Consider the following 144,179-nt stretch of genomic DNA (forward strand, 5'->3'; position numbering starts at 1 on the left):
GTAAGTGCCAGTTCTCTTTATAAAATTGTTTTATTAATGCCCGAGACCAGAAGAGAATGGTCCGACTGCTTTGAGCTGATAGGAAGGCAACAGTAACTCAAGGAACCATTTGTTACACCCAACATATGCAGAAGCCCATTTCTGAATGCACAAACATACCAACTAATAAAATCAACAGAAAGCATATGATTTATGCTCTTGTTCATTTGGATTTCTATCAGCAAGTGACCAAGTACAACATTTCACAAAAGTCTTGACCCATTTCTTTAGATTTTGCTTCCAAGGAGACAGACTTTCTGATTCTGCAATTCAACAAGTAGTCTTGGGGATCTTGATTAATGTATTTATGAATGCAGAAAAGTACATTTGACCTGTCATGCAACACCATCTGGAATGCATCCAATTGGTAATGGCTTTATTTTTCAGCATAACAATGATTCCAAACACTCTGCCAATGCAGTAAAAGCATACCTGGATGGCGAAACAAAACACACACACAATGGAACACTATCAGTCATCGAATGAGCACCACAGAGTCTAAACATCAAAATTATTGAAGAACTATGGGATCATCTTGAGAGAGAAATGAAGAAAAGATACCCTACATCTAAAGAAATTATTTGAGTCTTCTTCAGGAAGTCTGGAGAACTATTCCTGAAAACTAGATGAGGAAATGACAATAAAGGTTGCCTAAGAGATAAAAAGTTCAGATTGCCATACCAAACACTGACTTTCAAGCTTGTTAAATGCGTAAAAACTCTTTGCTTTATATACTCTTTTTCCATGTATGGCTGCATGTTTCGATAAATTGCTTCACCTATTTCCTAAATTCCCAACAAAATATAAAGAAATGTGGCGTGGTGGAATACTTTTGCATATCATGGTATTGAAAGGATAGCTCATTAAACTAAAACTGTATTTCCATGTGTTCATCTTGAGTTTCCAAGTCCCTAAATTTCGTCCTTTTTTGTCTATAGTTATAGCTGGGCTTTGTGCCAGAAATAATTTTAGCAAGACCAAATAAATAGCTTACAACTATAGCAGATTTGAAGCACAATTAAACTTATCTATGGTGGCTTCCAGATGACAAAAATGGGGACAAAGTCATTAAAGCACCATAAAAATAATTTGAGTTTGAATGAATTCAGCCAAAATAATGGTGGTAAACATTCTTACGGGTGATCATGTAAAGTGGAATGCCAACTGTTAACTACCCAAGAGGAGCACAGTGATATATGAGTTTTCAAGGCTTTATGAGGACCAAAGCATCTGTGCATGTGTTTCAGTGTAAAACCGTACAAAGACTTATTAGTAAAACAGGCCAAAAGCCCATAATGCTGATGTGCAAAACTTCAAACTTGTTCAGGTTTTTTCTTTTTTTTAGGTAGGATTTGTGCATTTGTGTGCAAAAGATGATTTGCAAATGGCCAGTGTTCATTAAAGACTATTGAAATGATTGTACCTCCCTGTAGTGAAATGCAAGCTACTTCATAACTTACAGCAATAAAAAATGTTTGGTTTTGATGTATGGGGTTGTATAGAATTAACGAAAAATAAATAATAAATCTGGCAACCTAATGTTTGTCTCTTAACGTGTCATATCAGCCCCCTGCAGATAAAGTTTCAATGTGTGCAATGGGGCTTCAAATATACGATTATTATTTGATTTACTTAGACTTTAAGTTAAATTTACTTTGGTTTTTGTTTTCAGATTTTTGCACAATTTTTAGTTCCAGAAACGCCATCAGGTCGAATAAGGTGCAAAAATTCCACCTGTTGTCTTGATAATACAGGGATTCCATTGATTTATGTGAATAAATCACAGTAATGAATAGAAGTCTCAATATGAAGAGAGTTGTGCTTTGAATTGAAGAGAAAATTCTGCAGCTTCCTGGCAGGATCCCCCCCACCCCCCACCACCAGTACCAAACACACACACAGAGCTGTGAATCGCTACTGGACTCCTACACGGGGCTCACTGCCTTTTGCATCTGCCTCTGATCCCACCATATTCATGACGCTTCGTGTCCGAGTTTACACAGCGGCGCACATCCTGCTTACCGGTGCGTGGAGCCACCAGCGTGCACGGCTGTGTGAGACGCGCAGAGTGCAAGCTTCAGCGCATAGTGCTCTCCTCCATGAAACCTGCTTCCAACCTCGAGGCACTGCGCTGGCAAGGCGCTTCCCAGAATGTAAAGCCAAGCTGCTCTTTTTGTCAGAGGCCTCAATGCGTTGAGGTCGATGTGTGAGCAACTGCTGGTTTAGACACGATATCACGATATACAGGAGAGAGAGAGAGAGAGAGGGAGAGGGAGGGAGAGAGAGAGAGAGAGAGAGAGCTCCATGGGCAATGTCAAGGGGAGCGGCTGACTGAATTCACTGGTTTAAGCATCATGGATAGAAAGGCTTTTTTTTCTCTTTCTCTGGGCGTTGAGCAAATTGCGGACCTGTTGTGTACCCCAGCTGTAGGAAAAGTTTTGTCTCCTGGTTTGGACAAACAATGTCACTGATGTATACTCATATCTGATAATATTTGCACATATCCTATGTCGATTAGATCTTTGGTTTAAGAACGTATACATATCCTTTCCTCTTCACCAACGCTTAGGTCTGTGACCAATTCCAGAATCTATAAAACTAGATTTTAGTTAAATGCTTCACCACAGTGCTGCTGTTTCACAAACAAAGATGCTAAATTTAGAATATGAACTGTGTCGTGCAGACTTCAACTGAGAGCTGCCGAGTTGCTCTGCAGGAGCAAAGAGATTTAGTGCCTTCAGTGGTTTGCTCGGGGACTGACGAGTTGGCTAACTGATGTCCGGAAAAAAAAGCTAGTGGAAAGACACAACCACACCCACAATTTTCAGTAATCTCACGAGTGTCGAACTATCGCTTTTTCTATCACAGTTGTTGCTTTTTAAACAACCGCTCAACGTGTAAAAAATCAAAACACACGCCCACGCATTCTCTCTCTCTCTCTCTCTCTCTCACGCATATCCAAAACAAACAAAACAAAAAAAAAGGAAAGAAACGGGGAGACCCCCATATGCCCCTGAGCAACCTAAAGTCTTGATTCTCCTTTAAATTTTCTCCTAGATTTGCCAGTACCATCAGCGGCAGCGGTGCTGCCTCTCGGTGTTGTGGTCGGGAGTACGCATGCGCCCGGCATTGGAATTACTGCGCTGGCAAGAATAAGTTAGACCTCGTCTTTCCTAAAAGAGCGAAAAAACACAGAGTTTAAATATGGTAGTGTTCAGAAGACGAAGAATGATGTGTTTTATCGTCTGCTTGCTCCCCGTCATTGTGGCCATGGTGTGCGCTCAAAGGTAAGTGACGGAGGATGCTCCACTCGTTTTACTAAGTGTATTACAGACGGCATGGGAAATACTTAGGCACTTCTGTTTGAAGAATATATCCTGTTTGAATCTGATTTTGTCTCTTTCTGTGTTTTCTTCGTCCATAGTGCCAGTGTCAGTGACCCTAGCAATATGTCTTTGGTCAAAGAAACGGTGGACAGACTGTTAAAAGGTTATGATATACGATTGAGGCCAGATTTCGGAGGTAAATGTACTTCTATTTTCCGATACTATGTTAAAGGCAGCGCGTTGTCAGCCTGTGAAATATTACAGTTAATGTGTTAACTGGGCAGTTTTAAGCAAGTAAGGAGGGGGGGAGGATATATCAGCTTTAGAATGACAGTGTAGATAAAATACGACTAACGCCAGAACACATGTGGATGATAAATTGCACCAGCACATTTATTTGAATGACGAGTCTCCAGAGTTGGGGAAAAAACAGTATCTGCTCATTTTTCTTAATATTAACGTCCAACTCAGGCGTTTATTGTCACGGAAATACGTTAGAACTATCTGAGCTAAAGTCAGCAACTTTTAGAGGCAATACCAATACTTTCACTGCTGGCCAACGCATCTAATCCCACCCGAAATGAACACTGTAAACTGTTATTCAGCTGACAAGAGCTAAATTCACAACTGTGTGCTTCCTAGTCATGTACTCATTATTAACCGATATGTCAGCGAATCACTCGGGCTACATCTGATGTGCAGTGTCTTCTTTTTTGTGTGTGCTTGTTTTCATCTGCCCAGGTCCTCCGGTTGGAGTGGGAATGAATATAGATATAGCCAGCATAGACATGGTATCAGAAGTCAATATGGTAAGTAGGCCATTATCACCTCTACTTTTGGGACAGTGTGTGACGATAGTGATAGCTGTTATGCTTAAGCCTATGGTGGGAGATGCCCACCATAGGCTGTGTGAACGTGCCAGATCAAATCAGTGGGCGTGAGTTTGAGACTTCAAAGCCACTGATCATTGTGTGTCATGACACGAATTAAACCTCTTTGGAGCTTTTAAATTGACTGGAATAGATTGACGATTGGTTTTTGGTCTTTTAAGCTGATTGCAGCCTCATTTTCTGAGCAAAAAGGCTGCACAGCCAAGCATCACTAACCTAACACAATCAATTGTTTTAGGGAATAAAGTTCAATCTGCATACATGGCACGCACCTGCAGTGTACTTCCATCTATCTTGAGGGAAGTTTTGATATTAACAAAAGTCTCAACGCTGACAAGATTTTCTGAAACATCGTTTTTGACGAGTCTGTCAAAGCTGGGATTTTGCTAGTAATAGTGACAGTGGAGGAACTTCAGCAGCTGTAGCTATGAGAGGTGATTAAGTTTCATACAAGTGCGCCTCCTAGTGACGATATTATAGAACATCACCTCGGTTTTGAGAGAAACAGAGACATGTATTTTATCACACTGGAAGGTCAGCTTGACACTTATAATACACCAAGCAAAGGGGGCCAAAATGATATTTATGATGTTATGCATTAGCTTTTGATAGGTGCATTGTCACTCCTACATTTTTTTTAAACTTCTTCTTTTAATGTTTTACTTCAACAGTGGGAGCTGGCACATTAGTATTTACAACTTTTACATGAAATGTCTAGCTGTGTCCTGCTGCAGCAGTTGTTTTGGTGTTGCTATCTGTGATATGTTGCATATGTTTCACTCTAGGAAATTGTGGGCTGCAGCACCCAAACACTGTCGCTTGTGTTGTTATCTTCGTGCCTCTGTTGATTCGCAAGAGTGAGAAAACAGATGATAATATGTCTATTTGCATGTATTTGAGGACTTGCACAATCAGTCACACACACACCCACATACACAGGTACGCACACACATGCATACACAATGCAAGTCTTTGGAGCCTAGGACTGTGGCTTTGAATTCTTAATTAAAGCCATGTTTTCTCTGTGTGAAGGATGTTGAAAGCTGCCTTACATAGAGGTTGTTCATGTATATGTACTTGTTAAAGAGAGTGTAGGTTCAGAACTGTACTGTAAGTGCTAAAATAAGATGTATTTTCATGTATCAAATGCATTCATGATGTTCTTTCCATCCTCATCCAGATTAATTATAGAATAACTAAGCATGTGAACATGTTTATGCAATTTATAGATGCAGGCTGGTTAGGAAAAAAGGACAGCATACCATGTGTTACGTTACTAGTGATTCACATTATTTTCAAACTCATTAAACCACATTAGGACCCTTATGCCCTATGGATGGGGAAATTGTCATCCAGGATGACACGATAGAAGTGTTTCATCGTAGCAAAAAGTTATTATTAGAACAACCTTATACTTTTCTCCTATTTTGATCAAGTCTACCCAAATGGCAGGGTTCAGGTTCCCACAGCATAACAGGTCGTTACATCACCTCACTGTACAGTGGGGGTCGAGCATCATGGTTTTTCATTTAATTTGTGTCCTCTCTGTATATTTTCTCAGAAAATGCACAACAGCAGGAACTTATTATTAAATGACAATAGTGCTAGAAAGTAAATAATGATATTTATGTTATTTAGATTACATGGAACAGTGCGGGAAGCAAATCAGGAAACTGTAATAGATTATGAGCTAGATACCATGGTGTGCCAAAACTATTTTTGCTAATACTTTCAACTCCCAACAACATTCAGAAAAAAAAACTGACCTAACCTAACATCATTATTCTTGCCTACAAGCACACCACAGCTGGGATTTATATTCATGCACCCCCACACGGACAAACAACAACAAAAAAAAATCCCACTCTCCATCTAAACACAAAAAAGCTGCTTCTTTTGATCATGAGAAGCCTTTGTTAGGTTTGGCCTACTAAACACCCTCTAATGTGAAAGCAGAGTCATTACCACCTGACCCACTGGAGTCTCATAAAAAGAAGAGGCCACATGTGTGTGTAATGGTCTCAGCATCTTTGATCTCTTGTCTTCCTCTAAATGTAGCCACTTTTCAGGATAGCAGCTGGTGTAGAAGCACTTTCCTTTCTTCCATTTCCTCTACCCCATCTGGCTCTCTGTCTGCCACTTATTTCAGTGCAGGGATAGAACCTCCCTGTGTACTTTCTTTATTGAACGGAAAAGGGTTGAGGGTCGAGGATAATGGAGAGATGTCACAGAGGAATGCATCCAGCAGAGCTGCATTTATCTTCATGGTAGAACAGAACATCCATGTTTTGGTATGTATATATCAATTGAATCTGCTAGTCTGGCATTACTCTATGTTGGAGGCCTCACATCTGAAGCAGAGACACCAGGTGATGGCATATGTATTTGTTGACATTTTGCAAAAGACCTTTTAAAATAAATACATCTTTTGCAGCATTTGTCCTCAGTGTCATAGATCCATTTGCATCAAACTCACTTTAGATGAGTTCTCAACCTAAAAGAGCCTTTAAGCATGGGTGGCCGTCTCTGGTATTCATCACATAACCCCTCATAATATTTATGAGGGGTTTTAATATTAAAACTGTACATGCATATCTTCACTGATGATTGTGCCATATAGAAAACTATATTACATGTTTGGGTTTTTTTAAGGATTGCGGCTTGACAATGAAGAGGATGTGGCCAGTGAAAGGTCACTTGTTCCTGTGTTTTGGACCCAGTGTCACAATCTTTGGCTTGGGACTTTGGATATGATTGTCTAAGACCTAGGGGTCACATTTTTCACTTTTCAGTATGTGACATAAAGAGACAGAGAGAGAGACAGAGACAGATAGGAGAAAGAGCTCTGACATTAACAAGTTACCATGTGGAGAGCCAGCAGCGGTGCTGGTGTTGGAGGGAAGGTCATGTACCTAGTGCTGCAGAGGGTTCATTCTGCGTGACTCAGAGGTGGACATACAGAGAGGGACGCACACTCGGAATACCAATGACATGTTAGACATTCAACCTAAGGCAAGTGGCTTGCAAGCCTTGATTCATGTCGTGGTCAAAATAAAAAATAGAAAAAATAGTGGAAATTAAGTGGGAATATAGAGGCATTAGTAGATCTCCCTTCAATCCTCTCAGTAATTGTCTTCTGCTTCTCTGCTGCTCTGCTGCTCAAGTCTCAATATTTACTTTTGGTTTAGCTCCTGAGCAGTTGAAGTTTAAGCCAGCAGTTTTCACAGGAGAGAAATATTCCTGTCTGAGGATGAAGAAAAGTTCTTATCCCCCTCCAAAAGGCAGAAATACCATTATTGATGCACATAAAGGTCGAAAGGAGCTTATTGATTGTTGGAGAGGGACTGCAAACTTCAGACCCCCTTCAATTTTGGTACCACCTCTCAGCACATCTGGTGTAAATGCATGAAGACTGTACGGAAAACTCTACCGCTTATACTATATATCATAAAGATACATTATAATGGATGTTGGCTGAAAGGCAGGAGATTATTGCTTACCACATGATATTAAAAAGGAAGAAAGATTGTGATAGCACTTATGTGGTATTGCACAATATCTCATCCCAGACCTAAGAGCTTTAAAATGATATTAAGCCTGCTTCTATAGATATGTCTAAATCTATGTCACAGCCACCTTCAGTAATCTGGATAGAGCTGTATACCAATGAGCAGATGACGTACGGAGGAATGTTCAACCGTGTCAGTATTAGTTTAAATAGGTTTCCATGACATGGGTTTGAACACTGAAGAACACTTAGTATAAAATGTCAGTGGGGAAGAAAACATCTGCTTAATCAGATCATAATAAGGTTAAACCAATTGATGGGTGTCATGTAATCTTAGAAAATAATGAGCGCCACTAAATCTATTTTCATTAAAGAATACATCAGCTCTATTGTCTTTTTTTTGTCAAAGCCCACACACTTTGGCAGGGTTTCACCAAAGCTATACACAGGTTGATTGCTGCAGGCTTTGCCAGTACTCCAATTACCCCCACACTCCTGCTCCATGGTTGTTGCATAGTAACTAATGGAAGCGAAGAAGCAATGTGTGAAGATTCACAAACTGAAACACCTTTCATTTGTGGAAGGAAATAAAAAGAAATGTGCTAAAACTCAATCAACATGTGTGAATTTGTGAAGACACACCAATGTTTTTTGGTGTGCAAAGTGTCAAATTAAATGTGAAACTATTAAATCGTCTTTGCTCAGATATAAATTTGAAACAAGCTATTTAGAAAATATTGGTAATATTTATTTGAGTTGGAAATTTTGCAACTTGATGGCATACTTTGATTAAAATGACTAAAAAAAAATCTTCTTTTTTCAGTGTAAAAGTTATAACCATGCCTCTAACTTTGGGAAGGCTATAACTAGTCAAAACGTCTTCATTAAAAGTTACACTTGCTAAAAGCTCATTGAAGTGCCTCGTGTAGTGAAGTGACTTCTTATCCTCAGTCTGTGAACAGACATGGACATACTTAAAATGTCTTTAATGAGAAGTACAGTGTGTCTGTGTTTCTCCCATGCACATGCATACATTCGCAAATCCAAAGCCCTCGCTGGTCTATAGTCATGTCTCATCTCATAAACTGGTATTTTAACAGATCCTCAGTGAAGTTGTTGGAATAATGCAAGAGACCAGAGTCCAGACAAATGCACCCATGGTCACATTCAGGGTTTTTATTTATTTATTTATTTAAGAAAACAAGCTGAACACAATAATTGTACAGTTGCGGGCCATAAAACTACTTTATAAGCTAAAAGAGACTATGGACAGATGCATAGCAGGTTTGCATTGTGCGTTGCAGTCTGCCACAGTAACTTTTGCTTCCAAAACCTACAACATCTGAAGCATCCTTAATTTGTAGTATTTAATCAGCTGATTATGAAAGCACTGGAAAATGTTATGTAAGAATTGTGAACAACCTTTATATATCAATAGAAGAACACATTTGGAAATAAAAGACCTCCTTCATTGTATATTGATGCTACCATGTTATTTGGTAGGAAAAGCTTATAATTTATTTGTGAATACTTTCAGGTTTGTTTACTCTTATTGTAGCAAAAGTTTGAAAGGGGAAAAAAGGCTGATTTGGAGGTCAGTCCAAATAAAAATATTTATCACAGTGAGTATTTTAGTGAAACGTGTTTACTCATACATTTATATTCACAGGGAATATTTTCAACTCCCTCATTATTAAGCTGTGATGCATTTTGAACTTTTCTAATAAGTTCCTGTCCTTGGCATTCACTTGTCTCTCCCACTGCTTCCAGGTGTAACCTGTTTCCTTGGTATAGTTTGTTCTTCAGACAGAAACCCTTGTGTCACAGAATATTCTCCACCCTCTCACTCTCTTAATATTTTCTTTCATGGCAGTTTTCATTGTGATACCTCTTTCCACCTGTAAATCTGGCCATGACTTTCCTCTGTCTAATCAGCATGAAGAGGAAAAACATGAAACGGAAATGGAAATTCTTCACCTTGCATAGAAATCAACAAGTAAATATGACATTGTGCAGAGGATGTTGGAGATGAAATTGTGTTTTAGTGATGACCCTGTTCCTCACTGGAGAAAGATTCTAGGTTCTGAGGCATTTTTGTGTGTTAGTACGTTCTCCCTCTGCATGTGTGGGTTCCCTCCTAGTGCACCAACCTTTTTCACAAGTCCAAAGACGTGCATATTAGGGTAATAAGCGATTCTATTTTGGCTGTATAGTTGTGACTGCTCACATTCACACCTATATCCATGTCGCTGTCTCTCTGTGGTAGACTGGCAACCTGTCATGGGTGTCCCCCACCTCTTTCCTATGTGTGATAGGCTCCAGCTCTGCCTATGATCCTGAATTGGATACATGGTTATGAAAACAGATGGATGGATGCCAGCCTATAGAGTTTTAGTAATCTATTTACAGTTAAGTCATGGGTCACTTGAATCTTGTTTTAAAAAAAGGCATAATTTATGTGGGTGTTTATGTACACAACATAGGATTACTTTTTTATGTCAACAGTAAGAACACATAACCTACAGGTAGGTGTTAGCAGAAGCTATTAGCAGAATATAAATGAGGCTGAAGCTAATAATTGTGTTTCTGCGATAAGACCATGATATAATAAAGCAGGTAAACAGAAATAAGGTTCTAAATGATCCTCTTCATCAGGGAGATTAAGAAAATGAATGTAAAACTTGAACAGAATAAACATAAATGAGGAATTTCCTCCTTTGATGAGCACTGTACACGATAAAGTGATCACCGAGGATGTGCCTCACCAATAAATACCAACAAGTTTAGGGTAAAAAAAAAACACGTGTCAGAGCCTTAAGACTCTGTTTGTTGGCTTTATGAATATAGTATGTAAAGTAAATTTAAATTCTTTAACACATACAAAGCAAGTAATACATGTTCCATCAGTGTTCACATATTTTGGAAACTAGCTGGAATTATTCATTACTAAACTTCTTTATTTTAAGTATTGATTGTTTTAGAGACAGGGCATGGACATCAAAAAGCACTTGTAATGCAATTTTATTAAATGTTATCCTAAAATGTTTTACAGTAATAAAAACAAAGATTTCCACTCGTGTTATCTTTTAAAAAACAATTGCAAATTTAACAAATTAACATATTTCTTAACTAGACCACTTACCATTCACACAGTGTCTAATAGCAATTAAAAGCAACTAAAGTAGTACCAAACTGAGCGCCATGACACAACTGCCTAGCAACAACTGTTATAAAGAGAGTGCTGAAGGATCTCCAATCTGGATTGCTGAGTGTAGCCTGAAACTGTAGAGAAGATTGAGTATTTAGTTGCTCAATAAGCAAGCTAACAGTTGGAACCAAAGTCAATCAGATGTAGCAAACACATTTAAAATGCCGTGGGTAGGCAGTAAATCAAAAAGGAGGCTGATGATCATATAAGCAGGTACAGACAAGTGGAACACAGTGAAGGCTGCAGCAACACGGGAATAAGACAACTTAGGCAACCTGGAAAATGTTTTCTATGTGCTATTAATTTCAGATAAGGTAGAAAGAGAGGTCATTGTGATCAGTGTCAAGAAGCAACAGGAAAATTCAAAAACAGTGGCTGGTGGGCATGAAGAAAGAATGACATAGCTGAAAGTGATATTATATTACTGAGAGCACAGGAAATAGTCAGAGGCAGAGGAGGGAGGAGAGAAAGATGGAGCAGCTGTCCCCATGACAAGATTACCACAGGTTTTTGTGCAGTCGAAATCTCTTAAGCCGTGTGTACAAAGATGTCTGACTAAATAGGGACTAAGGAGTTAGCTTGCCATTATTTCTCATCTCACTGCAGGTATCTTTTTAAAATCACACAACTCGTCTTTACAAAACCTGTCCTCAGCCCCGAGTTATGATTCAAAAGTAGTTTTTCGATCACTGTATTTAATTAGGCGTAGCCAAGTGTTGAAAAGCTTTCACTTGGGCAGTCTAACAATCCCTTTTTGCAGATGATGTGGTTCTGTTGGCTTCATTAGGTGGTGGCCTCCAAGTCTAAGGCCATGGTCCTCAGCTGGAAATAGGTGGAGTGCCCACTCCAGGCCAAGGATGAGTTACTGAAAGAAGGAGTTTAAGTATCTCGGGGTCTTGTTCACGAGTGAAAAGAGCAGTAGATCAACCGACAGATTGTTGCAGTGACTGCAAAAATGCCGGTATGTCCATCAGTTCGTCATTCTAAAGAGAGAGCTAAATGTAGAAGCCAAGCCCTCGATTTAACGGTCAATCTATGTCCCTACCCTCACCAATGGTCACAAGCTTTGTGTAGCGACTGAAAGGAAAAAGTAAACGGATACAAGCAGCAGAAAAGAGCTTTCGCCGAAGGAAACCTAGCTTTTCCCTTAGAGATAGGGTGAAGAGTTTGCCCATCCGGGAGGGGTTCATAGTACTACTCCTACAAATCGAAAGGAGCCAGTTGAGGTGATTCGGGCATCTGATGAGAATGCCTCATGGGCGCCTACTCGGTGAGGTGTTCCGGGCATGTCCCACCAGCAGGAGGCCATGGGGCAGACCCAGGACACGCTGGGCTGGCCTGAGTACACCTTCTTGTTCCCACGGACAAACTGGAGATGGTGGTTATCCGCTTAGGCTCCTGCCCTGTGACCCAGCCCCAGATAGGTGGAAGAACATGTACGTATGGATGGATGGTATTTAATTAGGTTCAAAGTTTAGGCACAGTTCACAGCCTTGCTATACTTAGCCTCTCACTTTTCATCCTGTTCCATCATAAGGTTAAAAGTGTTGAACCTTAAGCTGTTAAAAAGTTTCTGTGCTGGGTTGAATGCAAGCTAAACAGCAAAGATGGATATATTTACTGCCAGAATACCATTGTCTTACTGCACTTTGCCTCTCTGCACTCTTTCCTGTTAAGGAAACTGGATAGGCAGAACAAAGAAAGGAACATATGGAGTTCAACACTTTCGCAAATGCAAAAAAACAAATTCACTAAAACTTTTCAAAATATTAAAAGCTGGGTGTCCCATGGGTACACTAAATTGTACATGGAGGAATCCTTTAAGTGTTTGGCCACTGCATTTTCACATCTTGATATAACTCAAATCTGGTTATCTTTGAAATATCAGCTGAGTTTCATACACCCATCACTGTATCCACACATGCACCAGAAATGTACTTCTTAGATTGCTATTAATATTACAGACATTGCATATTGTACAATTAGTACCATAGCTCTAAATGTCAAGGGAAGGAAGGCATGTAATCAATTCCCTCAGGTTAAACAAGCTCACTAGTTAAGCATCTGATTCACTGCTGCCTGTGACAGAGAATGATGGGCTGGATGTTCAGACAACAGCACATTCCCTGCAGCAGTAGGTCTAAAATCATCTTGTTTTCGTGTCGGTGGGCAGAGCAGGGCGATTTAACAGCATATTGCCACTGTTCTATTGAGTATTGCAAGGTAATAATTTCTACCCTTATATTATGTTGCTCTGTTATATTTTCCCGTCTGTCTCTCTCTTTCTCTCTCTCCCTCCAAAGTGTATCTCTCATTTTCATTTTTTCTTTGCCTATTTGATAATGACACAAGGCTGAGGCCCTGCTGCAGGGGGGATTAGACAGAGTTACAAATCAAAGTGGGTTAATCGGCTAGCCTACCATTTTTGCAGGCATCTCTCAGTTCAGTGGTCCCACTACTCTATTTGTTTGTGTGTATTACTGTAGTGTTTGCGCACACCTGCTCAATGGTTGTTGTTTTTTTTTGTTAGTTTATTCGTTAAAACAAAAACCAGCAAAAAATATCACAACATATTTCTTTTGAACTTTTTATGGACTCACCTTTGGAGAGACAAATTAGGAGTGACAGTACAATCAACCATCCGCTTTCAGGAAATAAACCCAAGATGGCTTGTGTGGTTGCATACAAAGTCAGTTGATGAGCATGGTTCTGGTGATTCTCCTGCCTTCAGGTTTGGACATTGTGGACTCTTTTTTTGGAGACTGCTGTTTGATTTTTTGTGTGCAGCAGAAAACTCTCCACGCCAGGCATCATCCTGCACATGAAGATTGGGTCACATTCAGAGCTCTTTGCACAAGTTTGAAGTCCATGTTTAAATCACAAATGAGGATTTGCAAGTTTAGTCCTAGACTTCCAAGGAGAAAATGTAGCATGAACTATGTGCTGAGCTTTAGAACCTTTTTATTCAACCCCACATACTGATGAATATTCTTAAAATCCTGTTAGTTGCTGAAACTAAGACAGTCAGCACAGTGTGGAATGGACTGGACTAGGACACAAACAGGTCTAATCTCAGATTCCTCAAAGCTAGTGTTATTTTTGCCAAAGACGCTGAGCCTATATAATTACTTAATTCCCAGTGTTAATCAGTGATAAATGTTTAGTGGCAGCTATTTTCCTTTGATTGAAACATTTTTTTAGCCATATGCTGTCATGGCTGGATGCCAGGTGACTATTTATGCATTAAAGATGGTATGATATGTCTCTGACACTCACAGTTTACTGTGCACACATTTATCTTCAAAGCTGAGAGCTGCACAGTATGTTGTGTCACTGAAGTTGTGTTACAGAAAAGCAAAGACAGATGCATATAATACTCATAGTCACAGCCACATTTGGGTGCACTTTCCATTTTGCCTGCTCTTTTTCTTAATAGGAAGGGCACGAGTTGAATCACGATCGACTGTGTGTTCAAAATATGAGTGTTAGTGTGTAAGCATTGCTGTTGAGTGTTGTGTACCAGGGATAACACTCATCACTGCGTGGGATCTATTTTTAGGTTGTTAATCAAGTAACATGTTCTGACTGACACACTCAGTATGATATCCCATGAAGTGTGAGTGCAGGGAGATTGCTTCATTTTGGCTCATCCCACTGCAGTGACCTACCAGAGGTCAAAATGATGTGTGTGAGAGTGCAGATGCAAGTCTTTGCTTTAGTGCCTGTTGTCAAACAACAAAATAGCTCTGTACAGTGTTTCCAGATGCAAAGGGTGCCAGACACATTTACAGAGATTTGCTTCTCTTTATTTGTATGTGTTTGTTCTCTTTAAATGCATCCCAAAAATTGGACAAGAGGGAAGGGTAAAAATATGTTTTTTTTCTAAAACGTCTATTATGAAACAAGAACGGTCATGACACAGAAAGATGCCGTAATTATCCAGGGAACAATACGACACAGCGTAGCCACTCACATTTAGTACAACCTTTTGAACAAAGTTAAACATGTCAGTAGGGCAAAATTTTAGAGTGACATGAAGGTTACAGGTTATAAAAGTCAGATGACATTTATAGTCATCAGAACTAAGCAAATAAGACACTAATAATATGTAATATACAATTGTTTGTTTGTTTTTGTTTTTCATAATTCTATAATGACTGATGAATTAAAGCCAGTTAAGCACTTGCACTACAGCAGGTAATGTTTGAGATAAAGGATTAGCAGTCACCCTCTACTGACCAATCAGTGCTCAGGAAAATAACATAACCATACATGGAAGACCCCTTATCTCCCAGTGATAGGACAGTAATAGGGACTAAAGTTTTTTTAAGTGTTAAAGGTGTTGTTCTTGTTTTTCTTTCTGATTAGCAATATATAATGATTTGTAAGATGGACATTGTAAACACCTTGACCAAAACACAATTGAAAAGTGTAAATTATAACACATAGACATGGACTTCACACCTGACATTTGAGGTAAACAATGATTTCACAGGCTACCCTTACCACAGCAGTTAAAACATTTACTCTCAGTTTATTGTTAGTGTAGATGTTATTCACATACATTAAAATACAGTGTGTACAAAAGCGTGGCCACTAAGAGATACAGTGGTTTAATCCTAAAACAGGATAACTATTTGCATTTGCTGACTTTTAATCCAAATTTATAGGCAAGCTGAGTCTACATTTGATAACCACCATAGTGTGAACACATTGCTGAATTGCTAGTATTAAGATAACTGAGCCCAGATAAGACAAAGTTATCCTGGGTATGCTAAACTTGCTTTGTAGTACAGCCGCCGCAAAAATTCTTAACAATGCTGGGTTTTTTTCTCCTATTATAAGAGAATAATGATCCAATCAGTGATACCTGTTAAATACAACAGTAATACTTACCGGGGTGCTACATTAGGAGTCAAAATCAAATCACTATTTCATTAAAATTATTTCATTTTACCAACCAACTGAGAATGTTGTCAGTTGCAATAACTATAATGTATAACAAACCAAATGAGAAAGTTATTTGGAAGATTCTTGACGCTAATCTTTTAATAAACCTTACATGAGGCCAGCAATTACAAAGTTACAATATTTTTTTTCCTTGTGTATATTCTTGTGTGTATATATTTTCTTCCTTCTCTGATTAAACAGATTTATTAACGTGTTTGTGACTGTTTATCTTTGCTATAAATTTGACTGTTGGTCACATGATTTGCTTCATGTCTGGCAATAACATAGATTTTACAGTGTGTGAAAACTCATGATACTAGCTGTCAATGGAGCACAGGACTATATCCTACTTTATCGCAGCTTGTCAAAATACGAGAAGTTGATAATGGCTTGGCAGGAGAACCAGGAAGTGTGGATTGGTTTTCACAGCAGTTGAACGTGGCACAGAGTTGATAATGGGATAGCGCTGAGCGGTGTAATGCAGCAGTAGCACTTGGCCTAAAGGATATGTTTGCTCTCACTTCTGTCTTATGGGAAAGCATTTTAGCATTGTTACTTTTATGCAAGTTACAAGTTTAGTTTAAATTTAGATGGCTAGTTTTCAGTCCAAAAAAACCCAAAACACAGACAATACAAGCTTATTGATCATAGTCTTAGGTATGGGCTAGGTATGATTTTCCCTCTCGTATTTGTTTCCAACAAGATAGAACAAGTTCTGTGGTTGCCTGTTGTGCCATTAAAGGGAGTTTTATGTCCAGCACCCGTGTTGAATATGAATCATGAAACAATTTCTATCTTATTCAACCTTGTATAGACAGCTGTGATAAAGTATGAAATGAGTCTTTTGAAGGGCTTTTCCTTTTGCTGTTGCAGATTCTCTCTCTCGTACTTCTCTCTCTAACTGTGATTTGTGTTTATGTATGTATAATATAATAAGTACATTTCCTAAGTTCAATTCCATTAACAACAACATGTAATTTATATTACATGGCAAAGAAACTATTATAAGGAAAACCCCCAACAATCAGTTGAGCAAACACCTATGAGCAAGCACTTGGTGACAATGAGAAGGAAAAGAAGAAACCTCTGGAAGAACCGCTATCAGGGAGGGGCAGCATTCTGCCATGACCATTTGGGAGATCATGAGAAAGAGGGGGGAAAAGAAAAGCTTAGAGAGAACGGACAAAACAAATACATTTTATATTGCAATACTAACAGTTTCTTGATTGATAAATGGTGGTACAACTTGATAGCCAGAAGAAAGTACTGTACTTTTTGTCACTCCCATATATGAAATAAGGTTTTTTTTCTGCACATTGCAATGGCTTAAAATGTTCATCAGACCTTTGGGAATTTGTGAGATCACTGTCGAAGTTACAATTGTAGATAAACAAAATAATTCTCTTCAAACAGTTATATAAGGATCGAATGGCTCCTAGCAGTGGGACAGATACCACATGCTCCCAAAGCACCTCTCACAGAACACACAAGTGAAACAGTCGAATGCCTTCTCCAAGTCCACAAAACACATGTAGACCACTTGGGCAAAATGTCATGTACTCTAAAGTATCATTGAGGGGGTAAGGAGGTGTTCCAGTGTTCCATGACCATGGACATGACCAGTTCTTTTCCAGCACCCTGGCATAGAGGCTGAGGAGTGTGATCCACCTCTAGTTGGAGCATATCCTTCGGTCCCCTTCTTCAAAAATGGGAAGCACTACCCTAATCTGCCAATCTAGAGGTACTGCACCTGATCTCCACTAAACATCGTGGAGGTGTGTCAACCAAGACAGCCCTACAACATCTAGAGTTTTCAAGCAACTAAGGAGTTGTTTAACTGGCTCAGTGACCTTGCCCCCGGTGATGGACGAGTCATCCCCCTTGTCCCCAAATTCTGCTTCCTCTATGGAAAACTTGTCGATGGGATTAATTAAGTCCTTGAATTATTCCTTCCACTATCCAAAAATATCCTCAGTTGAAATCAGCAGCACTTCACCCACACTCTTCCACCATACACAGTGGAAAAAGAGAACCTCCTTAGTCGCCTGACAGTTTGCCAGAATCTCTTTCAGGCAGTCTTTTTCCGTGGCCTCTCCAAACTCCTCCCACAGCTGAGATTTTTCTTCAGCCACCACCAAAGCCACGTTCTGCTTGGCCTGTTGGTATCTATCGGCTGCCTCCGAATTCCAAAGGCTAACCAAGATGGATAAGTCTCCTTCATCAGCCTGATGGCTCTGTTCATCTCCAGTGTGCACCATCTGGTTTGGGGGTTACAACCATAGCATGCACCAACCACCTTGCGGCCACAGGTCAGTTCAGCAGCTTCAGCATTGGAAGTGCTAAACATGGTTCATTAGGACTCAATGTCCCCACTTGCTCTTGGAACACTGTTGAACATCTGCCAGAGGTTGGACTTGTAGAACTCATGGATGGGGGCTTCTGTCAGGTGTTCCCAGTTTACCCTCGCTATACGTTTAGTGACCCCAGGTCTGTCCAGCATCCTCCCCTGCAACCTGATCTAACTCATGGCCAGGTGGTGATCAGTTGACAGCTCAGCACCTTTCTTCACGTGTGTGCGGAATTAATGGTAGCTCTTATGATGCGATTACAAAATCGATCATCAACCTGCGACCTAGGGTATCCTGGTGTACATGCACTCATGGATACCCTTATTTTTGAACATGGTGTTTGTTATGGACAGACTGTGGTTTGCACACATTGCCCACATGAGCGTTGAAGTCTCCCAGTTAGACTACAGAATCCCCCAGGTTGGTTCCACATTAGACAGATCAAACCACACAAAGATATTCAGCCTTTTGGAGTTGCCATGTAAGACCTCAAACCTTAACCAAACAGACATGATCTCAAGGGACTTATTCACATTGGACATTCAAAGAATATGGCTTCACTAACACAGCTGTGTGAAAACGGATTGCCCTATAGTCATCTTGAATAGTATGCATGACTAAAGTTTCCGATTAAAAGTTAATGTTTAAGTAACTGTGGCCAAAGGAGATTTTATTATTAATTAAATATCAAAGTTCAATGTTTTTTGAATGCCTAATTGTCACGGTTTGCGGGGGCAAGCCGTGTGGAATATATATAGGACCAAAAGGCGGCAGCTCTGGTGCAGGTGAGTGTTTATTAACAACAAAAATGCAAACAACAAAGGCGCTAGGAACATGAAACTGAAACCTAAACTGGGTAAACTAACACACAAACCAGGAATGACGGTGCAGGGAGGTCCGGGGAAATACATGCAGGGAGACCGAGGGGAAACAACACAGACGAACCAGCAACGAGGACACGGTAACACACACTATAAATACACATGCCAGGAATCAGGGGATGGGAAACAGGAGGGGAACACACCTGGAATACATGATAACTGACAAGGCAGGGGAAACGTAAACAGAACACACTGACATAAGACAGAGCCCTTCAAAGTAAAACAGGAAACACATACACGTAATGACACAGACTCAAAGACGCGGACAAAACACAGAGACTTACTACACTAAGGAAATACACAAGCAGGGAAGACATCAACCAGAGGGAACACCACTAAATGCTAGAAAATACAAAACTATCAAAAGTAAAAGTACATAACCAAAAACACTGGGTCACCGACCCAGGACCATGACAGTACCCCCCCCTCAAAGGCTGGCTCCAGACAGCCCAACAAGAAAAAAAAAAAAAAAACAGCCAGAAAAAACAGAAAACAACCCGACCAGGGCGGGCGGCGGGGGCCCAGGAAGGAGGGCTCGAAGCAAAACAAAACCGGAGCACCAGAAGGCCAAAAGACAAAAACAAAAAACGAGCCCAAAACCAAAAGAAACGAAGCACACCAAAACACAGGAAAAAAAAAAAACAGTCCAAAACAGAAGAGTCCAGGGGGCCGACAGCACAGGAGTCCAAAACAGTTCGGGGGGGCCGGCCAGGGGGCCGACAGCACAGGAGTCCAAAACGGTTCGGGGGGGCCGGCCAGGGGGCCGACAGCACAGGAGTCCAAAACAGTTCGGGGGGCCGACCGTGCGGACGGCAACGGCGGCGACGTGGATACAGTTCGGGAGGCCGGCCGTGCGGACGGCAACGGCGGCCACTCAGGCGATGGCGGTCCGGGGGCCGGCCGTGCGGAAGGCAGCGGCGGCCACTCAGGCGATGGCGGTCCGGGGGCCGGCCGTGCGGAAGGCAGCGGCGGCCACTCAGGCGATGGCGGTCCGGGGGCCGGCCGCGCGGAAGGCAGCGGCGGCCACTCAGGCGATGGCGGTCCGGGGGCCGGCCGCGCGGAAGGCAGCGGCGGCCACTCAGGCGATGGCGGTCCGGGGGCCGGCCGCGCGGAAGGCAGCGGCGGCGCCCAAGTGTCAGGCGCACCGGCCGAGGCTTGGAGGGCACAGGACCAGGCGACGCTGAAGCAGAGGCAGGACCAGGCGTAACAGGAGCACAGGCAGAGGCTGGACCAGGCGTAGCAGAAGCACAGGCAGAGGCAGGTGGGCCAGGCGTAGCAGAAGCACAGGCAGAGGCAGGTGGGCCAGGCGTAGCAGAAGCACAGGCAGAGGCAGGTGGGCCAGGCGTAGCAGAAGCACAGGCCGGAGCTGGCGTAGCAGATGGTGGCTGGATGGGCTCCTCGGGCCCTCCAGCTGATGTAGCATGGTGCTGGTGCCCAGCTGACGAGGAAGGTTGCTGAACGGGCCCCTCGGACCCTCCAGCGGAGACAGGAGGCTGAACGGGCCCCTCGGACCCTCCAGCCGACGAGGCGCGAGGCTGGTGTGGTTCTCCGGAACCACCAGCTGACGAGGAAGGCTGCTGGACGGGCTCCTCGGGCCCCCCAGCTGAAACAGGAGACAAAGGCCGGAGCGGTCCCTCGGACCCTCCAGCGGAAACAGGAAACAAAGGCCGGAGCGGTCCCTCGGGTGGCTGCTTAAACTCCAGGGGTCCAGAATCAGCTGAGGACTGGGACCTAGCCTCTGGGGAAGCCCTGGAGCGGCAAACAGTGCCAATGGCGGCTGAACCAGGAAAAGCACCTTGAGGTGAAATTAAACTTTCTCCCTGCACGGAGTGAATGAGTGAAGCCGATGATACTGGGGCCTGCGCTACAGGCGGCACTGGGGCCTGCGGCACAGGGGCCTGCGGCACAGGGGCCTGCGCTACAGGCGGCACAGGGGCCTGCGGCACAGGGGCCTGCGCTACAGGCGGCACTGGGGCCTGCGGCACAGGGGCCTGCGCTACAGGCGGCACTGGGGCCTGCGGCACAGGAGACTGAACTGAGGGCGGCACAGGAGACTGAACTGAGGGCGGCACAGGAGACTGAACTGAGGGCGGCACAGGAGGCTGAACTGAGGGCGGCACAGGAGGCTGAACTGAGGGCGGCACAGGAGGCTGAACTGAGGGCGGCACAGGAGGCTGAACTGAGGGCGGCACAGGAGGCTGAACTGAGGGTGGCACCGGAGACTGAACTGAGGGTGGCACCGGAGACTGAACTGAGGGTGGCACCGGAGACTGAACTGAAGGAAGCACAGGAAACTGAGCTGAGAGTGGCTGCGGGGGAGCTAACTTAGCTGCCGGTAGCTGCACAGGCGATAAGCAGCTCGCGTTGATATCCGCCACACAAAACGCAGCCCCTGAATGAACAGTCATGCAGTCCGAAAATGAAAAACAGTCCTCACTCACCACAGCCGGCGAATTAGAAGTCCGAACGTCCAGCTGTGGGGTGGCGCGCTTACGGCGCGATCGGCGTCTCCTCCCCGCAGACGGCTCCGACGGGCCGGGCAAGATCACATCCGGCGAGTCGGGCAGCGAGGCAGGAGTGGCCGAGAGAAGGTGCGGTGTGAGCCGGAGAAAAGCCTGCATAGTCGGAGGAAGCGAGTTCAATAGCCATGGCAGGCCGGAAAAGAGCCGTTGCAGCCGGTCTTCTGTTGCACGGCGAAGCTCTTCCGGGGGATGTTCCAGCCATAGGCTGAGAAGGATCTCCACGTTGTACGTGATGTCGTCCTGGAGCTCCTCGGACGGATTTACAGCCGCTGGGTCCATGGTGGCTGGTTCGTTCTGTCACGGTTTGCGGGGGCAAGCCGTGTGGAATATATATAGGACCAAAAGGCGGCAGCTCTGGTGCAGGTGAGTGTTTATTAACAACAAAAATGCAAACAACAAAGGCGCTAGGAACATGAAACTGAAACCTAAACTGGGTAAACTAACACACAAACCAGGAATGACGGTGCAGGGAGGTCCGGGGAAATACATGCAGGGAGACCGAGGGGAAACAACACAGACGAACCAGCAACGAGGACACGGTAACACACACTATAAATACACATGCCAGGAATCAGGGGATGGGAAACAGGAGGGGAACACACCTGGAATACATGATAACTGACAAGGCAGGGGAAACGTAAACAGAACACACTGACATAAGACAGAGCCCTTCAAAGTAAAACAGGAAACACATACACGTAATGACACAGACTCAAAGACGCGGACAAAACACAGAGACTTACTACACTAAGGAAATACACAAGCAGGGAAGACATCAACCAGAGGGAACACCACTAAATGCTAGAAAATACAAAACTATCAAAAGTAAAAGTACATAACCAAAAACACTGGGTCACCGACCCAGGACCATGACACTAATTGGTGTGTTAGTAAATGCACACAAATCTAAGAAACTTACCTGTTACTGTCTTCTGTGTACTTTTTGAAGCAGATACTTAAATATTTTTAAATGGAAGGTGAAATATGAAAAAATGTTGAATTGTATTTTTGTTTGTAGAGCACTTTGAGCATTAAGGCTTCTTGATGCTCATCTGAGATTATTAATGGTATACATTCATGATGGCAAATATAGTTCTCAAAACAATTCAAACTGATCTATTTGCTTAGGATCTCTCCCGCACTATCATATATGGACTTGCACCTTCCTAAAAAGTGATACATTTGCAACCTATTACATTTAGTTTCAGTGAAAGCAATGCAAGTTCAAGTATGTAGGTCATCTGTTTCAAATCATCATTTGTTCGTACTTAAAATGGCTTTGCAGTTATCATTCCACTTTATGCCCTTCCCATCACTGATATTTTATATGTTTTTGTAGTGTTGTCAAGACAGATAGAATTATGGTCCACAATAACACATTTCTAGTGTTATCCTTGTATGGCATTGCCCCACATACACATACATACATTTTGGCACTGACACCCCTAAAGCACCCCTGTGTGTATTGTAGGTCAATCCAGCTGTGAGGAAATATTGCTTCTTCAAGGGTATCCTAGCTCAAGGAGATACTGTATTCAGACCATCAAATCTGAAGTCACAAAACTATGTGCATGAAAAAGAAAGAGACATTTGCTCCTAGCTACATAGGTAAACTGGAATAAACTGTATTTGTGGGTCATGCATATCTTTATAGCCAATTTTTTTATGCTCACTGTGGTTGTATATTTTCCTTCGATCTGGAGATACTGCATTAGCTCACTGTTGACAATGTGTATGTGTGCTGTGTACTTCTTGTTACACAACTTGAATAACAAACAGGTTCTTCCTCAGTTCCCCAAACGTCCATAATGCATGAGATGCTGGAGTCCAGTAGATCAGCGTATTTCTATGTGCATTGTATATGTGCTGTAGTAAAAGGATAGTTGTAGAGAGCCTCAGGAAGGAGCATCAGAAAGGTAGATATTTGACAAGTTTTCAAATGAGTATATGCATGCAGTGTGCACCACACATTTAGCGTCATGAGACATGCAGGTCACACACATATACCTGCCCACACACACATACCCCCACCCAAAACCCACACATGCAATCTTTGAAAGCAGGAGCGGTAAGTGGAACAAATAACATGCACTGAGACAGACTAATTTTTTTTCCCCCTTCATCTCTTTGGCTAGCTAGCCTTCTGATGTGAATGAGATTGAAAGCTCCATCAGCTACACCCTGTCTTTCAGTGAAATTCAAAAGCACCCTAATAATCTGCGTCCTACTCTGTCCTCTCTTCTCTTCCCCATCACCCCCCACTGACCCCCTCTCTGAATTGCCACTCCACTCTACTACTCTCCGGGGATGCAAAAGGGCCTGCAGATGCTCCAATCATCTCTAATAAATTGTATGTAGTCAGTTACGCTACACAGCTGCCAACTGGCAAAGATTTTAACCTCTGCTTTGGGAGAACTCTGGGAAATAAAGGTTCCTCTAAATTCAATTCACCTTCAGCGATCACTTTTGAAAGCTATGTCCAGGCCAAAGTAAATGATGAAAAGTATAGAGGGAGAAAATGGGTGACACACAGAAAGAGACAAAATAGAGAGACAGGAGCTACATGATGGAAAGAAAGATTAAGCAAAGTAAACAAACAAGAATCTGGCAGTTATTAAAATACATCGTCTGGATTTTGACCAGATGATGTATTTTATATATAAAAAGAGTATAAACAGTTTTGGTCAGATAAATATCCTCATGGAAATTAAATCTCAAGACCTGAGCAACAAACAAAATTGATCATACTCTTTCTAATAAACTCACATTTGCTACTCTTATCACTCCAATCTCATGTATTAATCAAGAGAACACTAATAATACTGGTCCTAATAATTTGGGAAAATTTTACAAGAATCCCTTAAATTTGCTTACACTTGTGATTATGAGGTTTAATCACTGAAAAATATGATTTAAAAAAACTCATTTATTTTTTTTGCATCTGTTTGATATATTTTTACATTATATGTATTTTCTCTCAGCTTGACCACCTATAAACAAATACTAGTGTTATTAATTCTGGAGCAAACAGGCCAAACAAAACCCCCGCAGCAGCCCTTGTGTAGTTTCCTGTTGCCTATTTACTCCATGCAGTGTGCAAGCTGTTCTAGATACAGCTCTGAATCATAACCCCAGACTGAGAAATACATGTCACTCTGCTCTGGAGGGATGGATGTTTATTATTAGACTTCTTTAGAAATGCTGTGCCCTATTCCAGGTTTCCCGTACCCTGTCGATGATGGCGTGAGGGCCATGGGAGACAGGAAATTGAAAGCCACTTGTTGTTGGAGGGCTTTTTTGGAGGAACTGAAGTACTGGTGTACTAAAGTATGGGCATATGGGTGAGTGGCGAAGTGATCACTTCTCGTCCTCACTAAAGATATTGCAAAATAGAGGAAGAACAAAGAAAATGAAGCAGAAAGAGTGATAGAGGCCTTACAGTCAGGATGCTTTAGTATTCAACCCCAGTATTCAAGGTTACTGCACTTCAGAAATAAATTTAAACAAAATTAGGTGAATGTGTTAAATATGAAAATCATTGTTTTGTGTTTTTTTCAGTCAAAATTTGGTTGATTTTACCTGAATGCAGGATATACAGTTTGGGGTAATAAACTGGAGAGGAGATATTTAAATCAGAATCCTTAATGGAATTGAACAGCTACAGAACTCATATAGCACCTTAGAGGCTGATACACCACCTGTCATAAGATAAGATAAGATAAGATACTTTTATTAGTCCCACAAGGGGAAATTTCATGTTCTCAAGATGGCTTCCATCTGCTTAGTGATCATGATACCAGCTATTAAAATTCCCCATTGATGAATTCCCACCTATTTATTTCCCAAACCACATGCAGTAAATGCAACAAGAAGTCCTCTGAGATTAAGAAAGATGGAGAGAAGAGTCTAGGGAGAGAGGAAAAGCTCCAGGGGAAATAGATGGAAGGATATTCATCAAAGGAGTGGGGAAAATCTGAGCTCAAATGGGAAAAAATAGCATGAAATAAGAAAAAAATAAATAGTTGGAGGAGATGAGGAAATAAAAATGGAGGGGAGACAATGTTTCAGAGGGAGGTCATAGCTGGTGCTGACTGGGAATGAAGAGCAGTGAGAATAAAAGCAATTTGCATTACCGTTCCACTGAGCTTTCCAGTGCCTTTCATTTGCCCCCATACCTCTCCACTCCACCCCACACACACACACACACACACACACACACACACACACACACACACACACACACACACACACACACACACACAATTCCTTTCTGCAAACTAACCACACTGTTCCACATCTCTCAATAGGAAAACTTTCTTCAAGGTTAGTTAGAAGAAGGAGATCTATAGTATTTAGTAATCCTTATTCTGGCCCTCACCTTTTCTCTTTTGATGTAGACTTTGTATTCCCACTCTAGTCCAGCCTTGTTCACTTACAATCAAAACAAATCACTTTCCATGACTTCTGCTATTTATTTTTCTGCTTTGTGTATTTGGTTCACAGTTTTTGTTAATTTCTTTACCATATCTAAGTTACATTATGCCTTAGAATATATAGCTATATATACTCCTTAAGCTTTAAAATTGTATATATACTATAAACACTAAATAGAGTGTGAGCTGAGCAATCAGCTGAACACAACTTGGTAGTAACCTGGATCAGGTGGTGTACCGTCCTAGTGTACCATTCAATAAGGTGGCAGTGTACCATGTTCCACACCTGCATTGCTAAAATGTCTGTATGGAGCTGTGGCTTTAACACAGTTGGGGCCTATACTTGTGGTGGCAACCCATAAACTGAAGGTGAACAGAGGGCCATCAAGCTAAAAAGACCTTTTCAAGGGTGGTAGGCCAAGTGGAATGCAGCTTTGGCAGCCATGTTGGTCTTAAACTGATTTTTCCAAACTGTTGGGGTGTTTGTGTCTCAGAAGGTGGAGTAGGTTGTAGTTTGAAGGTTAGTGGTTTGATCACTGGCTGCTCCAGTCTGCCAAAGTATTTTTGGGCAAGATACTGAATTCTGAGTTGCTCCCAATGCATTCATCAGAGTGTGAATGTGTTTGTGAAGTTTAGATAGAAAGTATGTAGACACTAAAAAAAATATGCTTGTATGAATGTGTGTGAAGGAGTGAATAAGCCTGCTGAGAAGGGGAAAGCGCTGCTCTGCTCACACAGTATACAGTGATAATGGGATGCTGCTGCATTTCCTCAATCCAATTCCCATATTGGGAGAAGTCTGCGGACTAGGCAAATAATGTGCCAATCACTGGAGTAGATAATTAAACAACCCTGCCACTAAGAAGTTGGGTCAAATGAAGTTCACATTGAGTTTCTTAATGCCCCGGATATTGTGGGCCTGACCTAGGTTAGCTGACACACACCTCTGCAACATTACATGGACTGGTACCTCAAGATTGGCTGGAGGGTGTATTCCAATACTCTTAAGCCTCCCTGGGAAGGTCTGTTCCAGGGTACTGAAGAAGCTACCTCCATTTGTCAAACCCCATATTCAATAGCAACAATTTGGTTTGCATCCTGGTTGCAAAATACTGGACCAGTGGGAGTTTGCCCAATAAATATGTTTTGTGGACTTAGTCGAGGTATCCAATCACATCCTTCAGGGTGTCCTTAGAGTTGTTCAGAGTGTCAGATATCAGTCCAGTTGTTGCAAGCTACTGAGTCCAGTCCGTGTGCTACCATAGCGTGAGCTTGTTTTACATTGGTAGCAATAACTCAGACTTAGAGTCAGCCACTCAGCCAGGTCACAGCCAAGAGGTTGAGGTTATCAGGTTTGGTGATTTCAGGATGTTGTCTCTGCCTTTTGCTGATGTTGTGCTTTTGACTTTACCAAGCCACGAACTCCAGCTTACACTGGAGTGGTTTGTAGTTGAGCGGGAAGTGCTTGGGATGAGAAATAGCAACACCAAGTCTGAAACTATGAGAGGGTCGTGGCTTCAGACTGGAAAAAGATGGACACTCCAGGTTGGAGAGAACTTGCTGCCCCAAGTTCTAATGTGGCGTTCTAATGTTACTGTTTTGTTTAGAAGCAAGGGGAAAGGGAGAAAGGTGTAGTGAGTTAATTTGACATCTAACTAGGATGTCTCTTTGGAGCCACCTAAGTCAGGTGTTTTGGTCATGTCCTGCTGGAAGCTCCGAGGGAGTCCTAGGACATGTACTGGAAAAGTTACCTATGGAGAAGGATGTCTGGGTGCCTCTGCTTAGACTGAGGCCCCTGTGACCCAGACTTGATACTGGATAATTGGTTGAAGTTGAATGCAAAAACATACCATCTTTTTTGTCTCCCCTAAATATGAAGAAAATATTTTATCATTCACTAGAAAAAATTGAGATAATTGTATCAGGAAGAGCATTCAATGTAAAACCTGTACTCAAAAATAAATATGTAGATCACAAATGGATGCTTGTATATATTTTTGTGTCGTCTTGGTAAGACGCTGATAAAAAAAAGTATGCTACTATATAGTTTGTTTGTTTTTTGTTGTTTTTGTTTTTTGTTGTTTTACTTATTTTTCCAAAAACAAGAAGAAAAAATAAGCAGAGTTTATACAAGGGCTTACAACACAAGACAAAAAAGAATAAGACAGAAAGACCTGAAGAAAAAGCTTTAATGCCGTGCAGCGATGAGGATGAGAGGGTTAGTAGACAGGGCGGCTTGAAGGATGAGTGGGGTTGACGAGGTCAGACTGGGTAGCTGGAGCACCTTTATTTTGGGGTTTTCAGTAGTTTTTCTTCTTCGTGAGTTCACAAAACTGGTCTTCAACAATGTATTTGAAAAAGATGTAGAAGGAGCTTTAGTTTTATTTTTTTCTAGTGTACTGGAGAAAAGATATTCAAGGACAATTTATGACAGAAATAATAGTTTGAGCATTTCGGGAACAAACCATCTGCATGGCCTTTCAGAATATGTTGAAGTTTGTTGCAGATTACCTGCTCACTTAAGATACATATACACACATGGGCATTAGGTAGTTTATACTATATAGAGCTACTGATTATCACTTAATTTAGTGCGTGACTGTGAGTATCTTTTTTGTCACTCTTTCAACATAATGGCCTGACCTAAACGGTCTGGAATTGAATCACTTTCCTAAGTGGATGGAGGGGCTTTCCATGTGTTCTTCTGTGTTGTTTATGACTCATAACTCTCCCGTGTACTGTTTTTAGATAAGATACGTGCTTGGATTAAACACAGATTTGTTTTATTTTAGAAGAAATCCTGGTCATTACGACTAATTGAGGGTCATCATCCATAGCTAGGAGTAAGATAGCTCAAGATTATAAGCAGTCTAAAGGACTTATTTGAATATGCTCTGGGAAATAATTGTCGCCTTTCCCATTTGCATTTCACTGAGATAGCTGCAACTTAAGACTTATAATGACAGTACCTCTATAGCGATGAATGCTGATGGCAAGCTGAGCAGAATAAGCATATAGAAACAATCTTACAGCAGGATATAGAGTGGAGTGCACCCATGACATGATTGACTTTACTGCTTTTTCAGAAGAGTACTATATATTTCCAGTGTCTATATATGGAGTTGTAATTTCTGTAAAATAAAATTTCTACAGTATTTTAACAGACTTACTTACTAACAACATGTTATAGAGAAGCAATCAAAAGCAGTTTGACCAACTGTCTTATAGATTATAGAATTTCTTTTTTTAGTTGTTCCAAAAAACTCTAATAATATATTTAACCTTCCAAAAAGAAACAATTATTGCAGAGTGTAAAGCATCCTGCTGAATTGGATATTGGTTATTAGATATAATGGATCATGTCATAGGGTTGTGTGTGAAAATTTAATGATCACTTCGCATTGTCCCCTCTTTGACAGTGTGGGAGCACAGCATATTCTGCACACGTAAATTCAATATCATTCTTCCTGCTTCACTCTGTCTCCTTTTTCATTTCTCTCCATCTCTCTATCTCTCTCCAGCATAGTTTATATACCGATGCTCATTATGACTGTTGTTATGACAGCCTCCCTTGCACTTACATGCACACACCCGCTGCAGTTATTCTGGTGATTTACAACCTCTTTCCTCCACAAGAGAGATGCACTATAACTGTTTTTGAGGGGAGCTTTATGTTCACTGTAAACTAGCCACAGTGGCACCTCCACAGGGCCTGTCCTGCTCAGCAAACCACAGCCTCCTCAAGCAGATCGGTGTGCAATAATAGGCTCTCGGGGATGACAACTGAAACATTCACTCAGTTTAATAACCAAACCGCAGGCCATTTAACACCCTTCTTTTTCCACCAAGGCTGTCCTTTATTTATTTATTTTTTTACACTATTTCTAAAGAGTATTTCAAATTCAGAAAGTGGACTTTGCCTTGTGGGAATTGTGGCTTTAAATGAAGTTTTTGGGCAGTGGCACAGTTTTGTTTTGTTTTTTGTGATGTTGCCTCTGTGCACCATTGGAGTGGATATTGAATCAAAAAGATACAATTTTAACCTTTAAATCAAAAGCATTGAATTAACTGTTTACAAATTATAATCAAATTTACACATAATCCCAACAGTTCAGAGTCCTATACCTAAATGATCAGACTATGCAGATGAAACATCTGTTCATTGGAGCTCTGAATTTGAGCGTGAAAGAAATCACGATGAAAGTATCATCAGTGTCGTCTCTGTGTGTCGGCCACAATATTGTCATTGTGCAAATAGATATGGACCTAACTGTGAGTGCAACATAAGATCGAAAAAGTTATTATGTAGTGCAAAGAATTCTTTAAGAATGGAAAACTTGTAGAGAGTTGTAGGTAAAAATCACGGTTCTTTTCTTGTATTCCTTTATTAGTCAAGACTGTAATGCCACAAGAAGAGCATACACATTTACAACACATTAACAGACCCTTGTGTACAAACTGCAGTTCTACAAGGAACATTTGTAAAAAGGTGCAACACATAATTGAAATGTCATTTTCAGTGTCCAGACAAAAACATCTGTGTGTTTGTGAGGAAGAGGTACAAAAGCATTCCTATTGTTCCATGTATCACATGAATGCTTTTGTGTGATGCTGTGTCTAATAAGGGCATCAGAGATAGTATAGGAGGGGAACATTTCAACAAGCATCTCTTCAGTCACACGTGCTGTGGTGCATAGCATGGCAGAAAGAGCAGAGTGTGAGCTGTTACGTAACCTCCAATCCGGGACAGAAATGTTGCAAAGGCAGCACGTGCAGTAAAGGATCTGTTGGCGCAAGACTGAGGCTACCCAGAAATTAGATGACTATAGTTATTTACTGAAAAGACACAATAAAACATTTGTTTTAATTTTAATGTCTCTTTAACGTTGGGTTTTAGCATCTCTTGTTTCCAAAAGTCTTCCAACATGTTATTAAGCCTCCTAATGAACTTTTAAATGGAGATGCAGAAGTAAGGTTTCCCATTATTATTATTTTTATCATAAATTAAGTAAATAATGTACATTCTTGATTTATTGCCAGTAAGGTATTATATGGATGAATCCATGTAAATGGCACAAAGACTATAATGAAATTATATGAAATGGGTGTTTACACAATTCCAAACTATGTGTGACCCTAAATTTACCAGTGTCACTCTGTTCCTATTCCAAGTCTAATTATAGTATTGGATGCTAGTATTGCCACTCTGCTGTTTATGTCTTGAAAAACCCAGTTCCCAAACTCATGGTTGTCAGCACCCAAGCCAAATAAGGTACAAACAACAACAACATGACAAAACCGATTTAAGTCAGACAGCGGTTTTACTCTGAAAGCTGCTCCCATTTTCCTGACTCCATGCAGTCGATATCCAAGCCTCTAGTTCCCAAGGTGCTGTTGGATGTCAGATCTGTAGCCAACAGGCATACTCAAAAATGCATGTTCAGCCTCTTTGCCAGGAAGTGGATGTGCCAGTCATGACAAAAAGTTCCCTGAGACAGCAAGTTTGTTTAACTTAGTTTTTCATGGATGATTGGTAGGCTTCTTACTGCAGTAAGCTACATGAGCATCTGACTGCTGGCTTGACTATTTTTAACGTGCCCCAGATTTACCGACAGGGAATTTTCTTGCAATTTATCACACTTCTTGTATTTTTTAAAAAAATAAATTATTAAGCTGCTCTATGAGTTTCAGGTGATGTGTGCACTGTAGATCAGATTTCCTTGTACATCTATTCATATATTCATTGCCGGTTACTGACAGCATAGTTTCTACCACAAAAGTACTGTACTACTGCTCTATACTGTAAAGTACAATATAGAATGATACTGTATTATTACAGCAGTAGATGTTTTTCACATCTACCGCTATGACTTATGGGTTTATTTTGACAAAACCAGTTTTTTACTGACAAATCCTCATGTTCAGTTTTGCTAGTGAACAGAGTTTGATCATTTATTCACCTGCTAGGCCACAAGGTCAGCTTTAATACAACATAAGTGGAAGGAAGCTGCAATGTTAGCTATATAAAAATATAAGATTAAATAATACAAATAAATAGTTCAATAGACTGAGCTGTGGACAATGCTGTGCAGTGTTGTATACAAACTTCGTGATAAACAATTGCATTCAGAAATAAACAAATTGAGCAAATTGTGCTTCCATAACTGCAGCTCATATCACCATTTCTCTTTTTTTTTCAGTAACATCCTACAAGTTGCATGTTCTGTGTGATTTAATGTTGGTGTCAGTATTTACTGTAATGTTGTATTATTGTCATGACATTTTACAGACAGAGCAAGGTGATAGCAAGCCTAAATTAGCTGTGACAGAAATCACAGTCAGTGCTTGTTGCTCTTTGAATTTAAATGCTAAGATCACAGTCAACATCCTGGCTCACATAGTAGATTTGAGGGATTTATTTGATCATCTTTTTTTTTAAGGTTTGCTAATGTAGTTGTTTTTGCAGTGGTACATTTCCTGGCACATTACCCCACTAATTGCAGAAGTGAAATAAACAGTCAGAAGTAATTTGCATTGCACTCCATGCACCCTCAACCTTGAATGCTTGTAACAGGAACTCTCTTATCAAAACATTGCTTCACAGCAGAACTACTGCCCAAATCCAAAAGCCAGTGGCAGAAAAAAAGGAATACCATTCAGCTTAATTCAGGTCACACATAGAACTACAATGATCAAAATGTATAGAATTTATTAAGGGTTTTAACAAATTTTGAACTAAAGAAGAGCTCAGCTTTCCTTTGATAAGCTGAGCCCTTAGTTGTGTGGTAGGCAGGTGAACTCTCTGTCTCATTACTAACAGTTACTGTTGGTTTTAGATTTCCACGTCTTAGGAGAACATTAAGCAAAAGCCAAAATCCTTTCCTGTTAGTGATTTCTGCAACTCGAATACATTCTGTGAGAGAGTGCGCTTTCTATACATTTCTTCATTTGACTTGACTGAGATATCTAGCGTTCCACTTTTGGGCTGAGCAAACAGTAGATGGGTGAATATGTTATGCAAGCACAACACAGCAAACCCAAACAGTTCTTAATCCCAGAAAGACAGCCACTGTCAAAGGAAATAGAGCATGTAGGAAATACTCGGTAAAACTTATTTTTTGAGGTTGCTTGGAGGTTATTTAGAGTTTTCTCAAATATGCGGTCTCTCTTGCTTTGTCTTTCTCTCTCTCTTCTATGTATGAGTCACATGAGTCAAAAATACACAAACACTCGCATTAAACCAACTGGACATGCCACTGACATGTGCTATACTCCACAGCCATACTGACAAAAACATACACACACTTACACACCAAACACGAGCCATCTTTCTCCCTCGCTCTCTTCCTCTCTCTGACACATACACACTCTTTCACACTATCTGTCTTAACCTCATGTTTCTATGAACAGAAGGAATTCCCAGTTGCTTTGTACTGAGGGTTTTTTGGCCTGTAGTGCTACTATTTCATTTGCTTTAAAGTGAACTTCATCCAATATTGAAGCCTGTCTAGTCTGGTCTAATCTAGGAGTTTGCATAAGAAAAGTCTTACAGACCAGCTGTGTAAAATGCTTGTTTTTTGGGGGGAAGTAACCACCTCTTCTGTTGTTTTTCTCCATCTCTCTGTTTTATTCATCTTTCCTCCATGCTTCCCCAACTCCTTTCCTACCATTTTATCTTTACCCTCTATTTTCTTGCTCTTTTCTTTTCTCTGTCCTCCTTTGCCCATCTTTGTGCACTTGCAGGACTACACATTGACAATGTACTTCCAGCAGGCATGGCGAGACAAGCGGCTGTCCTACTCTGACATCCCCCTCAACCTGACCTTAGATAACCGGGTCGCTGACCAGCTCTGGGTGCCTGACACCTATTTCCTCAACGACAAGAAATCGTTTGTCCATGGTGTCACAGTAAAAAACAGAATGATCCGACTGCACCCAGATGGTACCGTATTATATGGTCTAAGGTGAGATTTTAATCTCTTAAAATAACATTTTTGTCAACACAAGAACAAGAACTAAAATGTTATATGCACAAATGCTGCATGACCTTGGTAACAAATAATGACAAACATGTTGCACAAGAATTGTGTTCTCTTTTACTTCATGTTGTCAAACAATTCATACTTAATCCTTGTCAGCATACTTTCTATTTTAAACATCTTGAAAACATCCTGGAAAAAAGAAAATCTTGCAGGTGAGGTAACAGTGAGACAACCATTGCTGCACTGGACCAAGTCAGTAATTAGCTCATTAGAGCCAGATAAAGAAAACTACTGATGGGAGGTGCAACATTCCCCCTAAGCAAAAATGATAATGTTGAGGAAGTGACCTACTTGTGTCCTCATTTAAAAGACGTCTGCACATCACCAAGCCAAGCCTCACTAAAGGCTTGTGTAACACTAAATTCAAGTCTTTTGCATGCTCTCTGCATAATTTACCTCACCACCAAGTATAAAAAGCAGATGTACTTAGAATAGCTGTAGGTGTAAAGCCTTGAAAGTTCATCTGAAATTAAATTACTTTTTTGTTTCTTTCGAGATCCAGGGACGTTCAGTACTAACATTGCTCATTTGAAGGCTGATTAGATAGTCAGCTACAGCACACTGAACTCTGTAAATGTCATTTCAGTTAGTTTAGATCTTGTTCTTCAGTACCACTGCTAATAAAACCGTTTCTGTTGTTGCCTTGCCAGCTACACCTTTCTGAGCACATTGGGGGTTTTTTTCCCGTTACCCCAATGTTACTACATGTCAACTAGATTTGCATAAATGATGTTAGATTACTTTTTCTTCCTAACAATAGTTAAACATTTTCACGATCAAAGTAATTTTGATGGGGTTGACTAACACTGTGAGATGATTAAATATTTAAGCCATTAAATTTATTTAACCTACTGAAAATCAAAGAGCATTAGGTGACAAATTATGAAGTATGATTGGTAATTTTTGCTGACAACGATGCTGTACACATTCAGCAAGATACTTCTCTACCTAAAAAACACCACAACTTTTGCAACGTTTTTTAAAACAAACTTTTAGGAGGGCAACTACTTTAAATATCTCAATGGTTTTCCTCCATGCAGGTATTTGATATGATAATATGACATAACCTAGCTCTTTCCCAGAGACCCGAAGCAGAAATCCTAGTTGCACTATATAAATTGATTGATCATTCCACTGAGTTTCAACCTCTCTGAGTTAACATGATGACCATGCGTTTCTTACTCCTCACTGATGTCTCATCATTTCATTTTGTAAATAGGCCTCTTATGCCCAAAGTCTATAAAATGTTATTGAAAATCATAACACTTTAATGGCTACCATGACGATGAACCGGATCTGCTCTGGGACGGTGAAATTTAATAGAGATTGAGAGAGCACAAGACAAAGGATGAGAGATGTGTTAAGAAGAGGATTAAAATGGAATCTTGCTATTATATTTTTCTGTGATACTCTTCATTGCTGTTGTTGGATAAAGAGGATGGAGAAGGAAGAATAAGACATTTTTTCTGAGATGAAGAAATGGAAGAAGAAAGCACTATGTGGAAAATTCTAAATAATACATTGTCTTGTGCTAAAATCAGAATAATCAACAGTCAATTTTCATGGAAGAAATCCAAAGCTCTTATGCAAAAAAGGGAAAATGAAAGAAAATGGGATAAAAAAAACAACATACACAAGCTTTAGAGATGTATTGTTCTATTTGTGAATTTGTCTATAAATACTCTAAATTTTATAAGATTTTTTCAAATGTTATGCCACATTGCATTATAGAGGATCTCCACTTTAACAATCCAATCACGTGGCCAATCATGAAAGAAAATCAACAAAATCATTTGTTCTTTTCAGCTAGGGAGATAGCTCAAAAAGGTTGTCTAGAGATGTTCGGGGTCAGGATGACTTTACCTGTATGTTCCCTGACCCTGAAGGTGCACAAAGGCTGGAGAGAATTCTCCTTTTCAAATTTTTTGAAGCATGGTTGAAGAACTAAATAGCAAATTGATCAAAGAGCCAAGAATAAACTCAATATAATTTTAAAATGCTTTGAGTTTCTGCTGGTAGGGTTTTTGTTTTGTTTTTTAATTATTTATTCAATAATTTGTGTGCTTGAGTGGTCAGTACGGATTGCAGCCCAGTGTCTCCAAGCATGTTTAACTGCAAGTTGTTAGAGCTGCACCATCAGATAATCCACTTCTCCTCCTTGTTTTGGCAGATGAAGTGATAATTATGAGCACTGTATCATTAGCAAATTTCAATGGCCTGATCATAGGGTTCACTTAGCTACACTTCTTAGGTTATTATTGTTTTGTTTGCCCATCATATACTATCAATTGCTTGATTAATTATGCAGAGCAAGCTATATTTGCAAAATATATCACTAGTAATCTTTTAAAAGTGTAGTGTAAGAATAATAAAAATATTTTAATTGACAAACCTTTCCTTTATAATTGGGAGGAAATGTTTTCCTTTGTTTGTTTTTAATTCATTTGTATTTAACAGTTTTGGACTGATATATTTCTCATTTATACTGTCTTATCTTGCACACAGTTCAATAAACTTTTCATATAATGGACACCTACCAGATTTAAACTTTGATGGATCGAGCAGCAGCCAAAAAGTCTCTGTTGCTTCAAAGCCAAAGTGCTTCATGTCTAGAATGTCTAAAGTGAACAAAACCCAACAGAAGAAAGCTCGAGGCAGTAGCAGATTGTGAAGGTCAGATTATACTGAGATAGAACTCAAATAGTACAAATCATTCTTGTGTCAGGTCATCCAAGTTAAATGTAAAATGAACAGCTATCAACACACTGATGCAATATCCAAATGGAAAAAAAAATCCATAATCACACGAAATATGGGTTTGAACGTTTCCCATCCACTGAAGAACTTGACACAAAGTGCAAATATTACTTTGGATGGAGTAGGATTAGACTGAAATTGGGGGAAGAAATCCATCACCTTTGACACTCAATATCATGTAAGTAGGATGACCAGATTTTTGCAAATCCTAAATTGGGTCATGGAATCTTGTGCAGGTCAGTGAGTGCTCATAAATCCACACAGCACATGCAGATACAGCATATTAATGCCCACTGAAGACCTACTAAAGCTGTGCAGTTATTCAATTTATTATGTTAATAAATTCAATTAGACTACAAAAATGTGTAGACACAAGCATGCATTAAGATGAAATTCATGCAAATGGAAATTCTTGTAGTCTGACATCAATTAAAAATATTTGAATGAAAAAATGTAACAATAATGCATAATAAAATCAGGACGAAAACATAGTGGCACGATGGACTATCAGCTTCTCTAGAACGTGCCCTCTATCTCTACAGCTCTATTTGGATAAATGGTTTAGAAAAATGGATAGGTGGATGCAATTCAAAAGATTAGATTTAGGTTAGACTGGAAGCAGTCTGAACTAAGTCCATCATATATCTAACAAAACCCGTGACAGATTAATAAATTTTGGCTATTTTGTTATTATAGGCGCATAAAGATAAAACAGCAATTTCAGGCTTTATAAAGGCTTTTAAAAGATTTATTTCTAGATGAAAACAAGCCAGGTGCAGGGACTTCTGCAGTTTTGGCATATGAAGTTACAGGATGACAAAAATAAATATCCCTACAACCATGTTCAGTGACCTGTGGTGTTTCGGGAAGATGTACTGTCACAAAGAAAAATGTTTTGAAAATATAATTAAATGTAGCATCTGCAGATGTTTTAGAACTAAACCCACAATTGTTGCTGCTTTCAAGAAAAGCAAAAAGCTAAAATTGACTCCAGGGCAAATATTACCTGTGCAAAAGCAAATATAAAATAATAAGACTGCAAGCATTTTTGGGCTGAGAAACCAAAACAAGAGTTGGTGTTTTGTCTTTGTTATATATAGGGAGTATTTGTTGGTAGATAGGGTGTTTATCACTGAAAAATACCCACCTTTAAACCCAGCTTTAGGAGAGCTCTTAGCATACACAACTAATGCCTGATTGAGAATTAACAAAAAAATGTCTTTGAATATTAAGATTAAATGTTAATGTTTTACCTAGAGCATCCTACTTACTATATTTTCATGGACAACAGTGGGTGGAAAGCAGCTGGCTATGGGGAATGATGACTCTCTAAATGCTGTCATTATCTTAAATATCAAATAATGCAGCTCTGGTGCACAGCACATTCACTGTTTCAATGAGCTCTGAGCTCTGCCAGCAATCAGAGTGGAGTATTTTGTTTATAATCACAGAAAATGGCTAGACTACAATTATGCAGGGGTACTCCTTTCCAAGTACAGTGCAAGGAACATTTACGATATTTTTCACTGAAAACCCCAAATAAAAGGGACCTACTTCTCTGAGTCCTACTATTTTTTTATGTATGTATAATTTAACTGTACTAAATTATAATGTTTTTGTACAATTAATTATTTGTTATGTTTTTGACTGTAAAAGTTCAAATGTTTCTGTTGCAACTACTATAAACTAAGACCAGCATAAATTGAGTACAAATAAGTGACTGAGAATATTTAAGTAAAAAACAAAAGTAAATCATTGCAACGCATTAATCACTCATATTTATTGTGATTGTGACCAACAGCCCGCACATTTCTTTGGCCTGAAATCCAGTCTCTTCCCTTAAAGCTACTTGGCCCTGATTTGACCTCACAAGTTAGATCAATCCAGCAAGCCAATCTCTGAGCACAGCTTGAAAAATATGGAGGGTCACTGCAGGTGATGCAACATATGGGACTTAGTGTGGTTGGCAGCTTTTTCAGGGAATGTTTTTTTTTTTTAGCAACCAGGGAGTGTAAGCAGACTGAAAAATGTGGCTTTGCATCATTTAATGGATGGAACAACTGGGGGAAATGAGAGGGTAAATGGAGAGCAAGACAGCAGTAAACATAGGCAATCTGATGCACACTTCTACAGTGTAACAGCTACGTAACATGCTCACACATTATCTCATACAAACATGCATAACATTTATGTTTTCTAAAAGCCCTGCCAGAGGCTTGTGCTCTGAGTTCTACACCGGTGACTCCGACTTGACACAGAGATCAGAAAGTTGCCGAAAAGTAACCGGCAATTTACTCCTTGGTTAAACACATGGAAGCCACAGAGCCCCATCACCAGCAGTAAATCCATCAGTGTGAAATAAATGCTGACAAAGACAGGGGACAAGAGAGAAAGAAAAGGAGAATCTATCTAAACCTCTTAGGCTCAAACAACCTCACCGTCACACTCTGTGGGGTGGTAATCCCTGAGGTGTGTAATATGAAACAGCATGTTAATGTTAGAACTCTTCCCTTTGAACTTCTTTACTGGCATTAGAAGGAAATGTTATGATAGACTGCTCACTGTCTCTCTTCACATCCTCTGTCCTAAAATATTCTTTCTATGGCTTTGTTTTTATTATTTTACCTCCATTTTTTGAATAACTAAGTAAATTACAACATTTCTTTTTCTTAGCAAAAATATTTAAAAAGTAATACTTAAGTTTATCATAAGAGCTGTCTGATCTTATTTTACTATACCTGTAAAGTAATAGTAATGTGTAATATTAATATTGAAATTATAAGTAACATTAAGTAATCTCCTACTTTTTTTTTTGTATTTGCTTTAAATGGGAAAAAGCTGGGGAAAAGATGGGAAAAGCCTGAGACTAACTGTCGCTATGTGGCTGTGAAAATTAGGTGAACCAATGACTCCACGATTTCAAGATTTAAGTGTCACACTTTCTATTGGCAGAGACTTTCTTTTTCTTTGTGTATATTCTGGCTAACAATGATAGGAAATTATAATATTATGTAATCTGAACAACAGGGAACATGCATACTGTACGTTAAATGGTGGAGGTCCAAGAATGGAACCTTGAGGAACTCCACATTTAAGTGTTGTTTGTTCAGATTCGGTACTGTTCAATTCAATTTAATTTTACGTAGGGCATTGCGATATGACCAAAATCTCATATCCCAATATAAGACATTTATTGTGCCGACAACGATACCGGTATATAGATCACAAAAATTTTACATTTTCTGTAAATTCTGTGAATCTCGGCAGCTCTACTTCCGTAAAGTGTTTTCAGCTGGGCGTCGTGTACCTGGAGTCGAGTGTTACATAAGTTGAAACAGCTGCAGTTTTCTCTGAGTATTTTTTTTTACCTGATGGCTCTTTTTAGCTTCTCGTCTGTAAACACTGTGCATACTATTTCACGTGATTTGGTTTATTTTGAAAAATCTCAACAGGATCTTCAGCTTTATTGTGAAAGGTTTATGTGGAAAATAAACAAGCAGACGGCAGAGCCACGCGATGGTTTTACCGTCATTGTTGCTAACGACAACGCATAAAAACAGTCGCTTGTCCGTCCGTAGGGTGATTATATTAAGTATAAGAGAAAGAGAGAACTTTAAGAAATTCTACAGTGACCATCAAAACGATGAAAAATATTGCCGTAAACAGTTTATTTTGCGACTCCACGAAACAAACAATAGCGTAATATGAAACGATAGACGTTTTCATATCGCCATCTGATATATATCGTTATATTGAACAGCCCTAATTTTACGTATACGTTACCATAAACACAAAAGCAGTCACCTCAAGATTCTTTATATTGTAAGGTAAAAACCCTGCAATATCAGAAAGACAAGCAATCACACAATCCCTACGAACAAGCACTTGGGGACACTGGGAAGGAAAAACTTCCTTTTGATAGGAAAAAAAAACTCTGGAAGAACTCGGCTCAGAAAGGGCAGCCATTCACCACAATCTATTGTTGGTGAGGGGAGAGAAAGAGAGAGGAGAAAAGAAGGGAGTGGAAGAGAGTTTAATAATAACTAATGATTAAATACAAACACAGATTTGTAAAAATACAACTCAATACTTTGTAACATAACCTTTGTTGGCAATAACAGAGGTCAAACGTTTACTATAGGTCTTTACCAGGTTTGCACACACAGTAGCTGGTATTTTGGCCCATTCCTCCATGCAGATCTTCTCGAGAGCAGTGATGTTTTGGGGCTGTCGCCGAGCAACACGGACTTTCAACTCCCGCCACAGATTTTCTATGGGGTTGAGGTCTGGAGACTGGCTAGGCCACTCCAGGACTTTCAAATGCTTCTTACGGAGCCACTCCTTTGTTGCCCGGGCGGTGTGTTTTGGATCATTGTCATGTTGGAAGACCCAGCCTCGTTTCGTCTTCAAAGTTCTCACTGATGGAAGGAGGTTTTGGCTCAAAATCTCACGATACATGGCCCCATTCATTCTGTCCTTAACACGGATCAGTCGTCCTGTCCCCTTGGCATGATGTTTCCACCCCCATGCTTCACAGTAGGTATGGTGTTCTTGGGATGCAACTCAGTATTCTTCTTCCTCCAAACACGACGAGTTGAGTTTATACCAAAAAGTTCTACTTTGGTTTCATCTGACCACATGACATTCTCCCAATCCTCTGCTGTATCATCCATGTGCTCTCTGGCAAACTTCAGACGGGCCTGGACATGCACTGGCTTCAGCAGCGGAACACGTCTGGCACTGCGGGATTTGATTCCCTGCCGTTGTAGTGTGTTACTGATGGTGACCTTTGTTACTTTGGTCCCAGCTCTCTGCAGGTCATTCACCAGGTCCCCCCGTGTGGTTCTGGGATCTTTGCTCACCGTTCTCATGATCGTTTTGACCCCACGGGATGAGATCTTGCGTGGAGCCCCAGATCGAGGGAGATTATCAGTGGTCTTGTATGTCTTCCATTTTCTGATGATTGCTCCCACAGTTGATTTTTTCACACCAAGCTGCTTGCCTATTGTAGATTCACTCTTCTCAGTCTGGTGCAGGTCTACAATACTTTTCCTGGTGTCCTTCGGAAGCTCTTTGGTCTTGGCCATGGCGGAGTTTGGAGTCTGACTGTTTGAGGCTGTGGACAGGTGTCTTTTATACAGATGATGAGTTCAAACAGGTGCCATTCATACAGGTAACGAGTGGGGGACAGAAAAGCTTCTTACAGAAGACGTTACAGGTCTGTGAGAGCCAGAGATTTTCCTTGTTTGAGGTGACCAAATACTTATTTTCCATCCTAATTTACGAATAAATTCTTTACAAATCCTACCATGTGGATTCATGGATTTTTTTTTCACATTCTGTCTCTCACAGTTGAAGTGTACCTCTGGTGCAAATTACTGACTTCTGTCATCATTTTAAGTGGGGGAACTTGCACAATCGATGGCTGACTAAATACTTTCTTGCCCCACTGTATATGGTCTTTATAGTCCCTGACAGTACTGCAGCATTCTGGAGTAACTTAAGCATTGCAGGGAGGTTTTAGAACAACATGATAATAATAAATGAATTACAATAGATATCCTAGAAGCAATAAATGGATGAACTAGTTTTTCAGCATCACTTTGAGACAGGATGTTTTTGTAATTTGAGAGATCCTGCACAAAAGGAGAGCAACAAGTGTCTGGTTAGACACTTACACTGGTAGGCATCACCTTGTTTTCTACCACAGTTTTTTACCATTACCACTGTTTTTTTGTACAAATACCTCAGTTTTACCTGATTTTAGAAGCAGGAAAGCTTCTAAATTCATCTTCTTTATGAAAGCTGCTTGTCACTGGCATTGTATACAATGCCCATTCGCACTCCTTTTTTTGCCTTTTATAGTCGAAACTATGAAATGGAAACGCAGAGGAGATTTTTGAAAAGTAATCATAGCACTGTTGTGTTCGTTTAACCAGGCTTGGGTTAAAAACATAAAATCAAGATCATTTTTTTTAATATATTACTTTATAAATTAAATGCATTAGCTGTGCACTCTGAGTACACTTGGTTAATGCTTTTGATCTTGCCACATAGGATCACTGTTTAGACAAGTGGCATGGAGTCTGTCTCATCTATGATACGCATCTGATTGGTGATGTGTGTAACCACTGCTGCGTAATATATCTTCAATTTGGCTCAGCTTCAGTGTGGAACGTTGACCAGTGAGTGAGTTCAGGCCAAGCCACCTGTCACAGCCAGGTGGCTTGGCTGCAGGTCGTTACAGGGACATCCTCTGGAAGCTTTGGATAATAGGGTGGATGGAGTTAGTTAAGGAGGAAGGAGCATATTCTGTCTGACTATGTATGGTGTCCTGCCTATGTATTCTGTCCTTGTTGCGACTTGAGGCGACTGTTGTTGTGATTTGGCGCTATATAAATAAAATTTAATTGAATTATTCACAGAGTTTAATTAGTATTAGATGTTCCAAGAGCAGGACATAGATTGGCAGCAAGTATCTTGGAGTGATCTTTACAGTTCCAGAATAAACTGAAGTTGTCAATAAACTTTATCCAATAGGTGAGACATGCTGAAGTTAACAAGGTGTTTGAACTAAGTAGTCTCCTAAAAGATCCTATTCCCCTCTCCATGGTAGGAAGTGGGCCACAGAAGAATAACTGATGTGATGGATGCTCAGTTTAAGTGAGGCAGGGATAAGTTTTAGGTCTCCTTTTTTAAAACGTCCCATAATCCAGCAAGTGGAGCATAAAAGGAGAATATTGTCTCCAATTCCGCTGTTAGCTTCTTTGCAGACATGTTGTCAGTTATTGGATTTTGTTTTAATATATTTGCCATAGACACAGACTATGGGATGCCTTTTAAGTGTTAGTAAAATCTTGTAACGCTGGTGCATAATTGTTTCCAAATCTTTGCTTACAAATAATATCATGTAATGTTGATTATATCCTTAATTTGAATGTCCATTAATCTTTCTGTGTTTGTATAGTAGGTGTTTGTAATTTATGAATATAAATGTATTGGCATTATAGTGGCTGTTTGAATAATGGCATAGTAAAAGAGAGATAGAACAAAGAAAGCGAAAGAGGCACAGAGGCACACAAACATGGTTATCTCTGCTGTGTAACAGAGGATTGGACTCAAGATGAGCCTCTCCTCTGGCACAAATTTATCTATGTTGTCAGGTGTGCCTAGACGATTACCCACCATGCTGTGCTGCTCTGTGGCAACTCCCTCAGTGGGAGTGAAGTTCTCACACAAGACCAGAGTCAAGGAAAGAATGGCAGCCTATTACTCACAGCCTCATCCTTATGTTCCTTTCACAAAGTCTGATGGACAACATAACCTTATCTATTGACTCATGGTTGCCTTCTGTTATTATCCCTTATTATCCCTTGCTGCCTATTTGTTTTGATATTGACTGAAAGGCTGAATGCCTTTATGGTGATAGATACAGTATCCACAGAATATGATAGGATAGAAGTAGTAAAACAGTAAGCTCTGGTTCTTTGACCAGGGTTGTTTACACATATAAGCACATTTACCACAGCAGTACATTTCTTTGGTTAATTTCTCATAATCCATGACAAGAAATTAAGATAGAAACTGCTTTAGGTTGCTCTGTTATTCACAAAGGGTTAACACAGTGGTTGTTTTAACATGCCCAATTTAGCTAACTCTACTTTTTCTTTTTCTTTTCCTCTTTCTTTTTTTTTTTTACACTAAATGCCTCTCCTGATGCAACCCCAAAGAAATTTGTGTCTCCTCCTGGTCTCAAAGCTTTCATGTGTTAGGTGAATGCGACACTGTGGAGTAACTATAACAAACTAAAGCATTAAATAGTATTAATAGCTATAAAAAACAGCAAGTCAGAAATCAGAATAGTATGTGTAGTGGAACTATAAAGCTCTATATGCTCCTGATTGTGGTTCACATCAAAAGAGTCAGAGTTATGTGGTCAAAGAGGGTCTTGACATATTGCTGAGATCAATTCCTCGAGTGTCTTTTTAGTAAAACATGAAACATAGAAATACCATCTAATAAAAAATGTTAAACAAAACAAACAAAGGAAAAAAACACCAAGATTCTATTTAGATTGCCTCTCATCCCTCATTTGAAGTCATGACATATTTTCACATTTGAATTATTATGCTAAAGGGAAAGGATAAGTTAAGCCTTGGGGGGCAGTAATCTAACATTTCTCTTTTCCCCCCAAGCTGTTTTATCTATCTTTACCATTTCCCATGAAGATAATAATCTATCATTTTATTGATGTTCGCATGCTCCATGGAGTCATGAAGTGTTCATTTGTGGCACATCAGGTGCTATATTTGAAAGCCAAGTCCCATTTAAGCTTGGAAACAGGAAATTATGTGAAAATGTCATTTAAAGTACTTTTTTAATGGAATGTATTAACTGAACAACTCAGATATTTGAGGTTTTTATATAGCTGTATGTTAGGAGTGTTAACCCATCAGTACCATGCTGTAATAATGCTATAATAAAGATATTTCCTTGTTTAATATTCAAAGGAACTTATATTCTTCTTTTAATTATTAAAAGAATAGCTTTGTACAATTTATGTCATTTTTGTTTGTCTGTGCAGCATCTCACAATAAACAGTAATGTTCATGAAAAGGTGATGTCTGACAAGACGAGTGCACACTTAAATAAAACTCTGACACTAACGTAACATCATACTTATTTAAGTTATATGACATTTTTTGTAACTGCTATAAGTAAACAAATGAAAGTATAATATTGATCTTTCAGTCTGAAATTTTTTATTTATTGTGCTGATTCCAGTTACACTAACATCATCATCATTTTATTCACACAATAATACTGACCTACAAAGTCAAAGTTTTCAATAAGGTTAATTTGATCCCATATGGCATTTTAAGGCATTATTACATTCATTTTGACTTTTACAGTATATCTCTCTCTTCTGCTGCTGTCACCACTGTCTCACAGAGAATAAACCCCACAGTGATTCATATCCCAGGTGAAACCTAACAGAGAACCCACAGGATTATCCAAACAAAGCTAGAATTGGGACATAAGGATTAGCTATTCACCTATAATGCCCAGTGGAGTTCCCACCACTACCACCGTTCCAGTCTTTAAAAAAAAAATAATAATAATAATTTAGGGTTATTTATTTATGTATTATTTTATTTTTACAAGATTTGGATTTTGTTCAGTTACTCAGTGCCATGCAGCTAGCAAATGGTCATCAAAACTGTTTAGAAAATAAATTAAAAGTAAATAAAATGAGGCAATTAAAAGAAAAACAAAACAAAACAAAAAGTTGATTCTCACAACTAACAGCATCTATATTATATATCTTTGTCTAGTCCCTGCTGTAGTTACCCTGTTAAAAAATAGAGTTTGCTCTCTAATTTTGCTGTGATTTCTTTTCAGGATAACTACCACTGCTGCTTGTATGATGGACCTGAGAAGGTATCCACTGGATGAGCAAAACTGCACACTTGAGATAGAAAGTTGTAAGTAATTGATTCATTAATGACCATAATGTGTTCTTTTTTTTTTATTAATGTGTTTTCTTATCAGAGTTGAATTAATATGTCGACTCAGTTTAACAGTTTAAAATTCTAGGTTTATGTCTAGCAATTTAAATTTGTCCCTTTTAGCCCGTGTTCTTCCTTTGTACTTTAATAGTAAAGTAAAGTTAAAGTAAAATGAGTGACTGTGCCACTCATTCACAAAGAAATTTAATTTACCTCCAAACAAAAGTGGTTGAAATTTAGCTTTAATAAGAACTAATGGTGAATAATGATAAATACATCTGAATGCCTGCAATGCTGCTAAAGTGCATTACACCCTGAAAGGCATAAATCTGGTGTTAATGTATGAAGGGAATTATAGCATGAAGGTTTAAAGGACATCAGGATCACACAATACATGGATTTTAACACAAAACAGTAATGCAAATATGCTTCTTGTAACAGTTATCTGTTATTAAGATTATCATAGTTTTACGATGACTGTCATGTCAGATGATTTTATTTTGACTGGAACTTTACTTTCTGTACTCATGGCTAAGGGTTCATGCAGCTTCACAGCTGCTTTACAAACTGTTCAAATGAAACACGCTATTTGTAATCTAGCAGCCTGCTACAAAAGTATCTGTGAGAGTATTGTTGTAGTAATCCATGATTATTATACACAAACCACATTGTTCGTACCACAATGTTTGCTTGGTTCATGATAGGCATATAAAGCTCCATAACTGCATTTCAGTTATGGATATATTCTGTATCCATTCTGAAAGACATTTATAGAACAAAAAATAAATTGACAGAATAAATACCAATAAGAAAATAATTAAAATCAAGCTTTCTGTATTCAGTTAAATAGTTACAAAATACATCAAGGCATATTCTGAAGTGGAAACTGTATAAATAAAAATAAATAAATACACACACATTTGTAAGTAAATAAATAAATGGGGTGATTTATTTGAGGAAAGGGGTAATAAAGGGAAGTAGAATGGAAGAAAACATTTTAAATGTATCATGCATGTTTTGTCAGTTTTTGTCATTGTTGTCATTTAGTTATTGCTTAGAAAGTAAACTGATTGCTGCATTTATCCCCCCCCCCCACTTTCGCAAATACTCGAGTTAAACCCCCAATACTCATTTTACTTTTGGGCAGCTTTACTTTCAATTTCTACTCCAGCTGGTCCAGCAGCCTCTGATAGTTCTCAGTGTTCTCATACTCCATCTTTCCTATGTTACTGTAGAACTGCTAGATCTCACAGTTATAATTAGCCCCATGTCAGCCACGCCCATGTCTGGTTGGTTAGTTCGAAGCTCTGTTCTTTCAAAAATTTTGGAACTCTTCCATAAGTACTTTGAATTCATATGTGGCACATGTATACGACATGTGCTATATCTTCAGTACATTGTTATGCCTTTCAGTGTATGTCTTTCCAGCTTGCAACCTTAACACTGCTACTATGTGCTTAACAGTCTCCAGGGCACCTTTTCATAATTCTTCTCTGGTAGAATCCTACCTTTATGGATCTAATGTTAAGGGCCTGCTCTCAAGCTGTTCTTCAGGACTGCATTCTGTGGCCAATGATAGGATTTCTTGATCTCAGTCACTTCCTTTATCTGCTGATGATGCATACATTGCATGGAGGGGCTTGTATCCCATAGATTTTACTCCTCCTCTTCATTACTAGATTAGATTAGATTAGATAGAACTTTATTAATCCCTCGGGTGGGTTCCTCTGGGAAATTCGATTTCCAAAAAAGCACAGCACCGACAGAAGTTACAGAGTTACAGAATATTATATATATATATATATATATATATATATATACACACACACACACACACACACACACACACACACACACACACACACACACACATATATATAAATACAGAGACAATATAAATAAATTATACGAAGGGGATAAATAGAATAAATAGGAATAAAAATAAAAATACAAGTGAATTGCACATTTCAAGTATTGAGTCTATTGCACCGAAGGTGAAAAAAAGTTTGAAAAGCCTAGTCTAAAAAAGTTAAAGTTAACAAAAAAGGTGCGGTGTTGCAGAGCTACTTGGAAAGGCTGCCGTCACTCCAGCGCCATCTTGTCAACATACTATACATCTTCTGCTGCCTAAGGCACTCTCATAGCAGTTCATCCCCAATACCCATCTTCCTAATGTATTCAGAAATGTTCTGAATACATCAGGAATATGTATTGGCTCTCACAACTGGATCTTGGCACTGACACTCACTAATCCTCACCATCCTTCTTTTCATGGCTGGTGGAGTCTCATGGTGCTGGACTTTAGATGGAACCATCAGTGCCCTCAGAAGTTTGTTTGTATTGATGTTACTGCCATACCAACTCTTGTGGCCACTTTATTATTTAAGCCAATATCTATTTTGACATTGAAAGCGTTGATGGTATGGGTCTTATTCCTACAATGGAAAGGGCTCATCAGCACTTGTTCGTTTCAATTGAGCTTTATTTATATAGCACCAAATTACAATAACAGTTGCTTCAAGGTGCTCATTATTGTTAAGAGGCTTCATATTGTCTCACTGTCTATTATCTATTTGCTGCTTTACCCGCCAGTTCCTGGTCCTTTGACATTTTGTTGTTTCAATACCCTTTTGAGCTTTGCTCATATGTGTGGAGCTTCCATGTTATGTAGAAGAAGTTTATCTACCAGTTTGTTACCTGGTATTTATACGAATTATACCTTTGTGGGTATAGCCAGTATGAGTATTGTTAGCCACTCATGTGATATTCGAATAGAAGTGGATCATGGCAGGTCCTTGTTGCTGTTTGCATACACAAATGCACACAACTGCCACATATCATCTATATATAGTTTGTCATGCCAAGGGGACAGACAAGAAAAAATACTATAATAAAATCTAAATGGGAACTTCATGTATATTTTTACTGCAAATGTAACCCCCTGCTTTGTAGTGTCCAGTTGAACAAATTGTCTGAGTTCAGAGAATGATGGTAAACAACTGAGAGGAAGATGGAGAGGAGTGGAGCATTAGTGGTGTACATATGAGCTCACCTCACAATATGTCCAGTCATTAGTACCACAAGCGCACATCCTTCTCTTTTAATGTGGTTGGAGTGTTTTCTTTCTCTTAAGAAACTAGCTGGATATTACTAACTGTGGCTGTGAGCATCCATCAAATAGATTATGTATGTGTAATTATCATAGCCACTAAAACATACCCAATAGACAAAACCTCTGAAAACACATGCACACTTAAAAGGTTTAAAGGACTCCCAGTGCTAATATAAAAGGGTAGACTACTGGTTTCCATCCATCTATCTCCTTTATAAATTCATCAGTGTTTTTTTCCTTTCTCAAAGTTCCACCACAAGTGTTTCTTTCTTACTCTGTATGTATCGCTCCATTAGCCATTCTATTTTCAAATTGAACTTTATGTGACTTAGAGGCAAATGTAAAACCGCTGATTTACCAGCTTTTATTCATGCTATGGCAAAAGTGCTCCATAACAAGTAAATAAGGTTTTGGAACAGTGGACACTTTATCAGCATAGCGAGATGTAAAACTGTTAAAGTTAATTAATCTGTTACCGTGCACACAAATCTCAAAGTATTAATCATGCTTCAATTCAGATCAACTCAGATCCTATGGTACAAAAGTTTGTATTAGTATACAAAATTTCACACCTAGACTATTATTGAAGGATTTTCTTGCATTTGAAAATGCCATTCCTACATTATTTATAATGCTCAGTGTCGCTGTTACAGTAATATACAGTCTATATGCTGCTGTATAGCCCTACCTTCAAAAGAAAACTGATTTGATCAAAAGATACAACACTGACTTCATAACAACAGTAGCTGTGAACCTTTTCAATAAATCATACCAAGATTAGGATCAGTCAGCCGTTAAACATTGAACACTAGCCAAGAAGCATCTTCGTGTAGCAGCTTTACAAACTTGTAGTGTAGTAACTTTACAAAATGTATGGCTCTACACAAGACGACAAAATTGGTCATTTCAGCAAAGCTGTTTTAAAAGCCATAAAATGAAACAAAGTAATTAAGACAGCTATGTACGTGTTCGATAACTTTTACATGTACTGAGGGGAAAGTAAAAGGCACATTACATTAGATGTTTCAGTCGATATGTGCTCACTATGAAACTATCATTTCATTACAGCATCTCTGTCAAGTTATAGTTATATTTTCTGCACCAGTGATCCCCATGATATGGACAGCCACTTCCACTCTATCTCGCTGTTGCCATCACTGCTTATCAGAGCCCATTTTGGAAACTGCAGACATTCTCTGGGGTGTGAATGGTTTCCACACGTGGGCTTGCATGGCTTATTTATTTATCTTATCTTTAGATGTTCCGCCCCTGTCCAGGCATCCAAGTGAGCTGCAGCTTGCTGTATACTGCAAAACTTTAAAGATATTTTTTAATTACTAGGAATAACATTAAAGTCGCTTTGAACTTTGTAAAATCAAAGTTAGTTGCAGACATATTTAGAGTTGAGTATCCTTCTCAGCTTCACTGGGCTATGCGTGAAGCAGGCATTTGTCGGGGGGTGGATTTCAAGTATCGATTTTTGTGTGAGAGTGATGGTGATGTTTGTGAATGTGTATGTGGACACATGTGTTTACGCATCACAGAATGTCTATTAATATGTATTAAGTTGATATGCATTTCGTCTGATAAACTGTGGGGAAAAAATAATCCAAAGGACTTGCTTGGTGACTTTAATAATTTTCAATAAACAGTCAAAATTTAGGGAGTCACAGCATACTGTATTTCAAAGTATTCTTATTTCAAATGTTTGCAAATGCCAAATGTGTTTACAAGTTTTATTTACAATATATTTAGAAAAAAAGTATAGATGTGAAGAATAACATGATTGTTTTGATTCATAATGCTTTATCATGACCTTGCATGCCAGTGGTATTTAATATATGTATTAGAACTTGGTATTCTTTTATAATAAGTATATAAAAAAACACTTTTTTTATTATCCCTGATTATCTTCTGCCCATAGCAATATCAAAGCCAGTGTTTTATCTCCTTCCAAAATCCTTCTTTGCCCATTAAAACAAATCAACTGAGACATTATTTCATAAGCTTGATAAAAATGCCTGGAGTCAGATTTGGTCAGGGAGATATGCCAGAGTCCCAGTTAAATAGCTTTAGTATTGTATTGCTATCTCCTCTGATGTTATCGTGAACAATTTCATTTACTTTTGGTCTGGCGGTGCTCTCTGACATTGGAATCCATAAGAGAAGGTTTTGTGCTAGTGTAAAATAGATATCGTCACCCCGTGTTTTATTATTATTTAAAACTTATTGTTTTTTTTAATCTAAGTTCTGTAATCTTGTGCCAGTTAATAGTTACAAAGCCAAGTTTCTTATTTCACCATTTTGTAATTAATAGATATACTCTCAACTAATTATTTATTTTGTGTCTCTTACTATATTCCTTGCAGTTAATTTCATATGGGATGGGAATTAAGACAATCTGAATGTGCTAAACACTTTGACACAAAAACTTCAGTAAAATAAAATTGCAAAGTCAGTCTAAGGGTTAAAGTTCTTAGGTAACTAAAAACTAAGTTATAAGAGCACTGGGTCAAACTTCTACTCATCTATGCTATTACAGTACAGAGGTGTGTGTAGTCCTTGTTTGTTGACAGTTTGTTTTTCCTAACATGCCCCCATTCAGTCATCCACTTCAGTCATGCAGTAGCTCTGTTCCCCCCTGAGTGTGTCCACAACACAGATTGATAATTACTGCTATGACCTCATATTGTCAATTCACCATAAGCACATGGCTCAGAAAGACTCTTGTTGTCTAGGTAACCCTCTCATGTATTTACTACCAGGTCTTCTACAAGTCAAAGATATCCTTCGCACTCATTGGCTGTCATCAGTGTTGGTCAAGTTACTTGAAAATAGTAATTAGTAAATAATTACTGATTATTTCTCCAAGAAAGTAATCCAGTTACTTTACAGATTACTTATTTTCAAAAGTAATTAGTTACTTTTAAAAAACATGATACACAACCTGAATACGTAATAAAGCAATAGACCTTTCAGCCCAATTCTATTTTTTCTGCATAATCGATCATATAAAATGTATTTAAATGAAAAAGTCTTGTTTTAAAATTTGTTTTATTAGTTTTAATATTTTAACTTTATGCATCAAGCAAAAATTTAATTATTTGCAACAGTCTTGTTTAATCTAATTTGATCGGATATCGGAGAGAAATAAAAAATATCACAAAAACGCCTCACAAAACTTGCGACATGGCGTAACTCGGCTCATAACCGTAGCACGTCAGAGCAGTATGCGTCACGTGATAGAGCGGCTGTGGCGTGCGAGACCTGTCGCTACCAAACCAGCATTTCATCTCAGAGAAAGTTATCCCAGAGAGAAGTAAAGCAAGTGTGTAAGTTCATCTCTGAATGTTTGTAAAGCATTCCAACGTTAAGCATAACAACCGATATATGGAGTGACTGCCTCTTCCCTCTCCCTCGCTCTCCTGCTGCTACTTCAATCATGAAACTGATCAATGATCAGCTGATCGGCTTTTCTGTCGCGAGTCCGTCTCTCTTGTTTGTTTTTGGCCCACTTTGCACCAGAAAGAGGAAACCAGCGGCTAAACAACAGCAGCACGTTTAAGCTTGATAAGCTGTTGTTAGAATTTATTTAATATTACTTTCTACACCAGGATCCATTTCTACACGTAGTAAGCTAGTACTTTTGGATTTTTTGTCGCTTAAAAAATTCATCCAAACTAAAATTATTTCTGTCTGCCCCTGACCAGTCCTGACTTCATTTCAGTCATCTCAACTAATATAATTTCCTTATACACTTCACTCCATGAGGATTTTTTTCTTTTCTGGCACCTGTACTGAGGAAGTCATTTTACCATTCCTTCTTTGGAAACTTTTTGTTATAGAAGAATGACCGAAAGTCACATACACATTAACAAAAAAAAATTACAATAAGTAAATAAATAAAAATAAAAAGCAGACAGATAAGCCTCCATCGAACTTCTGCTTAGAACTTGTTCCTGTGCTGCCATCATTAGTGCCTGTGAGCTGTCTTTCAGTCCACCTTTGTCTAACCATTGATAGGTTTTCTTAATATCAGCCACTTCTTCTACCTGTCAGTGGTGCATGCAGTGCAGGGGCCTGTCCTTCCATGATATTTCCTACTCTTGCTCCTCTTCTTTCTTGGGTTTCTTCTGCCTGAGGTATTCACTAAGCACACGGTCAGTTGTGGCCATCTTGGATTTGGGTGTCCCATTCTTGGTTCTGACATTCACTAGTCCTAGCCCACCTTCCTTACACTTAGTGTACTGTCTCAAGGTGCTGGATTTGGGGTGAAACCATCCCTGCATAATAGGGAAGTTTCTTTTCTTGCCGTCAGTGGCTTCTATCTCCTCTTTTGGCCAGCTTATTATCACAGCACGATATTTTTATCAACTAGAAGGACATAGGTGTTGATTGCCTAGATGTTGTTCTTCTCAGGACTTTCCTTACTCTCTGCAAGAACTTGATGATTGCAGATTTCCTAGCGGCCTCTTGATGGTTCCCATTTGCCTGTGGAATTTGCAGGTACTTGTAGCTGTCTTCGTTGTTTGTAGTGTTGCCTTCTGGTAGTACAATCCCCTCAGTTCTGACTACTTTCCCTCTCTTTGTTGCCACCTGGCTTCAGTCTCTCAGGTTCAAGCAGCTGGCCATAGCTGTGAGACTTTGCTTGACAATTTCTAAGGCCTCAGGTATGGGCAGCTTACTTCTTATGCATCCATTTGTTATATTAGCAGCACCAATAGTTGGCTAATCTTCCTCCATGCTGCCTTTATCTTGATGGAGGGTACTGCCTTTTGTGGCTGTTTATCTTGTAGCCAAGCATCTCAGTGATCAAAGTTGCTGTGGTGTCACAGTAGTGATTGTCCATGTTCTAGTAGACCTTAAGAAGGTACTTCACGTAGTCTTGGTAATCAGCCACAGAAGGTCTAGGTTTTCATTTTAGCTATGATCCTAGCTATCTCTCAGGTCATCTCCTCTCACACTCACAACCGTTAGTTCACATATAAATATTTTGCCACATTGCAGTTATTGCGAAGTGCACAGTAGTGAGAGATCTAAATAGTAAGGGTATCTTCATGTTGAGATGGCTTTGAATAAGATTTTAACACACAGTAATTGCACTACTGAGCTTTACTTGTGTAACTAACAGAATTAATATGTTAGTTACACAAAAATTAATGACCAGCATTCATTCTTCCAAGGTTGCAGTATTGCGAACTGTTATATGTGTGGTTCAAGGAGTGTTAAGAGCACAAAAGTCGATTGTTTTGACTAGAAAATAATAACAGGTAAACAAACCCACAACTTAGAAACATTTCAAACCATATATACACTATGCAGGCCTTTTGAGGAGAAGGAAGCAAATAGGAATAGGAAGCATATTTAAAATGCACATGCTTTTACAAAAAAAAAAAATTCAAATGAATAAAAGAGTTTTTCCTTGCGGACTGCCATGAATTTTTCATCAGTAAACCAAAGCCCAGTGACTGCATCTAAAGTCAAAAGACTGTAAACTGGTAACAAATGCAAACCTAATCATTACTAATTAAATATACAAGAACGACATGGGATAGATCGTGAACAGATATAGTGTGTAGACCTTATTGTCAATCAGTGATTCTTGTTGCTTGTACTGTCTCGCAGATGGTTACACTACAGATGACATTGAATTCTACTGGCGAGGAGGAGATAATGCTGTGACAGGAGTAGACAAGATCGAACTTCCCCAGTTCTCCATTGTGGATCATAAGCTCATTTCCAAGAATGTTGTCTTCTCCACAGGTAACGCATCATAAAAATCATGATTCATTATCATTGTTACTATTATTACTAGTAATTTTACTTCATTATTATATCTCTCAGTGTCTCTGTATATTCATAAAAGAGTTTAGATGTTTCATACTTTATCAGTACTGACTTTTTTCACTGTTTCAACTTATATATATGAAAAAATAATTTCCAGAAATCCTAAACATCATGAAAACAAACAGGCATACAGATCTTTGAATGAATCATTGTCTTCGGAGGCAGATGATACCATGACATTTTAACAACAAACAAAAGAGAACACTGCCTGATATAATGAAATATTCATATGTTCAAGTTTTTCATATTCATGATTTTGTCATGCAAACAAGCATTTGTGAGCAGGACAGTGAGTTTTTTGGTGATTAGTTAAAGCCGCTGCACTGAATGATAGCGTAACGTAAATTCAATATGAATGTTGCAGCTGCACCAATGAAAGCTTGTTTTGTCTGCACACACTGCTTGTGCGTGTATGTATGTGTGTTGTTGTGTATTGGTATACTATTAGTATGCAAGAAACTTTACCCAAGTGTCTACCTGAAGTGTGCTGGATTTTATTACCCAATATAGAAATGGGGGGATTCCCCTGGTGTCAAACATTCACTGGATACAGCTTGGTTATAAAACTGCCATAATTATAGTGCTAATTTGAAAAACTCTGTAATTGAAAAAAAAAAAACCTCAAAGAAATGTGTTGTAGTTGGACAATTGTAGTAAGACTTTATTGTATACCAAATTTGTATTTGTTTCTATCACATATATGCTGACATTTCAAATAACAGGCTATACAGGAATAACCTGGATTTGTCCTCATTCATCTTCATAGAACAAAAGTCACAAGATCACGAAAGTTAGACTTTATCCTCTGGATACCACAAAACAAATTTTAGTCAAGAATTGCAGAGATTTTTCCTCTGGCCTGACAGAACACCACTGTCATTGACAGAACCACGTGATCAACATGGTCACAAACCCCTGTTTTCCTAATGAAGCATGTTTCAGCCTTCAGATTTTTAAGCTTTATTTTGAGTGTGTGCCATGACCTTTTTTTTAAGGAAGGTAGTAAAAAACAGTTGCTCATCAGTCAGTGATATTGGAAAGAACAAATTTAAATTACTTGGTTCAAACTGATCCTGATTACTGATGATTGTGTTCATATTTTTTGCCACACACCTGATATCTTTGGCATTTCACATCTTTTCTGCCATGGTCCTGGGTTGTGCGACCCAGTGTTGAGTTTTATGTATCTTTTGTATTCATTTATGCTCTAGCTTAGTTCGTCTAGTTAATTTCTAGGGTGCTGCTTAGCCCTTTGTTTCTTAGTTGTTTATGTCATCTCCTCCTGTACTCAGTCTCCCTGGTTCGTGCATCTACCTGTCATGCGTCATGTCTGTGTGGTTAAGTTCAGGTCACGTCTAATCTCCATGTTTCCTGTTTTACTTTGAAAGTCTGTGTCTAATGTCAGTGTATGTAGTTTCGCTTTCCCTGTCCTGTCATTAGGTCCATGTGTATCAGCTGTTCCCCCTTATGTGTTTCCACTTCCCTTGATCATCCCTTATGTGTATTTAGTCTTTGTGTTTCTTTCAGTCTGTGTCGCGTCATCTGTGTTCCCACCCTCCATGTTTTCACGGCCAGTCTTTGCAGTCATCGTCATAGTTTTCTGAGTCTTTATAGTTTATCACAGTATCAGTTTCCCAGTTTAGTTATAGTTTAGTTTGGTCACGGTATTTCTGCTTTGTTTGAACTCTATGTCATCAGCCATAATAAAGGCTCGCTTTCAGTTTAAGTTCACTCCCGTCTACTCACTTGCGTTCGCACCTGGGTCCACCACACACACCAGCATTTCTTCTCCACAGACCGTGACATTTTCTCTTTTTTAAACATTATTTTTAATTATTATTCTCCTTTCTCCAAAGGTTCTTACCCTCGTCTGTCTCTGAGTTTTAAGCTGAAGAGAAACATTGGTTACTTCATCCTACAGACATACATGCCTTCTATTCTCATCACCATCCTTTCCTGGGTCTCCTTCTGGATCAACTACGATGCCTCTGCTGCCAGAGTGGCTCTAGGTAAGGTTCATAAAACAATAAATAGGCCAATAAAAGGGGAATATGTAGTTGAAAGCTTGCCCAACCTGTGTGCTGGTTGTACTAAATACAAAAATGAAGAGCATGCATCTTACATTCTCTTGTTCATCTTTTCTCATTTTATCTCTAGTTGCTTATTTCCTCGATTTTGTGAACTTTTTGAACTTTACACATAAACCACACTGTTACTGTATCTTTTGCAAGTATTGTGGGTGTTAGTGGGTCAAATATTAATCAAGTATAGGGTTAAATCATAGAACTATAATGATGGTTGACTAGGCTGATTTGTTTCTACTTTTAAACCAGAAACCGTCTGTTCTTTTTTGGGGAGCCGCAATTTCCTCCAGTCATTCTTGATTATGTAAATCCCATGTTGCCTGGGAGATTTGTAACGAGCTACTCTGTGTTTATCAGTGGTTCACTGTCTTCTTTTTACCGAATTCCATTCATTCAGCTTAATCTATATTTCTACCCAACCCCTCCTTTTTGTCAACAAGGCAATTTTGCTGATTGACGACTGGGCTATATGTAGTGGTCCAGGGGAAGGCATGCATGGGATTTAATGAAAAAAGTTAATGTTTTATAATAGAGGCAGGTCAGAGTTGGGAAATGTTTGGCCACATCCTTCGCCATACTAGATTCAGAATCTACTTTATCCTGACCTCCTTTCAGGCATTAAAATGGACTTGTAAGGGCTATGTCACATGATCACTATGTGCAAAAATCTGTTGTTATTGTTAAGCTCTTATCACAACAGCTTGGGAAAATTGTTTGAATCCTATTTTGACCAGTATTAATTTATATTAATTGGCTAGAACTCTTGGGATGCTCTGAAAAAATGTTTCTTAAAGCCTGGATGCAATGACTAGCACAATTTAAATGCTATAAAAATCAAATTAAATATATAAAAAAAGTAAAATAAGTCTATAATGCTGCTCATTTTGAATGTGATACATTAATAATAATAATAATAATGATAATAATAATAATAATAATGGATTGCATTTATATAGTGCTTTTCGAAACCCTCAAAGCGCTTTACAATTCCAATATTGATTCACTCTCACATTCACACACTAGTGGAGGCAAGCTACAGTTGTAGCCACAGCTGCCCTGGGGCAGACTGACAGAAGCGAGGCTGCCATATCGCACCATCAGCCCTTCTGGCCAACACCAGTAGGCAGTAGGTGAAATGTCTTGCCCAAGGACACAACGACCAAAACAGACAGAGCTGGGGATCGAATTGGTAACCTTCCGGTTACAAGATGAGCGTCCCAACCCCCTGAACCACTGGGTTTCCTCACTTGCAAAAATATGAACAGTGTCTAATTTTCAAATTCAAATTCAAATTTTATTTGTCACGTACACAGTCATACACAGTACGATATGTAGTGAAATGCTTGGACAACTGCTCGTGACCTAAAGAAAACAAAAAAGGAAAAGGCTATGAATAAGATAGGAAATAAATATGAAAAATTAAAAAGGGTAAATTTAACTAGGAAGGAATAAAATATAAATTAAGGTTAAAAATGAAATAACTGTACAACACAAATTAGAATGAAGGGTAAATTTAACTGGGAAGAATAAGATAAAATATATAAATTAAAGTTGAAAATAAAATAACTGTACAACAAAATACACAATACACAATATAGAACTATATAAGAATGTATGAAGAAATATAAATATAAATAAATATATACACAATAACAGCAGCTGTACAAGTATTAACCGGAAATGAAGAATATAGTGACCAGTGTTGTGCAAAAACAAAGTCCAGAAAGTCCAGTGTGTGTAAGAACTATATGTGTGGGTCAGTACTGTGTGGTGGTGTGATTGAGAGACCGTATCGCCTGCGGGAAGAAGCTCCTCCTCAGTCTCTCTGTGTTGGTCTTCAGGGAGCGGAATCGCTTTCCTGACCTCAACAGAGAGAACAGTCTGTTGTTGGGATGGCTGAGGTCCTTCACAATCTTCCTGGCCTTGGTCCAGCACCGCCTGCTGTAGATTGAGTGCAGGTCAGGGAGCTCGGAGCGGATGGTGCGCTCAGCTGACCGCACAACCCTCTGTAGAGCTCGTCTGTCCTGCATGGTGCTGTTCCCGAACCAGGTTAAGATGTTTCCCGTCAGGATGCTCTCTATGGTGCAGGAGTAAAAGTTCCTGAGCACCTTGGAGGGCAGTTGGAAGTCTCTCAAGCGTCTGAGGTGGTAGAGACGCTGACGGGCCTTTTTCACCACGGTGTTGATGTGACAGGACCATGACAGGTCCTGCGTGATGTGAACTCCGAGGTATTTGAAGCTGTCCACTCTCTCCACTGGGCACTCGTTGATGACAGGGGTCTGGTAGTTCCTCTCCTGCTTAGTGCTGAAGTCCACTATCAGCTCCTTTGTCTTACTGACGTTTAGAAGGAGGTTGTTCCTCTGGCACCAGTTCTCCAGATTCCTAATCTTCTTCAGGTAGGCCGTCTCGTTGTTATCAGAGATCAGGCCCACCACGACGGTGTCGTCAGCAAACTTGATGATGGTGGTGGAGCTGGTAGTGGCCACACAGTCATATGTGTACAAAGAGTACAGCAGGGGGCTCAGAACACACCCCTGGGGGGCTCCAGTGCTGAGAGTGGTGGAGGCTGAGACATATCCGCCCATCCTTACTGCCTGTGGTCTGCCAGTTAGGAAGTTGGAGATCCACAGACACATAGATGAGCTGAGTCCCAGATGCTCCAGCTTGGTGGTGAGTGTGGAGGGAATTATGGTATTAAATGCAGAGCTGTAGTCTATGAAGAGCATTTTAACATAATTCCCCCTTCTAGTGTCCAAGTGAGTGAGTGATGTGTGGAGGAGATGAGAGATGGCATCGTCTGTGGAACGATTTGGACGGTAAGCAAACTGTAGTGGGTCCAGTGTGTCTGGTAGTGAAGAAATGATGAAGTCTCTGACCAGGCGTTCAAAGCACTTCATCACTACTGAGGTGAGGGCTACAGGGCGATAGTCATTGAGAGAAGCAGGGTGGGGTTTCTTCGGGACAGGAACAATGATGGACTCTTTGAAGCATGTGGGGATCACCGACTGAGATAAAGAGATGTTGAATATCTCAGTGAACACAGGAGCTAGCTGGTATGCGCAGTCTCTTAGGATACGACCTGGGATGCCGTCTGGTCCTGCTGCTTTCCTGGTGTTCACTCTCTTGAAGGCTCTCCTTACTTCATGCTCTGAGATGACGAGCACGTTTCCGGTGCTGGCAGTATCTTCCTGTCTGCAGCCGTTAGCGCCGCTAACACTAGCATTGTTGGAGACCTTAGCTGCAGCCTCGAAGCGAGCATAGAAAGTGTTCAGCTCGTCTGCCAGAGTCACGGCCGCGTTCGTCATACCGGTTGTTGGTGCTTTATAGTCCGTTATTGTCCTTAGTCCCCGCCACAGGCTCCTAGAGTCACTCTGTTGGAGTTGTGACTCTAGTTTCCTCCCGTAGCGCTGCTTCGCCTCTTTCACCGCCCTCCGCACGTTATATGACGCGGCTTTGTACGGGTCCATGTCCCCCGTCATGAGTCCCGTGTTGTAGGCAGCGGTGCGGGATCTCAGAGCGTCGCGGATGGTTTTATCCACCCACGGCTTCTGGTTGGGAAACGTTGTGATAGTCTTTGTCTCCACGGTATCATCCGCTAGTTTCCCGATGAATCCCACAACCGCTTCCGTAAACACGTTGACGTCATCGTCTGAGCTGTTTCTGAACATGCCCCAGTCTGCGTCATCGAGTGCGTCCTGTAACGCGGCCACCGATTGATCCGTCCAGCGCGCGACCTTCCTCTGAACCGGAACTTCCTGTTTCAGCCTTTGTTTGTATTTTGGCATGAGGAAGATGGCGGCGTGATCAGATTTGCCAAACGGGGGGCGGGATTGTGCCTTGTAGCCGTCCTTGACCGTAGTGTAGCAGTGGTCCAGTGTCCTTTCACCCCTGGTGGGGCAGGTGATGTGTTGATAAAAGTTCGGCGCTGCGCGTTTGAGGTTGGCGCTATTAAAGTCCCCCGTCACAATAAGCGCAGCGTCCCGGTGTTGTGTCTGGTGCTGTGTGAGTGCCTCATGCAGCTCGCATAAGGCGGTGACCGTGTCCGCTTGTGGTGGAATATAAACGGCACTTACAATGACCGATGTAAATTCCCGAGGTAGATAAAAAGGACGACACATGATGGACAGTAGTTCCAGATTTGGTGTGCAGGAGCGTGTGAGAGGAACAACGTTCGCACTGTTGCACCAGTTGTTGTTCACCATTAAACACACGCCGCCTCCCCTTGACTTCCCCGAGTCCCGTGTCCTGTCCATGCGGTGAACCGAGAAGAACTCGGCCGGCTGGATGGCGTGGTCCAGCACCGCTGGGTTCAGCCATGTCTCGGTGAAGCAGAGGAGATTGCAGTCCCGAATGTCTCTCTGGAACTTTATCCTGGCCCTGAGGTCGTCAAGCTTGTTCTCCAGTGACTGGACGTTGGCGAGCAGGATGCTAGGCAGAGGTGTGCGGTGTGCACGAGCTCTCAGCCTGTTCCTGACGCCGGCTCGCTTCCCTCTAGGCCGCCGCCGCTTCCCTTTGTTCTCCCTCGAGATCTCACTCGGCCAGCTCGGATCCGGAGTTAAAAACTTCGAATTGTGAGTACATTGTATACCAATAGAAACAAGAGTGTCACTGTCATACCTAATGTACCCAATGGTGATGATTTTGCCGATTTAGAAACGCTGAAAACTAACTTAAAAAACAAAGACAAACAAAGACAAAGAAAAAGTGGTCGGAGCAGTCGTGACGGCAGCCGACCTCACCGACCTCACCGGCGCCATCTTAAAAAATTTTCATGGTATTTTCATTTGAGAGACAGGATATCATGGCCCTACAGAATATTGTAAGGTCATGCCATTTGACCCCTGATCTCAGTTTTACATTTCACATCTTCCTTTCTTTCAGGTTTACCCCAAAATGTGTTAAATCTTTAAAGAAAGTATTGGCAAGAGAAAGAAAATGAACTGCATAGTTAGTTAGAAATATACTGTAGTGTAATATATAATAAAGTTACTCATGACCACTTATATACAGAGTAGTACCCATTGTTTATTACCTACTCCTATATAATGTTTGTGTAATCAAAGTAAACACACGTCGTGCTGCCCTTAACCAATTTTTACTGTACAACAAGTACGTTAAAAACAACAACAAAATTAACTAAATAAATATACACTGAATATGCAGTGTTTGTGTGCACAAACTTGGCCAAACAAAGATAATCCTGATATACAAAACACAATACTACTCCATTAAAATGAAATGAGTGAGCTGCCTCAGCAGAGTTTGCACTTTTATAGTACTTGATGTTATTTTTTGTTGTCGTTCTTATTGTAATTTAATTTAAATGCAGCATTTTAATGGTTGTTAAATTAATGTATTCTAATTTATTTATATGTTACTCACTACTTTAGAAATTTTGTTCCAATTGTTCACTAGAATTGAAATAGTACTGCTGTTTTTTCAATGAATGAGGCATATGTAGGAGGACACGTAAGCACTGTAATTTAACCATTTTAGTAAGTTCTCATATAAGCATTAGAATCTGGCTTCTCTTACCATTTCTCATTTCCTTTATATGAATAGAACAGTGCTAATGTAAGCCCAACACATGTACATCCAAGAGCGAACATTGTGTTAAAAATTACAAAAAAAAGGGAAAAATTGCCATGTAATAACTCTTGCAGGGGTTTGTGTGCCGTGCATAATAAGCAAATTCTCAACACATTGATATGCATAGTCTGACAGTTTGCTTGGGAAGGCTTTGGAAAAACTGTCTTTCTCAATAGGAGTTCTCCACTAATGAACAAGATCAAGGTTGACATTTGAATTTCAAAATACTCCACTTCAGGTTCTTCTTCTAAAGCATATTTTTAAAATCATGGGGCAAACCCTTTACTTTCACTGATCAAGGTCACCTAATCAATCGAATCAGCAGCCAGCATTTGGAGGCATTTCAGCCAATGGTGCACAGCAAGTCACTGAACAAACCGTTGTCCGTCTTGGACAACCCAACACACCAGCTGCATTCCACAAAAAACCAGCAGTGCACATTCTCCCACAGACTTATCCAACCCTGCTGAAACAAAGGACGCTTCTGGAAATCATTCTTTATTTTCTCTATAAAACTCTACAACAGCTTTCCATTTTTCTGATAGGTGAACACAACTGTCAGAACATAAGCTTCCTCACACATTTCTATATTTGTCCCTCTTACTGACATTTTTAAAAAAGAGTACATATTATTGAGTTGCTCTGCTATTTGCAAGAAATCTATTTTCCACAATCTCAGTCTTTTTTCAATTTTATTTCCTTTTATTTGGTCACTATTATTAAGAAAATTTTACACTTCCCAATATTATACAGTAAGGCCTTCACCTTATATGTGAAGGCCTTACTTTCACAACGTTATTAATATTCCTTCCTTCTTGAATTATTGTACTCGTGAGGTTTTTAGAAAAGTTGACTTCTGACTTTGTCATTGAGGTTCAAGGTCACTTAGATTTGAACTCATTTGAGATTATTAGTTGATTCCCGTATGGCATCAATTTGAAAATCCTACATCGCCACATTCATGAGTTATTGCATTGATAAGATTTTCAGAGAAGTATACCTCTGACCTTGACCTTAGACTCACAGGCCGGGACTCAGACTTGTCCAAGATTTGTCGTAGATTTCTCTATGGTATGACTTCTTTCTTGAGTTATCAGATTGACAAGATTTTCTGAAAACTGGACCTCTGACCTTGATCTTGAGGTCAAAGGGCAAAATTGCAGTTTTAAATCTGACTACTGAATTTCTCAATATCTTTTTTTGTGTTTTTTGTGGTTAAGGTATTACCACTGTGCTGACCATGACTACCATTAACACTCACCTGAGAGAAACGCTCCCCAAAATCCCATATGTCAAGGCCATAGATATGTACCTGATGGGCTGCTTCGTCTTTGTTTTCCTGGCTTTGCTGGAGTATGCCCTAGTAAACTACATCTTCTTTGGCCGGGGCCCTCAGCGTCAGAAAAAGGCAGCGGAGAAGACAGCTATGGCCAACAATGAAAAGATGAGAATGGATCCAAACAAGGTAACTATCTAATAGCTTAGCTTGTCCCTGTAGTTTGGTCATCTACCTGCCTACGAGCATTTAGAAAGGACTTGTTGAGTCCAGTATACTCACTGCATTGGTCACTTTGCACAACATAGTTGACATCTTCACACAGCCACATCCATTTATGCTCGCCTGAGGTAAGGTACCCACTACAGTATTCTCGTGAACGATAGGTGTTGGCACTTAGATAATAAGAAGCCAAAACTGGAAGTCAAAAAATTGCTAAGTTTTTTTTTTCCCCACAAAGTCTCATCTTTTCAAACTGCTGCAACATCTCACTTTGTATAGTCTGCAAATCTCTGGCCTTCATCAATAAAATGGTGATAAGAACCAATGTGATCCTTGTGTCTTCAACCCAGCATTGGCAGCAGTAGTACAATGTCCCGGGTTACACAATTGGCAAAAGGGTGGCTTGCAACAGAATTATTGCAACTTGGTGTCAAATTGACGTCAACGTTGTTGTATAATGCTGCTCTGCCACCACAAGAGGACAGGTATAATGGGGCCCTTATTGAGAATTAGTATGGTTTTCAGAAAAATGTTTACATAAACAATTAAAAACTAGAAACATATATTTGAATACATAGGCAAACCACATCTGATGTTTTACCTCTACATGCATGAAAATGCATGAAATCGCATTTACAGTGAAAATGGATTATTCAGATTGTCTAAAGAGTCCAGAATAATAATTAACAACATTCACTGTTAAAGCAGCTTAGTAGGATTGTTGTAGCCCGTGTTTGGAAGCCAAAATGACTCGTGAAAAAGAGGAGGGTCTCGGAGACAGATGGCTTTTCGCCTTGACAAAATGCAAATGATCACCATAACATGGCTGCACCTGGACTGCTGAAATACTCAAGGCAAAATGCCAAAGAAAACCAAATAGAAAAATAACTGCATTTATATCCTTTGACCTATTTCAAAGAGTGCACAGTCTATATAGCAATTTAGGAATTCTGTTCTGTTAACCATTTAGGTTATGTCTACATGGAATTTGAAATGGAAACACTAGAACAGCGGTTCCCAACCTTTTTGCGCCACGGACCGGTTTATGCCCGACAATATTTTCACGGACCGGCCTTTAAGGTGTCGCGGATAAATACAACAAAATAAAACTAGTACCGGTACCGAAAAAAAGAAGATTTATTCATAACACACGTGAAAAGACCCAGGAAAACAGAGTTAACGATAAAAACGATAACAAAATAACGCTGAAAACCGATAAAAAACCCTGAAAACCATACATTTCACACCTGAGCCTCAACTCTCGCGGCCCGGTGCCAAACGACTCACAGACCGGTACCGGTCCGAGGCCCGGGGGTTGGGGACCGCTGCACTAGAAGATAATTATTTCATAAACTGCAAAATGTAACAGTAACAATTTTTTTTAATCCAGTCCATCAACTGAACCACCGCAATATTGTTTTGTTTGAATGTGCTTGCAGTGGCTGGTGGGGAATGTAGTTGGCAGAGATGACACGCTGTATGCAAGAATGAAACAACGTGATATGGATGGCCATGAGTCATTGTGGGAACCAATCTTTGTGGATGATGCAGCAATTGGACTTGATCAAAAAAATAAGGTATCTGAAAATGATGTGCAGGTGATTTCAAATGAGTTTTGTGCTAATGTCAATGCCAATGTCTCAAAAATAAACCCAACACTACATAAACTTGAATCTAACAAACTTTACTCTTTTACTGGGCAGATGGACCCACATGAAAACATCCTTTTGGGCACCCTGGATATTAAGAACGATATGGGTGTTTCAGAGCTGGCTCTGGGTCTCAATGACCCACGGAATACCATGTTGACATATGACAGCTCAGCCCTACAGTATCGCAAAGCAGGGCTGGCCAGGCACAATTTTGGCCGAAATGCATTGGAGCGTCACATGACTCAAAAGAAAAGCAGACTACGGAGGCGTGCTTCACAGCTAAAAATCACCATCCCTGACTTGTCTGATGTAAACTCTATTGACAAATGGTCACGGATGATCTTTCCAACTGTATTTTCTTTCTTTAATGTTGTTTACTGGCTTTATTACGTTAATTAGGATAAAAAAAAATGTTTTTAATAAAAAGGACATTCATGAGGGCAAGACCAAACAGCAAATATGTTGCTAATTTTGTCTTTGTGTCTTGTTTGTTTTCTATCCATGTGATCTTGTAATTGCTAGACTGAATCGGTAAATTACGGACTGGATCTGTCATAACTTGGAAAAGAACATTTGCTGGCTTACACGTGAAAACCTTACACTAGAGATTACAAACATAAGGTGCCTGTTCCTGAGTATTTGTTTAACATTTTATGTATTATGGGATGTGTGGATCTTTCCGTTATTTAAAATGTTTGCGTTTCTTATGTTTTTATTACTTTAGATTTAAACTAAACAGTAATTGCCAAACTGTTATATAAATGAGATATGAATGGATAAGCTGACACTTTATAATGACCATTTACTTTTACCGATACTAATTCAAAGTACTTGAAGCAAGTTTCAGGTTAATAGGGCTTTCTGTCTCAATTATATCAAAATGTCATGTTTATATGGGACACGGGGGCCTGAAATATACTTTTTTAGGATTTTGTTATTTGAAAAATCATTGAAAATGGGGAAATTACCAAAACATTCCAGATTGATTGAGTAAGAGTTGCATGTTAAAAGAAAATACAGTGAGTTTATTATGATTGTTGGGTGCTATCCACTGTGTCAGACAGCTAAGGGAACAAACAATATTATTCCTGTTATTCACTTAAATGAGATTTATTTTAACAGATGCATGACAAATTAAAGGATAATCCAACATATAATCTATTAAGATGGTGCTGGGCCACCATGTGTCACAAAAATCAATTCAGTGCATTTTCACATTCATTCCCCAATTTTGTGGAACTCTGCTGAAGAGATGGAAAATTAATCCAAAACATATTCTCTTAGTTGTATTCTAATGTAATAACCAAAATCTCTGTTTGGTTTATTGGTTGGTAGGTTTTTGGACCACCTTCCCACAAAATGCCACTATCGGCAAAACAAAGCCACCGGTTCTCCCCACTTGCTCACTTCAGTGATCAGTGACTTCATTGTTTTTCCTTTAATTTGTTTCTTATCTGTTTATCGTTGTTACATGGGTTTGCTTTAAATTGCTTGATGATATAATGATTGTTTCTTCGTCTCTTGTTTTGTACAAAAAAAAAACAGTCAGTGAAATTAAATGGGTGCCTGTGTTCGATGGAAAGAATAGAATTCATAAATATACAAGCATTATGTCATTATAGTAGCAACTGACACCACGATTTGAATATTTATTTTGACTTTTTTGTTTCTCTGTTTCTTTGACTCAAATGTGTTTATTTATTCATCTTAATCCCAAGCTAGACTTGTATACTATATATGGGTATAAAATTACCATGTATTGTTTTTACATTGAAAAATATGTTGACAATCACAAAATATACAGCTGTCAATACACAATGAATTTAGAACAATGACAAAATACTTGCTAACAGTACTGCCCAGAAGGTGGAATTTATGTGGAACAATAGTTCTTCTAACATCTGGTGCTCATGGGAGTGTTTTAAGAGAAACCTTATTGATCTTTTTACACTATATATTTCAATTTAAAACAAACCTAGGGCAGCGATACACCAGTTCCAAAGTCCCTTTCCTGTAGCTCTATACTATTTAGATCATCAAATTGCTCTGTTAAAAAACAAAAACAAAACTAGAGGTAAAAAAAAAAAAAAGAGTAGCAAAGCCTCACATGTGAAATTGTACCTACATAAACATTGTTAAATATAGTGGAAGAGGGGAAAGCTAACTTCAGATATTTACCTAAAACACAATCTTGCGCATATTGCTGAAGTCCTCTGGAGTGATATTCATTTTGAGTCTTAAGGCATGAGTGAATACTCTAAGCATTAATATGTTAATGTTTAATCAAAGTGTGGCCAAGAACAGTTATGACCCACTGCATGCTCTGTGTAGAAGTAAATCTTTTTTTTTTTCTAATTACCCAAATATTCACTCAGTTTTTGTGTTTAATTCATTTCACAAATACATATACATAATGTTTACAGGTTTATTAAAAAAATGTCTTAATAGTTACTTGTGGTGTTATTAAAAATACAATTTTCTTTTCTAGAAATAATTTACTTAACCATTATAGTCACTCTCCAACAGCTCACAAACAAGTTAGACACACTGTGCAGATTCAAGTGAGCTTTCAGCTCTGGTATTTATATATGTTAATTATCAAAATAGTCAATTTCACACTGCTTTCTTAAGATTGAAAACTGTGCATTGTAAGTGAAATATTGTATTTTTGTTCAATGGTTATGGTGATTATGTCACAAAATTTGTCGTCTTTGTTGTTTTAATATAGCTTTCTATCTCTCTCTCTCTTGCTCTCTTTTTGGGTCACTTTTAGAGGGATCTACTAGAAAATGATTGTTGGTGTGAATCTCTGAGGAGTTCAACAAAAAATTTGGGAACATGTTCCAAAAGCATATTTATATATGTATATAGCAAACATATATATTGTTAATCAGAAATTGAAACATATTAATACATATTAATAAATACTTAAGAACTTTCTACACAACAAAAAAAAAAACAAAAAAGATTTTCAATAGCATTTATATTGTAACATGGAAAGAGAGAATGCAAAAGCAGATGTAATGTAAATAATCTATTCAACAATGTCACTTGATCACTTTGATCTTATGCTATTAATCGGAGAATAAGTATTTGTTTTTGCCAAAATGTAAACATGTCTTGATGAATGTAGTTGATGTTCCTTTGCAGGGTGTTTTTGCTATAATGTTTCAGCAAATGTATACGAGATTTTTGTACCAATAATTAGCTAAACACAGCTTAGTCCACACCACCACTAACACAAAAACACACAAATACAAAAGGTCATGTGATTAAGAGGCTAATAATACCTTGTATCAGACCAAAAGTCAAACATCTCAGGTCAGCACAGTTCACACTATTAACAACACCGACTACAATATACTTGTACTTAAAAAAAAAAGAAAAAGAAAAAAGAAAAAAAAGCGGCTTGGTGCATTTGTTTTATCTGTTCTCCCTGTAATTTATTTCCCTTCTCCTGTTTAATATAATGCTCATGATACAGTACAGTACACAGTAACTATATTAAAAGTATGGTACAGTATTTGACCATAACCACAATCTAGACATGGCTAGTATTTAAAAAAAAAAATACAATAATAAACAAAGTTATTCTATCCACATCAGCTGTAGACATATAAAGATAACTCAGATTTTAAAAACAAATCTTAATAATAGTGCTGTAACACATGATGTATCTGAGTATGAGTGTGGGAAGTGGGTGCATGTTGGCCAGATAGCAATGCATTTCCAAAGCACAGTTTGGATGTGTGTTTGTACTTCACAGCACTTTTTTGTTTCATATATTTTTATACTTCTATATTCCAATGTAAAAATGGCAAAACCCATTTTTCTCTAAACCTTGTAAAACAAGTTTGAGCATTTTTCATATTTATACAATGCTTATTGGTTGCATTGCCCCTTAGGGATAGTGAAAATGTAATGATTTGTATGATAACGAAATCCTGTCAAGATACCTTGTTTAAAATTTAATTCATATAAAATACATGGTTGTAAATGGTTTGAAAATGTTTTTTTTTCTTAATTCCTGGAAAGTTAAGGTTTTTGGAAATTCTAGATTCTATTTAGGAGAATCTGGAACGAATGACATCTTAAAAGCCTAAATGACACATCTTTCTGGCTGAGTATGTCTGCACACAGTCACAGAAGAAGCCTTAGCCTCCTGCTGCCCTGGACCTCTTTCCAAGCAGCATCAATCCTACTCACTCTCAACACCCTCCACCTTGGAAAACCCTTGTATATGGCACTCATAAGAACATAGCTGCACATTTTTGAAAGACAAGCTCTGTAAAAATTATGTCTTTTCTTGGGAAGTGAAATTATTTCCCTGATAATAAATATTATATACAGTTCAGAGAATGCCTGTTTTGCACTTATTTCAAATGAGGGGGAAAAAGCAGAGTGATCTCAATGCATGGCAAGTATTCCCAGTTGTGTAAAATTAACAAAAAGTAGACAAATGCACTTGAATTATGACCGACTGCAACATATAATGCAGTTGATGCTTATGCAGTACAAAAAAGCTAAAACGGGTCATTTTCTGACATGATGGCTTCTTTTTGTGATTCATCTTCTGGAAAGCACATACCAACACTTCAGAAGGTTAATGAGTCATTCACATATGTATGAACTTTGGAATATTGTACACAAATCTGTAAAATTAGTAAAACTGCCATAAGAAGACTCTGCACCTGTACATTTCCCACTGAAGAATTTTGTTGAATGAATAATTGAAAGAGCCCATTTTCACTGGAGCAGAGTTTTCTCTAAACACTCTTCCCATTATAATGAAACACACACACACACACGCACACACACACACCTATGTTTTAACATGACTGTAGTCCAGCCAAAGCCAGATAAATCAAAAGAACTTGCATGTGATAGCAACAAAATTGTATGTAACTATGCATAACCTTTTCCATTCCACACAAGCAGAATGTTATGCTGAGATTTGAAACAGAGCCACCGTGGTGTAGAAATAGAGCTCTTGTGGCTCTGAATAGGAGTACATGAGTCATGACATAGAGCGGTAGGCAAGCTTGGCATCGCAACAAAGACATTAGAACGAGTGTGAAATGTGTCTTTTTATCTTTCACCCACAACACCTTTTTTGGTCATCACCCACAGTCTTCAGTTTGCGATTAAACTTACAAAGGGAAGCAGTGACTGTTCAGCCAATATATCAAACCAGCATTTTTTTTAATGGTGACTCAGTGTTGAGGGATAATTGCAATACAAAAGTATGACTTTGTGTTAGAGCATCTGGATAAATATAGACACCGGAAGTATATGTGCGCGTGTTAGTGTGTGTTTCAGTGTATTCTAATATAAAAGCCCACCTTCCATTTTTATATAAATGCTTATGTGATTCAATTTTTGATAATCCAAGACTCAACTCTAGCAATCAGCTACAGAATCTGTTCCAGTTCTTTTTCTGCTTAGCCCAGGTAAGATTATTCTGACATTGGTTTAGGAATTGCTTGATATTAGGAATGCAATAGTTGTAGCCCATTTCCTGTACAAATCTGTGCATAGCGGCACTTGATGCACCTACCCATGAAATGATGATTCTTGACAATCTTCTGAAGCCTGTGGTCATCTGTGTTCCTCGTACCCCTGTTCCTAACACATCTTTCTCTTCCACTCAGCTTTCCTTTTATATACTTTATGTATTAAATCTGTGTTTATTCAGTTGTTGTCTGATACTAACCTGTGAGATAACTTACCAATTACTTTCACATTCCTTTTCCTTATCTAGAGTAAAGTAATGGTTAAATGTGTTTGTTGACTTTGCTTGAAAAGCTCTTTTCCCACCGTATCTATTGAGATAACCTTTTCCTATGAGAAAGGCAGAATAAGGTTGGTGGATTCAAGCTTTACTTTTGTTATTCTACTTTGTTAATTTATTTTCTCATATTATGTAACTTCATGAAACATCTTTAATTTCTCTGCCTCTGCTTCTCTTCTTCTGCATGTGTGTGTCCCTAGTTAATTAGGAGGAATATATGTTAATGGGACGCTGCTAGCAGACTAATTAAGATTCTGATTAGACTTAAGATACTGTCAGCCAGTCCCACTGTGTGTGCCCTTATGATTATGTGTGCTTATATGTGTGTCTTGCCTCTGGTTTACTTGTTGAGGAAATCACCCAAACTCTAACATGCATTTTGTCTATGGTTAGAAAATGAAACTAATTCTTAGCTCTTATGGTGACTCATACTTCATGAAAATATCCCATTTGATTATTTCTCTCAGACATAACATTAGCAGTAGATTTTTAAATAAGAGGGTACAAACTTCTAGTTTGGATTGCAGAATAGGCAGAATTTAAATCAGGAAGATACTGGACTTATTGTCAAGTCTGTGCGAAAAATATTGATAAGAGACCAAAAAGTAATATCAAATATTAAATAAACCTGTATTTAAAAGTACTTATTTCAGGGTCTTTTTCCCCACTTTCACTTTATTGTCTACAAATCATCAGTATCAGTTATGATATCGGTTTGGATATGTGGTGAGAGGGAAACATGAAGATGCAACCAGGAGATGTCCTTACTGAGTCATCAGAGCTGAACAGGTGATAGAGAAACAGGTTTACCTTTTAGGTGACATAAATGAGTTGAACCGAAAGTTATGAACTGTTTCTGAGAGGCAAATAACACCAGGATCCTTTGTAGCTGACGGCTGGTAACTGTGCAGGGGCGGGTCTCATTAACAGGGAAAGGGGGGCACAAAGAAATACTTTTCTTTCTTATTCTCATTTAAAATGTCCAGCTTTTAATAAATAGTTATCTGAATCTTACAACCAAAGTTTTTATCTGATATAAAATGTATATAAATCATACATATACCAACAAGTTGTATCAAACCAGAAATTTAATGAGCTGGATTTGTCTCGCATTAACTGGCTGGACACAGAGGACATCGAAATTCAGCTGATTGAACTGAAAAGCTCGACTCTGTGGGGGTCAAGGTTTGCAGAACTACGAACGCAGCTGGAATCCATAGCTGTGTGTGTTCATGGGGCTTGCATTTTCACCTGCTGGACATCACTACCTGACAAGTTTAACTGTCTTCAGAACATTGCAGAGGCCTTATTGACAGTATTTGGCTCTACATATCAGTGTGAGCAGATTTTCTCTCACACGAAGAGTGTACTCAGGTAGCTTTCTGAATGCAGGACACTCAGAGACCTGTGTCTCTGAGTGGGAAACCAGAGATCACATTAACATGAGTATCCCTGTATTAACAAACATGCCATATTGGTCCAGTTTTTTTTTTTTTTTTATCATTGTTGTGAGGAGACCATAAATAGCACTTGCATTTTCTGTTGTACAGTGCATTTGCAGTTATGGAGTTCATGTTATGGATAAAATGTGTCCTTTTTTTTTGTTTCAAAATAGTGGAAAACTATTCGCTGATAGCTGCCAACATCTGCGAACAAATATAATTCTATAAAGTTGTTCTATATAGTGTGTAACTGTTGATATAAAGCATTATTAAATGTATTGCTAGTGCAATTCTATGGCACATTGACTTCTGAGGAAATTTTAGATGGCACTCATCATCAGAAAGGTTGCCGACCCCTGGTCTAAATAATCTAGAAAAATATTAGCAATACCTTAAGGGACAGCAGTGACCCAAAAATGTCTGATCTTAATCCTTTATTGATACAGTACATGCATTAGTGGACTTCGATGTGTACTAATGTGAGAAACACATTGGTTGAATTAAAAGAATTACACATCAGATAATAAGGTGGTGTCATTAGGTATCATCATGAAAGCACACTCTTTTCTCCTTATGTACAAACAGGTTGTTGGATGAAGAAAAACAAACGTACAGATCTGCTACAACCACTGATGTCCATTTGTGGGACATTTAGAACTGCAATAATTTGTCCACTTTGGGAGTAGAAAACACATTTTCTTAATGCATTGCTTTGGTCTTAGAATGAGCGTAATCTATTGTAAGAAACTGTTTTAAAATTCTGGGCTAAAAGCCAGATTTTCCCACAAATTGAAAAAAATGTTCTAGCTATAGTTATCATTCCATTCAACAGTGATTTAAAAAAAATGTACTGGCAGCTAATCAACAAAATGCATATGTTCCAACTTTGTGTAGTAATGTCTTTTGTTTTCTTAGATGAATACATTAAGCTCTTTAATTAATTATTCTCTTTTGTGCAGTCTATTCAGAAATATGTTTAATATAGGTTGGATAAACACATATATAGTAAAAGCAATTTTGCTATGCATCTACATCAGGAATCTGTAGATAATTAAAGAAATTTTGATAAAGCATTCATTAAGTGAGCAAAACACAAAGTGAGTGTAGATAAAAATGTCACGTTGCTGTCACAAAGCCCAAGATTCAAAAAGCAAATCTGCTGAATACGAGTGTGCACAGTTTTTCTAGATTTTCAACAATAAAACAATTTTCAGACATTCCCAGTGTAAATTCTGTAATCATTTTAAATCTTCTAACGAGGCCATGTGTTCACATAGCATAGACACAAACAACTGCAGTTCGGTTTCTTTTTAACACTACTCGGGATATGGAGTTAAGGTCATACTGACTGTCACTAGGTGGCTACCGTCTTGTGCTTTTTAACAGCGTCACTTCTCACTTCACGCTCACAGAAAAATCACCAGTGAGGAAAACTGCTTTTTCTACACCTTAATATCAATAGCAGTTCTCATCGGGTATATTTTCCTGATTCAAATGTCATATAAAGCCAACTGATGAATGTAGGCATTTAGTATATTCTATTATGAATGAATATCACATACCAGCAAAGACCCAGAAGGATTAGATAGATACAGTACATAGAAATATGCATCCACATACAAACACATTTACAAACCAAATACATGACTCTTTATTGTCTTGGTCATCCATATTTGGTTATGAATATTATTTATGTTCTCACTTTTGTTTGATGTTAGACATTTTTAATGCTTTTAAAAAACAGAATGTCTCATTTAGTCTCTTTTGACAGTGACTTGGTTGATCAACATACATCAAGATATAGCAAAGGTTCTTACAAATGTGTTGCTACATGTGCAATGTTGGGTGCTTGAAAAAGACGACGACTGGACTTCTTTAAACATTGTCCTTAATGTTGTTATAAACTCCCTGAGATAAAAGTCAATTTTGGGGCTGCTTAAGTTTAAAGAAGTCTACTCGCCTTCTTTTTCAAGCTCCAAAGACTACAATTAGCTGCATGCCTGAAAAACTACAGATGAAATTTACCTATGGAGTATATGGATGGCAGATTGAAATGTGCATTGAATAAGGCTGCAAGAAAAGAAAACAGCAAGAAAATCATGAGGAAGATGGAGCTCCCTAGAGGGAGAGAAAATGGACCAAAAGAGCAAGCTTTATACCCTTGGCTACTTCTACCTCGCTGCTATTTTTCTGACAATACCAGCTGCCCTCAGAGGTATAGCAAAGGGGGTAGCAGGAAGTAAGAAGGGTACACGCAATATGTAGGACAAATGGGATAGTGTAGTAACACAAATACTGTAAATATTTTTACGTGTTTCACAATTTCCTTTTTGTGTATGTATTTTACGTTTCCGTGCCCAGACATTTACAGGTGTATTCAACGCATCATGTATGGTCTATATGACAACGTAAATTAGACAATGATGGCCCCCAGGAAATGTTTCTTGGTAAAGATCCAAAGGTGACCAAAAATAGACCAGATGGAAAATGATATATCAACCAGACTCTCCTCCCTCCACTCCTGTCCTGCCATTTTCTAAAGTCAAGATTAGTGATGTCATAACTTGTGTACAGTATAAAAGCCCACTGAACACTTAGAAAATGACTTATTTCTTTTAACATGGCCTCTACTTCCTGGGAGTAGCATGAGAAGAGGAAGAGAGGCTCTTTGAATACCACACCATGAGATGCTTACACCAGGTGGAACCCACAGGGTGCCCTAGCTGTGCAGAAATGTTGTACAATTATGTGTTAATTTGCCCATGTGGATAGGAAAGACGAGTGAAGGAAGACTGGACTGTCTGTCAGTGCCAAGAAAATGGTACATTAGCTACATTAGCCCTAAATTACATGGCTGAATATATCTGAAATAGCTCCACTTCCACTTAAAAGCACTAACATCCTTTCTGTTACACAACATTAGTAGCATTAAATAAGGCCAGTTTAGCAACATTATTTAAATTTTAAAAGAAATTCAGACAGAAGTTTCTCTGTGCCACCCTTGAACAAAAATGTTTTTGATTCCTTGTGGTTAGCGAGTTTAATGAACAAATCCACTTGAATAGGATAATCTGTAAATGAAGACACAATGCATGAATCCTTGTTTGTCCCTAATCTTCCAAAGCACTTGATGCTATTAAAAGGACCGGCAATTGTATTTATAAAATCACTTTTCTCTGCCAGGAATATTATTTCAATACGTTATTCCGTGTGTCTTTAATTAATTTCACTGTGGAAAGATCCAGAGGAATAAAAAAAGCTATGGAACAGAAATGGTTGCGTGGGAGAACAGACCCGCAATCTCTTTACATTAGCAGGGATTAAGAACGTGAAAGCATAATACATAAAGTATATTGCTTTCATGGGCAAATTATTTTCAATATAATTTCCAGTTTCATGTGTTGCATTCATTTTTATTGGCTATGTCTATGAAAAATTTCTGAAGCCAAAAAAATCTATTCCAATAAACGAAGTACTGAATAAGCTCAGAATTTATACTAATATGATGGTGAGAAATTGAAAAAATAGTACTCATGTTTTCTTAAGAACTGAAAAATGTCCAAGTGTATTTCCATAAGGATTTTGGCACCATTCTACTAATCCATATGCAAATACATAGAGATTACCCATTTTATCTTTAACAATAAAGAAATTCTAAATGGCAAAACAGATTAATTGCATAACACTGAATAAACAATTTGTCCACCCAACCTGTGTTACAAGATAAATCCCAGTATCAGTTGCATTAGGATGGGCTGCATATAATCCATGTTTGCATCAATGACCTTAATTTATATAATGGGAGAAAAGGGATAAATATAGAATAAAAGTCAGAAAAAGTGAAGGACAAAAATGTAACTGAAAACAACAAATAAGAACTAGAGTAGGACATATAGAGAAATTAAAACTGACTGATGTGTCATTTTAATTTGCAATGAACTACATTACCCTGCTTCACTCTCTCTTCCATCATAGTTTTATTGTAATAAAAAGTAGGAGCTGACGTCAAAACAACAAACAAAAGGAGCCAATCTCGAGGATTTAACAAATTTACCTTCTCAAAAGAAACAGACCAAATGACAGCAACGTGCCTCCCTAACTAAGAAAAAACATGAGAAAACTACAATCAACAAAAAGGCAGTCCACCCCTACTTAAGTGAACAGCGCTGGGCAAGTAACAAAAGGCCTGCTGGTTGGAATGAGCCGAGGATAAATGACTGGCCGTCCATGGCGGTGTCATCATATAAGCTGTCTACAGGTAGCTAGCCAATCCGTATGAGCCGCCCTCTGGAGCCACCAATCACGGAAAGGCACCTACACACTGAGATTTGCATATAACACAACATTACAACAGCAGTCGCAACACAAAGTTTAAACATTTTAACACTTAAATTAAAGAATTTAGCTCTCAGTTTTCTTAGTGAAAAAAACCTAAACAAATAAACAAAGACCTGAACAAGGTGGCTAACATTAGGAATTTAAGGGATTATATAGGTTTTGGTTTCAAAAACATGTTACCCTGCTACCATAGGGTTACTTGTACTATATGTCCTTGCACAAGGGATTAAATATCTTCTTAGCATTAAAATGCACTGGACTGTTTTAGTTATTCTCAACAGACCCATTCAGTGCCTACATTGAGCAGTTGAGTGCATTTTGATTTTTGAACTTCATGCAGAATATTATTTGGAAGCTATGCTACTTGTTAGCATAATTGTGGACCCATGAATAAGTAATAAAAATATAAGACCACAGTTTTTCTTTTATTTGAAGAATAATGTGTACTCAATAGACCACCAACATTAATGTGCTCTCTGCCACACTGGCTTGCAAAGAAGGGGAATTGAATTACCTGTCCAGAGTGTACCCTGCCTCTCACCCTATAGTAGCTGGGAAGAGAATGGCTGGATGGATTTCTAACAGCTGATATAACATACCCCTTATTAATTCTAAAAATTTCCCATTTTGTTGCTAAATAGAAGTTTAAAAGTAATTAATTGAAGTGTTGCATATAAATCATAGATATTAGAGGTAGGAAAATTGAACAATTTCAAAATAAAGCATAACCTTTACTGATGACCCCAAACTGTAAAATTATGTTGCCAATTCTTACACCATAGTTTTCATACAGTTACCAAGCTTCAGTATTGTTAAGTTGTATCTGTTCTAGGAGTCTGGATGCATGTGATATTGTATGTGAATTCTAATGTGCTTCATCTAAAGCATCTAGCCTTATTTTTGTGTGTTGTTTTACTGAAACCATGTGGCTGTGCACGATGAGTCATTCACTTGCTCAGTTAGCCAGCCCCTCTTGGCTCCTCCTGAAGGCCATTTGGTTAGTAGATGTGTGGCCATTTAAACTGGCCAGTGCTGAAATGGCACCACAGCACAGACGGTGCCTGGTGAGTACCTGCTCTTAGCTCATTATTGGCAGCAGTCTCATGTTGGCATTGCTTCTTTGCTGATTCTCAGCATGTCTGCAAGCAATAACCAAGCATTATTGGTTATTGCACATCTATATGGAGAAAAGGGCCTCAGCTGGAGAGGTTGCAAAGTTCACATAGGTTTGTACCTGCATCGAAGTCAAATAAATTAGTTTATTAATTAAACTATGGTAATATTATGTTTCTCAAGAGCTTATAACGAATAACACACAACTAGTTTTGTTTATTGTTTACAAGCTAACAAGGAGTGTGTTAATGAATTTTGCTGGGAGTTTTTTTTCCCCCTGTAGCTTCAATCAAGCTTTCTGCTCCTGTGTCAATATTACAATCCCCAAATCAATTTTGAACAGTAGATGTAGGGTGCTGACACTGGCCTGTTGTGTTAATTGATGTGCTAACAAATGGCAACACACCAGAGTTGATTTAATAAGGCTATCTCTATTTGCAGCGTTATAGAAAAACACAGGGGAAGAAATTAGGGCTGCAAAAGAACAGAGACCAAAGATATGATTATAACTCATATTTTTTTGCAAATAGAAAACAGTCCTTTTTCCCTGGTTATGAAGCCACAGATTCCATAAAACATAATTTTCTTTGCATATTTACGTTATTATTTTGTTTGTTTTAAAAAAAAAGAAAGTCTATATGAGATATATGTCTACATACATCTCAGGTTTTCCACCATGAAATAGGTGCTGTGAAGAGAAATTAACTAAATGTAAACTGTGATGAGGCCCATTTGGTCCCAATGTACACAAAAGGTTTTAAAACTAAAACCTCAAAAATGTCTACTTCACAAAAGACATTTGAGGTAAACTAAAGAGTTGGAGACTAAAGGGCACAACAAGGGGTAAGTTGCAACACAATACAAAAAGCATGCAAAATAAGAGGCTGTTTTAAGAACTGTAAATTCTAGAGCTTCTTGGTAAACACTTAAGCGTCATTGTCCACAAACACCTACATTCATCACTCCATCAGTTCATGCAGAGATTGGAATAAGGCATTCTCCTTTTCTGCCCCATCTTCATGGAACATGTTGCAAAAGGATTTGAAGCTTTCTCAATTGATTTCACTTGCAGACTTCAAAATACATACAAATGTTTTTGTGAAATTGTCTCTGGGAAGTTGTTTTTGTTTTTAATATGACTATGTACATTAGTTTTTGTTTTGTTTTGTTTTTTTGTTTTTAAATTAATAATTATTTAATTTTAATATGACATTTTAATATTTTTGTCTGGAACAGGTTTCTCTTGCAAATGAGACATTGGGTCTCAATGGGACTACCTGTATAAATAAGGGGTAAATTAAAAAAAAAAAAACACCAGTTTTTACTTTGGAAGTGTCAATTTTCAATAATTTTCAGTTTCGGTTTCAAACAATCTCTGGTCCTCATTCAGTGCTCTTCAGACAATATTGTTTCAGTTTCTTCAGTTGGACTTTCTCCTGCTTTTTTGCCTCAGCAATGCAGGATCCTCTCTTACAACACAAATGCTTTCTCAGCTTCACCTTACATAGAGATATGGGGGTCTGGCAGTATGCAGATAGTATACAGATTGTACAGGTCTGTTGGGTTAGATTGATTCTGACTGACACATGCACAATAGTAAGAATAAAATACGGTAATTCATGAACCCAGTGGTATTTTCATGCACATGTATTTTCTAGTTAATGGGTGAATACAAATGAATGAAGCCCGTTCTCATAAAAGCAAATTTAGCCACTAGCATATTTCCATCTGAATTCATTGGATAGGTACACACAGTGAATAAGCTATAAAATGCAAACACTCCAATAAGCAAAATGCAAAGAGGAAGACAATGAAAAGGTACCATCTGAAATTGAACAATGTTGACAAGTTTTTCTTTTTGCAAAAGGAAAAAACATTAAAATATACTGATGATTTCAACTTGGTAGGGAGCTAATTTCATACGTTAATACCTCAAAGGCCCTGCAAGAAATATGTTAAACAGTAAACACTAAAACACAAAGTTGTCAGTGAAGCTCTGTTCAGAGGAAACAAAAGGGCAAAATCAGGCTCTCACAGCAATGATTCCAGCAATGGTTTCGTAGTACTTTGCAAGTAAGTAAAGTAAATGAAATCAAATCTGTCTATATTCTAATATTTAAAGATCAGTGTATTGTTTTTTGTGTATTCTCTGTTTAAATGTTATGAAACAGTACAGCAGCAGGAGCTGTAAACTATCAATACTCAAAGCTTTGATTTCTGTAACAGGACTGCTGTTACTTTATTCACAATAACAGCTTAACATTTTCAAGAGAAGCTTACAAAGCATGTGCTGTGACAAATGCAGATGGATAAACAATAAACGAAATTGAAGAACTACCGTGAATTATTTCATGTGTCCCAAAACATAAGGAATAATGAAAAAACAACAACAACAAAAAAAACCAATCCCTCTCTCCTTGACTCATTCTCCAATTTTAGCGTCTTGCTTGAATTGTAACACTGTGTTGGCAATATTCTCTTTGTTCCTTGGGGTGTCATGGGAATCTGAAACGAGATGTCGGGAGAAAGTCTTTCAACAAGGAGTCTTACATGGAGTAAACCCCTTGTGTGGATTGTCAGAAAATTGAATCAGAGCCCACATTGATGTGTTAGCATTACTGAAAAATTTCTAAAGCGCTGTGCATTTCTAGTAGGATTTAAAATGCAAAAGGGACATTGCTGCAGTTCTCAGAGGGCCGAGGTAGAGAACTACTTAAGGGATTTTTGGTTTTTAATGGAATCTGTCAACATACATCCCAGATTGACTAGTATGTAAGCAATATCAGCCTTATTCACTTCTGTGCTTCCTGTAAGTATCTGTTGTTTATTGTACCATATCAGTTTTACTCCAAAGCTGTAAAATGTCGATGGGGTATTGTCGTTACCCCATTGGCCGGGCGGGAAGCGTGGACAATTGAGTTGTGTAAGTGAATACAATAAATGAGTCGACATAAGACTTTCAAATTAATACAATAGATGCATCTACTAAAACTCTGGGTTGAGTTCAAATCCTGGTGACCTGTACGAATATCATAGGTGCATCTACTAGGAGCCTGACGGGTAGCACTGCCAGCTTCCAATATTTTTATACAAAAGAATGATGCTTTGATGTTGATGTTTTAGCAATGAAAATAGGCTTTTTTATTTTAAAAAAATAACTATTAATAAGAGCTTATTAACTCCAGTTAATAGCAGATAATAAAATAACGTGCTTGACATCACACCTTTATATTGTATCAATCCATTTCATTCATATAACGTTCATTTAATGCTTTTTCAGAGTTACATGATGCTATTATTCTCACCCTCTCAAGAACTGACTTTGAAAGAAAAGCACAAGATGTCATAACGTTTGTGAAGTAATTGACAAATTCCTGCTTTTGGCTCTTTGGTTCCTCAGCATGAAACAAATCTCTTTACTGTTGAGACTTTTACAACAGTTAGATGTAATGTTATTCCCAGTAGATGAGCAAAAACCTCTAAAAAAATAACATTGAAATGAATTATTTATAATGTGAAGAAACCACTTACCTCATGGGACTTTGTGTGACTCTTTCTCAACATAAATGAGAAGGAAATGGCTTTAGATTTAAATAACCTCAGGCCTTTTTTTTTTTTTGGTGTAATTACCAGAAGCCTTGATGAAACAAAAAGGAGATGTAGCACCCCACAGTTTAATTGTGTAAACTTCTCCAACTGATCATTGGATGGCCACGGAGCATCAATTCCAAAAAACCGACGTAGTCCTTTCAGTCAAATAAAAGACTGAAAATAAGATACATAGCAACCTTAATTATTTGTAGAGTCACAGAGGTCACCAAAGTAATCTGAAACAAATTAAAGTCACTGTTGTTGTCCTTGCATCTCAAAAGAAGGTGAATTTAAAATATTCTAGCCCTAATGAGACTTGCCCTGCAGTCCTTCCTCTTCATTGGCATGTCTTATAGGATTTCTTGTAGTTGAGAAATCCAATTTGAGATGAAATTTTACAACTGTTCTCTTGAGAGATAATCACATTGTTGATAAACAATTGTACTGCTGTTAAAGCCATGTTTTTATGGACTATATTTAAAGACGGAATGTCTTGGTGTGACTTTGTAGCCCTTTTGTTTTTTTAATTTTGATTTAACCATCTTGCTGAAGAGAGGGTGATGATAAATTACTAGTTAGTACAGCAAAATAAAAAAAATAAAAAACATTCATCTATTTTCTTTGGCGCTTATACAGCAAAAACGTGAAGTGTTTACATTGTTCCATAACATAAATCTACTTATTTTTATGTATGCATATTTCAAAGGACCATGGACTGGCAAGGCTTGAATTCATCATCGGGGGACAAATTAGCCAATAAGTAAAAAGCTAGTCTGGAAAGTAATTATAACATGTAACCCACTATTTTATGCTGAGTGTTGAAAGAGTATCCAATAGACAATGCAACCTCAAGGAAAAAAAGAGGGTGGGAAACATGTCCTAGGCACGGTTTAATTAAGGTACATGTGATGGGAAATTCATCAATCTCTTACAGAAACCCAAACATGTTACTATGATTAATTAGTGAGGTTTTGCCTTTTAGTAATTGGATTGTTAGCCTTTTCCAATAGGGAAATGTTTGCTACATTGGTGCATTGGGATGTTTTCAATAATATAAACCACCATAATAATATGCTATACTGTGGAATCTTGGGCATTCTAAAAATAGTAAACAGTGTCTAAAATTTCATCTTTTATTTCCACCAGACTGAGTATAGTGATTGAAGTGAAACAAGGATCAATGCTGTATTTATTAACACCAATTTAAAAAAACAAAAAACAAAACTGATCTAACGCATCCACTGAGAATACTGATACTGAGAATACTGATACTGAGAATACTGATATATGACATTAGGCAAGTGTACGCAAACATATATTTGTGTACAGTAAGTTATATTTTGTAATTATTAAATACATACATACAAAAAAATGTGTTATTTTAACAATGTGCTTTATTTTGAAAAAACAGAACAAAACAAAACATTAGGACACATTTAAACTGCTCGTCTGTGGTCCCTAAATATCATTTAATTACTTCTTTCCCAGTTGTCATGACACTAGTTCATTTTACCAAGAGGCTGTAATCAATAACACTCCCTAGCCAAACAATAAATTTGCTTTCAGATGGTGAATGCCAATAACAACTCACTATCAGTCCCATGAAAATGTAACCCCCTTTCCTGATTTGCATATTTGTCACATTTAAATGCTTCAAATCATCACAAGTATAATATTAGACAAAGATAACCTGAGTAAACAGAAAATACTTTTTTTTCTTGATGATTTCATCCATTAAGGGGGTAAGCTTTCCAAACCTACCTTGCCTTATGTGAAAAATTGATTCCATCACTTGATAGAGCCTGTCTTACAAAGTGAATTAGGCTGAAATACCTCAAAAACCAGTACATAATTCTCTAATCTAAAGAGAAACATGAAACATGATCTAAGGAAACAGGTGAGAAACAAGACATCTATCAGTCTGGAAAGGGCCATAATACAATTTCTAAGGCTTTTGGATGAGATGAGCGCCATTATCCACAGTTGGAAAAAAGATACCTGGAAGTATGGTGAACCTGGTGAACCAAGAGTGATTGAGAGCTTATTCAGAAGGCCATAAAAAACCTAGATCATCTAAAAAACTGCAAGGCTTACTTGTCTCCATTAAGGTTTGTGTTCATGATTCAGCAATAATCTTTATTTATTCCAGACTTAAAGTCCACAATTTAAAACAAAAATTAAACAAATCACATAACAAAAAAAAAAAACCACAACAAAAAAATCAAATAAAAGCTACACCAAAATCACCTTCCCACAAAGACATAACAACACCAGTGTTTCCACAATGAACCGATAACTTGTGGTCCTAAACCTTTTATCTGTCTCGTTCTCAAAGTGCTCAGCCTGAAAACTAATTTATATAAGAGGATACTCAGTTGTAAATATGTTATCCTACACTGGCTATAAATGTCACCATTGTCTTACATTTGATCTGCAATACGATATCCATGGTATTTGACCTTGTTACAGGCAGTAAGATTGTTTAACAATTTCAACTTTGATCTGAAACACACAGGCAAGTCATTGTCTGAATTGTTCAAGAAAAACAAAATGACAATTGTAGAGTTGCCTAGTCAAAGTCTGTGTCCAAAATGCTTTGGTATAACCTTAAACAAATAAGTAAATAACATTCCTCCACAATAAAGCATAAATTATTCATTACAGTTATAACAAAAGTTTGATGGCAGTACATGATGGCAAGGGTGGTAAAGCCAAAGAGGTTTGGATAGCTCTTTTCCCTTAATAAATGAGATAATGATATAAAACTGAATTTTGTATTTAAGCAGGCTATCTAAAATTTAAATTTGTTTGCTGATCTTAAAAAAAAGCTGAGAAATCAGAAAAAAGTTAAAACTTTTTCGTGGCGCTGTACGTTGCTGCTCTGAACCTGTCAGGGTGCTGGATTGTTGATGCAGCATTTTGAATGTCTTTCGTATTTTTGACTCCTTTTTGCTGTTTGGGGAAATGTTTAAGTTCTATTGTTTACAGTTGGTATGGAGTTTAGTCTTGGTTAGGTTCTAAGTTTAGTTAGTCTTATGATCTGTGTTTTCTTGTCAATGTGTCATTCCCTGTTTCCTGCGTGAGTCTGTCATGTCCTCTGTGTTTGTCTCTTAAATTACAGCCGTGTTTCCCTCTGTCTTGTCTCCCTTTCTGGTTTACATATTCCCCTCATGATATCATTCCGTGTCTCCCCTGTCTGCATCTTAGTGTTTCCTGTTTTACTTTGACAGTGTCGCGTCCTGTGTTTAGTGTGTTTAGTTTTGCTTCCTCTGTGTCGTTAGGTCAACTCCTTCCAGTTGTTCCCTGTGTGTTTCCAGTTTCCCTAATTCCCCTCTTCTGATTATATTGTGACTGTTTTCCTCTGTCCTTTGATTGGCTCTCTGTGTTTCTTGCATCATGGTCCAGTTCCCTCGTTCATGTCTTATGTTCTGGTTTCCTTGTGTTTTAGCTTAGCTTCAGTTTGCCCGGTTTAGTTAGTCAAGTCTCAGTCTCTCATTTTGCCTTTTATTTGTAGTTATTTGTTCCAGCCTTCGATAAACAGCTTGCTTCCTGTTCAACTTCACTCGCTTGTAAATGTCTGCATTTGGGACCTCCTCCTCTCTTCACATTCTCTGCCATTGCACTTCATTGTCAACCTTTCATTTACTGAGTTACTGGTACTTGAGGAGGTATTAGTGGTTTAGTGTGCACTTGCATCACTACATTCCTTTACACTTACATACTTAATGCAAATAAGCAACTGTACGGGAGTTGTTGTTGACTGTTCTGACCTAACCTAAACAGCATACTGTATGTAAGTGAGTTTGAGACACATGCACTGCTCTTTCATGCCACCACAGCTACACTTGAAAGAAACACTTAAGCAGAGTTTAGTGCTGAGTTAAGTACCCTTGGAGCAAAATTAGTATTTCCATCACAACGCTACCTAGAAAATAAAAGCATAAAAAAGACAGGGAAATGTATCTAGCAAGTGAAGAAGTCATGGATTATTAAAGAGGTTAGACATGAGAGGGAATGCTTTAAAGGAAAATGTTAGAAGAAGGAAATGGTGGAGATGCAAGCTGTGAGGACATTTGTTTATGGAATGGGTGAGTATGTTTGGAGGACCAGCTGGAAGTAGAGATGGGACTTGCTTCTCTCAAGCTTTGCCAGCTGGTGCACCTGTTTCAACTCAGGACTGGTGGAGACTCATTCACTTACTGACATGTATTAATGTCAAGTGGACTTGTCTTCTGGCAGGAAAATTGACACACACGTGGAATAGTAGTTAAGATAGTCAAAACCAGTGTGTGTGTTTGTGTGTGTGCAAAAAAAAATGTCACTCATCGCTTACTCATCACTCATTTGTTTGAGAGTGAATCATTAGCCTGGACTACAAGGCAATCACAGCATAATTCTGTTTTCCTAGCATGTTCTCTGAAGAAGAAAAGAAATCGGAAAAGTGATTTTAATGATTTGACAGTTATAATTACATGCCATGCTTGGCTCCGGTAATAGCAGGTTGTTGTAAATATTTTGTTGCCATATTGGTTTTCATTGTGTATAATGTTGATTTTATAAGATTACAGACTTAACAAAGATGCCAAGTTTATTACTGTTTTTGCCTTTAATTATTATATGCATGAATTAGTTAAACCATAAAGGAGTATAATGCTGCATAGGCATGCATTCATTTGTGCCTTTGTGCCCAGCTTTACAGATTTTAAATGCATAACTAGTGTGTAGGGGTTTTTCATGTATGTCCTAGTGGTGAAGATAGTTATTATGTTGCTTAACACATGAAATCACACTGTACTGTATGATATTACTTTTACCTATTATTATTATTACCATTATTATTGAATATAACCCTATCATCATTCTGGAGTCAAACAGGATAGCATATGAGCTATCCTGTTTATTTCGAGAAAAAAAAACCCCAGACATAATCCTTTTAGACCTTGTTTCATTACCCATGATATCAAGAAAGTTCTATCTAAATTACTTTAATAAGCCACATCTAGGTAATATCTTAATGGAGAGAAGGAGAAAGTGATAGTCTGATGATGGTGAGACTGTTCCCTGTCCATTCAATTTATCATTCCTGGCAATCTGTGATGTAAGTCTAGCCTATGCAAATTGTTGTGTAGAGACAAATGTTCTTCACTGTCTCTGTGTCTGTCTCTCTCACTTTATCTCTGTCACTCACTCACTGACGTACACGTACACACACACACACACACACAGGGACGTATAATTTAACTTGACCAAACACCGTCACCCTTTTTATCCAATAAAGGGCTATGACAGCAACTTTATCTCGGCCTGCTGGTTCCTCACTGATGGTTTTCTTTTTTTGACAGCTTTAATGAGATTAGAAAGAAGCCAGAACCACAGAGACATGTAACGCCTTTAATGAGATGGAATGAAACTCAGCTAAACTATTCATCAACTGGGATTGTGTTAGGTGTACCCATGCAACCAGCCAGGTGCGCACACACACACACACATACACGTGCAAACATGTACAAAATCTAAGAGTGCTTCCTAGCCTCCTTTGACTCAACACGACAGCCCTCCAAATTAAAGCAGTCGCGACTTGGTGTTGTACGCATTACCGGAAAACACTAGATTCCACTGCTTTGACTTCCTGAGATGAGTCATACCCTAGGGGGATTTATCTTACTGGCTAGATAGAAGACAGAAGGTATAATCTATTTAGATATCTCAGCATTTATCTTCCCTTCCCCATTGCTTCCATTTTATCATTATGGTATGTACGGTAGATTTTCCATCAAAAAACAAAACAAAACATAAAAAAGACGCTGTCAAAATTGCGTTAAATGAGCCCTGCAATAGCAATTGTTTTGGATAAGAATGAATTCTCTTGCTGACTAAATGATCTATTTAGGTGTAGTCATTTCCATCTTTCACATCTGAAAGAGACTTACGAATTGTGATTATCATTAGTATCATCACTATTATTATCTTAAAGTTTGTCTGGCATGAAGATTGTATTATAACTGTAGTATGCAGTAGCTATCATAAATGAGTTCGAGGAAGCGATATATTTAAATCCTTACTGTGACTATTCCTACTTGTAGTGCTACTTATCCTTACAGACCAGGCAAGTACACTTAACTGGCATTTCAGTGTATCTTAAGCAAAATATTTAACGAACCAAATCAATCCTGCTATGATATCTTTGACTATATGTCCTCCTGAAAGTTTTCCTTGTAATACGAATCATGATTTCTTTACACTCACTTTCCGTCAAATTAATTTCACAATAGAGTTGTTAAAATAAAATGTGTGGGTTAGCAGCCCTGACTGCCATGTATGTCATCTCTATGATAGGCCCCTGGGCAGGCATTTTTTTAGATTCTTGCTGCCACATTGTACCTGAGCAAACACACTATCTCACATTCTCTCACTCTCTGTCGGTCTCTTTCTCTCACACATACTGAAAGTGCAAAAATAAAATCATATGGCAATAATCATATCAATAACATCCTTCTAGTTTGTGATCAGTACCATAGAAAGCAAATGCAGCATTTGGGAATGGACACTGTTATTTCAGCTTATGCTATAAGCCAGTGTTTCCCAACCACTATGTGCTGCGAGAAATGATCAGGTGTGCCGTGGAAGATTATCTGGTTCCACCTGATTGGTGCTCTAAGCGACCGGCGTAATGGGCAGAACAATTATATTCTCTTCTACTAGAGGGCAGTACAACTACCTGCTCTAATTAAATGGGTTACCAACTGCCAGTAAAACAGAAGAAGACAGAAGAAATTACATAATAGTCATGCTGTGAGAAGAGGCAGCACTTAATAGCAATAGATAAATATTTGAAAAGAAAAAGCATTCAATCTGACGTGGTCCTGGAGAAATTTCCGACCCAGATGAAGGCCCTAGCATGAGTAGTGGTCAGAAGAAAGCAAAAAAAGTATACTGGGGACCAGAGATGGGCAGTAACGCGTTACTGTAATCCGATTACTTTTTTCAAGTAACGAGTAAAGTAAGTGATTACTATTACAAAAAAGATAATTACATTACCGTTACTTTTCCGTAAGCATGCTGCGTTACTGCGTTACTAAAACTGTGATTCTTTTGTGAGTGTCTCATGACAATGATGTAAGCGAGTGCGACATTTGTGGCAATAGCTGTGTCCAGATCAAGAATTGATAATATATCGAGTGTGGGAGAGAGTATGAGCGTGCAGCATTTAAAGCGTGGAAGTACTGACCTTACTTTGAGTTTGATTCTGTAAAAAGTGACAAAAACATTAGCGTCCGCTGTTCACTGCGTGGGAAGAAAACTTCTTTTTACAGCGAAAAAAACCCTTAACTTCCAAGCAAGCACCGAGTGCGCTACCACAGAATGTGAAATTCACGGAGACACTCGCGTATTTTTCCACTGACTGCTGCGGCACACCTGCACCAGGGCAAACCTCCACCTACCCCACTCCCGCTATACAGGTGAAAATAGAGCAACAGGACCGCTAGTCTTTGATTTTATTTATTTTCTGCTGTGTTTCACTTGTATTTATTTGAAAGACTGAGTGTAAACACAAAAAAATATTTTATTTTATGTGCAGGAATGTGCAGAAAATAGGTTTAAATGTTAAACAAATTTCTTCCGGTGAGTGAATGTTGCATATAATTTAATGTTTGTTTGATGCATAATAAGTGATGCATAATAAGTAGTAAGTAAAATAAGTAATCAGTAAAGTAACAGGATTACTTTTTGGGGGAAGTAATCAGTAATTAGTTACTGATTACTTTTTTCAAGTAACTTGGCCAACACTGCTAGGGACAAACCGAGACAATTCCGCTATACCTGGTGCGTTTTGTGACATTTTTGTTTGGTGGTGTGCCGTGTGATTCTTCTAATGTGAAATATGTGCCATGGCTCGAAAAGGCTGGGAAACACTGCTATAAACCTACTCCATCTTCTTCAACTAGGTTACCACAAGACTAAAGTAAATTTAACCTAGCTAAAGTAACCGAAATATAATAATGTTTGTAACCATGGTCGGACAGAAGTCATCACAGGTTCACTAAAGAAGTGGACATCGCTAAACATCAGCACTCTGAGAAGATGCAGCAGCAGATCTCAGAGAATGACTCGGCCTCTGTGTGGAAAGGTTTTAGGAATATCACAAACTACAAGCCTAAAACCCCCCACTCCACTGATGACTTGCTCTTAGCCAATACCCTTAACGACTTCTACTGCCGTTTTGACGAGCCATCAGGCAGCCTTCACACCTCCAACGGCCCCAACAATAGAGACACTTTGGACACTAATTCCCCCACCTCTCCCCCCTCCATAGAGCCATCACCACCTTCAAACCGTTCACCTACAACACCCCCCTCCTCACCCCACACAAAAGAGGATTTCACACCACCTCCTCCCACCACAACTCTTCATATTCATGAAGCAGATGTGAGGAAGCAGTTTAAGAGTCTGAATGCTCGGAAAGCTCCCGGCCCAGACGGTGTGTCTCCTGCCACCCTCAGACACTGTGAAAACGAGCTGGCCCCAGTGTTTTCTGGCATTTTCAACTCCTCACTGCAGGCATGTCATGTGCCTGCCTGCTTCAAGTCCTGCACCATAATCCCTGTCCCCAAGAAACCTAGGATCACTGGACTAAATGACTACAGACCCGTGGCTCTGACATCTGTGGTCATGAAGTCTTTTGAGCGCCTAGTTCTCTCCCATCTCAGGACCCTCACGGCCCCCCTCCTGGACCCCCTGCAGTTTGCATATAGAGCCAACAGGTCTGTAGACGACGCCATCAACATGGCCCTACACTTCATCCTGCAGCATCTGGACTCCCCAGGAACCTACGCCAGGATCCTGTTTGTGGACTTCAGCTCTGCCTTCAACACCATCCTTCCAGACCATCTCCGAGACAAGCTTTCCCAGATGAATGTGCCTGATCCCATCTGCCGGTGGATCACTGACTTCCTGACGGACAGGAAGCAGCACGTGAGGCTGGGAAAGAATGTCTCGGACTCCCGGACCATCAGCACCGGCTCCCCTCAGGGCTGTGTTCTTTCTCCTCTGCTCTTCTCCCTGTACACCAACTGCTGCACCTCCACCCACCAGTCTGTCAAGCTAATCAAGTTCGCAGATGACACCACCGTCATTGGGCTCATCTCGGACGGGGACGAGTCTGCCTACAGGAGGGAGGTTGAACGTCTGGTGTCCTGGTGCAGCCACAACAACCTGGTGCTGAATTCCCAGAAGACAGTGGAGATTATTGTGGACTTCAGGAAGCACACAGCCCCACTCCCCCCCATCATCCTGACTGACACCCCCATCACCTCTGTGGACTCATTCCGCTTCCTGGGTACCACCATCACCCAGGACCTGAAGTGGGAGCCCACCATCACCTCCGTCATCAAGAAAGCCCAGCAGAGGATGTACTTCCTGAGGCAGCTGAAGAAATTCAACCTGCCAACACGGACGATGATGCAGTTCTACACTGCAATCATCGAGTCCATCCTCACCTCCTCCATCACTGTGTGGTACGCTGGAGCCACTATCAGGGACAAACAGAGACTGCAGCGTGTTGTGCGCTCTGCTGAGAAGGTGATTGGCTGCAGACTCCCATCTTTGCAGGACCTGTACACCTCCAGGACATTGCGGCGTGCAGCTCGGATCTCAGCTGACCCTTCTCACCCTGGACACAGTCTGTTTGACCTGCTCCCCTCAGGCAGGAGGCTCCGGTCCATTCGCACCAGAACCTCTCGCCATAAGAACAGTTTCTTCCCCTCTGCTGTTGGACACATGAACAATAACCATATGACTGTACCCATCACTAACACATGACCCTACGCTGTGTCACTGCATCATTCCATGTTTGGCACTGATCACCACCTGCACTCATGTATATATCTTTCAACGTAGCACTCTTAATTCTTATTCTCATGTATATATCTCATGTATATCTCATGCACATATCTTTCCACGTAGCACTTTTAATTCTTATCCCTACTTTTATTTTTTTCCATGTCTATTTAAGTGCTATTTATGACACTATGTTTGCACTGAAGCACCGCAGCAATTTCCTAATGTTGTAAACCTGCTCAACATTTGGCAATAAACCCCATTCTGATTCTGATTCTGATCCTGTTCACTTCTCTCCACCCTGTGTTAAGCACCACTTTTTTTTGCTTTGGCATGTTAAGCTTTATTTAAGGTCACTGTGCTAATGAACTGCTCTATAAGACACTTGTTTGCATAGATGAGGTCAACGGGTTGGTGGACAAATTTTAATATATTTTTTGTATTATTTATATATTTATAGGGTTTGGTTTAAAACCATGGCTTAAATATATGAAATATATAGCTGAGTCCCTCCTTCCTTCTAAGCCCTGTTTCAGTGATCCAGCTGCCCTCTCAAAAGATACATATTTCTGTATATGTTATGTTTATATACAACTCTGCAAAGCAGCCAAAGCGCTTTTGTTGCAGACCCATTTAAGACACAGTGTGATGAATTTCATTGAAACATTTCTTTTACCATTTAGCACATGATATATAGAGTCAAATGCTTTAAATGTAGAATCTGTGTACACAGTTTTCATTGTTTCTCTTTATATATTTGAATCCGTTTTCTCCAGCTGCAAATAAGCAATTTTCTGAAGCTGTAAGCACTGGCATTCTGCACGTGTGGGCAACTGTGAGTAAGAAGCTAATGAGCAAAATGGTCAATGAGACTTGAAAGGGACAGATGGAGTGACTGAGTGAGAGAATGGCAGATGGAATGACTGAGAGTGGGAGAATGATGACAATGAAGCCAAGGATTTGTGAGAGGAGTTGAATGATTTGTATGGGTGCATACATAGACATGTGGGTTTGATGTGTCAGAGGTGGGGGTGGGTTGTCCTATCAATGTCTAATTGTCTTTGTCTTAAATTGCAATTCCTCTGGTCTGCCAGTGGCCCCATTAAGATGACCTTCAGTTGCTAATGGAAGGGGAATGGGAAAAATGTTGCCCATGATGAGGGCACAGAGGAGCTAAAGAGTGTGTGTGTGTGTGTGTGTGTGTGTGTGTGTGTGTGTGTGTGTGTGTGTGTGTGTGTGTGTGTGTGTGTGTGTGAGTGAGTGTGTGAGAGAGAGATCAAGGTAATTTTGTTTATTTTGAGAGAAGATAAAATGAATAATAGCAAAATTGGTAAGTAAAGTCAAGAGAAAGGATAAAACGCCTCCAACCGTCCATAGTTTGATATTTGAAGCTGTTGGTAACTGAGGAAAATGAAAAGGCTTTTCATTGATGGGATAGATGGGGCTGGTGGTGGTGGTGGTGGGTGGGTGGGGGGGTATAAGAGTAAGGCACCTGAGGCCTGAGATAATATGATGATAAACAGTCCCGAAGGAAAAACCCTTTCCGCCCAGTCATTTCTGGATGTAAAAAAATACAATTAAACCTACATTGAAATGAAAAAGCATACATAACGCACTCTGTATCCTGCCTAACCTCTCTAGATAGCGGTCACATGTTTGCTTGTTTTCTCAACAAGTACACAAAGAACAAGGTGTGACTCCCTCGTGCGTCAGTACCATTCATTGAACACGCGCACTATTCTCTGCATCCCTTTGAAACACAAATCCATTTCTGATTACATGTCCACCAATTTAATGAGTCATGTTTCTGAAGGGCACGTAAAGTTGACTAATTTTCATCCTCCAATCAGAGGAGATGGGCTTTGCTTTTGATTGTTTTTGAGTATGGCTGATACACGAGAATTACGGACCTGAGCAAACTAGGACAAAATCAAATCTAGATAACTGCAGCACAGGCAAAAGTGCACACACACATATACACAAACACACACACCTTTTCTCAGAGATACAAACGTGGCTTTATTTTTACAGTCAATTGGCTGGCATTGTCCTTAGTAAAGAGTTATATTTCTTAAACAGAATCAATCATGTTACGAGACAATTAGAAGCCCAGACAAAAACGCACTTTTCTTGTTTGTTACTCTGTCCCTCTTTGTCACTGTGCTTCTCTGCCATTGCCTTTCTATTCAGGGAACATTTTAGAGGCAAAACACCCTGCAAGTCATACTCCAAAGTCAAAGATCTATAAACAGAGAACAGTGTCACCTGGTGGTTTATTCTCAATTTATTAAAAACAGTGCGTGGTGAATAATTGATACACGACAATACCCATTGCTGGACTGACTCACTTTGGTTATTTTAGCTGTTAAATTAGATATATCTTTAAAGCCTTTACAGCCAGATTTATGACCCGGGATCATGATCCGGAAATAGTGGAAGTGTCACATTAAAGCCTTGACATTTCTATTTTGTCACGAACAAATTCTGATTATTTAGATAGGTGTTAATATAATGGTCATTTGGATAGTTTGTGTATTTTCATAACAGTATTTCTAAAAAGGTTTTATAAAACACTTAAGTGTTTTTTTCTACAACATTCACAGAAAATCCCATCATGCATTAATCCTTACTTGGATTCACAAGGTTGTAAATGCAGAACACATTTGAATGTTTGAACCAATCAACTCAGGAACAATTTCAAGAATTGAGACTTGGACAATCTTTTCTTCTTTTGTGTTATCATGTGGTTGCCATGGTGTTTGTCTTTTGGAGCAGACCAACAGATTCATTTTAGTATCTCAGTCACATCCTCATTTTTTTTTTTTAAGTTCTCCTCCTCCCTTTCCTTATCGCTCACCTCTTCAGAAGCACATGCAGTATGAACACCAACTGCTGTTTGCATGACAAGGCTGATAAGGAAAGATACTGTTCAGAGTTTCAGACCATGATATTAAATTGCCCTTTTCAGTGGTTTGCCGTTTTTCACAGTTGTGTGACTCTGTGAGACAGTGTACGTGATTTCTGAAGTTAAGCCCACCATGGACCTGATAATTACATAAATTTGTGTTTTTATTTATTTTTTCAGCATGTCTCAAGTACATGGATGCACACTTAAACCCACACACGTGTACGCCTGTGGTGTCAAGGTTTTATGAAGCATCAAGTGCCTTGCTTCATTGGGCAGATTGTCCCCAGAAAACTGTAAGACTGAAATCCCAAAGGTCAACTGCACTATGCATAAACAGACATGAACCACTGGCCCGGATGTTTTCAGCGCACGCGAGGCAGCTCACAGATAAACATAAATCAGAAACGGTGCCAGTCAGAACTTTTAAGCCTTTGAGCACCATCTGGTTCTGAGCCTATCCAAGAGGAGCAAATCCCACCAGGTTAGGAAGGACAGGAGGATGAACAAGAAAGGGAGAGATGTATGAGCACGCATGCATGGATGTGTGTGGATGGCGAGTAAAAATTACAGCAGGAATGAAATGTGAAACGTACTCAAAGTAAGAAAGTAAAACATAGTCATTTTTATACTGAGCCATTATTACAACCATTTTCAGGCTGAAGCAAAGTGGATAAATGAATGGATGAACAATTAAAGTCAGAACTTCCCCAAATGACGCATTACTGGGGGAAACACATTATTATGTTGTTTAAATACTTCAATGTGAAGGCTTCAGTCTCTAAAATGAAATAAAAAAAAACAATAAAAAGCCTCAATACACTGCCCAAGACACTGGAAAAGACTCAAGGAAAATAAATATTATGCTTTTTGCAAGTGTAAATACAGTCAGCAGCATAAAGACTAACCAGCCAGAAGGAAATATACTGGAAGGGACAATAAAAATTTCAATACCAGCAACAAGCAGCTGAGCCATGATGCCGCAGTGACTTTTATCTTGGACTGCTATTATAGCACAAAGAGAACTCATGGCAAGCTACAAATTCATTGATTACTTCAAAGATCTGAATAAGTGCATCACCCACCAACAACAACACCTGGAGGAACAGTCAGTAATGCAACTGTTTACTACACTTGCATGACCTACATTTTTGTGAGTGAAACAACAAATAAATGAAATTTATTTATTGACCTCTTTTTCTGATACAACTTTATGTTGAAGTGATTTACTTTAGCCCTCATCTGGGACTCTCCTCAGCTCTCTCTGGGACAGTGGCGCAGCTGCCCCTCTGTTGGTCTTCCTTGGTCTCTTGTGTTCTGGGGGCCTCTGGATGTCTGGAGTTTTGATCTCCTCCACACCTGCTTCAAGCCCTGGAGGACGGGGCTGTGGCCCCCCCACACCCTCTAGCAGATTATTACATGAAGGAACCTTTTAAAAAAACAAAAAACAAGCGCGTCCATGCTCACAGGTGTACACACGGGTGATCACACCCACAAACTACACCCTTTTTGGCTCCTACCTCAAAGCACACTGTGTTCTGTTGATCTTATGTGCTGCACAATAATGTTTAACATTTAGTATTTACTGTCATATTCCCATATATCATTGTGATGTTGTTTATTCTATTACTCTTGTTCTCTTCTGCTTGCTTTCTTTTTTCTTTCTCAGCAGGTGATCCAGGTGATTGATATATGCTTTTTTTTTTTCTCTGCCCGTTCTGTTGGTTTTTGTCTTTTGCCCTTCTCCCCCGTCCCTCTTCTCAGCTGTTTCTCTTTCCCTCTTTCTTTCTCCCCTTCTTTCCCCCAGTCAAGTCTGTCCCGTATTCAGTAAGTGAAAATAAAATAAACAATAAAAGGTGAATCAAATGGACCATTACGGCAAGGCTGGGATGGTCAGTTTGGTAAAGTAAATCCGTTGGGCATCTTTCTTTGCCTTTAGACAACAATTCTGAGGGCAAAAGAGCCAAACGGGACAGGCAAAAAAAAAAAAAAAAAAGCAGTAAAGCATGATAGAACTTAATTGTATGTTGCTATATGATTTATGAACTATACTTACAGGATGCATAACTACAAATTACGTTTAAAAGGGGGAAAAAATTCCAGATTCGAAACATAAAGCCTCAGTGGCTACAGTAGTTGCTTCATCCATGAATATATAGAGGGAAATAGTGAAGCAAAAAATAAATAAAATGTGTGGCTTCATAGTGGAGGAAAACTCATGTGATTGAAATTCATGATCCTACGCCATTAAGCCACTAAATCTCACTCTCTCTGGAGAATTTCTTGCTCTTGATATGGCTTTATCTCCACGGCCTGAATCAAATATGTCATCAACTGTTTTCTAAATCATGAAATCAAAGTTAAAAGGAGGCGCAAGTCTAGTTTTCTCCCAGGATACTTGAATTATAGTAGCTGAAAGGTTGCTATGGATTTTTTGCCAAATCATGATAAATATATAAACTTACTACTGCTTCCTAATGCAGAACAGCCTTGTTAAAAGGACCCATTATACCATGTTAATCATCAATGTAAACTTACCTATTGATGCAAAAGAACAAAAGTCATTTTCTGTACTTCAGAAAACATTACCTAGATAGGTTGGGAACAACAGCAAAAGAAAGCCAATAGCTGTACGCTAATTAGTGACTATTGTACTGTTGAAACCTATCCACAATTTCATTATATCAAGTCCCACAACCACTGCAGTTCACTTCCTGTTCTACTACTGCTGATTTTCACTGGCAAAATCAGCAGTATGTAAACCATAAGAAAAAAAGGAAGCTACTCCTTTAACACTTTGTCAGACCTTTTCAGCAATTATACCCAGATCTTTATGCATTTAGATCCATCTCAGGCAAATAAATACATGCTTAATTGGTTTGAAATTAAATGTTTGAGTTAGATGTTTGAGAAATTAGATGTTTGAGAATTTTCCACTTTTTACTTGAAACAGACCTAGGTTTTTTTTCATTGTTCATACAGAACATCAAGATCCCCTCAGTCAACATTGCTGTACTGAGTTTAGTTTGATCAGTAGGTATAATTCGGCCTATTAGTCCATTTCCATACTTGCATACATGTATAAATATGATATACAATTAATTATAACAGTTGGTTTATTTTGCTTTGTTTTTCCAAAATAAAAGACTTACTTCCAGTGCAACATCATCTACTTCAAACTCCACCACTCATTTTTGTGCTATGTGAGAATTCTCTGAATCATATGCTATGTGGCTTTCAGGAGTTTCTTTAGCAATGGTATAAATAGTAATACACAGTAGATGATTACTTTGATAAAACTGCCTGTGCAGGCTAACAATTTTTATGAGTCTCCTGAGACCTATTATCTTGCTGTAATTACTATTGAAAAGACTAAGGGAACTATTTGTCCCTTTGGTAAGTATTAATCATACTTCTTCATGCCTGTGGGCTGCACAGCTCTGCTGCTTGATAAATTGTATCACTGAAAAAGTGGGACTTTACCACTGAATAGAGATAATACACTACTTTTTGCACTCAGGTTCATCCATGAGCTCATCCCCATCTTGAATCATTGTGTCAGGGCTCTGTGTGCAGGCGGATGGAGAGGAGGATCCAAATGTGAGACTCTGAGACTCTGGAATTGAATTGAGACTGAATTGAAACTCAAAAACCTCAGCTTTATTGCTGGTACGAAAACAAAACATGAAGTGAACATGGAATATGGAGAACCGAAACACACAGGCATAATCTGATGGTACAACGCGACACTGACACAGAGAAACACAGGGCTTAAATACACAGACAGCAGTAATCAAGGGATGAGAGACAGGAGGGGAACACACCTGGGAGAAATCACAGCTGACGAGACAGGGGAAACGTAAACTGAGCACACTCACATACGACACAGACCTTCACAATAAAACAGGAAACTCAGACACATGGAACCAGACAAGACATTGAACTAAACAGACAGATTCACAAACAGACGGGGTGACACCATAGACAGACAGATACAGACGCAGACCGAATATAACACGTAGAACTCAAACAATAATAATAATCATGATAATAAATTGGAAAATGATAATAATAAACTTAAAGTGCTGGGTCACCGACCCAGGACCATGACACATTGTTATTGTTACTCATTGATTAAAAATTGCGATGTGTGGGCCATGAACTTTTCAGCTTCCGAAGTGGGTTGAGACAGAAAAACTTTGAACTACTGCCACAGACAAATTTTTAAAAAATTGTTCTTGAAAACCAACTTGTGAGTTACACAACTAAGAGACACCAACAGTGAAGCTCAGTCACCAGTTTAGGATTAGAAATCATTAAGTTCTGGTTATAGTTATAGATACTGAATATTTAGAGAGACACTAAGCTATTCAAGGCTTTAAAGACGATGTAGGTGGATGTAGCCGTTTTCTGTAATTGCCTCTTTATGTGGCAGAATCATTTTCATAGTCTTGAATTGAGCAAGCACTCATTATTAGGCCACATGTTGTATTAAATATTGGTGTTTGCATATGTATATTTGTCAAGGACAAAGAAAGGAGACCTTTTGATGTTTGTCTTGTTATTGCTCTGTGTGTGATTGTGTGGTGTTTGTGTTGTTCTATAACTGAGTAACACATGAAACTGGCAAAAGAGAGCGGCAGAAAAAGAAAAAAAGGATTTTGCACATTTTAACATTCGGCAGCAGCCCTCGGTTGGCACCTTCAAATATTTGCACGAACAGGGCTGTTGGTGCACTCTTCTCTGTGTGCATTTATCTGTGACTCCAATCGTCTTCCTGTGTGTTTGTCTAACAGTGTGCGCTCACCCACACTTGTAGTGATCTGCACTGGAGCCAACAAGCAGGCATTCTCACTGCACCCAGCATTTGTCTATTGAGGTCAGCTGTCCTCGTAACCTACCAACGCTGCAAATGCAGCAAATAGAACCTGACGCTGGTAAGTAGTCCTCCCCACACTTTGTGCAGGTGGCCCTGTAATCAGCTGTCCTGGCTTTTAAATGGGGCTGACTGTTCAAGCACTTTAAAATACACAGGGCAACAGAATTCCAATTGCTTTTTTGATCTATGTGTGGCTGGCAATAACAATCCAGTTTCATTGATTATCATCCTCTTTTTGTGGTTTTGTTCCTTCAGTACATGCACATAAGGTTGGCAGGTTATTAATATGAACGACTCAAGAAACCCTTCAATGTACTAAAAGAGATCCGTTTTCATCACAGCTACATAAAAAAAGACCGGAAATTCAAAACCTATTTTCTCAGCTGCCAAGGCATAAGTAAAAGACATCTGTTTGTGTCAAACAGGTGGCAGTGATCCTTTGAGCCACTCACCATCGTCTTTAGAAAAAGCTTACTGTATGCTCTATGGCACAGTCTCACGCTTGAATCAGATTGATTGTGTCATAGTCAATGTCATGCCCAGTTTCCCTTTCTAGACACAGGAGTTTTCACTTTGAGGCTAGCTGAAAGGAAATGCCCACACATTTTAGCCCTTTTTGAATGGTTGTCAGTTGTACTGCATCAGGGGTGAAATTGTCTAACATGACATCAAAACAACATGACAAAAAGGGCCAAAGACTAAACATGTCCTGCTCTGTCATATAGACTTAATACTTTACCATCACTGCTCTCCTGCTTCTCTTGTTTTTAGTTAAATTCTCTTCTGGGTCTTTGTATTAATGTCCTAAAGGATGTACCCGTTTATGCTAAATCATTGTATATGAGTTAAATCACATCCACATTTCATCCACCCATACGGTAAAAAAATATATTTCAAAATGTATTTTGAAATATATTTCAAAATATACAAAAAATGGCCAAAAAATATATGTGCTAAAATACATTTTAGCACATATGCTTAGCTGTGAGCAGCTGGTCTCTTTCAAGAAAACAGATATGGGCTCAAAATGTGGTCATAAATATTTTGTACTTGTAAAAAAGATTTGTATGTGTAAAAAGAATTTGTGTGTGCGTAAAAAAGATTTGTGTGTGCGTAAAAAAGATTTGTGTGTGCGTAAAAAAGATTTGTATGTGTAAAAAAGATTTGTGTGTGCGTAAAAAAGATTTGTGTGTGGACTTAGAAAAAAACCCCTGCAAGTTACAAGTACGGATTTTGACCCTATTTTTCTTCCTTTCATCTGATTGGTCAATGTCATGTCAATCACAAATGTAACAATCCAATCAGAGAACAGATGGGTTTGGCTGTCGGAGGGGCGCTTTTTTGAACTGCAGGTCCTTGAAGGGTGATACAGTTTGAAGCTGGAGGATCGCTATATAAATATCCGATAGCAGCTAGGTCCCCTAACTTTCAGTAGCTGTTGAAAGGAAAAAGTTGTGGTATATCAGTGGTTAGAAATACCATTATTACTTTAGGATTAGTTTAACACAAAGTCAGGGCTGACCCAGGACCATGGCTGTGAGTCACAGTGGCAGCATAAAAGTCCTTTCACATCGGACGCAGGATGTGCTGCTAATGCTAACTGCTAACTAAAAGCAAAGGATCCAGAATTTGTTGCGCTGGCTGCTGGGCTCTGTGGGTTTTTGCAGCAGCTCTACCTGTACTAGATGCACCTGCTCCTTGTCTTTTCTATCTCTGACTTTATGTCCTCTACAAGAGTTTGGTTTTTTTTGCTGGTTCTTCAAATGTTCAATAAAAACATGTATGCTAATTCATAACGAAGAAAGCTTTGTAATGAAGACTGTCATTTCCAAAACACTGCCCGCCCCCGCCCCGCGGTCCGCAGCGCTGTTGAAAAGGCTGTGGAAGTCCCTGTATTAAACACGTAGTCCTGTGACACAAAAATCACCAAACTCGGACGACCACAGACTGTTTTCCTTCGTGGTGATGAAGGAAAACGCTGGGTTGGCATGTAAAAGGGCATTTATTCCCTTCAAAGACCTGCAGTTCAAAAAAAGCGCCCCTCCGACAGCCAAACCCATCTGTTCTCTGATTGGATTGTTACACATTACATCACCAATCAGATGAAAGGAAGAAAAATAGGGTCAAAATTCGTAGTTGTAACTTGCAGGGGTTTTTTGGCTAAGTCCACACACAAATCTTTTTTACACACACACAAATCTTTTTTACGCACACACAAATCTTTTTTACACATACAAATCTTTTTTACGCACACACAAATTATTTTTACACATACAAATCTTTTTTACGCACACACAAATCTTTTTTACACATACAAATCTTTTTTTACGCACACACAAATCTTTTTTACACATACAAATCTTTTTTACAAGTACAAAATATTTATGACCACATTTTGAGCCCATAAACAGACACACATACACACTTACAAGCACACAGATACATGTGCATGTTTACAGATGCACACACCCACCCACACACACCATGACAGTAGTATTTTATTAAGTGCCATACTCTTGTCGATCCTACGTGCTGCACAATAATATTCAACATTTAGTATTTACTGTTATATTCACATAGATCAACGCGATGATGTTGTTCATATCTATGATCTTTCAACTGACAGACATGCAAAACACTTATTTACTCTCAGTACAGTCAAAGTGCATGACTAACCCATCATATCATATGAGGTGTACTCTGTAATAAAAGACTGTTGTATTTTTTTAACACTTTGGCCAGGTCTCAGTTCATTCTATCATGGTCCTCGGTCTTCAATCCAGTGTTTAGAGTTTTGTTGTGGACTCCTGATTTTTTTTCTTTTGGTTTAAGAAATTATTTAAGTTCAAGCTTTGTACTGATTAGCAGTGTTGGGCAAGTTACTTTGAAAAAGTAATTAATTATAGTTACTAGTTACTTCTTCAAAAAAGTAACTGAGTTAGTAACTGAGTTACAATATTCTAAAAGTAATTAATTACTTGAAAAGTAACTATTGCGTTATAAAAAAATGTTTAACCCTCTGGGGTCCAGGGTATAATTGGCCTTTATTAACTACTTTTGATTTTCCCTCTACATTTCACCTTTAAAACTATTTCCTTTGCCTTGTTTGGTATCATCCTTTTCAGCACAACCTCACGTGTCTGAATTTACAGTTATGTTTTCATTTTGACATACTGTATTAACACAATTGATCTAACATCAGACAAAAAACATAAAATCCGAGTAAAAAAGGTTATATTTTTTGCTGTAACAACCACAAACATGTTTATTGAATCATATTTCATAACTTTAAATGCAAATATAAATTGTCAATTTTAAAATCCTATGTACAAGTTTTGCAAACAACAAAGTTATTTGCAGCCATTTACCTTTTACCTTTTTTTAAAATAACCATTTCAAACTATTTATATAACAATCAGCTGTTCTGCATTCAGTAAGATGCCACATAAATTATTTGTGCCACTCCAAAAAAATAATTTCTGTCCACTATAAAGGAGAACATCACAGCCTGATACCTGCAGGTCTGACAGCAGCAGGTGTATCACTGCTCCTGTTTTCATTCAGCAGTCGCCTCATTGTTTTGACACACAACACAAAACTATCCACAACACTACACACAAACTACACAAGACAACACATTAACTGCACACTCCAAACACGCTAAACTTCACAAATCTCTCACATCTCAAAACTCGCTCTCTCTCTTTTTCTGCTGTCTTCCTGTCTCTCACTCTCTCTCCGTCACGCCTAAAACTTCCCTGTCTTCCTAAACAACCAAATGTCATGTTACCACATCATTTTTTTTGATTGGTCGACATGGTGCATTTTTCCACCAACACGAAAGGGCTGCTTTTGTTTTGTTTTTTTTGTTTTTTTGGTCATAAGCAGAGAGTGCTTGCTAACACTGTCCTTGGACGTTAAATGTGACGAAACTATTGAGGAAAAAACGCCGCGTATATATTGTCTATCATGACTCTGGTTTTACATGGCCTATCAACACAATTTGAAAAACTGGTATATATCAGCTTATTGCTTTGTAATCTTGAAGTAGTCATGTGATTGGCTTACCACGACTACTTTGTTCTTCCTCAGTCAAACAGCAGCACACATGCGATTGTTTTGCTCCAGGTGTTGTGCCAAAAAGTGATCGTCTGCCAGCAAATGATTGCCGTCCGCGGGAGCGCTTAAAGCTGTAGCACCCAGATTACTTATGTAGACAGCTACTTCCATGCAACTGATATAAGAAGCGGTAAGGTGAAGACAGCTTCAACCGTCTGTTTGTTAAAAAATAGTAACGCGACCGCACCGCATTTTCTTGTTAGTAACGGCGTTGTAACGATGGGAATAGTAATTAGTTAGATTACTCGTTACTGAAAAAAGTAATGCTGTTACTTGTAATGCTGTTATTCCCATCACTGCTCATTAGTCCTGAATTTAGTTCTTCCTCTACACTTCTAGAGTGGCTTCTCCTGTCTATCCTTCTCTATGCTAGTCCACTAAAGTTGTCCCATTTCATGACAATTACGGTGACTGGAAACAAAGTTCCACGGTGCCACAGGCTCAGAGATGTAAAAAGACAAATCTATTAATGGGTTTTACAGCTTAATAGGCATGAAAACAACACGTACAAACCTTTAACTGCTTGTAAATGAATGTAAAGTAATATAATCCAACTGTAAGCAGTGATACAATATAACCCTGAATTCCCTTTACTTCATTTAATACATCTGGAGGCCCACAAACGTTGGAAAAAATGATAACAAATACTATGGATGACAACATGGAAAAGAATTTACAACAGCACTATGCTTAAACAACATTTTTTGCATCTGGTATTCTTCTGTCAAGTTCCGCAAGTGATTTATAGATTTTTACTTCATGGTTTATGCACAAGCATACACAGCAGTTCATGACAATGTTATGCTTCTCTAGCGACCTCATTGCCGTTTGTCACTATGGCTCTCTACAATGATTTTAAGAGACAGCTTTATGCTCCTTGTATCAGTATAGGATTGTAATACACTTGAATCTGAGATTGCAATCTTCAGTGCTCCGCAATACATAAACAATTTAATTCATGAACTGTGTTTGGGGTTTTTTAAGTCTAAAATTATTCTGTACTCTGGAAATCTACAGGCTGTTCATGTGTACTATAAATCTTCTATTAAATGTATCATAAACTGAAATCCAAAGTGTCTCTGAATGCTGACAGGGGGAAAGCTCCCAATTCTTTTCTCCCACCTCCTGACCTCTTTCTCTTTCTCAACCAAACACACAGACATACAGAAGCACAGTCATGCTATGTTCACATCTTACTACATCTAAGGATAATTCAATTTTAAACCTTGCACATCACTGAACTGAACTTTTATTACAACAGACAGGACACTGCTGGAATTAACTGCTCCAGCCAGTCATGTTGCAAGAACATAGCAGCCAGAGTAAGATGACATAAAGAATGGAAGGAGAAAAATTAAAAAGACTGCTAAACAGGACTATGGTCTCATATGTTACCCACTTCCAACATCAGCATGAAACACAAAGCTGTGAGTAAAACTACATATACAGACGTCAACTATTATACAAAAGTGCCTGGTATAATAATGCTAGATGAGGATTAGTCTATTATAGTTTACTTGGGAGTTGGGGGCTTTGATAACTGGAGATGCTCAGCTCTACTAAATTTAGTTTCTGCCTACAGTCATATTTTTTAAATAAGCTGAAATCCAAAAACTACAGATAACAATGACAATACCTTATGATAAGTGAATAAATAATTTAGGAGAAATAAACTTTTAACCTGCTAATCACATGAACTAAGAAGAACACATCATTAAACATTTTTGATAAAACATGCTTGGTAACTAACTAAAAAATCTTGCTTGACACCACCAAGTATTCAGAACTCTGACTTGCCCTTCACACAAATAACTGAGGAAAGACTTATAAAGAAAAGGCTAATGCTGAGTTTTTAGCAAGTACTTCAGTAGTTTTTTTGCTGACAGAAGATGTCTTCAAAACAAAAATAAATGATGAGTGATCATTTTATTTTAGGTACATTTCAAAACACTCAAGGTCACATTACACAGAATGTTAAAAGCAATAAGAATATAAAAAAAACAAAAAAAAACTATCAAGTCAGCAGCCAGGTTAAAAAGAAAGTGAAGAGAGAGTGTCAGTGTCACAGATGTCTGGTGGGAGGGAATTGCAGAGGCAAGTAGTGGAGCTCTAGACCAGATGCCTTCCCTCTCCACAGATGACTACCACAGCCTCCTGCAGAAGATTGCAGTACTGGAGACAAAAATTCATCGCTTAGAAGTAAACGTGGAGGTAAATGGACTGTGTGGAAATGAAACAACCTTGCCTTTGATTCAAAACAATGGCGATGAGCAAGCTAGTACACAGCTAAGGAGCACAGATAACATGACCAAGAAAGTAGACTCTGTGCATTATTATAAATCCTCAAGTGATAATCCCCCCTTAGACTGTCTTGGTGCAAAACCAAGACATAAATCATGTCTCCTGGAAGGGGGAGGACGTATCACAGGCAGGGCACAGCGAGCTGAAATCTCTGAAACCGACTGGCCTTCACTTCCTACGAGACAGAGAAGCTCTTCTACCCCTGTATACGGGAGGAAACAGGACTGGACAACCGTGAATAGGAAGGTTAACAACAAACCTCCAAAACAACTGAATGTGAAACTGCAGAACAGATTTGCTCCACTATCAAAGGACCCTGGATCTATATCGGACAACCATCCATCTAAAAGCAGCGAAATAAGGTCTGAAAATCTGTTGAAAAGTGAAAGGCCACAGGGAAAGCTAAAGGCTAGGCCTGAAACTCTGATTGTGGGTGACTCTGCCGTAAAGGATGTACAAAGGATGTGCGGTAAGAACACTAAAGTCCTCTGCTTTCCTAACGATGTGGTCAACAACCTGAAGGAGAGAATTCTTCAAATTGCAGATGAATATCCAACTGTGACAAACATTGTTCTGCATACAGGGTCAAACGATGTGTCCAAACAACAGTCGGAGGTTCTGAAACGGGACTTTACTGGATTATTAAATACTGTAAACTCTCTGAATGCAGCTGTATTCATCAGTGGACCTGTACCGCCGGTCAGAGGAGGAGACGAGAGATTCAGCAGGTTGTTTACACTGAATAAATGGCTTATATCAGCATGTGCTGACCACTCAGTGCGCTTTATCGACAACTTTAATATTTTTTGGGAACGCAGGCATCTGTTCAAAGCAAATGGATTTAATTTTAACAAGTCAGGGGTGAAACTGTTCACCTCCAACTTGTTTTATTCCATACGTCATCCATCCGTGCTTGGTGCCAAGGCTGAGATAAACGAGGAGTTATCTCATAAAGAGGAACAAACAGTACTCCAAGAACAGACAAAGCCCAGCAGAAACCTTGAGGAGGAGCTCCATTTGCCCCCACCCGGGAAGAGCCTCAGAAAGGAGAGACATCCATGGCATCTGAGGAAGAGCCTCAGAAAGGAGAGACATCTAAGGCAAGAAGAGGGGTCCCTATTTGCCTCCAACTCTCTCAACAACACCAACGACCAGGACAAGGGACCACGACCTTCCCCAGTCCCCCAAACCCCTGACAGGCCATCACCCTCCTCCCCCTCCCTTTCTCCCTCCTCCCCACACCTGAAATTCACTGAGGAGATGATGGAGCGGGTCAATGCTGGGCTCAGATCTACCCCCTGTCCCAATCCCTTTTTGTCCCCCATAAACCCCCCACCAGAGGTTCGCCATCGAGCCCCACCCTCAACAGAGCAATCGAAGTCACATTGCCCAGCCTCGCCCCCCTTAGTTCCTCTTCATGCCCTGTCTCCGCAGTCTGATTCGTGATGTGTGAAGGGTCCGGGCTGTGAGGATTATGGCAGTGATGACTTTTCCCAGGAGAAGCTGGGACCCTGTTTACTAGAAGGTTTTAAAATTTCTGTACTTTTAGGTGACAGGAGACATGTGGCCTGGTCAAAACACAGAGAGCTGCACTCTAAAAGATCTTTAAACATAGTAAACATACCTTGTGTGCCACAGACTGCTCCCAAACACGAGGGGACAAGTAATACCTCTAAAACACTTAAGTTGGCTTTATTAAACATTAGATCTCTAGCTGGGAAAACATTTTTAATTAATGATTTAATCACTGAGCACAGCCTTGATTTTATGTTTTTAACTGAAACTTGGTTGGACCAAAGTAACAGTGGAGCTGTTCTCATCGAGACGACCCCTCCTAACTACAGTTTTATCAGTGAGGTCAGGGCGAGCAGGAGAGGAGGAGGGGTTGCTGTCTTATTTAATGAATCATTTCAATGTAAGCAGCTATCTCCTGGAAGTTTTCAGTCTTTTGAATATGTGGCTTTACAGCTGAAGGCCCCATCCAAAGTTGTGTTTCTTAATGTTTACAGGCCTCCCAAATACTGCACAGACTTTTTTAATGACCTCAGTGAACTGCTGTCTGTGATCTGTGTTGATTTTGACTGTGTAATTATTGCTGGGGATTTTAACATTCATGTGGACAACCCTCAGGACAAAGGGACTAAAGACCTGAGTAACACTCTGGGCAACTTTGGGCTGACTCAGCATGTAACAGAGGCCACACATAATAGAGGACACACTCTTGACCTACTGATCTCCAAAGGCCTGAGCATTTCAAAGGTTACTGTGTCTGATGTGGGCCTGTCTGATCATTACTGTGTTTTCTTTGAAAGTAAAATCTCAGCCCACACAAATATATCAACAACAGTGATCACAAAACGGTGTATAACTGAACACAGTAGTGCAATTTTTAACCAGGTCTTCCCATTAACACCTGACCTGCCCAGAGGGTCAGTCAATGAGCTCGTCAATAGCTTCAATGCTAACATGTTAAATGTAATGGACACTATTGCTCCCATTAAGGTGAAGGTTATCTCTGGAAGGAAAAAGTCTCCATGGAGAAACTCCACACTGGTGAAAAATGAAAAAAGAGAGTGTAGGAAATCTGAGCGCAGATGGAGAAAAACAAACCTCCAGGTTCATTATGACATTTATAAAGAGAAACTTCACAATTATAATTTACAACTGAGGAATGCAAGGAGGTCCTACTTCTCTGACATCATCACTAAAAACAGCCATAATGCTCGGGTCTTATTTTCTACAGTTGACAGGCTAACAAACCCTCCTGTGTCAGTGGCAGCTGAACTTCATTCGACCATGGCCTGCAATGACTTTGCCAAATTCTTCACTGAAAGAATCCAAAAAATTAGACAAGCAATTGGTACATCAACAGCAGATCCAGGATATGTACTGTGTCCACCAAAAAACTGTTTAAACACCATGAAACAGTTTCAACCTATTAACAGCAAAGACCTGGAGGACATCTTAGGTCAACTGAACTCCTCCTCCTGCTGTTTAGATGTCCTGCCAACAAGTTTTTTCAAAAAGGTCTCAAAGACTTTAGAGTCAGACCTGTTACAGATCGTCAACTTTTCTTTATTAGAATAGAATAGAATAGAATTCAACTTTATTGTCATTGCACATGCACAGGTACAGGGCAACGAAATGCAGTTTGCATCCATCCAGAAGTGCTTTAGTGATATAGATATATTACAATATATATTAGCAATAATATAGATATGTGAGTATATTACAGAAATGGGTCTATTATGGTATGTTATAATGTACACGGTATGAAGTATGTTGTGAATATTCTATAACTATAAGTATGTACAGGCTGTAGTGAGTACAAGCTATGTACAGGATATGAACAGGATATAAATATGAAAAACTATACAGAATATGAAATAAATAACTTTACAGAATCTGAGATATACAGCTATACAGAAATGGGAACTATGCAAGTTGTAAACAGTTGTAGGATTAAAGATTATCGAATGTACAGAATGATTATTTACACAGAGCTATACAGTAGTGCAGTTAAGATAAGTGAGGGTGTAGGTAGTTTCTACAGAGGCTATAAAAAGTGCTAGTGGTTGTGAGTGGTGGTTCAGTCCATGTTATTATTGTGTGTTTGAGGGTACAGTTGTCCATTGTGGGTGTGTGTATGTTCAGTCCATGAGTTTAACGTGGGTAAGATGTCAGGAGCGAGAGTTCAGGAGTCTGACAGCTGTGGGGAAGAAGCTGTTCCGGTACCTGGTGTGTTTCCAGAATCACTAAAAACTGCTGTAATCAAACCTATACTGAAAAAGGACAATCTTGACAAGACACAAATGAACAACTACAGGCCGATCTCAAATCTCCCGTTTTTAAGTAAGATCATTGAAAAAGCAGTTTCTCAACAGCTCAGTTACTTCTTAAAACAGAATAACTGCTACGATGCCTTCCAGTCAGGTTTTAGACAGAACCACAGCACTGAAACCGCTCTGACCAAAGTGTTTAATGACATATGTCTGAATACAGACAGTGGAAAAATGTCAGTCCTAGTTTTACTGGATCTCAGTGCAGCATTTGATACAGTTGACCACAACATATTACTCAAACGACTGGAGAACTGGACAGGTCTTTCAGGAACTGTACTAAACTGGTTCAAAACATACGTAGAAAACAGGAAATACTTTGTATCAATAGGTAACTTCACATCTGAGCAGACAAGTATCACATGTGGAGTTCCCCAAGGTTCCATCTTGGGACCCCTTCTGTTTAACATCTACATGCTCCCACTGGCACAGATTATAAACAACAACAAAATAAACTATCACAGCTATGCAGATGACACACAAATATATATCACAATGTTACCAGGAGACCGAGGCCCTGTACAGGCTCTTGGTAAATGCATTGAGGAAATCAATGACTGGTTGTGCCACAATTTTCTCCAGCTAAACAAAAACAAAACTGAGGTAATAGTCTTTGGCGCCAAAGAAAAACGATTACAGGTCACCAGAGAACTTCAATCTATACACCTAAAAACCACAAACCAGGCGAGAAATTTGGGTGTAGTGATGGATGCAGACCTAAACTTAGAAAAACACATTAAGACAATAACAAAGTCAGCTTACTATCACCTCAAGAATATATCAAGGATAAAAGATCTGATGTCTCAACAGGACCTGGAAAAACTAGTCCATGCATTCATCTTTAGTAGGCTTGATTACTGTAACAGCATCTTTACAGGTCTACCTAAAAAATCAGTCAGACAACTACAGCTCATTCAGAACTCTGCTGCTCGAGTCCTCACTAAGACCAAAAAAGTGGACCACATCAGTCCAGCTCTGAGGTCCTTACACTGGCTGCCTGTCCGTCAGAGGATAGACTTTAAAGTTCTGATGCTGGCCTATAAAGCTCTGAATGGTTTAGGACCAAAATACATCAATGACCTCCTGACCCAGTATGAACCATCCAGATCCCTCAGGTCATCTGGATCCGGTCTTTTATCAGTTCCCAGAGTCAGAACCAGACACGGAGAAGCTGCATTCAGCTTTTATGCTCCTTATATCTGGAACAAACTCCCAGAAAGCCTCAGATCAGCTGAAACACTCAGTTTATTTAAATCCAGGTTGAAGACTCACCTGTTCTCAGCTGCATTTGAATAAAGCACCAAATCCACACTTTAAGCTTAAATTTCAAAACTTACATTTAACTACTGATTTTATCTACTGTTCTGATTTTATCTGTTTTGATTTTATATACTGTTGTTTGTTTGTTTGTTTGTTTGTTAATTAGTTAGTTAGTTTATTTGCTTGTTTTAATCAATTTTAAATCATGCTTTTTATTTGTTCTTGTTTCTAATGTCTCTGTAAAGCACTTTGAATCACCTTGTTGTTGAATTGTGCTATACAAATAAACTTGCCTTGCCTTGCCTTGCCTAGACCAGGAGTGTCAAACATAAGGCCGGGGGGGGGGTCAGAATCAGCCGGACAAAGACTCCAATGGAATTATACAAAGGAGGGCATAGATTTTGGTCTTTTAACTGTATTTTCACAGGTTTTACAGCCTTTAGCAGTAGGAACTGTCTAGGAATCAAACTTAAACATGGGCGACCGTGGCTCAGGGGGTTGGGAATTGCATCTGTAACCGGAAGGTCGCCGGTTCAATCCCTGGGCCCTCTGTCCTGGTCGTTGTGTCCTTGGGCAAGACACTTTACCCTACTTGCCTACTGGTGTTGGCCAGAGGGGCCGATGGCGCGATATGGCAGCCTCGCTTCTGTCAGTCTGCCCCAGGGCAGCTGTGGCTACAACCGTAGCTTGCCTCCACCAGTGTATGAATGTGAATGAATAGTGGTATTGTAAAGCGCTTTGGGTGCCTAGAAAAGCGCTATATAAATCCAATCCATTATTATTATTAAATAAAAGACTTGTGCTATTACCACTTGCCTCTGGCACCTCACATGGCATTGTTTTGCTCTTCACATGAATTTAACTTAATTTAATCTAATTAATTTCAAAATTAATCTATTTTTTTAATATAGACACTGTTCTCTTCTATTCTTGTAGATTTCTACAGCTCTATCTTTAATGTAGTTCACTTGCTAATGCAAACCAAAAGGAACAATGCATGAAAGATGTGATGTGAAATGTTATAAACACTGATAACTGCCTGCAAATTTATATGTTCTAGTTAAAATAAATATCATTGCAAAATTCAAAACCATGTTTTGCTAGCTGTTAGGACATTTGTGTCATTAAACATATGGACTTGTTATGGTTAAAAGAAACTCCTTATCCAGACTCTGTGGGTATGTGACTATCAGCTGTGTGTGCTTCAGCTCTCATTGGGACTGTTTGAGCTACAGAAACGCGGTGTCAGAATTAAATGTACAGTAGCTATAGACAAGGTGCAACTATCCTTGTCTTTTGTAAGTAGAGGTCATTCACTTGTTGTCCGCTGTTATTAGCTAAACCTTATGTTTAGTATTGTTCCAAAAGTGAGCTGAAATCAACTAGCAAGCAGGTTCTTTGGCATACTAACACTGAGTAGGCTCACAGATCATACGTATTTGAGGGTTCTTTTTCTACACATTACATTTAAGATTCATTTCCCTTTTCAGGTCAATTAAAATGCACTCAGAAGGACAGAATTGCATTATACACATGTACATATATATGCATGACAATACACCTTTAGTGAATTAAGTTTTTTTGCTTGCAGTTTCCATTTCCATCTAATGCCATATAATTATTCAGAGGCTTTCCTGCATGCCCCATGTGCTCTTGTGCATTTGAGCGATTCAGAGAATAAATGATGGTATCAAATCACTTTGCAACAAGTAATACATTTAAATCAATCCTAACCTATTTGCAGGCCTGTGCATTATTCATAGCTGCAACCATTTTCAGTCTCTTTTGGAGGTACCACTTGGTTTTGCAGTAGATGTGCAATTGGTTTTGACATTTGTTTGCAGGTGTACGTGTGGAGTGTCTGAGTCTGTAGAGGGAGTTTAAATGGTTGTTCGTGTTTGAGCAGCTTTACAAAAACCTCACATGATAGAGAAAAAAAACACATTGTTGTTCCTGAATAGAGCATTACTGCATGGTTTCCACTTGGATTCAAAATTACTTTGCAGCAGAGCCATTGAACACTTCATAATGAAATAAAGCTTGTCGGCTAAATGAGAACAGCTTTCCAGATTTCCCTGCATCTTCCCATACCAAGAAACACAGTCACCACCTAATATTAATTAATTTATTCACTTGGTTTTTGAAAAGAGAATTTGTATTAACATAACAACGAGAACTTTCATTTACAAAGCAGATACTAAGAATACCAGAATAAACCCAAAGTCATTACTCTGTAATCAGAGGCTCTCTCAATCTGAGTTGCAGCTAATTTCACCATCATCAAGAGGAAATCAGTGAATCCCTGCTGCTAGCTCACTCATTGCTTTGGACAAATGTCAGCTAATTGCTAAATGCCATGTATATCAGTAAGTCTATTTCAGTCTTCATTTGAAAAATATTGTCTCAGTTTTACTAACTCGAGAATTCATAAGACTATGCAGACTGACAACAGAGCTTTAAGTGGCTCATATAAAACGAATAACTACAGCTAATAAAACTAAATGCCCTTTGTGTCATGTTGAGAGCAATTTTAAAATGATTCAGAATGTATATTCTGTGCATAGGGTCTTTACAATAATTACTGTGACAGAATAAAACTATAAAACTTCACTTTGAGTGCTAAGTTTTAAACCGCTTACATTTTCAGTGTGGGAAGACGTAAAGTTCTAACTCACAGAAGTTTTCACTACATTCCAAATGATTTCAGTTTCATTTATTGATCATCAAAAGTCCTTACAAGTTCAAAGAGAATTCATTTGTTGGGTTAAAAGGAAAACAAAATATAGAAAAGAAGACAAAAAGAAAGATGGTATAAAAACAGTGTACCTTCAGAAAGGTTTAGAAATGTGCTTTAAATATCACCACAGAAAATAAGTCCTATTAATAGCGCACTCAGTGTGCTTTGACCTTCTTTCCCATTTATGTTCTTGTGGGTTTTAAACGTTTACGCTATCCAGCCTCCCAAATGTAAAGGCAGTAAAAGCTTCCCTTAGATGAAATAAAATGTCATAGACTATAAACCTGTATAAACTAAGAGCCACTAAGTCACAATGGTATGGCATACCATTCCAAAGGAAGCTGTGGGAAATTTCACATTACAGATGATTAATCCATCTTAGTCTCAACAATAAAATTGAGAATACAATGCAAAAACAAATAACATTTAAAAAAAAGTTATTCAGGACTTCAGAAACATTTTCTGTCTATAGGGACATACATAGTCCAAACATAAAAAACACACACAGATCTTGATCATTAGCCAATACTGTGTGAGCTGTACCCATGAAGGCTGGGAGCCTGTATGCCAGAGCAGTTTATTACCACTTTAGCTACTGAATGTGCTGACACTGACATGGAGGCTCCAAAGAGGGTTTCATTATCCCAACACTTCAGGGCAGCCTCCCTGAGCCAAATTTGCATTACTGCTATAGAACCTAGTGGATGACTGCAAAAATGTCCTTAGCAAAGTTATGCATAGCTATAGATATAATGTACGTAACAGCCCACTCCATTTTATAATTGCTAGTTCTGCTGCCTCCACTTGTTTCTGTTTTTCAGACACAGGCCTGCCATACCTGTTTCCCAACAGCAAATCATTCACTCAGCACAGATAGTGAATGTTTCCCTTTATTTACTGTCAGATTATCTCAGCAGTTTGTTGCGCTTTCTAGTATTTTCTTGTCTCTCATTTGGACCCCTGACATTTTTAGAGCACTCCGTCAGATTTGCTTGTTGAAATCTTTGGGCTGTTTTCAGATTGTGTCCCTTTAGTTAACTGTTTGCTTCCTGAACCATGTACCTGTGTTTGCCCCAAGCTTTGACCATTGGACATTGATTGCATCTGAATGTACTGTTTGATTCAGCCATTACAATATATCTTGCCAGCTATAGCAAATCCTGAACATACACTCTGCAGCCACTTTATTAGATAAACCTTGCTGATGGTGGGCTGGACCTCCATTTTGCCTTCAGGACTGCTGTAATTCTTGTTCACATAGTTTAAACAAGGTGCTGGAAACGTTTGGAGATTTTTATTCATATTGATATGATAGCATTGCATAGATTCTGCAGATTTCAAGATTGCAAAATAATGACGCAAATTGCAATTCCGACACATCCTACGGTGCTCTATTGGAATGAAATATGGTGACCATGGAGGCCACTGAATATAATGAACTCATTTTCATGTTCGTTTGCATGTTATGCTCTTTGAAGCAACCGTCAGAAGATGGGTTCAGTGGGATCAACATGATCAGCAACAATATTTGGGTAGGCTATGGAATTTAAATAATTCTCTATTAGTACTAAGTGCCCCAAAGTGTGTCAAGAAAATGTTCCACCACCATCACCAGCAGCCTGAACCACTGATACAAGGCAGGATGGATGCTTTGATGTTGTTTATGCACTCAAATCCTGCAGGAGAAATCAAGACTCGTCTGAACAGGAAAAGTTTTTTCCAGTCTTCTATTGCCCAATTTTGGTGCAGTCTGGCCAGTCTTGCCAGTTGACCTCTGGTATCAACAAGAAAGTCCCAGTATATCACCAGTTTGTCAAATGTTTAGGTGTAGATGAAAATAAAGTTATTACTGTTGCAGTTACTGAAGTTAAAAAGAAGCACATACAATAAGTACACTATATTTTCTTAATTGACATCAGTGTTTGGAATATTGCTTAAGATCCAGGTAACACTATTATTGCTAGGGGTTAATAAACAAACATTGATCTTTCTTATTACTAAATCACTCCACACATCAAGGGAAAACAGAGGACAGAAGCATGTCACAAATAAAAGGATGCTGTGGCAAAGTAAAATCTGTCTTCTGTTTCCATCACTGAAGGGATGCTGTAAGGCAGGTTAAGCCTTTGTGGGCTTTGTGTATATTGCTTCAATGTATTCCCATAAATAACTGAGTCAAGCAGTGAAAAAATTTATAGAGCCAGCGGGTAAAAGCTGGACTGTCACTAAAATTTTATAACCACCATTTTCATTTACTTTACTTACTTTGCCAATGTCTTGAAAGGCCGATTAGTGGCATACAGGTTTGTTGTTGTTGTTTTGTTTGTTGTTTGTTTATTTCTTTTCCCAAAACTCAGAAAGGTTTACATACCTGAGCATGCAACCTAACTACTGATTTCACCAGTAATATGAGAGCTCAAGGGAACCATCAAACTATGTGCTATTAGCTAAAGAATCTCTGCCTGAGCTGTAGCAGTCTGCCCTCAAACCATTCAGCCATTCTGCAATTGACCTTCATTTCATGTGCCCATAGGTACTGTCTATAATCGCATGTTAATGGAGTGTTTCAGTGTCTGGGTCAGACATAAAGCTCACCTCCTATAGGTATTTGCATTGCCTCTATCCTAATCTCTCATAGTTACCTGAGTCATTATTAGATCAAGAGTTATTTATAGGATTACCTTGAGCCCATAAAAATCCATCAGCCACAACATTAAAACTAACAGGTCTTGTACTTTGGGGCTTGGACACAGGACCTCTGGGTGAATTGTGCTGTGTCTGTTACCAAGACACTCAAAGTGACACTGCCTTTAGGTCCATGGGATTATGGATTACAAAGTGAGGTCCGGGTAGATTAGAACTGTCCCAGTACATTGACAGTCAATCAATTTGTCAAAGTGATAAATTGATTACTGGTATTACTGACTTTTATATTTTGGTTGATTGGTGTTTTCTTCAATATATCTAACATACTTTCTTTTCAATTAAGCAAAAAGGTTTGGGGGTTTGTTGAAATTTGCTGACAATAGGGCTCAAGAGAAAAAAAAATGTCTATAAAATAATACTTGTACTCCCAGCATCAACCTTACATTGTAATATCAGTTAGTTATCTTTGTCAGAAATGGTCAGTGGAAGGGTAGCTGTTAAGAAGCCATTTTTAAGGGAGGCAAACAGTGGCAACAGGTCTTATTGGGTGATGAATCCAAGTTTAAAATTTTGGGTTCAAATCACCATGAGTGTTTTTGGAGGACTTCAGAACAGAGCAACAATGGTCTACAATTTGTAAAACATGGTGGAGACTCTGTCATGCATTGAAGCTGCATTTCAACCAGTGGTTTTAGGGATCAAAATCTATGGAATTATGAACACAGAAAAGTACAGTCAGATTCTGATCCACTACAGCAAAGTGTTTGATTGGCAATGGTCCCAAACACAGTGCCAGTATAGTAAAAGCATACCTGGATAGAAAAACACCCAATGGGACACTATCACTCATGAATTGCCCTCTCCAGAGCCCAGACCTCCGCATTATTGAAGCATTGGGGAACAGTGGGATCATCTTGACAGAGAACAGAACAAAAGGCAGCCACAGAGGAGCTTTGAATTTACTTCAAGAAGCCTGGAGAACAATTCCTGAAGAAAGACACGAAAGCTTGGTTAAAAATGTTGGGTGTCTCAAAACTTTTGCATAGTATTTTATGTGTCCAAGTACCTGTCTTGAATATAAGTGTGTCATAATCCTAGTATGGTATGGCAATTGTCTCACTTGTGTGACTCTTACCAGGTGTTCCCCTTTCTAACGCCTGTGAGGAAAAAGAGTTTTCACTACATCCCCAGGAACTATGATGATGCTGTGCTGCATGAGACAGGCTGCAGAAGCCCACTTAACACTTACAGCATGACATTACACTTAAGCTTAAATTCTCTCTAAAACCCATATTACCATGAACTAAGGAACACTTCAGACTACCATATTTTAGAGGGGTTTATCCCCTGACCCTGGCCTCTATTCAATCCCTTCAAGCTCTGTGTGTGCTATATTTAAACCAGCATGATGACTTTTGCCCTGAACTGTCCCATCAGGTTTCCAGACAGGGCAGCATCAGTGCGGGGGGGTGGGGTGGGGGGGGGGGGTGTAAATGAGGCTGCAGAGCTCACTTTTAAGGACCAGATGGAGATGATCCTAAAGCAAGGCATTGGGGAACAGTACTGTCACAGTAAAGTCAGGCCAGACACCAGCTCTTATCTCTAATGTTGTTTTCACAGCTGGCTTAGCATATCTTAGCTTCTTGGCTAACGGAGCATACAACTTTTTAATTCGTAGCATATTCATCTTTCTCCAGATATACTAGTTTCCAATCAAGTGTTCATAAATTAATGCAATTTTTTCCCTTTTTATTTTATTTTGAAAGCAGAATATTTACTATAAGAGGAAGTAGGCTCTCTTTAATTAATGCATTTATTACTTTCACAGTTAGAATCACATTAACCTAAACCATACTAAATTCTTTTCACTTTTGAGCATTTCAACATTTCTTAATATTCACAAATTAAATGTCATTTTGTTTTCCTTTATATTACTTATCTCCAGTGTCTTCTGATTATATATCTCAACACTACTTCCCCATCTATCTTCACAGATTAAATCATCACTCACCTGCCACACCTATTAAAACACTGCAGTATATTCATCTAGTACCTTGGCTGTGTGCAGGCAGGCAGAGAGAAAGGACCCAAAATGCAGGACTCACAGAGGCAAAGGTGAACTTTAAATAAACAGCTTTATTGCAGGTTGCAGACTGAACAGCAGACTAGCAAAACTGGGGAGAAATAAACTAACGGACAGGTAAACAGACCACACACAATAATTCGAGAGTACAACATGACAGAAAGTAAAGGAAAACACAGGGCTTATATACACAGGGGAGTAGTCAGGGACTGGGAAACGGGGGAGAGACAGCTGGGAGAAATTAGGCTAACGGGACAGGGGAAGTAAAACTGAATACACTGACATAAGATGTGAACCTTCAAAGTAAAATAGGACACAAGAAACAAAACAGAAAGACGTAAACTTGACACTGAACTAAACCTAGAATAATAATGTCCATTTATGCTACTCTGATCTTTTATGATGGCAAACCCAACCACTGCAGCTACCAATTGATTTTCAGCTCTGTTACAGCTCTTTCAGATCTGCCAGCCTTATTCTAGCCAACAATCTGTCACACCTTCAGTGGACTTTCACCTCTGCCAATCAAATCCAGCTTTCTGAGAGCCTTCTCTGCCTCTTTCTTGCATTAAAATAAACTTCCCACATTAGCTCTGCTTATTTGACTTTAGAGACGTAACCCTCTGGGGTCACGCTGGCATGTCCAAATACAATGACTGATTTAAGATGACATAGCGACAAGATCTAGTCACATTGAAAGTGTGGACTTCAAACTATATACAAGCTTTTAAATTGTGTTTATAGGCCACACAAAATCAGAGTCATGATAAAAAATATACCCAATTTTTTTTTCTGAATACTATCACCACATTTAGTGCTGGAAGAAATGGTAAAAACATAGTTTTCTAAGGCAGCGCTAGCAAGCACTCTCTGCTTGTGAGCAACCCCCCCCCCCCCCCCCCCAAAAAAAAGACACAGCAAACATACCTGCTACACAGCATATAATTGTTGTCACCCAACAATTATATGGCAACCACAGTTGGCAAAATTCCAGACATTCTGTACTTAATTAGAAGTACAAATACTACTGTTAAAAATTATCCAATAAAAGTTAAAGAACTTATTCAACTTCTTTACTCACATAACAGTTAAACAGTACAGGTTCTTAAATGTACTGAAAATAAGAAAGTAAAAAGTAGCTCTTTGGAGGCTGTTCCTATTTTTGTGCAAAGCTAACTGAACCTTGTGCTATACTAACATAATGCCAAAATAATATCAGTTGAAGGGAATACAAACTGTAGTCTAAGTTTTTTAAAATTGTATCTATACTCAGCTTGAATCTGAAGAAAAAGATGCAAAATAAAAAAACATATATCTATCTCTAAACAGGAAAATGTGTACAGTCAGGGGTTAAAGTAGATTCAGCGAGTGGGGGAAACCCTAAAATTGGGTTCGCTGTGGGAAAAAGAATCATAACTCACAACAATTTCTATTGAGAGCTCCTGTGATCAGCAGCTCTTTGGGGATTTACACAGCTGAATTCAGCAAGATGTGAGCAGATGTTTCAGGAGTTGTCCTGGCTGATTTCCATCCTCTACACCAACAGTACACTGTTTATGCCGTTTTTATACTAGACAGTATAGTTAGTTGCACTAACCTGCTTCTCTTCTGTCCTGTCTTTCTTATCTTTCTCCACCTTTAGTTAGCAACCACTGTGCGACAAACTGCACACAAAAGGTTTGCGTGTTTACTGATGTTCATTGACCCGATAGAAACAATGCATTTGAAATTACATGACACTTAAAAAAAGTCACTCCCTTTATGCTCGCTCATCTTCAGTAGGGCTAGCTAGATGCTGAAGCACCACAACCACAACTTATAAACACCTGCAGTCATTTTGGTATTGTGGCAAAAAACCCCAACAAAAACAGAAAACACAACCCATTTTTAACCGCTGACTTTAGCACATGTCATCTCTTTTATGCGACATTCTCTGGTAACTGATAAACGAACAGGACTGCATGTCATACTGTGTTACTGTTTAGGTTTGATGTTTGGAGGCTGGCAGTGATGGAATAATAACTCCCTCCAAAAGCGTTAAAGCCAAAGTAACGAGCCTGATTTGAAAATGTAAGAAGTAGAAAGTACAGATATTTGTTTAAAAAATGTAGAAAGTAAAAAGTAGTCAGAAAAAAGCTACTTAAGTAAAGTAACAAAGTATTGTACTTACTTACTACTCTGATTTTGTGTGTGTGATTTTAGGTCAATTGTATTAAAAAGGCATGTCAAAATAGAGTAAATAAAATAACTGTAAATTCAGACATATGAGGTTGACCTGACTAGACAGACATGGAGAAATATAACGGAGAAGCAAAAGGAGAAATATAAAGGTACATTTTTTAATTATGCCCTAGACCCCAGAGGGTTAACTTAACTGTGATTGCTGTTTTTGAAAAAAAAAAAAATGTTTAAATTAAGTTTTCATATTGTATTTTCTTGTTGTGTAGTTACTATCACAGCTGTGGAGGACACACTAACTTAAAACTGTTTCCAACGTAGAACCTGGGCAAAGTCAAGCTCTGTTCATTTTACTCTGCAGTGCCACTTACATTCTGAATTTAAAGAACTGGTTATCGCCTGTGTCATAGTCACTTGCAGATAGCACTTGGACAACAGTCAAGTCCAAACAGTCACACTGAATATCAATACAAAAAATATCTGCACATAGCCTTGCACCAAATCAAAATTTGCATCACTCAGACCCAAGTAAATCCACACATTCTCATGGAAGCAGAAACTCCATCTGTAATGGACCGTTGGCTTTTTATTGGGTTTCATTGAGTTTCTGGTTGTTAATGAGAGTTTCTAGTTTGCTTTTCGTTATTCTAGAGCTTTAGTTTCAATTACTTTTGTAGATTGAGCTTTGTCGTTGTTTCTGTGATTATTCTTGTAATATTATTTTTCCTTAGCATTGTTATTCTGTTTTCAGTTCATACAAATTCTGGTATTTATTAGTCCAGCCTTCTTAGTGTTTTCTTGTTGTCAAGTCTCTGTCTCTGTATTGCATATTTCCAAGTTCAGTTACTTCGTGTTTTATTTTATGTGTGTGTGTGTGTGTGTGTGTGTGTGTGTGTACAGGTAAGTCCTGTCTCTCTTGTCCCTATAGTCCGATTGTCACTTTGTCTTCTTCGTGAGGCCTTTAGAATTTTGAAACTTTTGAAAACAGCCTTAATAAAAGGCCATAAAAAGCCTTCTTTTGTCTCCTTTTACCTGAAACTCTTGCATTTGAGTCATTTTTCCTGGACCCCTCCAAGCAGTTGTATAACTTTCAAGAGAGGGTTAGTGTTCCACATGTCTGTGAAGGTTCTCAGTCATCCTGGTCATCGTAGTCAAAGGAGCTTGCAAAGAAAAGAGTCTGGACTTCTTTAGGTTACTTGAAGACGTTTCACCTCTCATCCGAGAAGCTTCTTCAGTTCTAAGGTCAAATGGTGGAGAGTCCCAGCTATAAACCTAGTGGGAGTATCCCCCCACAGAGGGACAAAAGGACCCCCTGATGATCCTCTAATCGCCTGAGCCAAGGTGTGAAACTGGGTGTGGGTCCCAATCAGCCAGAGTTTCGGGTGAGTTCATTGTGAAACCTGGCCCCACCTTATCACGCGAATTCCTGAGATCAGATGGCCCAGGATGTGAGTGGGCGTTAAGGCGTCTGGGAAGGGATCTCAAAACTGGATTATAGATGGCAGAGAGTTGGTGTCGTAAACCACCGCCTCTGTTCAAAGATGGTCGCTCACAGTGGACATAGATGGCTTCTGTGTCCACTGTGTTCCACATGTTGCTATTACTTTTTATAACACAAATACAAATATATTCTGGTTTAAATTACACTCACAACCATATTCAAAGTTTCATATGCGATTTTGCCAAGCTTTAAGAGTTTCAGCTCTATAATGCACCCACTCAAATAACAAGAACGAGCTCAATATTACACCTTATATTTGGAAAATACTATTAACACACACAGTTTTCTGCAAAACTGAGTTGGTCTGTGCAGGATACCTTCAGGCACAGTATTAAGATGTAGGTCACCGTCATATTCTAATGCATTCAGAACCCAATATACAATCACGTTGGTACATGCAATAAAATGCTTGAAAATGAACTGCATTCTTCAATAAGCAGAACACAGTCTGTTGCAGCACCAGTGTATTTTGTGTGTGTGTGTGTCTGTGGGAGAATGCGGCACAGCATTGGTGTATTGTTATAGTTAGTAATTTTTCATTAGGTGGTGTTCCTATCTGCACCATGCTGCATACCCTGTGGAATGTTTACCTGTGGTCCCTAATTTACTGCACGTGATTCTACTGTAAGTGCACGTGCAGATTTCAATTTTGCCGCTTTGAAGAAAAAAAAAAGTTTAGTCAGCAGTTTGATGATATTGTGTCAGTAACTTCTCTTTAAGTGTAGGTTGATGGTTCATTTTAAAACATTAAGCTCTGTCTTAGGTGGGAGGTGAAATGGTCAAGAAATATTTATCATAAAGTTAAAGGATTGCACTGTTTCATATGGTTGTAAACAGCCTTTCTAAGATTGATCTGTGGGTCAAATCTGTGGTTTTTATATGTGCGTGTTTTCTGTCCCTTTTAGTAGAGATCAGCACTCCCCCCTGCTGGATACTTGGCAGATCTGCTGAAACTTAAATGTGTCCTTTGAAGCCTCTCAAAGGATTGCAGGAGCAGAAGGAAATATATGCAGAAAAAAATATATATGTGAACACCCTCTATCTGGATGAGATGTTTTCTTGAGTAGTTTAAAAATTACAATTGGAAAAAATCTTGTAAACAGTAAAACATTTCTGAAAAATGCTCCACTTGTCCTGGTGAAAACATACTGCTGGCTTGGTGCAGTGTAAGGCAGAAATTGAGGCTTCATAACTAGGGCAATTACAAACATTTAAAGGGCTATTACCAAGCTGACCTCTGTGGTAATAATCATCAAGAAAATGCATTAAAAGATTTCAATGACATACTGTCCTCTGCTGAAGGCTTATGGAAGCAGAAAGAGTCTCTTAGTATTCCACTTGAGACACTTTACCACCATATTGCAATTTCCTGTTTGAGTCTTATCTGGAGCAACCTGAAACTGCACTCCAGCGAAGCCTCACATAGCTCCCTCTGCTCACCTACTGCTATTCCATCTCTGGCTCTATTTCTCACTATTTTTTCCTTCCATTTTTGCTCTTTTATGCCTTCACTCTCACTTTCACCCGCTCGCCCTGCCTGCCTGTACAATGTCATGATTAGTATGCTACGAATCAGTAAAGCTTTACGTGGATATCAGTCACTCAGGCAACCAGTCAGCAGTTCCACTGTCAGTCAGGAGGTTGATCAGTTTAGTCCCTCACCTCACACTGTTGTTGAATTACTCATTCAATTTCTGGGTTGATCGCTCAACCACTTAGTCATCTTTTTTTTTTCTTCCTATTCCTGTTCTTTCATTATTGTTGTGTTTCTATATTTTTGTTGTTGCTGCTCCTGCTGTTGTTGTCTTTGCTCACCTGTTGTTTATGCGTGATCTATATAGAAATAGATGTATTAGAAGGAACATGTAGTTCTCTCTTTTTTTTTCGTTTTGGTCTTTTGTTGTTCTCCTCCCAGCATTATAGGGCTGGCTTAGATTCAGAACAGCCAAAACTGGATGTGTGAACAATTGCTCAGTTCTCTGTGAGATAGAAACAACCGCAATATTTCAGTGGGAGGCATTTTTTTGTCTGGCAGAAACAATTATGGCTTGTGCATTTTACATCTGGAAAGATTTAGAACACGATGCTCACAGCCAGCTGTTGCAAGATAAATTTATACTGTGAAGTGTTGACCTAGAGAACAGCATGACTTTTTTTCTTATTTGTTCTTATTCCACATTTGAGCAGATGTTTGACAGTTGATTTGAGGTTATAAGATTCATAAACGCAAAGCTTGTCACCACAGCAACGACCATAGTCCACTCAGTTCATGTTTTTACACTTTTATGAGCTTTGACGATGACTTTTTGCATATTAAACACTAACATTTGCTTTGTTGTTTTTTGAGAACATTGGAAATAAATACAGAGTGGCAGGTGCAGCAAAAGACTGATGCCCTGTTTCTACCATGATTACATTCTGTTCAGGCATTGTTGCAGGGAGGAGGAAGATCAAGCTTCGGCCACAGAATATGAATTTTATATCTGCAATGCAGCCAAGAGGTACACTCTTGTGTAACAGCACGCCTTGCCAATGGACAATAAAGATCATTGGTTTTTGTAATGAAATGTACATTATGAATTGGACCTCTCTGGTTTGATATTCACTGATCCTGTGGTAAAGCATTGCTTCTGTTTCTGCATTTAAATATTATAGAATAAAAGCTTCTACTTCTAACATAATCATTATTTTGAAAGGGTGTATGAATATTACTTATATAAAGATCAATGTAACAAAAAATTGGGTGAAATGGAGGAAACCGTGAATTTATATGGTTACATTGTAAATGATAAAGTTCAACCTTGTTGTAATGAAATATTCATGGACTATTGCCAGTGGGCTATAATAGATGAAAGGTCATTAAAGTCCACCCAACAGCAGGGTGATGGATGAGTGGACAGTTCTTGATAGGTGCTTTCTTTTGGCAAGTCATCAAAAAGGTTTTACAAAGTCAAAAAAAATCAAGGGGTTAATTAAAGTGGTGAACTCTTAATTGAAGTAAAGTTCATTACACCGGAGAGAAATTTGCAGAAATTGTGAACGTACAATATGCATTATTTAACAATTAACGGAAGACAAGATTTATTGTCTTCCAAAAAATATTTCATGTTGAGAAATTAATGGGTCAACTTTCCTTAATGTTTCTTTACGGCACAGCTCTGTACAAACACTTACTGAAATTTCTCAAAACAAAAAAAAATGAATTGGATCTTAATGGTAAGTGCCAACAAAACAAAAACAAACAGATTTGTGTGTTCTAAAAAAAAAAAATGTAAACTGGAGGTGCTTTGCAATAGAACACAATCACTGGGGGGGGGGTTCATTATGCTGTATTTGTACGTTTTGAATGCTCACCCATTCGTGTCCAACATGAGCAAAAACAAGCAAAAACTGTATGTTGTGATAATTATCCTCAGGCTTCAAAATATCAAACCATAAATGGTTCTCTTGTTCTCTTGTTTCCTGTCAAGCCAGTGGGAGTGAGAAAAGAGGAAAAAAGAGTCCGGAGGGGGAAGTGGAGGGGCTGATTCAACATGCACCTACACACTCAGACCATCCACCTCAGACAATATCCGTAATCTGCATAACAATGTAATTATAATCTGCCTGAGTCTCTCCTCTGCAGTTCCTTGAGTTTCTTGCTGCAGCACCAAATCTGCCTGCAACTCCTTTGGCAAAGGACTGGCTAGCTAATCAGGTGAAGTGAATGATGACCACATTTTGTAGTCCAGTCTGCCTTTAAAGAATTAATCATAAAATAATTGGATTGAAAATTAGGGAGACGTTGTTTTTATATTCCATTACCCTGGAGCGGATTTCTCATCACTGTGTGTGCGTGCCTCTTTATTTACATACTTTGTGCTTTTTCTTTCTGCCCCAAGGCTTTTAGAGAATATGTTGAGTGAGGAAAAACGGATAACAAAAAAGCAGAAGAGAGAGAGAGAAAAGAGTAAAGAGGAGGAGTTTGGTAAATCAGATTGACTTAATCTTGTATAAAGGGGGCCGGTGTCCTCAAAGGGTAAATTGATCCAGTCACTGTGATGAATAGATTCAATTAATTCACCCAGTGTGGGACAGGGGTGAATACATGTATTAGGGGACACCCCCTCCGTTGGCTAATTTCTCAAACATCATCTTTCACCTCTTCATGTCAAGAAATCATTTACTGTCACTTTCTCCTTCCTCTGACTTTGTTTCTTTCCAAATATCCCACATTAACACTGAAAGAGATAAAGACACAATTAATTTGGGAAGCCACATTTCAGATTAGTTCTTCTATTATTCAATTGTAAAAGAGTCCTTGCTGATGGTAAAATGGGACAATAGGAAGCATGTATGGAAAAAATGTAGTAATAAAATTGCAGTTTTTGTTCAGTTTTGTTAAGACTTATTGTGCACTTTGCGACTTTTGCAGAGTACAATATAAAACTACACATATGCCCCAAAAAGATGATGAAATTCCATGCACAACTTACTTGGAAAACTGGAACAGATTAGATTCTCCAAAGTTAAGCTGAACTTCTCCAACTTTTACAGAACTTTTAGCTGCATCATATGGTCCTCCTTAGCAGATGGAGTGAGCTCAGACGTCATAGATCTCTTGACACATTTCCGTTCCAGCATAGTCAAGCCATATGTTTAGTAAGTTCCCCAAAAATTATGACTTCACAAATTAAATTTCTAAAGACGCTAGCTACGCCATAGTGGTGGAACTATGGACTCGGAATCCGCTCCTTTTGGGAGTTGTCATTAGGCTGGTGCTTGTGTGTATATTTCCTGATGACTGAGATATATAATAGAAACAATGTGCTTATAGCTGTTCATAAATCTGGCGTAGACTGTACATTTTTGCTTTTGTGCATACACAGGCTTTTACTGAATCTATAAAGTTTTATGCTTCTGCTCCCAGGAGTCCAGCCAAAGCTTTCAATACTCTGAGCACTTAGTGAATTGCACTAGAGTAATTTACACTGGACTAATATGATATTCTGCACATCTCTACATTCTAAGAAACCCCTTTATATCTCTTTCTTCCTATTTCTCATTGTACTCAGCTTCACTGTATTACTTTTTCATCACTTTAAATTGGATGTCCCAGAATAATAGTGACCCTGTCCATTATTAATACACTGAATCCATCATGGCAGGAAGAAGCAGGGTTTGGTTTCTCTGGACAGGCACCATCTGCAACTATGTGAGAGTGTTCCTCTTTAGTGATTGCTAATAAGAACAATCTACTGTACTTCACAAACAACACAGTTCACACAGAAGAGACGGACACATACAGACACAGTACATAATCCATCATCCACGCTACCTCCCCCCCATTGCTTGGTAGTCATAGGGAAAGTAAATCCACCAACCTCACTTGCTACTGATACAAAGTATTTAGGAAACTAAATCCTTTGATCCCAACATATTTATGTCTTTTTATATTTGTGTGTTTAAACTGTAGCTGCATCAAAATTCAACTAGGAATCAATTACCATGGTGCTCATTGGCTAATCATTAGTCCTCTTTCTGTGTTAACAGGACAAGTTGCTTTTTCAAAATCCAATGTTTCATGTCACCACGTGTGTGTGTGTGTGTGTGTGTGTGTGTGTGTGTGTGTGTGAGAGAGAGAGTGTAAGAAAGAGAAAGAGAGAGGGTGAAAGTATGTGTGCTTTTGTCACGAAATGTATCTGAAAATGAGGGCGGGAAGCTGCAGTAACCCATTCATAGCTCCCGGTCTCCAGGCGCACAAGAACCGCACAGTACTCGGCACAGTACTCCCTGCTGAACCCTAGAACCCTGCTGGACAAGAACACTGCTGGACAAGGGTGCAGGACCACATTGCATATATATAGTTCTGCAGCAGAGTTGTCTTTTCAATAGGTGCATAGGTTTGAGGCCATTTGGATCAACCTTTGTCCTGTATATTGTGTTCTATAGAGAATTTTAAGGGTACAGATATTTAAAAATTTTGTTACCGAAGTAGGTATTTCTAGATTCATTTGACTGGAACGAATTTTTCCTAGATAATAGATTTCCATTGCTGATATTAAAGAAATTTATTGTTGCTGATTCTCTATTTTGACACAAGGCATTTAAATGAAATAAACCTTCCACTATATAACATGTACTAGATTTTTTTTTCCCTTTCTCATGCCACAATGAAAAATGATGATTTTCTTTTTCTGGCAAATATCTGGATTGTTCCAAATGGTACAGTGACCCTGAGAGGCCAAATAGACTGCAACTTAAGAAAACACCATAAGAAAAACAAAAATAAATAAATAATTAAATTAATACCAATTAATTGGTTCTTTAGGTTTTTTCATAATAGAAACTCATATTTCATGTAAAAGCATTTTGCATTACCTTAAAAAAAACCTTACAATGATAATGTGTATGTTTGGAGGATTTTGAAATTCCTTTCAAAGCTTCCTTCTTATATTTTTAGATTAAAGTAGTTCTCTGGTTGAGTTTTATGGTGTTTGTCTTCATTAGCTTTACTTTGACACTTTCTGGTACTTTCCAGCCACCCATCTTACCAAATACCTTGTTAACTGTTGTTTGGAAATCGAATAACAGTGGAGCGTGGGTTTAATATTTCTTTCCTAAGTAGCCTGAGGTTATGTTCATTTTTACAGGAAAAAGTGAGTGCTGCAGTTTTGCAATAAGCAAATCAAGCTTTAAAACTTATGGGATCATGGGTAATGCACAATGACCCTACCACACAGGCTGAAGAGTAGGCATCCATACCACTAATACATTTGAGTTTCATGTATTTAAGATATTTACGTTTTCATGACAATAAAGAAACCAAATTAAAAGTTTAGTAGCACAAAAACTTTAAACTTTAATTTATTTAAACTTTAATTTATTAAACAATCTTAAAAACCTTACAAAAACAACCAAATTTCAGTAAAAACAGAGTCAAATACATTTGTGCTAAAGCTGGGATTTTAAAGAATTGTCAATGCAGTCATTTGGAAAAATGTGTTAAAGAAGGTTTGCTCACACGAGCATTGGCTTCAGCACCTCACATGTCTCTATCAGGATTTAGTGTCAGTGTTAGTCAAATTTTCTACAACTAACCAGGGGATTTCACAGGACTCTCTTCAGCCCCGTGAGAATGAAGTACACCCCATGATGTATTAGCTTTTAGAACCACCTTAACATCAATAACGTATCATAAATGGGTTCAGTATGACTTTATCGGTCAGTCAAAATGTGTAGGAATTTTGGCCCATCTTTCTTTAAGTCATTTATCCTTAGTTCTTTTTTTTAATCATTCTGTTACAGATTTTGCCATTTTTTGATGTGCTTTGTATACCCCATTTTGCCACACTTGTGATCACTGGCAATTTCACCATTTGGTATTTGGTATATAGAGAGGTTCATGGTCAACTAAGTGGAAACATCTCTGCTTTGGTCTTATCATTCCAAAGGGCCATGTTCTAGAAGTCGTATGGTTTGTTCAGATGTAACTTTGCAAATTTAAGCCATGCTTGACAGAAGGCAACCCTTGGCGTTTTTACACTTTCTCTAACCATTGCACAGTCTAATCTTGGGGTGAATTTACTGGAAAAGTGTACTTCTGAGCATACTGACAATTATTGTGAATTTTCACTGTCGAATAATGGGCTTCAAATTATTTGGAAAAGACTCCAGATAGATCATCGATGATGTCTTTGCCCCTTGGCATTGTGTTAACACACAAATTAATGCCACAGATCATCAAACTGCTGAAATTACTGCTTTTATAGCAGTGATCACACTAGCTGCCACATAATCAGATGCTGCATTTGATTAGCAGTATGCGACTGGTACTTAGCCTCTTAATTCCTTGCAGCAGTAAGGGTTTATTTAGTGTATCACAAGACTGTATGCAGTCATGTGAAAACTTTACTTTTCACATGACTGTATATACCTGACAGCTAATATACACCTCTGGGCTATGTGGCTTTCCACACACCTAGCTAAAAACAGCCATTGATATGTCTTAGGGTACACAGTGCAGAGTAACGCTTGATCAGTAGTGTTTACTGTACACAAAGACCTTTGTTTCCTGATGGTAATCTTTAAAGCAGTGCCTCCTGTTACCTCTTGGAAAAAATGTTCTCTTAAGGAATTTTGTTCTCCTTCCAGTGGCCTTAAATTACAATGTAAAAAGGATACACATTTCTACATTTTTTAAAATTTTGTTCTGATAATTGGTTATCTGAATTATTCCAACAAAGTAGAGGGGGTAGAATCTGCAGTTAGAGCACAAGCAGGTTGATAAGTTGTGAGCTGAGGATTTTATTCAGATTCATAAGGTACAGTAGTAATACTACAAGATTAAAATTATAGTCTTGTATGGCCAAGTGTTCTCTCATGCAAGCACATCAGTCAAGAGACTCCACTGTCTATTGCAAGTTGGTACCTACATATTATCCTATAGAATTTGTTCTCTAATACGCAATATATCTACTTTTCTGAGTGTGCTGACCTCCCATTAAGATGAACACAGGTCTTTGGCCTTTAGCCTTAAAGGGAAAATCACATTCCTGTCTTACTAAGTCAAATAGGATTCACTAGCCTTCACAGACACCAATGAGAGACGCTTGAGTAGAAGCCAAAGGTCAGCTACAGAATCAGGTCATCATGTTGTGAAATGACTTCAAGAGCATGACTGCAGATATCTAAACCAAGTGCAAAGATTAAATTTATCACAATTTCGCTATTCTAGTGTAACTCATTCACTACATATACAACATGGGTCACTGAAAGCCAGGGATTTCGTGAAAGCAGCTTGGGGAGTTGTAGCACTGCATTTTAAGGTACTTCTGTATTGGCATAAGCCTTAGTGTAATATTTGAGGTGTACATTAGTTAGTTAAGAATTTTCATGGCATCAAACTTTTATTTTAAGTTGACCTGAACGTTTGCTGACTTGTTTCCTAACAAAGTATATAAGCTAACTGTTGTAAGAGACAACCTGCAACACAGTGTTGTTGGAAATATGAACAAATTCTGTAGATAGAGGATGTTTGCAACCAGTGTTGTTTGTTTGTTGGGTTTTTTTTATGTTCTTACACCAGTTACAGAGGGTCCTTTGGGGAATTGGTGACCTAGAAATTGAGATTCTGTCAAATGGCTGCAAAGCAATTTTCAGCTGGGTTTAGTGATGTCAGTTTAGTCTCTAGTGTGTTACAGTCCACGTGCAAGTGTAACAGAATGTCATTGTACATTATTGTGTATTTTTTCAATGAAGATTTACTTCTCATCTGAGCACAATAATAAGGGCACCACTAAGGTATCAATTTACTTAATAATAAACATATATTTGTTTAAAAATAAGAAATAAGTTCAGAAGAAAGGAAAATGACTGCTGTGTGAGGCAAAAGGATGTCTGTCTTTTCATGTACCAAATAGCTATGCTTTATATAAGCTATGAACAAAAGACAAGTAAAATAAAGACAACACAATATATACTACAAAATACTTGATCATTTATGAAGCTCATAATTATGTAATTCCTTTTTAATATACCATTGTTATGACTGAACTTGGCTTCATTAAAAATCTGCAAATATCAGAGCTAGCTATCGCATAAGGTTTCAGGAAATTATTATGACAAAGATGGTTTCACAAAAAGAGAACGTCTTCTCTTGTGTGGCTCATTGGAGAAAATGTCATAAATAACTGCAAGAAAAATTAGACCAGTGTCTTTATTCTCTGTATATTTCTTACATTTTACCCACTGGTTCTTCTTTCTGTCTTAAAATTTCCACAAAATACTGATATAAAACACAAAATGCAAAAAACAGAAAAGCATAAGCATAAGAAAAAGGATAATAATAAGTCCAGGTTATAAAAAAGGGGTCGAACTGTTTTCCCTGGTGTATAATACACAATGTGCATCCTCTTTAATGAAGGACACCCTAGATACGCCACTAAATAAATATAATTCTTTCCCTGACCAGACATTATCCTGGTCAAATTATATAAAATCATACCCAAGATAAAGGTAGCCAATACATGTTCATATCAGGAGTTCTGTTCATATCATCTGCATTTGTCACACAGAGCGCTTAATTAAGCTCAGGTGGGCTTCTGCTTCGCTTTGTCAGTCAAGATAAACTCTTGTACATACTTCACTACCCTACACTGCACTCAAACCAAACAGTAGCTAGTACACCTTAAAGACCAATACCATGTAGATATCCATCTGTCTTAAAGGATTGTCAAATTAAATCAGCCAATTATAGAGTCTTGAAGTCAAAATAACACTTTTTCCAGGTCTTACTTGACATCACTGGACAGAAGTTGATGGCTCACAGAGGACAGTATAGACATGGTCCCTACAATAAGATAAGAAATACTTTTTTCTCCCATATTTGGGCATTTCCTTTGCCACAGTAGTTGGAATGATAATAATAATTATTACTGTATTATTATTAGGACAAGTGATACTAATAATAATACTTTTTGTCTAGGCTGGCAATAGTAAGCAGAGTAATAGCACATTAGGAATATTAAAAGCAGAAATAAGTTATTTTTCTAGATTATTTGGTCTTGCTTTTGGGTTATTTATTCATTTGACTGTTTTATATTGTATATCTGTATTTGTAACATGTAGCAGTGTAGCAACTTATGTTAAACTTCAAAGTGTTTCATTGACACTTTGACTGCGGAAAATTGGCCTGTATCTTTCTCCCTTTGTCTTTTTTTTACAAGCTATAGCAAATATGATACAAATATATGCAAATATATTAGTTTGCATATTAATTAATTTATTATTTAGTTGTCACAAAGTTTATGAAAAACTCTTTAAATTTAAAACAGTTATTTCATGGTTCAGGATTTAAAGGGTTAACACCTGTCTGAAAAGCCTTTGAATATAATAGCAAAAATGAACAGGTGAATAGAAGTGCATTGTAGAACAAAGGCATTAAGATGTGATAGCTTTGCATCTGCAGGACAGATAGTGTCTGACACTTAAAAGGCAGTTGTGAAAGCTGTCAAATACATTCACGGTCTGGTGTCATTTCTGACATTGTATCTCCAGAGAAGCCTTTTGCTTCAGGATACGATGCTGTTTGTGTTACTTAATTTAGATTTAGAGAGAGAAGTAAGACTAGCAAAATACAAGTAAAAGGTATAAAGAATTGCTGTTGTTTTATTAAGGTCACACAGTTTTAGAATAGAAAATGGTAAAAGGGAAAGGTGTTTTCAAAGTGTGCCCATTATAATGTATGGCTGTTGCAGTAGTAAAGGTTCGTAATACCTTAACTCACCCGACATGTCACCAACCCACAATAGCATGAATAATTTAACCACTTGAACACAACTTAAACCTTCTCCTGTTGTAAGACTTAACCAGCGTCACATTTCTTTTTTTTTTTTTTTTGTTTCAACAACTTCATGAAATATATACAGTTATGTGTTCTGTGCCAGCTCTGTTCTAGGATGCCCTCTGGACCCAGTGGAAGTGGTGAGTGACAGGAGAATGGTGGCTAAGCTGTCATCCCTGTTGGACAACATCTCCCACCCCATGCAGGAGATTCTGACAGCACTGAGCAGCTCCTTCAGTGGCAGGTTGTGGCACCCACGGTGTGGGACGGAGAGATTTCGCAGGTCATTCCTCCCCACTGCTGTCAGACTCCACAGCAAAAACTTCAACTGATCAAACTCACACATGTGCAATAAGACTAAGTGCAATACTCTTTTCTGACAAAGTTGTATTTTTACTCAGTTGTATATAGAATTTTTATTCTATTTTAATCCTATTGTATATTTTATTCTATTTTATTCTACTGTATATAGTATTTTATTTTATTCTATTCTGTGAAGTTGTGTATTGTATTTATTATTATTATTATATTCTAATTTTTGCTATATAACTTTTGCACTGTCCACTTCCTGCTGTGACAAAAAAAATTTCCCACGTGTGGGACTAATAAAGGTTATCTTATCTTTTCTTATCTTTCTTTTCTACCTACACTGTCTTTTTACAGTATAATAAAGTACTGAGTTCACAGGAAGCCAAAATCAGAGCTGCAATAACATTGCATCAGTTCAAGGAATGATTAATAACAGAAAGGTTATTACTTACACAAACTGAACATTAATAGAGGAAATGGAAGCAGGATCAAAAACCACATTGGATTCAGGCTTTCACTCCTAAACTAATAAAATTAACCAATGCAACCAGCACTTTAAGTTGCACGTTGGATGCCCTTGCCAACCAACGTACCAAATTCATTCATTCATTGTATTAAGTAATTCAATTCAGTTCAGTTTAATTTATAAAATAAAATGTTGTCTGTGTGTGTGTGTGTGTGTGTGTGTGTGTGTGTGTGTGTGTGTGTGTGTGTGTGTGTGTGTGTACTTGTATGACACATTATTATGCCACAACTTTGAGGCTACCAGTCCCATAACAGTCAACGTACAATTAGCATTACAGAATTATACTTCAATTACGTGATTCCATTCTGCAGATGTATAAGTAGCTAATCACTTGATTTTTATTGCCTATAAACACTTGGTTCATTCTGTGATTAGAACTGATTTGATGAGGTTCAGATGAATAAACCATATCCACCTATGTCGCAGTGTGAGCCAGTAATCAGCAGCACCATAAAGCAGAGCAAGATGTGTACAGAATAAACTTTATACCCTTAGGCGTGCCTTCAAAACATGTCTGTGTTTATTCTATATATGGCAGCAACACTAAGGCCTTTAGCAAAATTGTGCTTGAACGTGTCATATTTCCTGACAAGCTTGCCAACATCTTTTGCATGCAATGACTACCATTGTTACACATCGCCTACTCTGCAATGTCATCTGTTCCCAAAGTGACATTCATGTCACATATATGGCTATTTCACATGCACCTTACATGTACTTTTTAAGTGTATCTTTCTGTGAATATAAGGTTACCAAAACCTAGCTTGTCCAAGTGTTAACAGGTGTGAAAAATATCACTCCTCCATACCTCATGCCCAGTGTTGGGACTAACGCGTTATTAAGTAACGCGTTACAGTAACTACGTTATTATTGTGGTACGGAGCCCCGCAGGGGACATGGGAGAAAAAAAAATTAAGACGGACTTTTGCGAGATCTCGCAAAACTATCTCGGGATCTCGCAAAACTTTTGCGAGATCTCGCAAAACAAACTCGGGATCTCGCAAAAGTTTTAGCCGCATTCTTCCCGTTAGCTCGAAGCTAACGGGAGGTCGAGACCCACTACAGCCGGAAGGAACACCGCTTTCCCGGCACATCGTGCCTCGACCTCCCGGTCAGCTTCGAGCCGGCGTCCGAAGAATGCGGCTAAAAGTTTTGCGAGATCCCGAGTTTGTTTTGCGAGATCTTGCAAAACGTTTGCGAGATCCCGAGTTCGTTTTGCGAGATCTCGCAAAAGTCCGTCTTAATTTTTTTTTCTCCCATGTCCCCTGCGGGGCTCCGTATTGTGGTAACGAGCACGGTAACTAGTTATTATGCCAAAACCGGGAACGCGTTACTCGTTACTGGGATTTAGATAGGCTCGTTATTCGTTACTTTATGTGGTGGCTATCACGGAGCTTCCACAGATTCAATAACATTAGCAAGTGGTGGAAGCCAGCAGGTGGATGAAGGAAAAGGGAGGCAGGAGGAGAGACCCGAAGCGGCCGCTGGTCCGAGTGTCAGGTGAACTGAACTTCAGGTAAGAAGTTATAACCTGCAGTCCATCTGGGTCAGATATGAACCAAGTTTAGGTGGAGTTTATTTTCGTTATGCTGACTTTTTCGTACTGCATGCTAGCTAGCATGACGGAGTTTCTATACAGCTGGGTGGGTGCTATGATACTGATGTTGAACTTTATTTTGTTCATAAGGTTAATTATTAGAGTTGCCAACCGTCCAGTAAAAAACAGAATCGTCTCGTATTCAGAGAAAATATTACGCGCTTCGTATTGAGGTGAAAAGGAACGGTTTGTCCCGGATTTCAGCTACAATGAAAAAGACACAAAGCTGGAGTTATTCTGTGTTTCCGCTGCACAGCTGCCTCTTCTTCTCTCATTCTCTGCCCCTCCCTCTCCTGTTTCTACTTCAATCATGAAACTGATCAATGATCAGCTGATCGGCTTTTCTCTCTTGTTTATTTATCGCCCACTTCTCGCCAGAAAGAGGAAACCAGCGGATGTCGCGGTAAACAACAGCAGCACTTTTAAGCTTGATCAGCTGTTGTTAGAATTTATTTAATATTACTTTCTAGTATCAGCTGATGTTTGCTGGAGCGACAGCTGTAAACCTGCTGGTCAGGATGTCGGTTTGGTTATGTGATGAGAGGGAAACATGAAGATGAAACCAGGAGATGTCCTTACTGAATCATCAGAGCTGTGATGGAGAAACAGGTTTACCTTTTAGGTGACATGAATGAGTTGAAGGGAAGTTATGAACTGTTTCTGAGAGATAAATAACACCAGGATCCTTTTCTAAGTAGCTGACAGCTGGTAACTGTGCAGGAGCGGGTCTAGCAAAGTGTTGCCAGGGGTCCATGTAGGGCATTAAAAGGGAATGGGGGGCACAAGGAAATACTTTCTTATTCTCATTTAAAATGTCTAGCTTTTAAAAAATAATTATCTGAATCTTACAACAAACAATTGATAGATTGATGCATATATACCATCAAAACAGTGTACATCACTGTCACAACAGTGTTTATTTTCATTCAAAGGCTTTATGATTTTTCCTATAATGGTGGGCCGGTCTCTAGTCAAAATGCCCGGGACGATTTTTTTGTCCCAGTCCAGCTCTGTATGCAGCTCATCTGCAGTCTGGTGTTACCTACATCTTCCTATTCATAAGGCAGAATTTCCGAGTTCTGAATACAATCGAAAGCACCACGACTGCAGTTTTTGTGTTGGATGTAAAAAGCAGGCTAAGATTGAATCAGGTGTGGGATTTCTCTCATGGAAATGTGCACATTATTTTTTCCTTTCTATTGGTAGGTGGCACAGTGCACTTGTGGCAAGTAAGCAAGCTAGAAGACTGGCAATCTTGCTGGGTATCCAGTTACGGAAGCAACACATTAACAAGTGAATTCTGAGTAAAAGCAAAATTACTTTCCCTAGTAACTAGTTACTCTGAAAGTAACGAGTAACTTGAAGTAACTGAGTTGCTTTTGATAGAAGTAACTAGTAATGTAACTAAGTTACTAATTTAAAGTAACTTACCCAACACTGCTCATGCCTCAAATCCAGATAAGTTTACCAGATCTGCATCTAAATTTAATTTAAAAGTATTTTCAGATTGTTGTTGTAAAACATAGAGACGAGTGTCTTGAGAAATCACGCCCTTGCACCCATTACAGAATGTTTAATTTAGACTCCAATTTCTCCTCAGTGTCTTAGTATTTTGGAATATCTTAAGCGAGTCAACAACATGTGGGCACAGAGAATTGAAAATAGACAGGTGTGTATTTAGATATGTGAAAGTAAGAGATGGGTAGACTACAGAAAATAAGGTAAATTACAATAAGAGTTTAAATTTAAACATTTTGGGGTCTGTTTTCAAATATAGCTCAAACCCGGCTTCATTGTGTAATTGTTATAGTTTGTGTGTTAGCTTCCTTCACCAACAAAATAACAACTTTATTTGGGGATCTAATTATTTGAAACAGAAATAAAGAAATACAGACAGACAGACAGACAGACAGAGTATTCTGTTAGATCATTCTCTTTTATGGTTAAAGATGCAAAATCTAATAAATAAATACATTCTTAAAAAGAATTGTAAAATTTACCTCAAAAAGCACCAGCTTATTCACAACTCAGCAGGGTGCCAAAGTGCTGAATATTACATTTTAATTGGTATTTGGAAATGTTAGTGAATGCTGTCTTTTCTGTAACTACAGTTCATAAGCTGCATGACACCTTTGAAATTTTCCCTGAAAGATACCCAGTCCTCTAAAATCAATTTTATTGATACTAATTTCCAAAAGTTAAAGCTCAAGGAGTTATCAGCATTATTATTCCTGTTTACAGGAACAGCTTTACAGAAGCTATGATTGTTTTTTTTTTTCCTTGATTGTGATGCATTCCTCTTTATGCTCTTAGTTTTTACATTTACATTTAGAGGCCAACCCCTTGCACATGTGATTAAAGAGTTAGGTAAAACAAAAATGCAACATACACAATTGGTTTTGGCTTTATTATTTATATGCATAGATCTGTAGCTGATTGCATTTCACAGCATGGCCAATGTTGCTGCATTGTTTCATATTGTTGCCTTGGATAAGCTTAAGCATTGTCTCTGCATATGAGATGATACGGGAAAGTCTCTGACCGCATGCTTTGAGAAAATCTGACAATTGTTTGTTTCCCTAGCCCAGACTCCCATGGACTAGTACTCACTCCTGAATCTCCTGCCATGCAGCCATTTCATGCTCTTCCAGTATCTGAAAGCAAACCTAGAAACTTGGAAAGCTGAGTTGATATGTAATGTCTTTATTCCAAAAAAAGAAAAATCATGTCATTTTAATCTATTTTACAACAGAAGTTGCAGTATAGAAGTTTCAGATTAAAGAGTTCAATGCTACATATTATGATTCCCCACTTTCCTGTAATTTTTATTGAGAAATCTATAACCCACAGAGGGAAGAGATGGACAAGTCAGCAAAACATTAGCCTGAAACCACTGCCATTTTAAGTAGCTTAGAAACGTAACAATTTTATATCACGTTGTAATGTATCCCAAAAATTTAAAAAAAGTTTTGCTTTTACAAAACCTTTCCTAAAACCTAAGTAATTTTTGTGTCTTGTGTTTTGACAAGTTGTGCCGCTGGGTATGAGTGTTCTGGAAAAAATGTGAGTGGACCACAATGCAACATGTAGAGGCTCTAATGATTAAAGTGATGGTCAGTAATGTTCTTTATTGAATGATACAATAATGAAAATGAACAACTGCTGATTTAAGCCGTCAAATTCATGTTGACACTGATATAAGTTGACAATTGAAATTAAAATAAAAAAGAGGCACACAATGTTTTTTTTATCTGTTTTCAAGTTGTGAATGTAGTAATTTTTCCCAAACAATTATTAAGTGCACATACTTCATGACATTCGTAACAAAACACGCCATTTGAAAAACATTCAGGGTGTTATGATGCTTTTAATGGTGGATAGGTCTCCTTTTAACTTTGTACAACTGCATGAGAACTCAAGGAGATGCCACATCGAAGTATGGTGGAGGTCAGATCTTTCTGTTTATAACTCATGTAAATTAAATACTGAATAGGATGTTTAGGTTTGTAGGGAAATGCATATTGGCGTTTTCCAGTTTAAAGACATAGAGATAACTGGATATATTTAGAGTGAGCATAGTGTATATAGAAACTGCAGGTAAAGATGTGTAAGGAAGGGATAGGGAGGGAGACAGTCGATCAGGCTACTTTATATTTTAGTTCATTTTCTATTTACAGAGATGGATTATCAGTAGGTCAAACCTCAATTTTTTAGATGGTTGTAGTGAGTCCCAATCAATCCACTAAAATGTTGCGAGCAGTTTCATTTTGGGAACAATGGATTGTGGGAGGAGAAGAAAGATAGTGGGAGTGCTGTGATGGAGATTAATGTTAAAGCAGACTAATGGACCGTCTGTCTAAGCACTTAGAATGGACAAACTATGTTTTCAGCCCATAGAAGCTGCTTGAGTTTGCAGAGAGGCAGCAGGCTGCAATGAGGTTGTACATAGAATTTATTAGAGTGTGTCTTGGCAAAACGCCTCATTTCCCAAAGCCTCCCCAGCTTGTGATCTGCATTTTAATTGTTTCTGCATTTACATTAAGATCTGCAGCTTAGCCCCCTGATTGTGCAACATTGTGACCTTGATGATGTCCATCAGGTTTCGTTTCTCCTCTTACTTCATTTTCTACACCATCACTTCTTACATGACTCACTATGTGAGTGACAGACAGGGTCTGTAATTTGTATTTGCTAATACCAATACTGTGGTGACACAGACAGTATGTGAAATCTAACTTATACCACAAACATTTATTAGTCTCCAGAAACTCAACAGAGTTAGTACGTACAGTAATGTGCAAGTCTTTACTCAGTTCTCATTTTATATATATATATATATGGGGTCTATCACACCAGGCAAGACCCCAGGTGCAGGCTGTGTAAAGATGCCCCTGAGACAATCCAGCACATAACAGCAGATAACAGCAGGGTGCAAGATGCTAGCAGGCAAGGCATACATGGAACGCCATAACCAAGTGGCCGGCATAGTGTACAGGAACATCTGTGCCGAGTATAACCTGGAAGTCCCGAGGTCAAAATGGGAGATGCCCCCCAAGGGTGGTGGAGAATGACCGAGCTAAGATCCTGTGGGACTTCCAGATACAGACGGACAAAATGGTGGTGGCTAACCAACCGGACATAGTGGTGGTAGACAAACAGAAGAAGACGGCCGTAGTGATCGATGTAGCGGTTCCGAATGACAGCAACATCAGGAAGAAGGAACACGAGAAGCTGGAGAAATACCAAGGGCTCAGAGAAGAGCTCGAGAGGATGTGGAGGGTGAAGGTAACGGTGGTCCCCGTGGTAATCGGAGCACTAGGTGCGGTGACTCCCAAGCTAGGCGAGTGGCTCCAGCAGATCCCGGGAATAACATCGGAGATCTCTGTCCAGAAAAGCGCAGTCCTGGGAACAGCTAAGATACTGCGCAGGACCCTCAAGCTCCCAGGCCTCTGGTAGAGGACAACGAGCTTGAAGGATAAACCGCCCGCAGGGGCGTACTGGGTGTGTGTATATATTTATTAGGGGTGCAACAATACACAAATGTTTCAATAATACTTTTATGCTGTCTCTGAAGGGCAGTGGCACAGAGATTATGTGATATATATATATATATATTAGTGCTGTCAAAATTATCGCGTTAATTGTTAAGATCAACGCGAAATGTTTAATGCATTAAAAAAACTTTAACGCTGATTTTGTTTTTTTATTAATTTCCTGTAATCTAAGACCTTTAAATTCATGAGCACCTCTGGAGGAGGGGGCAACAGTGTGCTATGCTGGCGTTTGGCCTGACAGAAATGATTAGAAGAAGAAGAAGAAGTGACACCATGCTACTATCTAGCTAACACTAGCTAACACACGCAAGCATGGACGAGGGCGGACTTTTGGGTGGAAAGTTTCTCTTTAAGAAGTTGCCTGATGGCTTGTTGGACAAAACGAGAGTAAGATGCACAATTTGCAACGCTGAATTCAAGTACCACAGAAGCAGTTCATCACTGGCGTATCACCTGAGAGCAAAACACCCAACTGAATCCACCTCTACGGGACCTCGCCAGTCTACGCTTCAGGAGTATGGTGCTTGTGGACGAATAACAAAAAATGTGAGAGAAAAGGTAACCAATTCCTTGGTTGTTTGGATAGCTAAAAACTGCCGACTAGTTAGCATAGTAGAAGATGATGGACTGAGAGAAGTCATTCGTGCTGCATCAGGAGATGAGTGTTACAATTTGCCCTCGAGAGGAACCATTGTGTCGAGACTGCACACTTTGTATGGGGACCAGAGGGCTCAGCAGTCCAGCAAGCTTGTGCAAGTAAGGAATGTCGCTCTCACCGGAGACCACTGGACTTCGGTGAACAACGATAATTACTTAAAATATAAAGAATAAAAAAATGTAATTGGAGCCAGGCTATTAATAAAGTAATTGAGATTAATCGCAATTAATAACAGAAAATTGTGAGATTAGTTAGTTAATTTTTTTTAATCTATTGACAGCACTAATATATATATATATTTATTTATTAAGTCGCAACGATACACAAAATTCACGGTTCGGTTCGATACTTTGGTGTCACGGTTCGATATTTTTTCGATACAAAAAAGTGTTCATGCCTTTTTAATTTGTCATTTATTAAAATTATAAATATATATTTTAACTCAAAAGTACAGTTTTTAAATTTAATGTTGCTGAAACAACAAAGTAATAAAAAAATAAATCTATCTGATTGAGAAATCACTCATCTTTGGAAAAGAGAGTTTATTACAGAGAAATGGCTCTTTCCAAAATAAAAGCTATACTATACCCTTCTTCTGGGCTATATTCTCAGCAGCATATTAAACATATCAGGTCCCCATAAGGAGAATCATGTGCTAACGGCTGTTTAAATGACTCGGGTAAAGTTTGTAGCATGCGTGCTTGTTGTTTTTGTCTGCTTCCACTTGTCTTTGCACTAGGATGATGTCAGCATAAATGTGCAGTCATATTTGTTGTGTTCCCACTAGTGCTGTCAGCGTTAATCTCGTTAAAATGACATTAACGCCATAACGCGGCAAATCTCCACGTTAACAAGCTAACTGCGCTAACGCACTAGTTCCCACCAATTGAGCATTGCATGGCACATCCGACATACTGTTTTACTTTTGTCCATGACGCGCTTACCATCAGGGTCATACTTCACATGAGAACCAAGATAGTTCCAAACGCCACATCTGAATGAGGGTGGGGGAGGTTCAATTTCGGGTAGCGTTGAGGCAGTTGCCATGTTGCAACGACCTTAGCTTCTGTCTTGCTGGCTTGCGCTGCGCTCAGTGGATCTGCACTCGACAGTGCAGCCTAGGCGGAGTAGTCGAACGCAGGCCCACTAAGCTCTCAACACAAACAGCATCCTCAGAAGAAAAGGTGATAAAAGTTGATAAAATAAATAAAAAATGTTGTATTGTTTGATATATATGCTTACCGAAACAAAAGCACTGTATTTTTAATTGCATTTTTAATTTGTCATTTATTAAAATTATAAATACATATTTTAACTCAAAAGTACAGTTTTTAAATTTAACCCTAACCCTTGTGCGTGTTTTTTATTTTGACAGCGAATGCGCACCACTTATGTTAGATTTGTATTGTTGATTGTCATTTATGCTTAGAAACATTTACCCACATATGCTTAGAAGTGTATAACCATTTGTAGATTGAAAGAATGTCTCATCCTAGGAGGTCTGTAACAGCTCTGTGTAGCATGAAGGGGGAGTGCGTTCACTCCCTCTACAGAGTGTTCCGGCGTAGATCACACCTCCTAGGAGAGGTCGTATCTTTTCTTATTGATTTATGGTATAGCAAGCACACGTATATCTGTTTAAGTATAAGAGCCTTTTGTTCAGATGGACCGCTAGACTCCTGGCACCAGCTTTGGGGAGTCTTCACAGGGTCACATCTGGACACCACACACACACACACACACACACACACACACACACACACACACACACACACACACACACACACACACACAGTATTCTTTGTTCACATGTATACCTATGTAAGATGTCATATGTTAATGACCCTATGCATATTCATGTAACCACAATAAAAGGAGTGCTATGGGGAGCCTGGCTGAGAGTCTGACGGAGGTCAAGTGGTGGAACGACACTCGGCTCCAGCCAGCTTTCCCTCAT

The 144,179-nt window shown here is 38.8% G+C and overlaps 1 protein-coding gene and 1 long non-coding RNA gene across 5 annotated transcripts in view; both read left to right on the top strand.

Annotated features, from left to right (window-relative positions):
* The first annotated feature begins 2,979 nt into the window (after positions 1–2,979).
* On the top strand, positions 2,980–69,800 carry gabrb2b (gamma-aminobutyric acid type A receptor subunit beta2b). The gene is made up of 10 exons (XM_085470728.1): positions 2,980–3,326; positions 3,464–3,561; positions 4,107–4,174; positions 33,849–34,069; positions 46,307–46,389; positions 55,151–55,288; positions 57,229–57,381; positions 64,266–64,510; positions 65,983–66,120; positions 66,247–69,800. The coding sequence occupies exons 1-10, from the start codon at positions 3,244–3,246 to the stop codon at positions 66,592–66,594; spliced, it is 1,575 nt and encodes a 524-aa protein (XP_085326854.1). The 5' UTR covers positions 2,980–3,243; the 3' UTR covers positions 66,595–69,800.
* A 66,365-nt stretch (positions 69,801–136,165) lies between these two features.
* Positions 136,166–144,179, top strand: part of LOC146700491 (uncharacterized) — a 19,029-nt gene continuing 11,015 nt past the window's right edge. For 2 of the 4 annotated variants that reach the window (XR_014922579.1, XR_014922580.1), the window contains exon 1: positions 143,622–144,179. This exon is cut by the window's right edge and continues 271 nt beyond it. This is a non-coding gene — a long non-coding RNA (uncharacterized LOC146700491). Of the gene's footprint in view, positions 136,430–143,621 lie in introns of those variants that run through there. The other 2 variants (XR_014922581.1, XR_014922582.1) reach the window with 2 other exon arrangements.

This window comes from Copadichromis virginalis, linkage group LG10, assembly GCF_057382275.1.
Source record: "Copadichromis virginalis isolate Kocher_CV1m ecotype Utaka linkage group LG10, C_Virginalis_male_GT1.1, whole genome shotgun sequence".
Classification (NCBI taxonomy): Eukaryota; Metazoa; Chordata; class Actinopteri; order Cichliformes; family Cichlidae; genus Copadichromis; species Copadichromis virginalis.

Excerpts from the sequence above, each read along its gene's own strand:
- gabrb2b (XM_085470728.1), top strand. The coding sequence starts at position 3,244 with ATGGTAGTGTTCAGAAGACGAAGAATGATGTGTTTTATCGTCTGCTTG. Across the intron at positions 3,327-3,463 it reads GCCATGGTGTGCGCTCAAAG|TGCCAGTGTCAGTGACCCTA; the intron begins GTAAGTGACGGA and ends CTTCGTCCATAG. Across the intron at positions 34,070-46,306 it reads ACCGTATTATATGGTCTAAG|GATAACTACCACTGCTGCTT; the intron begins GTGAGATTTTAA and ends ATTTCTTTTCAG.